The sequence below is a fragment of the Lates calcarifer genome, linkage group LG23, assembly GCF_001640805.2.
Source record: "Lates calcarifer isolate ASB-BC8 linkage group LG23, TLL_Latcal_v3, whole genome shotgun sequence".
Classification (NCBI taxonomy): Eukaryota; Metazoa; Chordata; class Actinopteri; family Centropomidae; genus Lates; species Lates calcarifer.
The window spans coordinates 6,231,959-6,373,114 of NC_066855.1; the positions used below are offsets into that span (position 1 = coordinate 6,231,959).

The following is a 141,156-nucleotide window of genomic DNA, read 5'->3' on the forward strand; positions in this document are numbered from 1 at the left end:
AAGAAAGTATTGAGACTATACAGTATGTGCAGTAGTACATGACTGCAGTTCCTCTATTTTCTGCATTGATTATCAATTGTTCTTTTCTCTAGGGACCATTTGTACTGGTTGTTCTTTTGGAGTATTTTTACACTGTAGTATTACTAGTTTTGGTCAAGCATAGGAATATATGTGACATTTAGATTAAGTAAGTGTCTGTATGTGTATGTTTGCTCAGCTCTGACTAAATTAAACTGGGCTCTGATGTGTGTGTGGGTGTGAAACAGGAGGATACGAGGTTGTGTGCATGTGTGTGTACATTTGTCATCACTTCCAAGAATACTTTAGCACCTGTTTAAAGTGACACAACAGTGAGTGTGTGTCTGTACTCTGTAGAGTGTGTGTGTTCTTTTATTTACATGCCCTTTTACATGGAGAATGTTTTTTTAATCAGTTCTCTAAAAACCCATCAATGTGTATAATAAAATGACAGGGTTTTGTGTGTGCAGTAGTGGAAATGTGGAGTGTGTGAGAGGCTGAATTCTGGAGTGAGGTCAAGTGTGTGAACATGAGGGAGGAGGGAGGAGAGAGAGTGAGAGCAGAGAGTGTTTTTCTGAGAGTCCGTCAGAGTCTGGTGGCAGTCGGAGGAGAAACACTAAAGCCCCAGTTTATTCAATGAGCCTCTCACTGAGACCAGAGTCTGAGCCTGCCGCCGATTTGATCTCCTTTTAGTAAACTATGACGCCAACTTAAGGGGGAGTAGAGAAACTGAGATGCTGAGAGGATAGTGTTAGTCTGTTTTTGTCACAAACTCCTGAATTACACAGTGCTGTGATGGGGACTGTTAGTGAACTGTGCGCCTCCAGTTTCCAGGCGTTTCTCTGTCCTACGGTTCGACCAGGAGCACCTGCTGCAGCCACAGGTGAGTGCTTCACTTCCTTCTCTGTTGTCTCAGGAAATATTTGTGAGCCCATGAATAATTCTGGTATAATTTGATATGTAAACAACATTCATTTTGAGCTGTGGAAACATGCTTTCTCTTACATTCATATTTAACCCTGTGGAGCTGTTCTTTATAATTTTTTTTATTTTCAGTAACTTCATTTACATATCATGTAGAGACAAGCTGAGAAAGTGTTGATGTGTGACACAGTTCCACAAACTGTGAATTAGTAATAGTTTTTAGTTATTTACAGGTGTATATAGACTTTAAATGAAGACAGCAAATAAGTAGAAATAAAATCACTTCACATGTTAATAGCCTCCATTATGGTTTTATTAGTTTTATTCTTTGCATATTTTTGCTGTATTTTTACACATGAATGGTGAATATTTTTTTTTTTCAAACTTGAGCTGTTCTATAATGAGATTTTGAGGTTTTATGATGACAAATTTCTGAATTTTTATAGGCACCAGTGTTAAAATGTATGTGTTTTTGGTTCCTGACAGCTTTGTGTTTATGTTAAATTGACTAAATGAGAAGTCAGACTCATAGCTGAGTTTGTTCTGAAAACAAGGATACCATGCATGTGGGGTAAGGACAGTTTAAAGGTGCTAAACAAATACAAAAATGAATCAAAATCAACCTCCAGAAGGCTGTGTTTTAACAAAATAAATTATGATCATTGTTAATATTACAGGTCTTTGTTGGCTTTATGTTGCTTCTGTGCGACTCTTGATAAGCCTATAAATGACAGACAAACACAGTCGAGACATGGAGAGCAAGACTGGCACAAAGTGCTATCAGTGTTCAGTTGCCGTGGTGATTTGTAGTTAGGTTATCAAGACACAGAGCGCTGTGTAGAGTGTGTCTGTGTGCACACCATGCTGTGTTTTTGACATTTCTGTGGTCATGTACACACACACATGAGTCAGGCAAACTGTGTGTGTGTGTGTGTGTGTTTTGTGTGAGATGGTGGGCTTGATTTGAGAACATGACGCACACCCATCATCCTCTGGTCCAGGATCCTCCTCTCCAGTGGATGCTGTGTAGTGACATAATCTCCATCGCTGCCCACTGTTCTCCCTCTGCGCAGGTGCTTTCATACTGTATTTCACACCACTCATTCAGAAGCCATTTTTACACAATGAAAGCAACACACTGCTCATCCAGGTTATTTCCATTTTGCCTTACAGCTTTTATGACTTTTCTTTCTATAGCTGGACTTCCCCCTCATTTTCCACACCGTTTCCGTTGCTTTCTTCTTTCTTATTTTCAAGCCTCGAGGCCTCTGCAACAGTGATGTTTTTCACAGATAAAAACCTTTAGCCATGAAGCGTATTTACTCTCCACAGTAGCCTCCTTTGATTAACAGCTTTACATTTACCACTTATTCGCCAGACGTATTAAAGAGCTGCTTTGTGTCCTCACTTGTTTTTAATAGTGCATATAGTTCTGCTTTAATTTGTCCTTTAAACAGTGGAGATGAATCCGATTTTATTTGCGGTACAACACTGAAAAACAACCAATTTTTTTTTCCCAAACATCGTCCCTGATAATCCACAGCCCTCACAAGTTTTCATTTGAACTGCTTTCCACCTATAGTCTGCATGAAAATTGTTCACAGCTTGATACTTTTCAAAAAGAGGCAATGAAATATGTCTTTTGTATTTGGGTGAGCTGACCCTTTAAACTGTTAAATTGCAGCCGCTCTTCCTCACCCTCCTAAACATATCCTGTTTTTTGGTGTGTCCAAACTCTGAATAAAGCACTGATTCAAGCACACAGCTGCAATCCTCTGCCCTCCTTTCCTGCATCCTTCCTTACATCCTCTCCTCTCCCTTCCTCTTTCCCTCACACACAAGTCATCCATCTCTGATATCAAACCCTGCTTCCTCAGTCTTCATACCCATTTGGATAAATATTCTGTTTCACCCCTCTTCAGCGGGTGGGGGGGGGGGGTTTATCTTGAAGTTAGTTAAATTTGCTTCTTGTTGTGTTGTGTATCTTCTGCTTGAATGTAGAAAAACTTCTGCCACTGCCAAGTCTTTCATTATTTTACAGGGTAGAGTGCTAAAACCTGAGAAACTAAAGCATTTATACATATTACTCGCAGACAAAAACCCATAAAAACTGATTTTATGAGCAGAGATATACAAAGAAAGGAATACACGCTAGACACACGCATCTATAAAAATACAGACATACTGATTTAAGCATGCAAACTCCTAAACACATTTTTTTTCTTTCCATTTCTCCTTTTCTCTCTGCACACATATGCTTTTGCCAAAGAATTAAAAATAGCTGGAATGACAAACAGCCGAAAGTATGAAATGCTGAGCCAAAAGACATGCTGGCTGCAAACAACATAGCAGAATGATGAGATGGGAAGTCGAAGTTATGACCATCTCATAATTGTGACAGATGAAGACGTAATTTGGACTTGAAAGACAGAAGCTTGACTCCAGAAGTCAAGATTATGACTTTATGTTTAACACTTTTTTTTTACCTAGAAAGTCACAATTGTGCAAACTAATAAACATTTTTAAAAAATCTTTACACACAGTTATTGAAACTGTTACCACCAGAGAACAATAAATGGCTGAGATGTTAAGAATGAAACGGTTAAAATGATTAAATACTATGTGAAAATTACAAGACATACTTGACTGCAAGCAACAAAGCAGCTACGTACCAATGCAATAATGAGATATTCAGTCAGTTATCATAGTATGTGTAATAAAACGCCTACCTGAGTATTTGCATTCTTGCCACCTTAGACTTCCCCTCCCTTTCCGAGGGAAATACTATACTGTTTATTCCATTACATGTATTTGGCAGCTATAGTAACTGTTACATTTGCAAATCAAAACATCACTGGAGATGAAACAGTATCAGTTAAAAATGAGCTCCATCTTGAGCAGCTACAACACACACCACCTTCCTTCCCTTTTTCCTTTGGCAGATATCACAGCTTGCTAACATCCTTTCTGTTCTTGATTTAGGAGTTTTTACCCACTTTTTCTTCCAGTTGGAAATTACTGTTCATGTCAGGGGACTGTCCGAGTAGTTCACACTGGATTTTTAAAGTGTGCTCTGGATCACTGTTCTACCTCTTTTCAGTTTCAATTTCTTTAAGGGAATCCATTCTTCCCTCTATCCTGTGCCACTGCTACACACAACCACAAAGTAGAATATTTCCATATTTCCATCTCCATGCTGAACAGCTGTAAAAGGGAATGGAGGGTGGGAGGTACTTAGTATTCTGTTTGTTGTACTATTCACTTCACAACTCACCAACATAGATAGATAGATAGATTGGATTTGTTAGCCGCTCTCTGATTGGCTGCTGCCACGCAAGCCACGCCTACGTCATCCTGCTCTAGCGCCGGCTGTCTCTACACGGACAGTTGTCATTAACTGCCAGTCTAACGGTGACAGACAGACGAAAATACAGACACGTCTCGACCTCGAAAGTTACTTTAAAGTGATATATTTACCGTTATCTTACTAGCCCCCGTCGCCCCGCAGCACAGACATGGTTTTGAAGTCGGAAGACGGAGTTGGTAAGTTGCCTGAGCCGCTTTTAGTTAACGTTACAGTAAGCAGGGCTAACTTGGAGGCTAACCAGCTAACGTAACTTTATCCAGTGGTAGATAACTAGAGCAAGCACGTAGCTTAATAGCAGGCAGTTTCATGTGTTTTGGCCTTTAAAACCCCATCTAAAGAGCGAAAGCAACAAGTTCTCATCTGACTAATTTGTTGATAGTGTTTAGCAGTCTTTATTAACTGGCACAAGGGATCCATTATTATTAATCTGGATTGAGGCCAGACCTCATGGGGGTTCCTGCTTATTGCGCAGCACTTCATAGTTCATATGTCTATAAATAAAGTCAATGCGCCCATTTACGAGTTGGAAATGAGGGAATTGCCCTCAAAAAAACTTCGGCTCTTTAGTTGACTTGGCTGCGTGCACCTCATTTGCTCGGTTTTCCAAACTTAACGTGACCAAAGAGTTGGGATACAGTCAGCTGTAGGAGGTTGTGGAGAGGCTGCAAAAATAAAAGGTCAGTGCAGAGAGGGAGAATTTGCCACAAAAAACAAAAAAACAAAAAAACTTTCGGGCCGGCTTCCTCACAGCTGCACTGGTGTTTCCTTTAACAGTTTGAGCCTCTCTGACAGGATGTGCTTTTACAGTGAGGTGTCTTGTGCTGTCAGCTGGGGAATATCTGTCAAAACAGATCACAAAATGTGCTTAAAGTAAGTGTCAGGTGAGGAGAAAAGCTGTCATTATGAGCAACAAATATCATACAGTAAATTGTTTTTCAAGCAAAGCAGATACTGTCCAGTAGGAAATATCAGACAGCTTTTTCCCCATTTGACAGAGTGAGTGCTGCTTCATTTTTACTTATAACACTGGTAGTCCATGTTGACCGCTTTCTCCCAGACAGATACTCGTTTTACTTTTCTGTGTCAGGGCACATTTTGTTCCCCCGCTGTTGGATTTGTTTCTGCTTTCTTACTTATTGGACTTTCGAGCCTTAAGGCTGCATGAATGCAATCAGTCACCAAGGGAGTTTACCATAACCACAGGATTATATCACTCTGTTGAGCTTGTTATCCACAGGCCGGAGGGGAACATTGAAACGGACAATTATCGCCTTGTGAACATCGAGGTGGACAATTATTTCCTTGTGAACGGTGCCAGACACTGAAACTCTCAATCTTTAAAAGTACAGATAAATTCCTAGTCATTACCCCAATACTGCTTTGCCTTGGGTCCTGGGTCAGCTGCCATGCCTGTTGTTGCTGTGTTCATGTCTATGAGCAAACACGTGTGATGAGCGAGAAGGTAGACTGACTTAAGTCTGCCTTAACAGAAAGCTGTTGTTTAATAATTGTTGTATTTGTTGCATTGTGAGAGATGTGAGTCAACCTCATGTGTGCACCCCCTCCTCATTACTTTACCACACACTGTTTTGAAGACGCGAAACCGCACCTCCCGCCCTCTTTCTTCCCCTCGGACACCGGTGTCCACGTGGGGGAGCTGCATTCATTGAAGGAGGGAGGAGTTAAGATGGACAGAGGGTGGGAGAAGAGAGATGAGAGTTCAAGGGTTTCCCCCCCTCTCTCACACAGTCACAGAGTCACACATTCACACACTCGTCCTCATCCTCATTTAGCTGCTCCCCTCCTCTCCTCTCCCCTTTGCTGAAACGACTGCCCGAGGATTAAAGAGGCAGGGCGGCCGGACTAGAGGACCACAGGATTGGGATTGGGATTGGAAAGATCAGACAGGACTGGATTATTACTGTGCTGTTGGGAGACGCCGCACTGGACTATTTTGTACCAGACTGGTGACTTAGTGAGAGTTGTGGACTCTCTGTGGAGCTGCAGTGAGAATCAAACCTTGACGACTTAAAAACCACAAAGAACTGAGTGTTTTTGGGCTGCGCAGGGACCCGCTGAGACCGGTGGTGAAGCCACCCGGCACACAGACGCTTTCTCTGGTATGAGCCTCAGGATTGTGACACAAATGTGTAGGTGTTCAGTGCGTCATCATTACTTCTGCCTTAGAGCAGTTTTGCAGAAACTTCTCTGAATGAGTGAGTGTGTTTGCTTGATTGTGTGAGTGTGTGTGTTGTCACGTCTTCCTCTGACATCTTATGAGAGCCGGAAACCAAACCAGGACATATGTTTGGTAACTGCTGGTTGATATAATGTGGTTAGGTTTTTTTTTCTCCATATGTCACTGCACCTTCTCAGGAAGTGATGTGCTGCAGTAACCTACAAACCGCAGAGTGGAAGTAGGATAGAGAGAGAGTACACTTTAAATCTGGATATGTTGGTTGTCCTGAGCAGCTGGTCATCAGCAGCATTGCTATGACAAGGTGTCCCATTACTTGCCAACACAAACACACACGGTGACCTTAAGACTATGCAGAGCAGCTGGTTGAGGAGCTGCATGTTGTTATTTATGTCAGAATGTGTGTGTTTTTTGTGTGTGTTTGTTGCAGAGAAATGATGATGTGATAGTGCATCATAAATCCACTGGCTGTTATTTCCTCTCTTGATGAAAGGCAGAGAGAGGAAGTGAGTGAATGCTAGTTTCACTGTTGCCCTGCTCACAATGGTGCGTTATTCTTGTCCTCAGGTTTATAATAGGAGCTACTCCGGCCTACTTAATTCTTTCTCTCTGAGCAAAGGGGGGCATGTGTGTGTGATGATGCTGAATGAGAGTGCGTCACTGTCTGTGTGTTTGCAGTATGTAAATAATTCCAGTATCCAAGGCAGGCGGCACCTGTCACACCACACTGGACTTTTCTGAATTTGCCTGTAGCCAGAGGTGGAGTTGGTTGGCTGGTTGGAAAAATCCCTTTCGCACAGGCGTATACCTCTTAAAAGCAGAAGTATTTTATTAACAAATTAATTTCAGGCTGAAATATATCATTTAAAATGCTCAAATAAACCTAAACTTTGTCTTTAAGTCTGTAAGAAACCATAATACTTGAACATAGGGCCGGGTGACAAATAAAATCGATCATTTATAGACATTTTTTTGAATCATACTGTGATGAAATGGTCTTATCATCATGATTTATCATCTTACAAATATCTTCTCTCCAAAATAATAATTAAAAATGTAGTTATTCAAGTTAAAGTTTGGTCTCGTTTGATGTAATGTAGAGTTTTTTTTCTCATTTTTAATCAATTATCTGATTATTTATTTATCAGCTGAACAGTTGGTCTGGTCTAAAAAATGTCAGAAAACATGGGAAACCCCTTCATAATTTCCCAGAACCCAAGTTTATCTCTTGGAAGTAGCTTGTTGTGTCTGAAAAACTTTCTAAAAAAAAACCCCCAGATATATTCAGTTGTCTCTTGAAGAAGAGAAACCTACATATTGACATATTTGCTTGAAATATGACTTCAACAATCTTAGCTGTAAATTTAAGGGCGACTAATCGACTCACTTCACCTCTAGTCAGTTTGATTATTTTAGTGTATGTGGGATTCAATCTGCAATATTGTTCTAATAATTTCAACCATATCAGCCAACACCTCCTCTTCTTTTTAATCACTTAGTTTCCCAGAGACTGACACTGAGTAACTTGGTCATGATGGCAAACAGACATGAACAGTTGATTTGAATCCCTCAGCGTGACTCCCCTAATGAGTCTGACGAATTGCAGCAGCAGCACAGCTTGATTTGTCCTCTGTGGCTCCTTGTTACTCAGCATAAATTGTTCCTTTTCTTCACCTCTGTCTCCAGTTAGAGTGTTTCTATATTCTTCAGAAAGTCGCCACAGCAGAAGCTTTTTTTATGAGGCACCCAGTGGGGAGCAGCAGCAATTATAGTCAACAGTGCAGAGGTGTGCACTGTTGACTTTAGACGTGGAACATGAAATATGCAGATCAGCTCACTAACACTTCATGCTTCGTTCCCTTTCTTTATTGTTCTCTTTTCCTTTTTCCCCCCTCTCTCATGTTTTCACAAGAAAAACCACAAGTCAGTCACTGGCAGATCAGCATTTCCCTCCTCACGTTATCGTTCTTCTGCAGATTTGATGTGTGTGTCTCAGGGCTCAAGAGCTTCTGTTCTATCAGGGCACACACACTGTAGGGTGTGTTTTAAATGGAGGGTGGAGGGCAGAAAGATATCAAACCTGATGAGCCATTTTCATACTATTATTCATTTGATGTTTCTTCTGGTTAATGAAGCCAGTGAACCCTAGTTGTAAGTTAGTAAGTGGATTAATTGATCAACATCGAATTAATCATCAATTAACTTGATAATCAATTAATAATTTAGCATTTTTATAGTATAAATGCAGAAGATTTGATTTTTTCATCTCCTGAAATGTGAGAGTTTGTTGCTTTTGCTTATCATAAATTAGAGTAAAGTGACTAACTTTTGGTTTTTGAGTGTTAGTCAGACAAAATAACTGCTATATTAGATTAGTTTGGGCTTTGAGAAACTGTAATGGTCATTTTTCACATTTGGTTTTATAGGCAGAGTATATATAGATAATAAATATTATCATTATTTCTTATTAAATTACATCACTTCACCAGCCATGTGTAGATTTTAATTTCTGTAAAAATGGCTGAATCTTCAAGACACTGACTCAGCCTCTCCTATCTTACTGCTGTACGCTAAACCAGGATATATTCTGTTATTCATCACATATACTAGCATATTATGATGTCAACATAAGTATTGTATTACAAAGCAAACTTTTGTATGGTGGGCGTAATCTGCCTCATTATTTTGCATCTTTACAGCAGGCATGTCTAAATTGTTAAGTCAGGAGTGAAATAGCAACTGGATTGTTTAGTCCTAGTTAATTCTTAGTTAAAAGCACATTTTAGTCTGATACAAAGCACTGATATTAATCTGCCATTACAACACCATGTCCACCAATGTGTCTCCCAAATCAAACACTGTGAAAGGTTATTTGTGTCAAAAGAAGTCTGTTAACAGGTTTTTAGAGAACAGCAAATGACACAATTTTTCAGTGTTTAAATGGCCTCAAAAGCTGCCTCTACTTTTATAAATGCTGCTTAGTTCTGGCAAATATGAATGTTGCTTTTATCAGTTGTAAAATGGAAAAAATATTAATTGTTGTCATTGTTTCCTCCTCGTCACTGAGCAGTGATGTTATGACCAAAACTCATTATGTTTCACCCTATGTGCGTGTGTGTATGTATGTATATGTATACATCAGTATAAGACAAAGAGGGTTGATTTCATCCTCTAGTTTGGGGTTTGGATGTCGGGATGGGGGTGTGTGTTGGTGGATCAAAGATTGTGTTGCCATAGTGACCCAGACCAGTGGGATTCTCAGGTCTCTCATCCTCCTTTGTACATGTGTGTGTTTGTACATACAGTGCCTGATGACCTCAGTCCAGAGGAGAGACAGGAGCTTGAGAGCATCCGCCGCAGAAAACAGGAGCTCCTGCAGGACATACAAGTAAGAGCAACGCTCACGCTGCCTCCACTCCCTCACACTAGGGGCGTCCTGAGCCGATGATAAGGATCTCTATCAGGGCAAGGAATGGGATTCAATACCCCTTTGTTGCATCTTAATCCAGTTCAGAATCCATTTATCAAATTCAGATCCATTTGAATCCCTTATCAAACCTTGTGTTTCCGTGTTTGACGGTAGATAAATAATTAAATACATTGTTCCTCCTCCCACAAATTCTTTTGGAACATTTAAGCCGGTCCGCCATCTCTGTTTTCAACAACGTCACTGCTGCATTTGTATAAGTCATCAGTCTTTTGTTTCTGTGCCGATGCCTGCAGCATCAGAGAGGGTATGTAGCCTAAACAGAGAACATGAATGAAAGCTTCATTATCCAGGTTCAAATAAACTGTGAAAAATAAGGTGGGCCAAATGTAGAAGGTTACCTGTGTTATTTCAATGTCGTCAGATACATGTTTAATCAACATTTAGGTAGATGTAAGTATCCAATTGGACTCTGGAATGACAGATACCCAATATTGTAGAACTCTGATCGGGACTGAGGCTGGAAAAACTTGATCCGCACAGTCCTACCTTTTATTTCTAAAATCACTTTGTTAGTATTGAAGCAAAACTCGAGTTGAATTCATGTGGCGTTCTTGGCCTTCAGTCTATTTCTGTTTTCTATCCTCAGTGATTACTGCTTGGACAAAATACTCTGTCAACAGAGCAGCCATGAAAGGGGGTTTGTTTTTGTCCCTGCTGTGAATCCTGTGGTTATCTGGACTGTTGCGAGTCTCCTTTCTCCTTAACATTACATTTTTTAAACCATAGGTTCACAGCTTTTACAATGTAAGTTATATGGGAGAAGGTCCACCATCCTCTGTGTTAAAATTAATTTAAAATTAATATGAAGCTTCAGTGTTCTGAGTTAGATGGATCAAAAGGGTACCATCCACAGTTACTGACCTTCTAGTATAAAATATCCTCTCTGTGTTTGCCTGGACAATGTTTCTCTGTTGCAATGGAAGAAGAAAAACACAAAAAGAAGGATTCTGGTACTAAAAACACTGTAGTTTTGGAAGATGTCCAGTAGAACTGTCTAACGCTAACTTGCACAGACTATGGATTGTGGATCTGACATTAAAAAGGGATATTTTAATAGTCAGTATGAACAGGAGGAATGATTACAGCAAGCAAGAAGCAGTTTCATGTGGGCACCTGACTATTGTGGTGAGCCTATTCTTTAAACTGTTTTAATTATTTCAAACTGGGGAAATGCAGAAAAAGTGAAATCTCACAGTGCATTGTTTGCTTTTCCATTTTTCGTCTTTGTCTGAACATCACATTGTTCGGGTAGCTCTTTTTTCTCTTTGTCCTTGACTGGATTTGTTCCTCCATGTCTAGACCAGTGCGCCTAGAGAGGTTCGTTTGTGTGTATATGTGTGTGTGTTTGGAGGGTAGAGGGGTTTTTAGGGGTATGACCACTGGAGCGTTACTGTATGCATTCGAGACAGATGATCCTCTTTGTGTGGGGGTGCTTGTGTATGAGGGGGGGGTGCACAGCTCATATATATATAAATATGTGTGTGTCCTCTAGCTCTCTCTGCCTGGAGGGACGGGATAACCCCCTGCATCAGTTCACCCCCCAACCTTAAATAAATTAGCGGGACTGTCTGTGTCAGCTCTTTATTCGGGTACATTTATTTAGCAAGATGGAGGGAAAAGGCTGTCTTCATCCTCATGAACAAACAATCTAAATAAATGTTAAAAGTTAAATAAAAGCCCACGACTCACATTGTCAGTACAGTTCCAGTCTGGAAACGCCAACCCCCGTCAGCTAATGTCTGACCGTCACATTTCTAAACAGCTGGCCAGAAGTGGTGAAATTAGAGGGATTATAAGAGCAGCTGAGGAAGTCACAGGAACAAACATGTGCTCGCTGAGGCAAGTTAATGACAGTGAAATCTGATTCAGACACTTCCCATGTCCTCCTCAGTAACTAACATGAGGGATCCTTATCAGAAATCTTTGTTTATGTTATATTTCTGTTTTAAAATCAATATCAGCCCATATATAGTTACAAGATTTTTAAAATCCTCAAATATCAAAATCCTGTATCGCTCTCAAAAATCTTTTCTTCCATTAGTGATTTGAAAGAATTCGGATTCAATAAAATTCCACCAGACCCCGTCCCTAGTCCCCCAGTCAGCAAGGTGGTCATCCAAAACACACACAGTGAGAGAAAAACACAAACACACACACACAAACAAAAACCCAAACACGCCCTCAGGGCAGCGACGCTCTAAGTAGATTGATTGAGTTTATTACTGAGGTCGACTCTCGTTGTGCGTTTCTCTCCTCTAAGCCCCGCCCCCCCCCCCGTCTTGCCCCTGGGGGCAGATGGGTAATGAGCCATGAAATATTCCAGTAATGGAGACAGAGGATGATGTTCGTTGATACTGGGGTGGGGTGGGGGGGGTGCAACCATGGAAACGCGCATGGCGGAATCCAGACAACTGAAGTTATTTATCTTAGCTTGGGGGTGACATAGCCTGGTTTTCACTCACTGAGGGAGTGTAGCTTATTACAACTCTAATCTGAGACTCATCTTGTCAACTTCTGTTTCTCTTCTATTATTATTTTAGTCCATTCTCTCTTTCTGCTGTGCTCAGTGTTTCTCCATCTGTTTCTCTCCTCTGTTCTTTCCTCCTCTAAACCTCTGCCTCTAAGCAGCTCTGCTAAGCCAGTCAAAGTCTTTGATCCTGCATACTCCCGTCTCCCCACCAGTGTGACACTCAAACAGGCCGAGGTGGGTGTCAGGGCTGGGTGGGGGGTGGGAGCAGGCTGATAAATCTAGGTCAGCACAGGGGAGAGGAGAGGAGGAGCGGGGGAGAGAGAGGGTGGTCGGCTCTGACCCCAGAACAGGTGCTACAGCTCCCAGAGAGGATTTTCTACAGAGGGCGGCTGCTCCACATAACTCCCGCCGAGAGGGAGAATGAGTTGGACTGAGAGAGAGTGAATCATGTCTGCACTTTTTCGGGGGTTTTATCACTGGGTCGACTCTCCAATAAGAAGTGTCTGGATGTGTTGGTCAGTGAGATGCAGCTGGAACAGATGACCATGTGTAATGCATTGCGCTGATGCTGACATCAAAGCCTCTCTGGAGGTTTATGTAAGGGGTCACACATCACACAGATATCACATGTATATGTGCTTGTCTCGTTTCCGTATCTAAATCCAAACAGAACAATCAACCTTTTTTCCCTTCCTCTTTCTCCTTCATCCCTCTTCTCTTCTCCCTCTGTCTGCTCTCAGAGACTGAAGGATGAGATAGCAGAGGTGACCAATGAGATTGAAAACCTGGGCCTGACTGAAGAGAGGTAAAGTATCTCTCAACAGCCATTTCTGTGCATGTGTGTAGGCGGCTATGGTCCACTCAGCCTTTGTTTTAGTGGAAGCGTGTTCAAGGGGGAGCGCCGTGAAAACGACCAGAGAAATCAGCCATACTTAGAAACTGAGTTTACTGCCTTGTGGGATTCAGGGCTTGCAACTAAAGATTGTTTATTTTATCTGTTATTCTGTAGAAAATGTCGTCTAATAATAATTTAGTATCCTTCGACTGTATCTGAAAGCTTAATTATCTTTGCTTTGTGAAATGTGTCCCTGAGGTTGACCATAAATGTCTACACTCCAAATATTAAGCTTACTATGACATAAAATAGAAACAGCAGCAGAATGTCCCATCTAAGAAGCAACAAACAGAGATGGTTTGGAACTTTAAGCTTTCAAAGTTGCTGTCTGTCTATCAACTAATCAATAAACCAGCTAATCTGCTTCATCTCTGTCAGTGAGATTGTTGATGATATAACCACTGGTTGTGTGTTTGCAGTGCAGTTTATCAAAGTTCTCTTTTTTGAAACAGTTTAAATTTTTTTTTTGTTTGTTTGGTTTTTTTTTAGGAAAAGCATGCAGAGGAATAAACAGATGGCCATGGGCCGAAAAAAGTTTAACATGGATCCCAAGAAGGTGAGAATGAATCAATGTCCGACTCTCCCTTCTTTCATGTAACAGATAAGTGTAGGGTTTCAATTAATGATTAATTTCAGTATTGATTAATCTGTTAGTTATTAAAACAAGTCCATCTCAGTTTCCCAAAGTCTTTAAATGTCATTCTGTGTGTAAAACCCAAACATGTTTAGTTTACAATGATAATAAAACACAATTGTCACAGAGGAGAAGTACCAGGATGGGGCTGATCATGGTTGCAGCTCTTGATTAGACTGTGGTGACACTGACATCCCATCCTGCACTTCATTTTCAGTGTGTTTGTATTTTCCAGTTGATGACGTTACGTATTCTGATTTTCCTCCTCAGGGGATCCGTTTTTTGATTGACAGCTCCCTGCTGAAAAACACCAGCGACGACATCGCCCAGTTTCTCTACAAGGGGGAGGGGCTTAATAAGACAGCCATTGGGGACTACCTGGGGGAGAGGTATGTGATACTAACAATGGTCCCTCAAAATAATAGACCCTTTTCACCGCGGACATTTTGACTTATTATAGCTGGGAAAGCAGTCCAGAAAAGTGCTCCAGTAAGCCGTGACAATGAGCCTAAAACTGAGGCAGATAAATGGAGTTCAGCCAGTTTTTGTCCTCTGTGAAAAATGTCTATTTCTCATCAGAAATAATATTAACAGAACCAGAAAACCTGTTCTAAAAATATCATCCTGATAATTTCTATTTATGGACTTTTTCCAAAGCTGTAAACATTTGCACATGTGAAAGGGCAAATCAGGCCTCATCAGTGCTATACAGTATATTATATATATGAGCTTATGGTGCATTATCAGTTCTAAAAGATCATCCATTAATCTGTTTTTATCTGATTCGTCACATCTCATCCATCTCTCTCTCAGTTGCCAAGTTAGCGAGCTAAACAGCGGCATTCAGTTCTTGATCCTGTTTTCGTTCTCTTTGCTCCCCCTCCGTGTGCATGTGTGTGTGTTTGTGTGTGTGCGTGTGGGTGTGTGTGGGATTTTTTTCTTGTATCGTGCAGAGATGAATTCAACATTGAGGTTCTGCACGCCTTCCTCGAGTTACACGAGTTCACGGACCTGAACCTGGTTCAGGCTCTCAGGCAGTTCCTGTGGAGCTTCAGGCTGCCCGGCGAGGCTCAGAAGATCGACCGCATGATGGAGGCTTTCGCTCAGAGATACTGTCACTGTAACCCCGGAGTGTTTCAGAGCACAGGTATAAGAATGTGTTTGTCAGAGAGAGAACAGGCAAAAAAAACATGTTTACAGTTTTTATTTTTGATAAATACAAAAGGAGTCAGCAGTAAAACGATGGTTCTTCCCAAAACATCTGTTCACAGTCTGAATTCTGGCCTCATATGTCAGGCTGTCAGACTGGATCACAAAAACACATCACAGATACTTCTGTTATTCTTGTAATCTCCTGTTGAAATCATCTGTTTAAATTTAGTGTTTTACATGGGTGAACCAGAACATTTCTGGACTACTTTTTTACAATTAAAACTAATACAAAAAGTAAAATACTCAACAATAATTTAAAGACAAAAACAATAGAACAAATGTTGGAAATAAAACAGTGTGCTAAAATTAATAAAAAGCCTTTTTAAAAAGAAGAGTTTTTAAAGATGTCACTGAGCCTCAAATATCCAGAGAGAAACATAAGATGCTTAAGAGAAATAATGAATAGGAGATGAATTAAGTGTTTTTATTTTTTGTACAGATACCTGTTACGTGTTGTCGTTTGCCGTGATCATGTTGAACACCAGTCTACACAACCCCAACGTGAAGGACAAACCTTCGGTTCAGCGATTCACAGCAATGAACAGAGGCATCAATGACGGAGGAGACCTGCCGGAGGAGCTACTCAGGGTGAGAGAAGTTCATGTTCCTAAATCATACCCCCGCCTGTGATGTTGGTGCTCAGTCAAAATCAGGTGAATGAAACATGTAACTTAGATACAAAACTGTGTTTATGACTCAGGATTTAAAGTTTCTGGAGAACATTCCCCAACTCCCACTGTAAATCCACATTCTAACATTTCTACATCCCTCTTCGCCTGTCTCTCTCCCTCTCTGTAGAACCTGTACGACAGCATCAAGAATGAACCCTTTAAGATCCCAGAGGATGATGGGAACGACCTCACGCACACTTTCTTCAACCCCGACAGAGAAGGATGGCTTCTGAAACTCGGTATGTGCATCCAGTTCAGTGAGAAATGATTTAGTTTTGATGTAATTTATTCAGTTGGACAGCCCTCTAGTGGACAGGTTCTGTAACTGCTTCTTTAAATCATGTTGAGATGTCAGATACTTCATTTTTGTAATACTCATATGCTGATGTTGTTTTTGTTTGTTTGTATTTCATGGGTTTTGACTCCAGGAGGTATGTATCCTTCAACTCCCCAGCTTTAACACACTGCTTTGCTTCTGAGCTGCCCCCCTCTCCCTGCCTTTTTTACCCCCCACTGGCTGCGTGCATTCACCTTCATGTCAGTTTTAGTCAGAATAAAGATCGATCGTTCATTTTTATATCTGACTTCACTTCTGTGCTTGATGTGAAAAAGCCACTGAAGCTGTTTCACATCTGCTTCTAACTGCTGGATTCCCTGATCTGGACACTGACCCGAGTTTTAACCTCGGCTTTTGCGAGCCTCTGCTGATTTGTGCCATCAGTGTGCTTCAGAGTGTCACTATAGCTCTGACAAATAAAGTTTCTGTCTGCGCTGAAGCAGAAGCTCACCTGTAATTTCTCCTCAGGTGGACGAGTTAAGACCTGGAAGAGACGCTGGTTCATTCTCACAGATAACTGCCTCTACTACTTTGAATACACAACTGTAAGCAATTTCTGTTTTGACGGCATGGCGGAGTAAGAACAGAAATATCTTCAAAACCGAAGGCTTAAGAAAGTTATACTTAGATCTCTCACGTTGTAATTTATTCTCTCTCTTTGCTGTGTTTACAAGGACAAGGAACCCAGAGGGATTATTCCACTGGAAAATCTGAGCATCAGAGAAGTTGATGACTCCAAGAAACCAGTAAAAACCTTTCTTCTCTCTTGGCCACATTTTGTCACATTATTTACCATTTCTGCTATTTTTCTCTCCACAAGAGGTCACTAGCTTGGTGTCATGTCTGGAAAGAGAAATAGCAAAGGTAGACTGATGAAATATATCCAAAACCTTTCTTAAATAACATAAAACAAGAAGGCGCTGGATGAATCTTGAAATACACCTAATTTGTATTTTTGCACTTTTCATTCTGTTTCCTGTTGACACAACCCTCCTGACTCATCTTATTTGTGCTGCTCTCTCTCCCCAGAACTGCTTCGAGCTCTTCATCCCCAACCACAAGGATCAGGTGATCAAGGCCTGTAAGACAGAGGCAGACGGCCGCGTCGTCGAGGGAAACCACACTTTTTACAGAATCTCCGCCCCGACCACAGAGGAGAAGGACGAGTGGATCAACAGCATCAAGTGAGTCACATTTAATCTCTCTGTCTCTCTCCTGCAGATGATGATGATGATTTCCTGCATCTAACCCTCCTTCATCCTCCACCTGCAGAGCTGCCATCAGCAAAGACCCGTTCTACGAGATGCTGGCCGCTCGCAAGAAGAAGGTGTCATCTCTGAAGGGGCTGTAGAGCTGCTGAGGATTAAACATTGAAAACAACAAGCACAGGTTTGACTTAAAAATGCAGCAGACTGGACGTGGACCTGATATTCCTGCTGCTGCGGTGACATTTGGACCTGGTGCAGAGGATTCAGCTTTTAAAGAGGCTCCTCCTTTGGCACCGACACCCCTCTCTTTACAGGTTTGACCTTCTGTTGAATGTTTCATTTCCCATTTTCAAATGAAATGATTCAGTCATAAAAGTTTTTGTTGAAATCCTCCTTTTGTAAATCATACTTGATGCAGTACTGTAACCGTGCTGTGCCCCCTGGTTAAGACTCCCACTCCTCTTCAGATCTGCTGAAACCACTGTTGAAATGTGTCTGATTCTCCTCAGACCCACTTCATACAGACTGAACATTTTATTGGAGGGAAAACATGAAGGAGAGTGGGAAATGATTTCAGTCATTGAAAATGTAATCAGTGAAACCTAAATAATGGCAGTGAGGAAAAAAAACAAACGATGTTGTAAAACACCAAACATTACAGTGGAAAGAGTTCTGAGAAAATGCTGGACAGTTACAGTATGAATCGTATACTGTACATTAGTGTGATTCAGAGACATTTCCAAAATTTTGTTAGTTTACAACCACTCTCTACTTTGATCAGTTGAGGTCTGTTTTCCAGACATGGATTAAATCTGGTCCTAGACTGAAGATATTAATGTCAGATATTTGGTCCTTGTCTGGGTCTCTGGCCTCTGGACTTCTTTGTTTAGTTTGTCGCCACTTTTTTTCTAAGCCTGTTTTTCTTACTGCTGTTGTTCTTTTGTCAAACCACTGTTAATGGAAATGAAGGCAATGCATAAATTAGCTAAATATTTATTTATCCAGATTCCTTGTAATTTATTGTTTTCAGTTTTTGTCTCATTAAAACTTTGCAAACCAGTATTACAGTCTGACTTGTTTTTACTTTTGACGTTTGTCAGGGAAAAAAGTGTAGCAATGATCAAACCAGGGCAGGAAAATCAGTCTGTTGATTGTTCTTTACTGTTATTGTTATGTCATAAAATTACAGCGATCACTTTGCATTTTACTTGGACAAATCCAGTGCTTTTTCTTTCCACATCACTCAGCCCAGTACCAGACTAAAAACAGAGCCAAAAGAGAGTGAATATTGAACTTACAGTTATCACATGGACGGAAACGGAAACACGACTCCAAATGAATGATAACGGTGTTCTGCAAAAACAACAAAGGCTTGAAGAAATAGTTGTTCATCATCTGGTTAGTTAGCTCACACCATTAGGTGTTAGCTAGGTACGCAATAAAAGCTTATGATTTCTCAGTCTGAACAAAAACGAAAACATCAAGCTGTAAGATGCTAAAAAGCAGAGAGGAACCTGCAGAGTTGTATGATTCTCTCTCACTATGAATGATCCCTTTTCACACTTTTTTTTTTTTTTTTTTTTAGCAAAAACATTGATTATATCCAGCTTTACACTGCATCTGGTGTAACTTTTGCCAACATGAAAATTAAATTAAACCCTCCTGATGTCTTTTAACTCCAAATGAAACATTTCTACGACAACAAGGGTGAAAATCACCCAACGCACTAAACACAAAGTCACACGTTTAGAGTCACTTTAAAAACTCACCACATCATCCTTTAATTTACAAGATAATAACACAGTCACTGTACAGTTAACTTTGATTACTGCTGTGGGCAGAGCTGTAAACACACTCTAAGAGCTCTTAAAAACTATTATTAAGGCTCCATGAGGAATCATAATGCTTCACCACACCCATCTGTTTACCAGTACATCAGGGACACGCATTAATGAAGTCTCTATTGCTGCTCTTATACATGTAACTTGTATAATAGTAGAAGTAGTTTTTTTGAAATGTTTGTACTCAGTAATACAAAACCAGAAATCCACAGTGTAATGACATCAGGTGTTAATATATAAATGATCTAACGGAGTAACATATGCAGGATCTAGAGCTTAAATTAACAGAAAAGAAGCTGATTTACTTCCTGAATTCACCATATAAATCTGCTCCTTTGTGTGTCTGCAAATGTGAGTCGCTTATGAGAGCTGAAGAAGCAGACTCCCAGCATGCCGAGTGTGTCCGACCGTACCGTCTCTGCAGAAACGGGCTGACCTCCACCGTGACCTCCAACCTCAGGGACGAGCAAAATCCGAAGCCTCCTCGCCTCCTGCACAACGTGAAAACACACAAACACAGAGAAGAATGTTCAGTATTGTGTCGAGTCTATGTTATCATCGCACCAGAGCCACAAGCATCTGTCTCTCTGAAAGATGGAGAATGTCAGTAATTTTTTTTCCCTGTGAAATAAAAGGCTAAAATGTCTTTTATTATTCGACCAAAAGCCTAACACCCACAGATATTCAATTTGATGCACAATAAAAAGTGATTTCTAACCGAGTTTCCAAAAGTGTGTCTCTATTTGTAATCCAAAAAACAGATTTCACTTCCATCTATTGTCTATTATTATTCTAGATTCTAGAGATTATTTTCTCTATTAACTGTTTTCTAAATAAAATGTCAGAAAAAAAATGATCTCAAGTTGGGTTTAGTTCAATGTATGAAACCACAGTGGGAGATTGCAGTTTCGCCACTAGAGGGCAGTCAGGTCCATGACAACCACATGAGCCTGTGATTCATGATGCTGCTGTTGGGACTCCAGCTGTATTTTAACCCCGCTGGACTGTTAGACAGGACTGTGAAAAGTGTTTGGAGGGGCTCCAACCTGTTGTCACTAGTTTCTAACAATAGACGGCCTGTGCTGCCGATAAGGGCTTTTTATCCATTCAACCAGCAAAGCTATTGTTGGAGGGCCGAGATTTGTTTTTTCCTCTGTCAGGAAAAAAAAAAAAAACGAGATAAGCGGTAAAGTACACAGATCACAATGCTAGACTGATACACACAAGTGAGAGTGAACAAACTGCTCTACAAACGCTCCCAGTAGACAGCACTGCTTGTTAACCAGCGGTAGACGCTCTGTATACAGCATATGACATATGTTGCATTTCTTTTTCCTATTCAACTATTTTTATCTGTATTTTGCCATTTTAAAAAATCAACAAAAACATCTGTTCTGATGCTCGGGGACATGTTTGTTAATTTGTAAGTCAAAAGTCAAAAGTGTTCAGGCAAAAAACAACTAACAAAAAAAAAAAGATCCTGTTTTGGATCAAAATAAAAACAGACTTCACTTGCACTCAGCATCTAAGCTCATCTGGTGTGTTAAAGATTATAATACAATAGGAAAAACTCTGTTCAGGGGTGAAATAAAAATCAAAAACTCATCTTGGACTTGTTTGTTTCGTACTGAGTGAATTTCTCCCATATTTTCCTCCATTCCTGGCACTGATCCTTTAAGGAAAGGGCACTTTTCTTTTTGTCAGTAAATCCCCCCAAAAAGCAAAACCAACAATGCTTTGTTCCATCTAGCAGTACTTTTAGACTTCCTGTTAGCCCCAACCCTGTTAGCTTGAGACCTATTACGCCTCAAATGCTGAGTTTAATTTTTTTTAAAGGCTCAGTAATTTCCTTAAACAGCTTTCAGCAACTGTCGCTTAACCAGGAGTAAACAGTGCAGTTGTTAGAGACTATTTTCAATCGTGGGTTAATACACACTTGGTGCTCTATAGTGAGTATTTCCTGCTGCAGCCATCCATGGAATAATTTACCTTGATTCATCAGAAAATCCCTGAACTTTTAAAAAACAATTGATATAAGGCTGTTCTGACAGAGTTTAGACATTGAATTAGAACAAGAACAGAGCTTATTGTGTCCTATATAATGATTGTAGACTACTACTGTACCTTGTGTTATTTCATGTATATGTATTTATGTATGTGAATGTGTATTTTTATCTTTTCCTGGGATTTGTTGACAACAAGAAAAAAAATCACCAGTTTATCCTTTAAATGGCTCCAAAAGCATCAAAAATGTGCAGTAAATGGGAATCAAAAGCTTTTTCCGCACAGCTACCGGCCATCATAGAGAGTGGGAAAACACAATGTTGTTTAAAACATAATGGATATTTTCAGTCATTCATGATGTCTCAGAGAAGCTGAGAGAAGACTAAGGGGGGGGGGCAACAGGTGACAAAAACAGATCTTCCCTTTCCACCTTTGCTCCTCTCAGCCAAAACTGACAATTGTGCAACACTCCTCTGCTCTAATATGTGAATCTCAATAAAATCGAACAACAAACAATATTCAAAAATCGAATCAGCGTTAACAGAAAATAAACTCTACTTTTACATCAGCAGTTTGTTTGTTGGGACTGAGTTGGATCACAGCAGTATTTTGTAAACAGGAGGATCAGTTAGTGAAGACTGTGATCACATTTCACAGACGGGTGGTAATTCCAGGTCACAGTCTTTGTATCAATGACACTGAGGAGCCTTTTCAGCTGTTGGCAAAATACTTTTAGAGGTCAATGCAACTTTTTAGCGCGACGTGACTGAAGCGTCTCAGAGGCCAAACCCCTCTCTGCATTTACATCATCTTGCCAGTAACAAGAGGATTTCCACACATCTTCTCAACATTTTTTTTTGTTACAACAAGGGATCTTAAACATGTCTCTGCCTAATCATTATGAGAGAGGTATTTTCACCTGTAAGTGCCTGCATATTTGTGAATAATGCTCAAGCAATGAAAGATGATCTATTTATGGCTGTTTCCTTTTGGCAACAGATCACTCAGGTTTTTTCTTTTCTTTTTTTTTTTTGTTCTTGACTCTGTCCAGGTAGCGATAAGACACCACCCATTTACCGTCATTATCCAGCCTGTGACACTTCCTGTTCTCAGAAACTAACGAAAAAAAAAAAAACTGCTGATTGGCTTTCCCTCCCTCAATCTGCAGCTGAGATCTTGACAGATTTCCCTTTGGCTAGAAACAGAGTTTATAAAATTATCTTCCTCTCTGAATGAGTGGTTTCTGTGTTTTTTTTTATTTTTATTGCATCCCTGCAGTTATCTCCTGCTTAAACAAACACTTTATCTCAAGCTCTTCCAGAGAACAGAAGTAGCCTCTTGACTCCTGTTTTTCATGAGGTTGATGAACCCTCTGACTTCACATCGCCAAGTCCTGACAGGACTCACAGTAATGCAGACCACACTGACAGATCATCATCATAACACCGCGCTGACTCATTTCTTGACAGGAGTGAATCAGCCGACACGCTGTCCCTGCTCTCACTTTGGTGATTTGGGCTGCTGGGAAGGCGAGGACGGGACCTGTGATTTGGGACTCACCACAATGACTGCAGACATTTCTAAGAAGCCACAGCCTGTTTTACTGTGTGTGTGTGTGTGTATTTGTGTGTGTGTGTTTCTGTACAGTATGTTCAAGGCTGTATTTTGTCTACTAGGCAAAACTCACAGACTAAAACTGAATAAAAACAATGGAAACAAAGCAGAGATGCACATTCTTCAGAGGAAAACTCTGGTTCATTACAACTTGGGTTTTGTTTTTATGGTTTGGCTTTTATTTTTTTGGCTATGATATCTGTGAGCTCCAGTTAAGCACATATCCACATACTCTGAATTGTTTCCATTGATGATAAATGTTACGTTCTTATACACCGATCAGCCACAACATTAAAACATTTAATGTACATTTAAAAAAAGTGAGTAATAAAAAGCTAAAAGAAGTCTTGAGTTGCTGGTGGTTTCTGGGAGCTGGGAGAAGGAGGCGTCAGGGTTCCCCCCGAGGCCGGGGCGCAACAGCTGCTAACTGCTCCACTATGTTGACCAGCTCAGTGCTAATTGTGTCTAGTTTGAATCTTTTTGTTGCTACTGGAAACGAGATTGATGAGAGTGAGACTGAATCAAAGTAAAGTAAAGCTGAGGCTGTGAAAACCAAAAGAATGAGCTGAAAGACTCTAAAAGGCTCATTTCACGCTATCACTTAGGCTGCAGCCACTAATATATTTTCATTTTAAAACAAAAACGGACATCACATGACTGTTCATGTACAATGGGCATGTGTGTAATGGTGTAAACAGGAAGCAGACTGTCTCCTCTGCAGTTGGTTGCATAGTAGCAGAATATTCTGCAAACAAGGAACAGCATTGGCAAAAATTAAGTTACTGAGAGTAACACGAGAATAAGGCAGCAGTAGCGGCTGATTTGGAGAAGGATATGTCGTGACTGACAAGACCCAGTCGTGAGTATTTATGTCATTGTTTCGAAAAGATGGCTCAAAAACTCCAGAGTAATGAGAACGCCAGGCGTAAACACAGGAACTAAAACATATTAGTGTGGATGAAGCTGTAGTTATTTGATTAATTGTTAATTTAAAAATAATAATAGGTGCAGTGTTAAGGCCTCACTACTCTTGTTTCTTGCCTGATTGGATATTTCTTCCGCCGCTGGAAAGAAACTAAGACCAAAACTAGAATTGTTCTTTAACAAAATAAACTAATTTGAGTTTATTCCATTTTTAGTGAGTGTGTATGTGTCTGAGTTTTTGCACCTGATTTGCATCTCAGAAGAAATTCTTGATGAGGGGAGTGACTAGTTTCACCCACAGCTTGACGTGGCGGTCCGGCTGCTCAAATGTGGAGCTGGACACCTCAGTGGAGCGCTGGTACAACATCTCCTGCTCCTGAGAGACAGAGTTTAAAACACAGGTGTGTATTCAGTAAAGAGTTACTCAGACATTCATCATCATTTCACGCTGTGGTTAGAGGGAAAAAAAAAAGAAAAAAGAAAGAGGGAAAGAAACGGCCAACCTCCTGCAGCTGGCTCTGCAGCTCCTCATTCTCCGTTACTATGGCGATTTGGGCCTCCAGGTCACGGTGAACCGAGCGGTAACCAAAATTAGGGGAGCCAATTAGAGTGAGGCAAGGCCGGTCCTGCCCCTGGAGGTAATACCACAGACCTGTAGGAGAGGAAAAGCGGCGTGAGCCAGTGAGGAGGTAATGCTTCAGAGAGCCGCTTCCAGCAGGGATTTCTGTCGGCCCAGAAACCACAACTAAAAGGAAGCACATGCAGAAATCCCCAGCGTGGATCCAAAACCCCAAAGTATGAGAGAGAGTGAGTGTACATCCTTGTCCCGAGGCTACGACACAATGACTGTACAAGCCGACGTCTCTCACGCTACATACCACTGTGACCACAAGAAGAACAGCAGAGCAGGGAGAAGAACAGCGAGAGTAATGTGTTTTTATTGTTTTCACTGAGCCAAACACAACTAATCTGGAGGGATGAGTCCTGGCTTAGATCTGAATATTTCCTAAGACATGTTGATGTGTCAAACAGAAAAAGTGGCTTTTTGTGTGTGGATATTTCTACACAGCAGGGGTAACCCCTGACATTTAAGAAAATTAACCTTTTGTTTCATCCCACCTTTGGCGTGGAAGGTCCACTGCGGCCTGTGGTACTCGTGCAGGTGTACCCTCTCCTGTTGGCCCAGCTGGCAAACCTGGTTGTAGAACTGCCTGGCGATGTGGATGTAAGCCGCGGGGATCGCTCCGGCAACGCCCTTGGCTCCAAAGAACCCGTTGACCTCGGGGGAGGCGGTGAGGATGCGGTAGCTGGCTCCGGCCCCGAGCACCAACCCCATGTACGCCCGGGTCAGGTTGAAGTAACCCGATGTTAGGAACACAGTGGAGTCCGGCCCGGCGTCTGTCAGCAAACGCTGGAGGTTCAGTGTGAGACAGAGAGCGAAGAGAGACGAGTTACAGTCATGTTTCTAAATCCTGATGCTGTGAAAAATGGAACTGGTTGTTTTGCTTTGTTTAATTACTGCTTTTATTCACTTTTACCTTGATAATGATACAGTTATATAATATATATAATATATAATAATGAGCCATTTAAAACACCAGGAAATCATATTTCTCAGTTTAATTGAGTTAATTTAAACTGGTCTTTATTCTCATCATTAAGTTGGATCATCACTGTTACAAGAAGTCAGGGAAAAACAAGATTAAAAAAATGTTGCAGTGCAACTACTGTGAAGTTGAAAATGATTTTCAGTTTTTTTACATAATACATAATCAGCAGCTCATTTCATTTTTCTCCCTGTTTACTTCAATACAGAAAAACATTCTGCTGCTGACACAAGGGAATTTCTTCAACGACTTCTGAGCGCATGGGAAAACAAAGTCTGCTTGAAACTGCTTTGGTCTGGACTGCTTTAAAAAAAAAAAAAAAAAAATCTCATATTTCTCAATGAAAATATTCCAAATCCAAAAAGTGATGAGTGTTATATTTGCACTACTTTAAAAGGAACCTAAACAATTTACAAGAAGTAAACTGACACAAGAGCTGCGTTTGAAAACAGCTGCTTCATCATCAGTTAAATCAAATCCACCGATAAACGCAGCTACGACATAATGTAAATAAAGTGTTTTTTAAATATGTAAATGTTTGCCACAGTTTGTGCTGTTGTATTGAATTACAGTACACTGCGCTGGAGATCATGTTACTGTTTTCATTCCCAGAATATGTGACTAATAAACTCTGAATAAAAGTTCAAATATTTGTCCATGGTTTGTTAGCCACGTATGACCTTGTTAGTCACATCTCCAAAAAGTGTTTTTTAATTATTTGTTATTAAGTAAAAGTCAAAGTTTTACCAACATTATGGAGCCACAAGGTGTGTTTTTTATCAATTTCAGCTCCACATATGACTCGGCCAATCAGAAGAGGTCAGGTGTGGAGCCTCACCTGTGTCACCTGCTCGTCCACCTGGATGCCCAGAGGTTTCATCTGGACCAGGGGGAACACCCAGGTGTCCTCCTCGCCCTCGCTCATCGCCTCGTCCTCGGAGTCCTCGGACCGGTTCAGCAGCCGCTGCCTTGTGTGAGCCGTGTTCACGACTTCCATGATTCGCTTCCTCGCTGCTGTTGAGAAGTCCTGTCTGTTGCCTGGTTGCCGTGGAGACGGAAAACACAAGCATGCACACACAGACGAAGATAAGTGGGTGCAGCGGGAGATGGTCAGCCTGATCTCTGGGTCACAGTGTGCTGGGCTTTGAGTAAATGTGCGTGGGAGTGAAAATAAAACCTCAACTAAAGAGCAGTAAAACAGGACACCCCACAACAGTGCAGCATATTAAAGTGTTGTGTTTTAAAGCTAGTCTGAGGTCAGTCTATCAGTGAGGGTTAACATAAAGCAGAGGCTCTGATCTGCTGGATGGTTGTCTGCAGTTTAAAGGGTCAGTTCACCTTTTCTCTCTCATGTATGTAATGGTATCTAACCACGCAGAGGAAACACTTTCTACTGGAGGAACAGAGTTAGAACTGGAGAGAGAAGCTGCTGTTATTTAAAAAAAAAAATCAAAATATTCAATGTTTCAAATGAAACTGAATTCATCTCCACTGCACTAGAGTCGAGGCATGAATCTCAGACCAAAACTATGTTCACGTCTAGACACCACTGGTTTCACACGTCTCAATCAGTGCCCGCATCTTTCATTTGTTCAGAATTCCAATGAAGAATTGCAACAGAAAAACTCTGGATGTGACTTGCACAGATTTTTCAAGGGTTTTTTTTTTTTTTTTTACAATATAGAACCAGACAGAATACATGAGTGGAGTGAGAGAGACGACATGCAACAACAGACCCCAGGGTTTCCATAAGAAACAACACCTCTTAAATCGACAAATTTCTTTTTTAAGCGTGAAAAAATATTCAGTTAACTGTTTCTAACATCTGCAGCATCCATGTCAACTAAAACTGACTTCAGCAGGACGGATCCAGCTTTCACTCCTGATTGCTTGAGGCAAAATTATGAGTAACAAGAGATCGCTGAATGAATGAAGTGAAGCCAAATGAGTCTGATCAGCAGAGTAGATAATACTAAAGACGAGTGGAAAATGCTTGCTTTAATTTAGGTGTACTGACTCTTTTAACCTCAGGTAACTGCACAGCAGCAGAACTTTGTGCTATGTTATCAGTTAACTCTCACTGACTGACGGCAAATTCACGGTTTCTGTGTCTGCGTGGTCACGAGGGGCCACGTGAACCCCTGAGTCTGAGCCGACCGTGTGTGAACCAGAAAAGCAAAGTGGAAGAAGTTGTCTAATGTGGAACATGTCCACATACACATACACTTCCTGACTGTAGTATATGAGCGTAAGTGTTAACTGGCTTTAACTATGTTATCTGTTATTTTTCTATGTCAGGACACGTCATAGTTATTATCAGTTATAAATCTTCTGTGTCATCCTTACAAATTAGATTTGTAAGGAAGATTTCTAACTAGATTTCAGTAGAATTTCACCAGTATGTGTGTGTGTTTCTGAATTAACTGTGTGCGTGTGTGTGTGTGTGTGTGTGCAGTTCCCACTACATATCGTCTTCCAGCAACACCGTGACATCACAACTCTATTCCTGGTCTTCGTTACAACGGCGGTCCGGTCCTGCAGACATTATGTCATTCATCCCTCAAACTAACATCCTGGCAGTCTGCACTCGAATTACGGACACACTGTACGAGTGTGTGTGTGTGTGTGTGTGTGTATAAAGAGAAAATCCTGACAATTTCACATCCGGCTGCATGGCTATCCAACCGCAAGAGCTCTCTACATCTTTCTAACTGCGCACACACACACGCACACACACACAATCCGACCATCATTTATTCGCCTGTCTAAGCTTTCAAGCTCCATTAGCGAAATCCATCGGCTCCTCTTGCTGAAAACGGGGCCCAGTGCCGCCGTAACTGAGCATGAAGTGTCAAAACATGTTTGGGGGTGGGGTGGGGGTAACCATGCGCCCGTGTACAGACACGCACGCGTCTGCGTTTTGTTGTCTTACCTTTGTATGGGTGCACCATCCCCTCCAGCATGGTGACCGAGTCGTCCGGCTGAAGCTGCAGGGAAACGTCCCCCACGGCCTCCACCAGGTCGGAGAAGAAGTCGGCGACCTCCCTGCAGTTCTCCAGCAGCACGTAGCGGTCCTGTCTGTTGGTGAAGTACGAGTCGCTCAGGTTGGCCCTGAAGACAGAGGTTCAAGGTCAGGGTATTTCTCTTCTGTGCTCATGCTCCCTCCAATCTTTCAAACAAGGATCCACTTGTGTGTTTGAGATGAACATGTGACCTTCAATCTCTGTCAGCCAAACAGCAGTGGAGGGTGTAGATGTTATTGTAACACTTGTTGTGTGTACACTGTCTGCTGTTGAACTAAAGGCTAAAACTATCCATGTTAAACCAATCACTGCGGTGACTAATTTAATCTTTTCACTTGGCTCTTAAGTGTTGGCACAGACAGTACAAGTTCAGTACCTTCTCAGTTTGAATTTAGCCATGAAAAATTTTTGACATTTAATGCCATACAGGTCCAAACATCAGACTCTAATTCCTTCTTGAAAGTGTGCACAAGTTGTCTTACAAGGGGCCTGAGGTAGAAGGAGATGCATCTCTGACTGATTATGCTGAAAGACTGAAGTGAATAACTTTGTGGTATATCCATTTCAGGTGATCCAACACCTGATGTGGCCCCTCAGACTCCAAGATGAAGGCGGAGCTCAATGGTTGCCGTTTTGACAGTGTTGATGACGTCGTCGCCGCTGTGGACCCTTTTCTCAGTAAAGTGCTGACTTGTAATTTTCAGTCACCCGAAACAGAAATACTTCTCAATATTACAACTCAGTGTATCATCAAAATGATCAGGGCTGTTATTTTCCAGTAAATCAGCTGCATAATGTTGCTACGCTAGTGAGCATCTTCAGGTCCATTTGTAGTTTGTTTTAGAGTTAGTCCAGGTTAACCCTCAGGAGGTTCTGAACGTTCATGCCACTGAGAAAACTGAAAATAAATGTGGAATTCATGTTACGCTTTAATGTTAGATGATGACTCTCTTCTCCTTTGACTAACAGTACCTCAGCGAAACCTTCCAAACAGGACTAGCCAGAAAAGAGCGCCAAAAGTAGGTGTTGGACAAGGGAGTGGTTGTCTTATACAGACAAAATGGTAATGTTTCCTATAGTTTGATACATTGTTTAGTTTCCCCTTAAGCCGTAGACTCGGGTCAGCGTAAGCAGCATGTGCCATTTTGTGTGCAGAGCTGAAATGGAGTGGAAACCACACTCAGCCGGCACAAACCAACACTGTGCCCACTGGGTCTGGAGCACACCCTCTGTTCTCTCTGTTCTTTCTCTGCATACGTCCAAATGTGCATGAAGAACATTTCCAAGTATTGACAGTAAATACCTGCACTTTGACTATGCAAATGTTTAGTAGACCAGAACAAGATTAAACAAAGGTGAAAGCAGACGGGGGTGAGGAGGAGGGAGGATTCAACTCTCTGTCCAGGAATCAACATACCCGCTGATGATAATGCTGTCATCAAACAGGTAGACTTTAATGTGCTGGACTCCGATGGTCTCGTTGAAGCGCTGAGGGACGAGCAGCCGCAGCAGCCCCCTCAGGTCCGGAGTGTGGTACAGGGAGACCCGCATCTGAGAGGCAAAGCGCTGCAGCAGTGGCAGCAGCATGGTCCTCGAGTTGATCTGACCTGCACGTAAAAAACATAACGGGATGGGGGTGGTGAGCTCTGTGGGGAAACAGCTGCAAAAAAAAAAAAAAAAAGATGTGAGCGGAAAGTGCCAACGACCTCGTGATCCACGGGTGTAGTCCAGCAACACGGAGACCTTTAGGTCAGGAGAATGACTGTTGTCCTGTGAGCGTTGTAGAGCTTCCTCCATACAGTCCACCTGAGTAAAGACAAAGACAGCAGAGGACAAACATCAAAACAAGCTGAGCAAGCAGGCAAAGAAAGGGTCAAAATTCAATCCCAATACTTTTTTATTCCACATATCATCAATACACATCACAGTGGAACTCAAAGACCTGTAAACGCACTATGATGTGTAAAATCGGCGGAGTTCCCCACAAAACAAATTGCCACATTGTGGGGAAGTTTCTCATAGAGACAATTTGATTATAACTTCCATTTGACAGATTAGCCTTGGGTAAGTGTTAAACCATCCACTGCACAAAGTGGTCCCAGGCAGAACTGATTTATACAGCTGAGACAACTAGTCCATCACTCTACTGACAGAAAATTAATCTGCAACCATTTCAGTTAATCGTTTTTTTCCAAGGAAAAAAAAAACAAACCTTCACTGGTGTTAGTGTCTCAAATGTGAAACTTTGCTGCTTTCATTTCATAAACTGAATGGATTTTGGGTTTTATACGGTTGATTAGACAAAGAGGGAAGAGGGGAGCAACTGAAGGCTACAGCAGCTCGGAGTATGGTGGAGCCTATGGTGGAAAAACCTAGGAAGCATCCAAGAAAAGCTTCTGATGCTCCAGATAAAACAGAAACTCTGCTTTCAGAGGAAGGATTACAGTGTAAAATAGAAAATGATCAATGGTAAGGAAAAACACAGGTTGTAATTACTATCACCACCAGAGGGGGAGACAAAATTGCACTCAGGTTTTAATTAATAAATAATATAAATAACATGAATGTATACATTAATTGATTAATTAAGCTTCAAGATGCTCAGTTCGTTTCACTGGAATGAAAAACGTCTGTCATCATCTTACTTGGAACATCCAGCCACATAAAGATTTCCTGTGGTTTGTTGTCATGTTTTCACATCTCACTCTGTGACACTGATCAGCTGTGATAAAAAGTAGCTCTGCTTCCTGACAGCCTTGGAGCTGGGTAGTGAAGGTTATTCATTTTTGTGTAACTCTCCAACTTGTAGTGAACAAGTCTAAGTGCAGGCTGACGAGTTTTGGTTTCAGGTAAACACTGATGTCAGTGTCCTTGTTTTTTTCTCTGTCCAACTACATGCGTTTTAATGAACATCCCAAGACTGAGTTGCACAACACAGGAAAAGATGAATGATTATTGATTACTTGGCAGTAGACACCATTTATCAAACACTGGCTGCCTTTTATTATGTGTTTACTTAGCGTGGGAAAAGCATGATTAACTACTGTTCACAAAGAGGAAACAGTCTCTCCACTGGTAGCAAGAGTAAAGCCTTTATTTGTGGCGAGCTTGGCATTTGTTCCCCTCCTGGTATCAAACTGGTATCACTGATGTTTTTTTTTGTTTTGTTTTTTTACTTCAGCTAAATTGTGCATCTGGTGCCCAAATGCATTCATTATACGTCACCCCAGAGTGCCTGTTTACATGCCAGTAAAACATTTCTTCTTTCCAGTAGAGAGCTCTTTGGGGATGTCTGCACCACCAGCTCTAGAAGTTTCCTTTGGAGCAAATCTGACAATGAGTGGGAGCTCTGAGGAAAAACTGTTTATCTCTTAAAGCAGAGAAACAGCATTTAGTCATCATGCTATGTAAAAGTTGTCTGAACTGTTACCAGTAAGTCAAGATAGAAAATGTTGCTTCTGATTGACTCTTAAGTGGCAATCTGTGGCAGGCAACCTGCAACAAGAGCCAGTGAATAAGTTAGAGAAATCATTTCCAGCAGCCGGCTGTAAAACCTGGCAATTCATTTCACATCTAACATCAAGCAAGAGGCATATAACAGTAAAATGTGTCATCATAAACATCATAAATGCTCTGATTTACTGCTGCACACCAGACACCAGAATGTCTCTTCCTAAACCTAAAAGATATATTGACCTGGAGGACAGAGTTTCAGCAGGAGTGGACAATTGATTATTTTTCGGTGGAGCTGAACGTGACTGCTTCCTGTTTCATCTGCAAGGGTAAAATATTGGTTTATTGCAGATACAATATATCCGTATCCATGTGCGGTACTGTGCAAAAGTTTTAGGTAGTGTAGATGTTTTCATTCTTTTCCATCACACGGTACCATCAGAGAGGCGTCTGATCGATCTCAAACTCATTTTGCAGCAGGACAGCGAGCCCAAACCTACGTACAACCAGAGTCATACGGAGCTATTTTCAGAGACAAGAACAACAAGTCTCTTCGAGTCTCAGGCATTAAACGGATCAGCTCCCTAGTATAACATCCATGTAATGTCTGACTGAGCTGATGTGTGAACAGAGCAGGTGAATGTCCAGAGAAATTCATAGCAAACATGTTGATGACGTTTCTGTTTTTAGCTAAGGGGCTACTAATCTATAATCTAAAGTTTGAGATCTATTTTGTTTACATTATGTTTACTTTCTTGCAGTCTTCCTCGTTCATGCATTTCTATATTTCTTGGCACATTACTGCCACCTAAAGACCTAGTGGTATAGCGTGAAACTATCAACAGGAGTGTGTATCACATGCTCATGTGCGTGCATGTGCAGTCTGCCGTTACTAGTCATAAAAGGCTCACACAGGGTGGTGTCTCTTATGAAGCACTCTGAATTGCCTTTATATATGGCATGCTCAAGATAAACCTACATTAAATTCTCAATGCCTGCACCTGCGCTTAAGTAAATACACTGCACAGGTGTGACTGGCGGTATCAGTCTCTTTTGTGTTGAGCCTGGGATCTGGTCCTTGGGCTGAAATCACACCTGCAGTTTGCATTCTTCAGTCTAAACCACAAACATTTTTCTCCTGAACTGAGTCGAAATCCTTGTGTCCAAATACAAGCAAACCTGGGCTTGAAAATAACAGTCACATGGACTCACTGTACCTTACTGACTCACATTTCTAGTAATCCATCATCCTGTGAGGTTGCAGAGCTTGGCAGCAGTCAGGGCAGATTCAGATGCTTTTAACTGTAATTAAGCATGTATGACTTGTGTCTGCCTTTTTCTGTAATTCGTCTTCTCTACTGCTGCTGCTGCTCGTACCAGTTAGAAGAAAAAAAAAACATGAAAAACAGCTGAATATGAGCATCAGTCCAGACTGTGGTTTACTCTGGGTTAATGTTGTTATGCTAGGCTTTCCAAGCATGAAGAACAGCAGGCTATCACATGCCAACACTGGTCTCCTTATACCCATAAACCCTTGCATTTTGAGGTTATTCCTTGTAGCTGGCCTGGAGTACATTTTCATTCTGAACAAACCACACTGTGGTTCGCTTGGAAGAGGACTCTGACTCACATTTTCTGGCATTTTCTGCCCAGCTATTTGGCACGCGTCTCGTGTTTAGATGGCATTGTTCTCACCTGATCCAAAACTAAGGAAGTAAAAATCTCCAGAGTTGTTTAAAAAAAACACACACACACACAACACACAAAGCACCACTTTTCTCACCAGCTCCTGCTCCAGCTGACCTGTTCCCAGATACAACGAGGCCATCACCACCCGCCTCTTTGCAGTCTTGATTCGTGCCTGAAGAAAAAGAAAAACAAAGAATCATGGCAGAAAATGAGAGCAATGTACAAGTGTATGTGGGTGTCAGGAATCTGGCCACAGAGAATCTGGTCTGATATTTAGAAATGATGAACTCTTCCTGCCAGTAACAGCAAGAGACACACAGTAAGCAAAGTAAACAAACTTTTAGGGCCACCTGGGGGCCCTGAAAATAACAAATGATCACTTTTCCAAAACTGTTAAATAACAGGTATTTGAATATATCTTCTCCTTTCTTCTGTTGGTATGTGTCATGCAGATTCACACATTTCCATTTCCATGCCACCACTCCAGTATTAATGGAGATTAATGAAATTCAGTTTGTGGTTCTCACAGCATTAGGAGTTATTGTTGAAAAAACGTATTATCATTTTTAAAAGTCCTCCAGAGCAGAATCAAAGTCGGAGCACTAGACAGTTTTCATTGGCACCGTTTCTCTCTCAGAAAGTGGCGCCAACGAAAACTGTTCACATCGAAGGTTATTGTTTCTAGAGAGGCATGTTACTGAATTAAATGTCATTTTTCAACAGCTTGAGCTACAACTAACAATTAATAATCTGCTGATTATTTTCTTGACTAATAATTTGGCTATAAAACATCTTCAAAAGTCTTCTTTAGCCCAACCAACAGCCCAAAAGAAATTCAATTTACTGCAGAAACTACAGAACTACTACAGAAACCTAACGGCAACAAAATCTATGGTGCTATAATGTTTTTAAAACACGTTCCATCATATTTTTTTGTCTTTACCTAAGACAGAGACAAACCACATGAATTTCTTTTCTTTCAGCCTCAGGCACTACAAATGGTTTGGTCAATACTACATACCCAAGTGTCATCATGATACAACACTGGTGACAGCTGATAACATTAAATATAGAGCATAGTGTGTGCGTGGGGTGTGTGTGTGTGTGCCAAAAGTGATTTATAAATACAACAATCTGACGCCATTCCGAGGCAACCACCCCAGTTTTTACAGTTATGAGGAAGTGTCAATAAGATGAATGACGTGTTTTTGTGTCATACACCTATTCACATACCCCTGTATCACACTTTTACCCACAATTAAAAACACTGATTGAGACCTTGAGAACTTATTATGCATTTCACATTATGATTCATGCCATTAAAAGGACTTATACTGCACATAGTATATGAAAAGCTTGTAACAAATACTCTTCACATCTAAGCTGAACAATGGTTTTGTATGAAAGACGCTTCTTCCTTGTTGCTGTAACAGCAGCACATTAACTGCTCTACATTCCTGTCAAATTGTTCCTGGGACAGTTGAATGGGCTAAAGTTTGAGGAAGCACAAATGGATTCCATTGTGGTGACGCGCAGCAGGTGTGGGACCACATAAACAAAACAACAGAATCAGTTCCTAATGTAAACTTACTCACCTTGTCCCAGAGTCGCAAGGTACCTGATTTTATAGAAACATAACATGCTGAGATTTTCTTTTAATGATTGTTTCAGGTGATGACACATTTACTAAGAATTAGACCTGTAAGAATTAAACAATAACTCCTATCAGCTGCAGTGTGCTATACTTTCAGATCAGGTGTTAAAGAGTAAACAATCAAAGTCTGCCGGGAAAGGAATACTTCCTCAATTATATCAAGCACTTTCTCCAAGTGTTTGTTGTGTTTGTGCCAAAGTAGATGCTGATATGGAAGTGAGAACAATCAACATTGGCAGATAAGTTTAGCTCTGTTTTTATTTTCTATGCTCCCTTTGGACCAAAGCCAAACAGTTTATTTTGACAGTGACACAGACCTTCATGGCCTGGTAGAACTGGTCAGGTGAGGTGAGGATGTGGATGTGGGTGCCCGGCACCCGGAAAGCGGGTACGTGCTCCGCCATCCATCGGAAGTGCGTGCAGAGGCCGTCTGTGCCCTGAGCTCCAGCTGACCCTGTGGGCCTGTCAACGCGACACGGGGCCGGGTCGGCCTCGGCCAGCAGGGGGGCCAGCAGCAGCACGGAGGAACTGGAGGAGACAGAGAAACTGGTTGGTTGAAATTGGAAAATCTAGCAGCCATTTTCACTCTTAAAACTGTGCTAGCAGTACAGCTCTGAGACTGAAAGACTGAAATATCTCAACAACTACAAAATGAAGCAACATGAAACTTTATACAGACATTCATGGTCCCCAAAGGATGAACCCCACTGACTCTGGTGGTCCCCTGACTTTTCCTCTAGCGCCACAATCAGGCTTAGATTTGGAAATTTAAGTAAAATGTCTGAACATCTGTTGGATGGATCACTATGATCACTATGTTTTCACAGTCCATTTTTTTCCCTTTAAAAGTCTTCAATGGAAACCCAGCTGATAGTGTGGCTTGACTGAGCGTTCTCCAGAATAATGAATTCGTGAGAAATAGCAGGGCTCTACAAAGGAAAACAACACATCATTATAGATGTATCTCATTTCCTATTCGCCTGGGGAGACTGTGTCAGACAAAATGGGTCAGCTGTGCCAGGAAAACAGTAGTTTCACAGGTATTGTATTTTTCTGCTGTCTTTCAGGTGCCAGCAGGCTCAAGCGTCAGAGGTTCCCATCAACATGTGAACACGCACTGAGACTCAGCACTCAGCTAGCAGCTTATTAGGAAGACCCAGCTAAAACTAATACAACAGTCCTGCAGTAAATCCTCCCTCATCAAGGTTATAATGTTCAGTTTTTGTTGAAACTATATTAGGACCAGGTTGGTTCAATATTATGATCATTTTGGAGGATACCATTTGTGCTATTCTGAGAGGTGTTTCTATTATTTAGCCTATCCTCACTGATATAAAAAAAATCTGCAACTGTATGGGTGATCAAATAGTTTTATTTCAGTCATTTTTCAAGAGGAACATGTGGACAAAATGGCACAACTTCTCTGATTTTAAGCCTCTTCAATGTTACGATTTGCTATTTTTCCTCTTTGTTGATCGGGAACACAATTAATAAATTAAGAAAAAAAAAAAGAATTGGTAGATTAATCCATTATCTTTTGATTTGTGAACCTAATAAAGTGGCAGCTGAATGTAAGTTCAACAACACACACAACATTTAAAGCTCCACAGTCTGAGATGACGACCGGCCAAAGGTTGTTTGATATTTTTAAGTGCATTGACACTAGTGATTGTTTTCTAGTCAAGTCATTTTGTCAATAAAATGTCAGAAAATAGTGAAAAATGCTTGTTATTATTTCCAAAACCCAAAGATTTATGATCACAGAAACAGAAAACGTTTGGTGTTTTTTGCTTTAAAAAAAAAAAAAAAAAGACTGAAAGGAATCATTTTCCATCGGTCGACTGAGAGATTAATCGTTGCATTTGATCTGTGAGCAGATTCAACAATATGTGTCTGTTTTTTTTTTTGTCAGTGTCCTAAAATTCAACCCAGCACCACAGCCCTCTCTCTCCTCTTTGTCTCTGACATAAACTCTCACAAATTGGTCTGACAATGCAGCCACATTAAATAAAGACAGGGTGGAGTGTTAACCTCAGACATGACTGTGACCCTCACAAGCTGAATATCAGCAGTCATTCTGCTGCCTTCCTTTGTATTTGTTACAACCAAATCTCATCAAGAACACACACACACACATATATTCCCGTGGTTTTATGTTTGGGTTTGGATTTGACCCACAAAGGCCACTTACAATAAGTCGCAGGAAACAAAAGTCGCGTTAAAACAAAAACACACAGCTCAGGGCTTCTTTCCAAAGCCGCTGTGCTGAGTTAGAACTTCTGCAGCAAACACACTGAGGGGATTTCCCTCTTATTTGTGATTCAAGTCCGATCATAAACACACATTTTATTCATTGAGCCATAAAACTCGCCGTCCCATCAAAGACAACTTCCACGTGTCCGCACTGCTTGTGTTGATATATCTCAATCTTTTACAGCGGTGCAAACTACCAACGTTAGCTACAGAAGTATATCAAGCTTGGTGATAGATAATATGTAATGTGATGGTCCTGAGCCGACCCTGAAGCCTTTACAACTTTCTGTAAGTGGTAAAAGATAAGAGTGTGTGATAGGAGATAAGGAACACACTTCGAAGGAATGACCACTGTTACAGCTTTTCATTTCAGGACTGAGACCAAGCAACATAAAATCAACTGTTACCTCAGGCTATAGTCAAATACAATAAAAGCTCCCATCAAAAAACAAAAAAAGAAAGTAGATTTTTTAAAATTGTGAAATAGGGTGGAGTGGGTGGAGAAATTCTGCTCACTCATTATCAAGATATTGTTAATATGGTCTCTTAAATAAAGTCTTATATTCCAGCAGTGTTGCACATTGCAAGAGCAATGACTTGATGACTGTAACTGAGAGACATAACCTTTAACCTCATTAAATGTAAACGTTCATCTTATAACCCCAAGGTTTTTGCTGGTAATTGTGATGAATGGAGGAGCTGTTTACTCTGGTATGTGACTCCACCACATCCCTCCAGATTTGAAGCATGTGACAGGAGAAAATACACTGTCTTGTCTTCCTCGTAATTCAAAAAAAAATCCCCAGACTGGGAAACCTGTGTGATCACATTGCACACCCTTAAAGGGATTTAGATCCTCATTCCTCTCAGCAGATATAGATGCATTTGGAAAACTGGCAAAGCTGTTTTTTAAAAAAGCTTTTACGATGCAGATCACAGCATTAATTCAAAACAAGTATTGCAATTGCTACAAATACATATTATCTAATGATAAGCATGTACGTGATGTGGACAAAAGTCTGTGGACATCTGAAAATTACACCCATATGTGATTGCTGGACATCTCAATCCAAAACAAAGAGCATCAATGTGCTGCTGTATCAGCCTCCACTCCTCTCTGGAGGCTTACAACCATTTTAGTTTATCCCAAAAAATGGTGGATAGGGTTATAGTCAGGGCTCTGCGCAGGTCATTTGAGCTCTCAAAAAACCTTTCTGTATGGACCTGGTTAAAGGCCTTCCTCAAACTTTTGCCACAGAAGGTCACAGCCCACTCTTGTCTTGAATATAACTATGAAAACAGCCCCAGACACTGTAAAACACAGAGGGTGTCCACATACTTTTGGCCACACACACACTACAGTATTAGCAGTCCAAAGACGTCTAAATACTTACTGTGACGCTAATATCAAGACCTGTTGACTCACATATTATAGCTTTGCTTTGTACTATTTTGGACTCACATAGGAGCCAAATCAGTTTAACAGTGGAGTAAATGATGCAAATCAACAGATTTTCAGAAGGAATATGAGATAAGAAAAATATGTAGATGGCAGAGTTTTACTCCAGGCTCCAAAATGTCTCAATGCCCAAACTTTGCTTCCTTTTCAGAAACAGGGGCATAACCCAGGAACTGCACTTCACACTAATTTCCCACAGCGGGAAGACTCTTATTCTAAACACTGGTGAAAACAATGTCCTTAGACGTTTTCGGGGTGTGACCCACATGACTTACTGGAAGCATAACTTTAAGCCACATTCTACTACAATGGGTCTTTATTCTTCACATAAGGGCTGATTTTAGAGTATGTTTCATTCATAAATATCATTCAACCTGCTCTGTTTATTAGAGCTGTACTTAACCTTTAGATCATCCAAGTGTTTCATTGCATTGCATTCCATTGCATTTTACAGACACAGTGATGAATTAAAAACAAAAAAATGATCAATAATAAAAACACTGGGTTAGTTGCAGCCCTAGTTTTATTAATGTTGTAGTTTATTTTGGCCGAACCTTAGTTGAATTCAACATCTCTTGTACGTAAAGATGTGAAATGTTGGGTGTGACTGACTGCCCTGACTGATGGCATCATTAACTGACTGATACAAAAGCATCAGTGTGTAAGCAGCATGTCACTGATGTGGCTGCTGGAGGTGGAGCTGATTTATAAACAGGGACACCAGATTAATCCGAGGAGTTCTGAGACAATTAATGGAGAGGAAAGAAGAAAAAACAACATTCTGATTCACAAATGTGTTTATACAGTTTTTAGACTTTTTCTCTATTTTTGGTGAGATATTGGATATTGAACAAACAAACCTCTGAAATATGACTCTGACTACATATTGCTTTTTGTAAGGCATCAAAAAGTAAAATATTTCCCTCTGAAATGTGGAGTGGAAATAAAAAGCACCATTAACTGAAAATACCCAAGTAAAGCACAAGTATCTTAAAATGACACCTAAGTACAGTAGCTGAGTAAACGTACTCTGTTACTTTTCACCACTGCCTCCTGCTCCATGAAGGACACAGGTGCATGACAGTTCTTCTAACCTGTGATATCACCTGTCCAGAAACTCTGAGTGTCACATGATGGGACAGCAGTAAAATAAAATGGGTGTCGAACAGGTGTCAGGTTTCAAGTTTGGTAAAATGACAGCCACTGTTACACAAGAAGAAGAACAACATCATGTACAACCTCAGAGTAAGTTTCCCTGAAGGTGAGCTGCTGTTTGCTACACTGGCAGCATCACGAGGTGCAGTACTTTGCTAAATCTGACGATATCTTGCATTTAACTTAGTTTCACATTACTAAACTACATGCCGTTGTCTAAAGGCGCAAAAACATCAGAATTTATGATCTTGTTGATTTAGAGCCGAAACAAGACCATGAAGGGACGCGTGTCCGATAACGGACGTATTAGCTTGTATAACTCTGCGGGCTGCAGACATTACAGTAAAACGCGGGTTTGACCCTCGTATCTGTGTCCCCGCGGATGAACCACGTCTCTTACCCTCCTCTTCTGTCCCGTGCGCGGAAGAGCCGGTCAGATACCCGGGTAAAAACCCCGCTGATGGCCGGTGAGTACACGGAGTGCACCAACCTCCTCCAGGACATGGGAGCCGCCATTGGTGCAGCACTGGGACTTTGAATTAACTTTATCGACACCACACAGCGTTGACAGACAGTAGAAGCAATAGCAGCAGTAGTAGTAGTAGTACTAGTTTAAGTACAAATTTGAGGTACTTGTACTTCGTTATACTTTATACTTCTACCTCATGTTTAACAGGGAAATATTGTAGTTTTTACTCAGAACTTTTACTCTTAGTGGAGTATTTTTTACAATGTGGTATGAAGTCTTTTACATAACTTATTTATTTATTAATATTTATTTTTATTTTTTACCCACAATAAATAGTAAATAAGTCAGATAAATAAGTGGTACTGTTAGGGGTTTTTGGGGGGTAGTGTAAAAACCTTTAAATGACCTCTAGTGGTCAACCTGCTAACTACCTTATATCTTCAGTTTAGTAGTAAAGTCTTCTTACTTCAAATTTACCATGTAAATAATAATAATGTGTTCACACAGAGCGAGCATCAGCCCTGCCTCTTCTCCAGCTTTACATACTCCACAGCCTCTTAACGCCTTGCTGACACTTGCCCTCCTTTGTCACTTGTTACCTGTCAAAGGTGTGACCGCAGCTTTCACAGCAGGTTTTTAAGTCATGTGGCACAAACACATGTGGTGTTTGTGTTCAGGTGTTTGCTCCAGCCAACAGGTGATTCTATGGTTGAATGAGACTATGTTATCCTGAGCACGTGAGGACCTAAAACCTGCCACAACCAGTCGATTCTACTGTAATGACACAACGACCAGGCTACTAATAGCAGTTAGTAGCATGGGACAAGGTTTAATTAATACCAGTAATGTTGTTATTGTATTGTTTTTATAGTTTGATAGTTATTGTATCGCTTCTTGGACAAAGAAGACAACAGCAACAGGACTGTAATCTTTGTTTACTTTTATGGCATCCTCCTCTTTGATAGTGCAAGAATGTGTTTTTCTGTTTTTGTTGATCACCAATGGTGGAAAGTAACTCATGAAATGTACTTTACTCAAGTATATCCATTTTCTGCCACACTATACTTCCACCCCACTACATTTCACAGGGGATTATTGTACTTTTTACTCCACTACATTTCAGTATTTGACAGCTGCAGTTACTTTAAACATTTTTAAAAGCCTGTAATAGGTATATAAAATGCTAAGTGTTGTATACAGTACACTAAAGTACCTAACAGTAAGTAGTTAATGAATGACTTTCTCTTGCTTCACTGCAGTACTTTAAATGTTTTAATCCTGGTCCAGCTGTGTAAAGCACTTTGTAGCTTTGTTTTGAAATGCATTATATAAATAAAGCTTATTATTTTCATGACTTTTAATAGTAACTTAACACAGTAATTATCTAAATACCTAATAATAGCTCAACTTAGCAGATAAATATTTAAATGCTGCTTACACATAAGTGTATCAGTAATAATTATAATCCAATCCTACAGTACAATATATGATAGTAGAGGCAATTCTGCATAATGAGTACTTTTCATTCAGTGCATTTTGCTGACCTCTCTCTCTCTCTCTCTCTCACACACACACACACACACACACACACACACACACACAGTTTTATTTAAGTAAGACCATGAATGCATGACTTTTTCTTGTAACAGAGTATTTCAGGTCAGATTCACTGGAAGAGCAGCCCAGCAGGTTGTTGCTCAAGAGCACTTACAGTAAGTCAGTTGCTTCCTGGCACGACACAAGTGCCTGAGGGACCTTATCATTAAACATTAGCTGGCTTGTAATAAGTCAGGTGTAACTCATCTGTCATGCTGTCAAGACAGGGAGAGAAAAGAAAACGCTTTATTTTAACTTTTAAACAGTTGATGACTATCTGAAGGTAAGACTTTATTGATGCTCAGGGTGACAAATTAATTTATTACCAGACAAGATAATAATTAGATAATAGTAAAAAGCTGTATACAGCACATTATATACTTTACAACAGCCTGCAAGTAAGTAAACATTTACTCAGATACTGTGCTTAAGTACCCAAGTTTTGAGGTACTTTAGTGTTACATTTTTAATGCTATTTTATGCTTTTTCACCACTACATTTGTTTACACAGCCATGCTTACAACTTACTTTGCATATTAAGATTTTATATTTAAAACATATGTTCAGCCCATAACATTTGATGTATTGTCATAGATTAAATGACCTAACAATATAAAAATCTGACTCTTTGATAAATTGATATAACACTCATAAAGCTGATACAAAACTTCATTTTACTTCTGCATTTAAGTATAATTTTGATTGCAGGATTTTTACTTGTGATTGAGAAATTTTACTCTGTGGTATTGTTGCTAGCATGGACTCATTATTTTTGCACATATTCATCCACACATATATTCAAAATGTGATAATCTGAATAATACAGTATTGTTAGTAAATATATTCTGTATCAGTGGTCAGCTCTAAGGTTCAGTCATGAGTTGGGGGGATGGTGGGTGGAAACATATTCCCATACATTTTTGACAAGTTTTATTTATTTATTTATTGTTTTTGTTTTTTCATTATTTTCCTGTGTCATTTAGCTTGTACGCTTATTGGACCCTATTTCAGCACTAGGCAGTACTGAATGTGACACAGGCTCATACTAGGGGATTTGCACGAGATTTGTGTTTATATTGGTGTCTACGGTTGATTTATGAAAACGTTTTATTGTGAACTATGAGAGGCAGGAGTTTAACTTTCATTAGAGGACCATATAGTCTATTCTCAGGCTGCTATTTGTTCATCACTGCTCTGTGGGTCTTTATGCTGCACGGTATACAGACTCCCACTTATATCTGCTCCTCCCCCTCATAATTTTTCGGAATATTATTTTATATTGTGCCATATGCCGAGCGTTTAACTTTTTCACCTTGTCGAGAAGGGAACCCACCAGTACCAGGAAACAGCCCGGCAAAGGTCACGCTGATTATTTATTGGCAATCTGCCAAGAAAAAGCGCGAGCACGTGTTCTTGTTCTTTGCGTGCATGTGTGCGCGCGAGCGTGCATGCGTGCGTGCGTGTGTTTACTGGAAGAACCTCTGAACGGAGGAGGCGGAGCCTTACGGCTTTACTCACTGGAAACAACCTCCAGTAACCTTCTCCACACACGGACAGGGCTCCGCCGGCGAGATATCACTGCTACCACATTCCTCCGCTCAGGAAAGAAACCCACACACTTTTTGGATACTTGTTTTGGATTTTAATGCCTGAATTAATAATTAATCTGGCACTACTCTCGGGTAGTTTGCATATATTTTCCTTTGGCGACGAGCGGCTGCGGTCCGGGGCAGAACATATCCGCAAGGTAAGTTAAAAGACAGTGAAAAGACATCTAAAAACGGATCGGTATATTCACTGAAGTAGGCGAAATGACAGAGAAGAAGGGGGTTACAGTACAGGTTGAAACGCAGCAGTTGTTAAGTAGCCGCCTGGTCGCCTGGTGCAGTGCAGCCGACGGTGTTGGAAGTGTAAAATTTTTTTTTTTTTTTATTTTTTTTTTTGCAATATTGTGAATAGCGGACCCACTTCCACACCAGCGGTTTTGAAGCGGTCGGTTCTGACTCATTATGGCGCCTCCTGCTTCAACTGCCATCCCCCTGTCCCGCACTGTCCGGTAAAGCTGACTTTAATTCCCCCTTACAGCCCAATACGGGACCAGAGCAAAGCCAGACGAGACGGGACACCTCTTTAGTCACTGTGAAACCGGAGAATGGGACCTCTGTGGCGCGGCCGAGCTGCGGGGAATAAGGCGTTATTTAGTGAAAAGAGGGGAGAGAAAAGCGCGCCGGACTCTTTCACAGTGACCCCGTTTCTGAAATCCCTTGTTGCGGTGCGCCCGATCGAAGACAATTGAAAGCAATCAGGATCCAGTTGCTGTCTGGCTGCACGGTGCAGCAGCAGCAGCAGCAGAGCGAGTAAGCGAGGATTCATTTAAACTAAATATAACCTGCCTGCTGCTGCCCAGTCTTGCCTTATGCATTTGTCATAGTCGACATAACTGCATTTTATGGGGGTAAACCGAGAGCTCCAGTGTGGCTAAGTGGTCATTTGTTTATGTCACTGGTTATAAATTGGTGTTAGAATTGATTTATAGTGCAGGCAGGTTTTGCATGTGTGCGTCAGCCTGTACACTGGAGGAAATGCCTCATCTGTTCTCCATCTTCCTTCCAGCTGTGTTTAGGTGCTCTCTCCCAGCCCCTCTCTGGATGCATCAGACTCCTCTGCCCCGGGGCCCTGGACCCGGTGTGTGACCCTGCCACCCTCGCCCCGTTCCCCCTCTCTTCCCTCTCCCTCCACCCCGAACCCCTTCCCACCTGTCCGCCCCGACGCTCCCGCTGTGGGCCCCCTGCCTCTCGACCAGCAGGCAGAGGCAGGGGGCCATGGCGCCATGGTAACCTTCGGCGGACGCAACCCCCTCGCCATGAGCGGTGTGCCCCCTCCAGAGGGCAGCGTTCAGGGGTCCAACTTTACCCCACATCACTACAAGCCCTTCAGTTCGCATGCACACTACCGGCAGGTCAGTCTCACCTGAGTGTTTGGGGGAAACAGCTGTGTTTGTTACTGAAGTCTAAAATTTCATGTAATAATGGAGGTTTCTCTGCCTGTTTCAGGTGATGTGTGCTTTGCGTAAGCTCCAGGAGAGTGGGTTTTACTGGGGGGCTGTAGGAGGCCGAGAGGCCAGCTCCCTGCTGCGCTCGGAACCGCCCGGCACTTTCCTGATCCGAGACTCCTCAGACCACCACCACTTCTTCACCCTGTCTGTGCAGACGGCTCGAGGAACCAAGAACCTGCGAATCCACAGCGAGGGGGGTGGCTTCTTCCTGCAACCAGATCCCCAAAACACCCAAGAGCCCCCGCAGTTTGACTGCGTGCTGAAACTCATAGCGCACTACATGGGGAAAGGGCCGGATGCTGGAAGGAGCAGAGAGGGCGCGTGTGGGGGCAGTTCAGGAGAGGCAGAAATGAAAGGGCGCAACGTTTATCTGATACACACCGGCGGAGAAAAGATCCCCCTGGAGCTGCGACGACCCCTCTCAACTTCTCTCTCGTCCTTGCAGCACATGTGCAGGAGGACCTTGAACAACCAAGGCCTGGGGGGGTCGGAGCAAGCGGAGCAGCTCCCGCACACACTTAGAGACTTCCTGGAGGAGTACGATGCTCCTATATGACTGATAGGAACTGCACAGGTCCCACTACATGGACCAGCTGCCTGGAGGACGGCACAGACCAGTTCTCAGTGCATAAACGTGAATATGTGACTATGTATCTGAGACTGGCCAGAGTTAGCCTTAGATGCCAATGTGAGGTCGGTTTTGTTTTTTTCATATAGTGACCAGAATCAGCTGATCCCAGATCTGTTTCAACACTGACGGACACCACCGACCACATGGAGAGGGGGGGTGGGGGGGTGGGGGGGTATGGGATGAGGAGCGTGATTTGGGTAACCAGTGATTACCTCGTCCGTCCTGCCTTGCAAAAAAACTGACCACTTAATGTGAGTGGCAGATGAAGCCAGAGGTCAAAGGTCAGTGTTTCTTATGACTGCCTCAGACGCAGAGCAGAGCCTCGTAGAAGATTAACCTGATTGGTCGATATTAACAATGACAGTGAAGGCATGGTCAATAAACCACCAGTGATCCCTGTGGGTTTAATTTGCTTAGGAAGAAACCTGTCTTCTCCTCTCTCTCTCTCTCTCTCTCTCTCTCTCTCTCAGCCTGACATTTACAACACTTTGGATCACTGGACAGAGAGAAAGGCGGCGAAGGACAGAGAGGCTTAGAGGGAGTAAAGGAAGGACAAGTTACAGAGAAAAGGCAAAGTCCAAACAAGGGGCCCAAAAGCTCAGAACTTACAGTGTTTGTTTGTCTGTGTGTGTGTGTGTGTATTTGTGTGTTGCGGTGGCGCACACATTTCCATCGCTGCTTCCCGCAAATGTTGCCTCATTGAAGGAGAGTGGGGCGGTCATGCACACTAGCTCCACACGCACACACACACACACAGATAGGTACAGGCCCACATGTAGCTTTTGTTAGCGTGGGAACAAAAGAAGAAAAAAAGCATAGCAAAGCACCCCCACCCCACCTTGTTTGTTTCTTGCTTCTCCTCCATTACCCATTCCCTGCCCCTCCACCCTCCTCCTCTTTTTTTTTTTTTTTGTTTCGGAGTTGCATGTGCGCTTTTGACAGTGACAGAAAACAGACTGCTGTTGCCGAGACAAAAGCTTGTTACTGAGACAAAAGCTTTGGCACGGGACCAAACAAAACATCAGAACTTATTTTTATCCAGACTGGCTGGAAAAATGTCAGCGACACTGTAAAGCTCCTTGGGGAATGATGATGATCCTCGAGATTCATGGGGGAGGAGGCTGGGAGAAGGGTGAGAAGAGGGATTGAGCGAAGGGAGAAAGAAGAGCGGGAAATGGGATTAGGAAGAGGAAATTGAGGAGGACAAGAGAAAGGGGGAGGTGGGTTAGGGAGGGGGGAGAAAGGGGGAGGAGACATACTGGTATACAGCTAAACAAAAACAATGACTGGATTGATGTCCCAGACTTAGAGGAAATGATACAGCTCAACAGGACGCCGCTCCTGTAAATATAAATCCAGGTTTGCCAAGAAAGTTAAAAAAAGGAACATTTTGACTGAGTCTTAATTCTGTTATTTAGACGCTAACAGTAATTTCTTCTTTATTATCATCTCGATTATTTCTTTTTTTCTTTTTTTTGTGAAAACGTGTTGGTGTGTTTGAGTGCCTGTCTGCTCTCTCGCTCTCTCCTGGATTTCTTAAATCGCCATTCATGAAGGAGATAAGAGAGGAACTGTTTTGTGGACGGTTTAATCCCTAGAAAAGTTTCTTGCCCAGTCGTTACCTCTGAAGCAGGAGCGGGCAGTTGCGTTTGTCTGTCTGAATGTCAAGGGAACAAAAGACTCCCCTGAAGTGGTTCTTTAAAACAAAATGCCTTTTGTAAAAAAAAAAAAAAAAAAAAAAAAAAAAGACAACAAAAACAAACAAACAAACAAATCTATGCCGCGGATTTGATCAAAATTGTTCTTTTCTGTGTTCAACCAGCGCTTGTACTTACCTGTGATCCATATTGGAGTGGTAGCCTAACATTTTGTCGCCACTCGAGACAAGAGCGCTGAGGTATAACGTAGCGATAACCACGCATTTTTGGTCAAATCTCTGGTCTTGTTCCCTCTCCTCCATCAACACCAAGTTTGTACATGTGTCGCACCTGGTGGACCACATGTGCATGTGAATCATTTGTCTTTTATAAAGACTCTGTCGCAAAAGGCTGGCCACTAGTCTGGCAAAATACAAGCTGTATTATCTGAAATGACAAAGCATTACAAAAAAAAATAAATGAAAAGGAACGTTGCACATATTTATATTTCTAAAATATTTCAATAATTTATATTAAAGAGCACTATTTTTACAAAAGTCAATGCATTTGCCCTGTGTGTTACTTCACTTTACTTTGTTTCTTTGCCTCTTGCACTGCTTCTCTTTTCTCTCTCTTACTTCACTGAGTCAATATTGACTGGATAAACTCTAACTTACCGTAATGTATTGTAAGGGAGTCTGTATTCCAGCAATGCTTGGCCTCAACAACATTATTTACTGACAAATGGGATTTCCTAGTCAAACAAAGCAGTGTTTATTCAGTCACCGGGCCTTCAAAGAGCGTCACTGGGCTTATGAGCAGAGCGAGGAGGACGGGCAATCATCACAGGGTTAAAAATGACTGCAATCATCACTTCTTGTTTTCTCTGCTAGAGCATTATGGGTAAATTCCATAGGCATCAGAGAACATATAGAAAGGGGCGGGAGCAGGACTTTGTCTAAATTGCACTGGAGTTGTACACAACACACAGTAACAAAGGGATTCCCAGAACCATGCAGCTGAGTTAACACCATCTCACACACACATACACACACACACACACACACTGACACAGCAGTCACTGTGTAGAAAAGCTCACTTTGGGCTGGACCTAACTGGAAAGGAATGCAGCGGGGTTTTATACATCCTGCCTGAGGGTCTGAGTGAGGATGGTGTCCTCTAGAGAATGTGTGGATATACGTGTGTATGTGTGTGTGTGTGTGAAAGAGGTCAAATAGGTGAAAGGGTCCACGTGGAGGAGATTTATGACACTCAGTGGTTTTAGTGTGCAGCCAATGCTGAGTATGTTTGTGTGTGTGTGTGTAAGAGGTCTAGCTAGATTGCTGTTGGTAAAATTAAGCAAGAGGTCAGTTTCTTCATTTTTATACCCCCTGCCCCCCTCCTCTCTCTCTCTTACACACACACACACGTTTCCCATTCCCTGCATACCTAGTGCTCTGTCTGAGGCTGGCTTCCAGGAAAGGGGCACTTTAATTGAGTTGAGTTTTTACGGCCAGCCTGGTGTTAGTGTGCGTATGAGAAAGAGCGAATGAGGTGTCTTTGTGTGTGTGTGTGTGTGTGTGTGTGTGTGTGTGTGAAAGAGAGAGACAAAGAGATGGGGGACTCCATCTGGAGACAAAAAAAGTGAAATAATGCAACAAGAGCATCAAGTTTGGGTTAAAAAACAGAATCAGAAATGTGATGTGAAACTGAGTTGTTCTCGACAGAGCAGATGGTTGCTGACATAATAATACATAGATAGTCCATTACACCATTTACCGCACACACACACACATACACACACACCCCAACCCTGGTTCTAACCTTAACCCTCAAACAGCCATTTGAAAGTGACGACCAACCAAAATGTCATCAGTTTCCAAAAGTGTCCTCACTCCTTAGGTATAAAACTTAAACTGGTCCTCACAAACATAGCCATACAAATACAAACACACACACACACATCTGGATATGAGCCAGCCAAAAACCTCTGTGGAAGTGACAGTGAGACTGAGAGGACAACATTTAATAACTGTTTCTGCAGCTTACCTCTGTGCAGGTAATTACAGTAATTCAAAAACTCAGCCCTACGGTTCTTTATTTTGCTATGACACTTACAGGAAAAAATGTGTGTGTGTGTGTGTGTGTGTGTGTGTATGTCTAAAGTTCCTGTTTGTATGCCTGTGTGTGTCTATGTGTGTGTGTGAATGTGGGTGGGTGACACTATTTGTTTATGAGAGGAAGACTAAGAGGGCACTTATAGACAAAAATGACGTAGTTTAGGAGACAAACAGAAATGAGTGAGTCTTCTTCCCAAAATCCAACCGGAATAATCCAGTTTTTACACACACGTACACACATTGTCTAAATAAGCCAGCTCAGCTCGCTGTGACTCATTTTATGTTCCCCATAGTTGCCTGGTTAGTGGGGCTGGAATATTTTGCCTGTATCCTTCACTCCTCTCGTGAATCTCACACACTCACAGAAAGTCTTTCCACCATGATTCATTTTTCGGGTAATGACTTGCTGTGTCCAGCTCAACAGTTGTCAACAATGTCCCAGGCCAAGCACAACACCCGGCTCTCAAACAACTGAGCTCTCGGTTTGGATTTTTTTTTTTTTTTCAACAATCAAAACATTCACACCAAGGTTTGCGCGCTGCCCCTCATAGCTTTAATGCAGTGTTTTTAAATGCAGCATGAGGAAATGTGAAGCAACTTGAGTGTTTTAAATGTGAGCTGGTTTGACTGAAAGTTCTCACAGACTAATTAAAATCTACTCGTTATTAGCAGATGTTTTTATTTCATATTTGAGCCCATGCCAATGTCAACAGTGTCAAGCGCAGAAGGTGGAAAGACTATTAAAGGGTTAGAATATGCCCTGCAACGAGCAAATCCACAGTGGTCTTCCAGGAAGGGCCTCCGGTTTGCTGATTATTTCTTCCAGGAAGGCTTTTTGTTGGCTGATCGGCAGTTATAGGAAAGACGTTTGGTTGGCCCATCAGCTGGAGTATTGTCACAGCCGCTTCTGATAAAGCCAGACCAGCTTCCAGGAAACCAGAGATTTACCCTCCAGCATTCCATCATTCCTTCACCATCAGCGCACACGGAGAGAGAGAGAGAGAGAGAGAGAGAGAAAGAGAGGGAGCAGAAGGGGTATAACAAGGGACATGGATCAATAAAAACCATATGGGAAGCATACAGATAGTCAAATGCACTCAAAAACATGCATATGTGCGTGTGCTGCGCATGCACGAGCCTGTAAAGACCAATACAGTCTTGACCTGCACTCACTGACCAGCTCACTGTGACACATGCAGACACACACACACACTCACTCAAACCACAATATTTTTCTAAGCTGACTATTCAACCACCCAACACACACACACACACACACACTCACATACACACTCCTAGCATTTGAAACTCATTGTGACTAACTTTATTTTCACTTAAATCATCACAGCAATCGTTTTCCCGTAACACCTGGACAGCCTAACGGATGGGTGTGCCTATACTGTTACTGCCTGGAAGAACAAAGATGATTACCTGGGATGACCTGAAATGCACAAAACAGGTTGTAAAAGGCAATTGGGAGGAGGCATGTCATGCAGTATGAAATAGAAGCAAGTTACATTGTTTAAATTAGAGTTTTTTTTGTTGCTGCTGTTTTTTGCTCTCCATTCACAGCTGTGCGAGCGTAACGGCAGAGAAGCTCAGATGCCAAATGGCTTACTGTAACGGCATGGACTCGGACCAAACCCTCTAACACTCTCAGGTGTCACTGTGTCCCCTCCGCCAGCAAACAGGGCTGCGTAATATACTTGAACTTGAGACTGTGGCAGACACACTCACACACACACACACACACAAGTGCAAGCACCAGCACATGCACATACATATGTGGTGAGTAAGGGGTTTTTCATCCTGAATGAATGGCAACACCCATGATTTACCTACAGTGGTGGAAAAAATACTCTGATCCCTTAAAGAAAGTGCAACAGTGCTAGAATGAAAAGATACTCCACTGTAAAAGTAAATGTCCTGCACTCACAATTAACATTTTATGTAGGTTTATGTAGGTCTATGTTTAGTGTCAGATCCTGACAGACCCTGCATCTCCTCTTTTGGGGATTTTTATTCTTTAAGATCAGCTGATGAAAGAAATAAATAAAGAAAAAGACAGAAGAAGGGAAGACAGGAGGGAAATAAGCAAAACAAATGAAGACAGGGCGAAAGACATGACACAACAAGCAAGGAAGAAATTAAAGAATGAGAGAAGGAAATAAAGATAATTATATTTGTTACTGAGTTTAAAAGTTCATCTAAACTTCATCAAGGTCCATTTACTGGTTTCACGGATGGAGTGGTTAAACTCCAACCATGTCTCATTGTCTTCCTTATGTCTCATTAATAGAGCTCATCTCCAACCACTGAAGAAGACAGTGAGATGCCGTTGAAAGTTCCACAGGAAGCTAGTGGGAAGACCTCAGGTAAGGACAAATTGAAATTAATTATGTATTAGGAAGCTTTTATTTGCTTTCTTGTGAATATACTGGACAAATTAAAATATTAACTTCATGATCGCACTAGGTAAAAGGTCACTGTAGTTCACAAAACCATTAGCTGTTTGCCAGACCACTCCCTTGTTCACTCATTCACTTTACTCCCTGTGTAATAGACAGTTTACTCAACAGTGAGAACAGTAAATCGAGATTGTGGATGTTCATGAATCACCATCATTTTGCATCATCAGTGAAGAAGTTACACAAAGGTAATTTTCACATCTATAAAATGAGATGTGTTGCATAAATGGGATTGTTAGCATGAAAGTAGTGCACAGTACATGCAATGAATACTGTTTGAAATCAAAAATCTGTGGGCGCCATATTGGTATATAAATTTACACTTCAAATTTAGATACCAAAGTAAAATGGCGGACTGCAAATATAGTGCACAACATGGTAAGTAGTGATGGTGGACACAGCATTTTGTTTGCACTATGTTGCAAATAGAGTCAAATAAATAAGTCAATATTGGCGTTGCCTTCCTCCGCTGGATACAACTCTTGGTGCGTAAAGATGAATTTGTAGCATTTCTTATAGACTGCCAAGTAAAGAGCTATCCATGCTAACATTGGCTATGTAGCGACAGCAGAAACTTACACATAGCACCTTTAAAGTTTATTCTCAGGATACCATGAACATTTCATGGCAATCCATCCAGTATCTGCTCTTTAGCAACTGCACTTACAGTTGTTACTCCCACATCTGTTGACTTGCCAGCACACAATCATTCTGTTACATTCACACACACTGTCTATCCACTGTAAGTCAACATTACTGCTGAGTGTATGAATTGACAGCAGCAGGAAAAGTGTGTGGGAGAGTGTCAGTCTCTGGCCGTCAGTCAGTTACATAATAAAGAGGCGACTAACATCAAAGAGACTCCTCATCCCTCTGTGTTTCTTTATCAATACTCTTCCATTGTGGTTACAACGTGGGATAAAAATCATTGACCGTCTCTCTGAAGCTTACACTGACACTACCAGCTGGAAGATCAGTCTCAGGTTAAAAACAGTTTCTCATGAGTTAAGACCAAAACAGCTTTCTGGGTTTTGTTTCAAATTATACACTAGATCTTTTTTTTTTTTTTTTACAGGGTTTTCATTGTAAATTAAACTCGACAGAAGCCTTCAATCCAAACTAGAGATTTTGAATATGAACACTGGTACTTTTCTGCCAATAACTGACAGGCTGCTCTGTTTCATCTCAACACGGATCCAATTGGATTAAACAACCCTCAATGCTGAGCCCTCTGAGCTGAGTCCATTCAGCTATTGACCTGCCACAGCACGCATCCCCCAACATAAAACAAATGCTCAGGCTTCAGTGTGCATGTGCGTGCATATTTGAGTGATTTCACCTTGTGAGAACAGCCCACTCATTATGGACTAATAACCATTGCTTTCTTTTTCCTGCAAAAGGTGGCAGTTATGCACACAGAAACACAAACACACTCTTTCTCATGACATCTCCCTCCCCCCGCCTTCTCTCTGTGTGTGTGTGTTTTTTTTAAATGTGAAGGATCACATTTGTTCCTGAAAGAAGAAAACAGGGGGTCCGCTGTGTGTGTGCACCCAGCAGTGAACAGCATCTGAATGCGAGAGCCAATCAGAGAGCCGTATAGACACTGAGCCCCCCAAGTACTGCTGGTTTATAGGGCTCAGCTTCAGAGAAGTCACATGACTTCCCAGAGAGAAGGAGAGGGAGTGAGAGGGAGAGGGAGAGAGAGAGAGAGAGAGAGAGAGAGAGAGAGAGAGAGAGAGAGAGAGAGAGAGGGGAGTGGGCAATGTGGGAAAGGAGGATGAAGAGGAGGAGGAGTGAAAAGAGGGTCAGGAGGGTGACAGGAGCGCTGTGAGGGGTGAAGTGAAGGTCTGGTAAATGAATGGAGCAGAAGGAGGTAAAAGAAAAAGGGATGCAACTGTTCTCGGAAGTGAATTTATACAGGCTGGTCACGGTCTATAATTACAGCTGAATGAACAAAATGAGAAATGACTGACTGAGAGGAGAAGCTGGTGATTGGATGAATGAAGGATGAGATGAATGAATACACACAGGGCGACGGTGGTTGCAGTTGATTACTACCGCGGGTAATCTTGATGGTCTGGTTAACCCTGCTTCATATTGTCACACAACAACTATCTTCGCCACAATCCTTAAAGAGACAATTCAGCCCCCCAAAAAAACAAACAAGTTAACTACTTTTCAAGACATACAGATCATTCATGTATTCATCAGAATGTAATAGGCTACAGTGGAAGTGAATTAAATTTAGTTTGAGCATTCGTAACATTTTAAAATCCCTTGTGTCTTCCCAGAAGCAGTTTTCACAGACTTCACTGTCAAGAGTTTTCATCAGGACTATATATTTAGTAGAAGGTAGTTCCAATGAAAACTGTTCACAGCAAGTTCTGTGGAAACAGCAAGTTTTTCAAATGTCATTGTTTAATGCTTGGGGGACCACAAACAAAACTCCATTTGCCTCCATAGAGTTGAGGTGGAGAAAGATGAATATGTGAAAACTCATGCAACTGAAACTAACCTGTGTGGCCAAAACTATGTGGTCTGAGTTTGGGTTTGGGTCCAATGAAGGGAACTCTTAATGCTGTAGCATGCCATGATATTTAAGATAATACTGTGTTTTCACTGTGTGGTGTCAGTTCAGAGAAGGTGCTTTCCTGTTTCAACACAACAATGCCCTCATGTACAAGTGTAGAGCTGAGTAAGAATTAGTTGATTAATTGATGGACAGAAAAATGATTTTGATAATCTGTCTTTTGGTTTTCAGGCATATGTAGTGAAACAAAGCCACTTATTCTCTGATTCTTATTCTCCATGTCCATAAAGATGTGGTTTTCCCACTTTAGTGCGTGAGAACTTGATTGGCCTGCACAGAATCCTGACCTCAACCCCCATCCAGGCACCTTTGGGATGTACTGGAAGAGCGCCTGTGAGCCAGGCCTTATCGCACAACATCAGTGCCCGACCTCCCCAATGTGCTCTTGTGGTTCAATGGGAGAAAATCCCTGCAGCCAGGTTCCAAACTCTTGTGGAGAGACTTCCCAGAAGAGGGGAGGCTGTTACAGCAGCAGACTGGTTTAGGAAAGAGATGATTAGTAATCACATATGGGTGTAATGTTTGGTTGTCCACATACTTTAGGCCACATGGTGTGTCTGCAGGGTTAGATACCACTTGAGAGAGGCTACGAGATCTGTGTATTTTAATTCTTTATTTGGGGGAACTGACCCTTTAAAGAGCTGATGGTGGACTACCCCCATCTCCAGAGGGAATTTACACCACCAAGGTTTAAAAGCAATGCATCTGTGTGTGTGTGTGTGTGTGTGTGTGTGTGTGTGTGTGTGTGTGTGTGTGTGTGTGAAGTAAAGCATGTCCACATGGCTCATGACATATTGGGGTGGGGGGGGGGCACATAGTGGTGTGAGATGTGAAACAGATGTTACTCTTTTTTCACAGGCACTGATGTCAACACCTTTACACTGCACAGGGGCGTGTGTGGTGTGTGTGTGTGTGTGTGTGTGTGTGTGTGTGTGTGTGTGTGTGTAAAAAAACGCATTTGAGGGAAAGCTTCCCATAAACACCTGTTTTGTTCCGGTTAATATCTCTCGTCATAGTGAAGAAATGATGGCCTCAGTGAAAGAGGAGAGAGAGAGGAGAGAGGGAAAAAGATAGAGAGAGAGAGAGAGAGAGAGAGAGAGAAGGAAGGGAGGGAGGGGGGTCACCTCCATTCCCCCTCCGTCTGTGAAAGAGAAGAGCTCATGTGGGATGAACACATTCGTTTATTCATTCGGCCCCGTCTATTTTCAGCCCAGTGGGTTTATGGTTATTGGAAAGGCGTTGCCGTCTCGCTCCTTCCCAGAAGGAGTCAATATTTCTCCCTCTCCTTCATTTCTCCCTCTCTGCCTCCTTTTTCTCTAATTCAATATTTTCTCCAAAACACCACTCTCTCCCCTCCACGCGCAGGCAAGGAATGCTGGAAGGCATTTGAGAGAAACAAAACACACAAGCAAAGACACTGAGCACGTAGACACACACACACACACACACAGACAAAAGTGTGAGGTTACAGAACGCAGTGCCAGCAGTGATCCCGGAAAAACTCCTGCTCAGGACGTCCCCCCCCCCCGCCATCTCTATCACAGTTACCCATCGCTGCTTACCAATGCATCTTTATCTCTCTCTCCGTTCACGGCTCTTGTGGGGCTCACGAGACCAACTGTGGCCTTTTTACGACGCTGATGTTTGCTAATGACTTTTAATGATGACTTGTTATGGCTCATAAAGCCCGGCTCTGTTACTGGCAATATCAACTTTAACTACAACACAGTGTGGTCCTGATAACACACACTGGGACTTTTATCAGGTGATTAAAATCAGACAAGACAGCATGAGTATGCATGCGAGTGGGAAATGTGTGTGTAGGGGAGGGGCGGGAGATGGTGCTTGTGATGTGTATGTAGCCATAGTATTTGTAGGTCAGAGAGAAAAAGTGAGAGTCAGAGGGAGGAGGGAGTTGTTTTGTAATGAGTGCACCTCCCTCGTCAGTCCATGGGAGATAAATTCCCAAAAGCCTTCACCTCCAAATATTGACTTAGACCCAGAGACATGAGGGAACTGAGGTTTTATTGCTGATAAAAATAGAGTACAGTGCTGGATATAACCAGTTTAGTTTGGGCCTGAGCCCATACCCCCCTCATGTCATGTGTGTGTTGGGGGTGTGGGTGTGGGTGCAGGGATGGTGTTCACACATGCCCACTCCCTTTCTGTCTCTGTACAATAAGATAAATGGAGGATGGGTAAGTTAGAATTAGCTTTACCGCTCAGGGCAGGGATAAAGGTCAGGGCCAAAAGCAGGTCTGTGACCCCGGAGGAATCTCAGGGTGTCACAGTTATTTCAGAGCATCCGTCACTACAGCGCAGCATAAACACATCATACACACTGGCATGGGAACAGAGGTTTACGCAAGAGGTTTTTCTATTGTTTTCAGTTTTTAAGTTGTTTTCTGTACATGTATCGTAGTACACTAATTCTTCAAATAAGTCATCTGAATATACCCCTATCTTGATAATTCATTAATCTCTATTAGTTTGCTGTCAATTGCTGTCATTTAAAGTTATTTTCGAAATGACAAACATTTTATGGTTCCAGAGTCACCAATATCTCTGTTTCATATCATAGTAAACTGAAGATCTTTGGGTTTGGGACTGAAGATGTCATCTTGTCTATTATGAGCATTTTTTATTGTTTTCTGATGTTTAGTAGACCAGTGCTTAATTGAGAAAATGATAGACATATTAAATAGTAATTAAATAAATTGCCAGCTGCAGCCACAACAGACCAACACAATAAACTCTCTCCAGCTGTTGTTGTTGAGACTGTGTCTATGAGAAGTTGACTTAATTTAGGTACTTTCTGAAAATAATTCAGACCAGTACAACACCACCATCACAATTCACCAACACCTCTTACAAACAATATGAACACATATTTGAGATTCTAGATTCATTGTATGAGATTCAGTTAGACTATAGAGTCACAGTTTTATTTTGTCTATAATCACAAATCACAATACATAAAAATGAAGTAATTCCCTGGATTATTTTACCAATTAGACACAGTTGTTAGGACAGGATAATGTATGTATAACGAGTATTTTTACACTGGAATATTGTGATACTATTATATACAATTAGCCTTGTTGAGATAATAGCGCCACCTTGAGGTCCACACTGCTCTGTGCATGTTGATGAGCTGATAGGTCATCCATTAACTGTCCTTGCAGTCAATGATTGTCGATTACAAGCCGACGATCCAAAGTTCAATAATAAAAACACCACCAATGAATATGAGTGAAAGAGGAGCATCATGTCTTTGAAAATATTTTCCTGCAGGATTTTATCTAAATTATCAAACCAGGGTATCGTCGCTGCCAGTAAACGAGATGCAGCAGCCGCTGTGCTGGGACGGAGCTCTGTGCGGGGCTACTACAACACCGGGAGGCCCAGGTTCGCCGGGCCGGACGGGGCGGCTCAGGTCCGGGTCGTGGATCTCCGCAGCGACACGGTGACCAAACCCGGGCCGGCGATGCGCCAGGCCATGGCGGAGGCCGAGGTCGGAGATGACGTGATGGGAGAGGATCCGACAGTTAATGGTTAGAGCCGGATGGTGCTAAAACTACACCGATATAAGACATTTCATACGTAACTAACTTAACTGACTTATGTATGGTTGAATAGTAGCTCCTACACAGCTCTGAATCAATCAATCAAACTATAAAGTTGGTATAAACATGCTGTAATTGCTCAGTAGATAAATTTACATTACTCTGCTATAGACAGTTTAGTTTTTCTGATTCTGTTTAGATAATAATTTAACCAGTTTGTAATACTTTGTTCATCCTAATGTGTACATGTGCACTTTGTTTAACACTTGATCAACTCTGCATCTGACAAACTGCTTCTCAGTAACATTATATGTAGATACACTTATTAGATACTTTTATTTCTGTTTTATTTTGTGTCACCTCACATAAAGAGCATCATCCTACCAACTGAAGAGTGACCCCTCATGAGTGAAACAAGCCAAAATAATAATAATAATAATAATAATAATAACAAGTTTGCTTCACAGGCCTTACAGTTGAGTTTACAATGTGCACAACATACAACGCAGTAACAGGATGTATTTGGCTCACTACACAATTCAAAAGTCAAAGAGTGATCTGGTCCAATATTAATGCATGCACAGCAGCTTTTTTTTTACTTGTAAAAAAGTGCAGTGTTTGACTACTCTCTGCAGAGCTACAGAAGATTGCAGCTGATATGTTCGGGATGGAGGCCGCGCTGTTTGTCCCCACTGGAACCATGAGTAACCTGATCGCAGGTGGGCTGTGCAGTTTACTGACAGAGTCTGAATTCAAGTTAGAACGGTCATAAATGTGCCTCCTTTTCATTATGCAGTGATGGTGCACTGCAGGGAGCGGGGCGATGAGATGATAGTGGGCGACCTGTCCCATTTACACATCTATGAGCAAGGAGGTAGCGCACAGGTGAGTGTACCACAGCAGCAGACACCTGTAGTCACCTACAAGTCAGTTTTTTCACTTCTTAGGATGTGTGTTTGTGTGTTGACACAGCTGGCTGGTGTCCACTCCACCACGGTGACCACCCTCCCCAGTGGAACATTTGACTTGGAGCAGCTGGAATCGAAGATCCGCCACGGTTACCCTGACCCTCACTACCCACGCTCACGCCTCATATGTGTGGAGAACACACACAACATACAGGGGGGACGAGTGCTGCCTCTGACCTTCCTGCAGGAGGTGTGTGATTTGTTTTTTAAACGTAAGCACCCGCCTTATTAAAACGACACGTCATCATCTGTGGATGGTTTGTTTCCATCTCTAAGGTTCGTGCTTTAGCAGATAGGTATGGTCTGTCGGTCCACATGGATGGAGCCAGGGTGATGAACGCTGCTGTGGCCCAGGGGGTGTCACCATCCACCATACTGCAGCACACACACACTGTCAGCGTGTGCCTCTCCAAGGTTGGACTACAAAACACAAAGACACACCAGAATAGATAAGAAGTCATCTCTCTGTGTATTTACATTATGGTGTGTTGCAGGGTTTGGGTGCCCCTGTGGGTACCATGCTGGCTGGACCCCAGGACTTCATAGCCCATGCAGTGCGGTGCCGTAAAGCCCTGGGTGGAGGGATGCGGCAGGCTGGTATATTAGCAGCAGCTGGAAAAGTGTCTTTACTGGACATGGTAGGAAGATTGAAGGATGATCACTGCAATGCAAAAACCTTTGCTCAGGGTGTGTATCTATATGTCTATGAAAATGTAATCATTGACCTGCTGCCATTATGTTCCTGCTCATAACTTCAGCACTTTCTTCTTTGTTTCTTCTTTCTCAGCTCTGCTCGACTGTGACCCTCCTCTGTTTGCCATGGACATGGCGGCTGTGGAGACAAACATCCTCCGCTTCCGTCTAGCAGAGCCCAGTTTGACTCCCTCCGAGTTCTGCGCCCGCATGGGTCAGGTTTGTGAGGGAGAGGAGGCAGCATTAGGACAAGGGATACAAGTTCTCATGTACCCTCATTTTGGAAACTCAGTAAGGGCAGTGTGGCATCTTGGGATATCCCCAGAAGATACCCAGCTGGCCATCCGGAAAATGCAATTTGTTGCTTCTCAGTACTTGAAAGAAAAACTCAGGGCCCAGTGAAAGCTGCTTGCCAAGATGTGTAGTCTAATAACTAGGACTGATCATAGAAATTTTACACAGACTAATCTGGAAAAAAAAACTGAAGAACCTCAAACATGGGACAAACTGGACCACTGGAGTCACTGGACCTCTTTATATCCCTGTTCACTTCATTTTTTTGTAATTTGTATGCATTAAATTTAATGAACTGCTCTTTCTTGTTAAAGTTTCTTTTTAAAAAAAGTATTTTTGGGGTATATTTTATATTTCTCATTAGAGAGACAGTAGAGAACGACCTAGCTCCTACACTGCCAGTTTAATTGTTATTCTTCCTGAATTTGAATACCTCACCATTATCTTCAGAAATTAAAAGTTACACTTTTAAAGACCCTGAAAACCTGTCTCTTAATCTCAACCCGTTACTGTGTGGCAGGGAAATATTTCTGTGCATTTAAAATGTAGCAATATTAAATATGTAATAACCGTAAAGCCACAAGATGGCGCTGCTGTATAAGCCTTTACTATGTAGCGCTTCAGGCAGAAGCCTTCGAGAGTAAAAGCCCATTTGTTTTTTCTTTATTATTATTATTGGTATGTTTCAGCCTTTGCATTCTTTGTTGTGTGTCATTTATGTTTCATGTGTCTGATGTCTGCTGATGTTTAAGTCGATCAAAATGTTCTGGCAGCGGTGGGATTCGAACCCACGCCATCGAAATGACTGGAGCCTAAATCCAGCGCCTTAGACCACTCGGCCACGCTACCACACTACTCGCTCTCGTCGACAATTTTTTTTAAAACTTCTAATTCCTAATTTCGGATTCCTAAATATACAGACGGATTAACAGTTTTGTTTGTCTGTCGGGCCATGGGGCAATGCAATGTTAATGTATTTTTGACAAATAATATAAATGGCAACGGTTGCATAAAAACCCTGACGTAACGGTTACTATGGTACATTGGAACGCAGGGACGTCGACTGAGTGGAAAGTTATTGTTAATTTAGTTGTTATTAGCTCTGCTATCTAGCACTGATTTCCAAACTCAATTTCGTAAACCTGCTACAAATAATTAGGATAAATTATTCCTAATATATAACGTAATATGACGGAGCTTTCCCAGTCCTCCAGTGTAGCACTCACTGTAACGGCACGTGATACGCGTACACACTGAACAGCCATCTAGATTACCATACTGCTTGGATAGAAGCATTATAATATTTGTACACAGCTAGCTATAATTTAGCCAGTGCTGCTTTCAAATGCTGCTCCATAGTCGTAACTATCAGTTTCACGCGATTCTGCTTTGAAACAACACGGACCCCCTTTACTATTTTAGTCACCATTTTACTCTTATTGTATTTATTTGTTTATTTTCCCCTTCAGTTTTAGACACAACATTGGAGTTGAAGGTTCATTGCATAATGCACATATTGCACAAAGGCAATTAAGTGCTGTACATAATTCATCAAAACAGTATGCATTGAAAAACTTGAGTGGAATTCAGTGGAATCAACTAATCTTTTAACTTATAGATTTGTTAATTTTAAGTTTAATCAACTTAAATGTTTAATTATTGTTAAATTATTTCTCGTGCATTGATGTATTAGCGGTATTTTAATGTTGTTGTCTGAGGTGGAACTAAAAGACTACAATTACTGATCATCAGATCATTAACTGTGAATTAATCTTCTGATTATTTTCTTTTCTTGCACCTCGACAGACTCCTCTCCTGTATAACATTCAAGTGTTATATTTACGATAGCCGTGAAGGCAGCAGGAGGCGGGGACGTGGCCGTCAGAGAACACTGTTGTAGGCTACGTGCTGTGGGCCCACACCGCCGTGGTGGACGGGTACAAGAACGACAGGCCGCTGCCAGGCACGTCCCCGGACCTTCAGGATACGTTGGAGGACCAGGACAGACCCCATCTGGTCGGGTTTGGTCTGGGAGGAGACTTTAACTACAGCTGCTGCAGTCCTGTTTGTTTAGAACTGAAACTGAGAGACGGAAGAAGACCGAGGCGGCTGGATACATTGTCAAAGTCTGTCAAGATAAAGTGAAAAGGTGTCTGTGCCACCGGATATAAGGTTGGTTCTTTATTTAATACGTGCATCTAACATCATTACCCGGACTAAAGCTACTACAGCACACAGGATAATCTACATTAACACCTGCCTCTGTGTGATTTGAATGGGAGCACTCTGTACCAGCGGGAGTTCAGGCACCTCATGTACTGTGCTAGTATTTTAAATCCTCTCCACCAGCCAGCTGTCACTTTCGAAATGTAAATACAATGCCTGTGACTGCAGCTGAACAGACTAGTGCTCCCAGATACATAGTGTAATGAGATAAACTGCTTTTGCGTGCTGATGCTCACCATTTATTGCTGAAATCCACGTTATTTTTATTATCTTATATATTTGGATTGACTTCACTTTTATGTGCAGCATGATGATGTAGATGTCATGCTGCAGCCACTTCTAAGATAACACCGATAACTTTCTCTCATATGGCAGAAGATGCACAGTTGTGCAGCCATGATGCAGGGTTGTTGTGTACACGTAGTAACATGGCTACCACAGATCATGTGGCTCAGCTTTCCACTCACACTCCTGTTTCCTCCCCTGTCAACAAAACAGCATGGAGGACGAACTGATGTTCAGCATGGAGGAGGAGGGCAGTGCCAAGAGACCCCCTGTCCAGAGAAGCGCCCCCCACCAGCGGGCATCCTCCCTGAGTGATGCCAACGCCAGTGATGACGATGACGACGACCACATCATCTGCCCCATCCTGGACGACTCTGCCAAAGAAATCTGCCACTACCTGAAGAATCTGGTTTACACTCGGCAGCTGTCAAACTCTCTTCCCAAGAGCAACTTCATGTACAAGGTGAGCTGTTGCCCCCGGCAACATGATGCAGGATGACAGCCAAATCTGTAGTAAGGCGAAAAGCATTTGCAAATGTTAAAGTCAGGCACTAGAGGATTGTTTAGTGGTGCTCAATATAAAGTGACAACGTACAGTGTGTTGAGGTCAGGCATCAACATAAATACTCTAGTTCTGCAATCTGCTGTGAGAACAGCTCTTTGCCTTATAAGGAGAGGTGATCTGTGAACGCCTGCACACACACAAGCAAGCATGTGTGTTATTTATCTGTATGTGAATGTCTGTTTACTGATGTGGGAAGCTGGTCAGCCACCTCTTAAATCAACTCGCTGACAGGAACAGGAAGTACCAGAGGGTGTTGTACTGTACATTACATTGCACGTAAACATGGGTCTGGCTTTCTCCAGACTAGCAGAGAGTATAAAGTATAAAGGCTCGATTCATGGGGGCACTGCTCTTTAGCGGAGCCACTGTGCACCAGCCAACTGCAGGCATGAATGGCCTTTTTTTTTTTTTTTTTTTTTTTTTTGTTCAGTGTTGTTGTTTAAAGCTTCTAACATCACTTAATGTTATTTGAAATAATTCTGTGTAATAATGAAAAGCCATCCGTTTTCTTCACCTTTCTGTATAGAGCGAAACAGAAACAGTGGCAGAACCTCGGTCGTACAGGGTTTTGTCTGAGAGCGCACGGGTATGTTATAGATTAAATTATATCTTTCTCTTCTCCCTCTTCACCAGCGACCATCTACGCCTCCCCCCTCCCAACTCCACTCTGTAATTTACTGTCCTTTTCTTTCACTGTATTTGAATGTCCTTTTATTTTTGCAGCAACATACTCTTCAGCTACTCTCACTTCCCCCTTTCTCTATGGTGATATTATGTGTATCCCAATCAATGCATCTTCCCTTCCTTCAGAGTATATTCCTTTACTGAAATCACTAACAAACACTGGAAATGTTCTATTGTTATTTTACAAAATGACTCTTGAGGAAGCTCAGGAAGTTTCAGGAAGCTTATTTGATATGATCAAAGGTACTGCTCCTTTAAAATTAATTTTAGAAGATGACAAAAATCTCAGAGAGAAATTGTAGTTAAATTGTATCCTGAGCATGGGGGTGCGTTTCATTACCCTACCATTTGATCCTAAAGTCTTGTTACCAGGCTGTGATGTTTCTTATGACACGTCAGACCTCGTACCTCCAGATGAACGAGGACTGATGTGAGATGTCGTCTGCTCCTCCTTGCAAGCAGATGTATATGTTTCTCTTGATGTAAATCCTTGGCTCTAAATATAAACATGTCTAGAATGCCTGCAGGACAGTGACCAGTATACGAGGAGGACGTGGGGCTGTGCAGTACAGGGCGGGTCAGAGCTTGGGTTACTTTGGCAGGCTTGGATTACTAGTGACACTTGATTCATGGGTCCTACTGGGAAAGTTATTTTTTGAAAATAGCAGAACTGCAAATGGTCATGGAACAACATGGCGATCAAATCCATTTTGAGGTATCAGTGAATTATTAAAGTTATTAATGATTAGGAGACCTTGGTTCAACACCAGCTAAAACATTTATTGCAAGCCTGCTTCATACTAAACTCCAGTGTATTAATTCATCATCAGTTCATTAATCAGGTAGATTTCCATGTTATTTGAATGATTGCGTGTTTCCTTCCTGGTTTTAATTTTTTCCCCTCCTTCCTCCTTTCACCCTGATTTGCATACTGTCACAAACTAAAGAAGTGTCATCCTTTGAGCAGGCTCTAGTTTACATTGGTGTGTCCCTTAGTTTTGTTGATAAATGATCTGCACTGCAGCTGAGTAAAAGGATGAGGGGAAGCTGTACAATGCAAAAAACACAGTATAGGCACTTAGAGACTGAAGGTGACTGTTGTGCAGTAAAAGCACAAAATGGGCACAAATTAAATTTCACAGTTCTTGCATTGAGCAGCTTCTCCTCTTTTTTTCTCTGTATTCTGGCTAATCTGTTTTGGAAAATGACTGTTCCTCTATATAATGCCAGCTAATAAAACGTGTTTCTTTATTGTGACAGGAGACATGGAAACATGCGATTGAAAAGGCCAGGGCCATGCCCGACCCCTGGGCACAGTTTCATCTGGAGGACATCGAGACTGAACCCTGCATCCGTTACAGGTATCAATAAATGTGTGTCGCTGTAAAATCAGCAGCAGTAACTGACCTTTTCACAGCAGACATTTTGATTGTGTGGGACAAATGACGTTAACAGTGGCTCAGTTCAGAGTGTCCCACTAAGTGAACTAGCTTGCCCAAATGGAATGCAGTTGTTTTTAATGTTAATTACTCCTGTGCTTTTCCTACCGTGACAAGTCAAAATGTCTGCTGTGAAAAAGGCTGGTTGTCGTATGGGTGGTGCGGTGTGGTCACAAATGTTTTAAAACCACAAACATTACAGTAAATTCCTGATAACATCTCACAGGGTGATGACATGCTGAGACAAATTTAAATAGATTTAAGTGGTCATTCTCATGTTAGAGGAGAGCTTGAAATTTGAATTAAATCTGCATTTCTTGATGACAGGTTGTGTACAGTAGGTTTATCAGAGCTTTAACACTGAAAACAACAACTGAAAACAACTGCCAACAATGCAACACTGCTAATGAGAGTAAAGACAGTGAAGTTTAACAGCCAGCGTAAAGACACTAAAACGCATCACAGAGCTTAGAGTCTGGTTATAATTGTAAAAGTGATGTTAGCCTGAACCTGAACTTGTGTGGCAGCAGACTTCACAGTTGGCTCCTATCTCGGTCAGTGGTGCTAATCTTAACTGTTGACAAACATTACTGGCCCTTTCACTGGACACATAAAGCATTGATGTCCCTTTGCCCCTCCAGTTCTTTTTATCATCTCATAATGTGGGTGGGATAACGAGTGTCCGCCTAGATATTATTTCCAGCACATTAATGCACACACCTATCACACAGTTCTCAGACATGGTGGAGGCAGTGTTATATTAAGGCAGCGGCACAGAATTAGGTGGGTGTGGGCAGAAAAGCAAGAGGAAAATGGATTTGTTTGCCTGTGTGTGTGTGTGTGTGTGTGTGTGTGTGGAAGTGTCTTAGGCTTGTTACATAACACACAGATCTGGGGCTTGTCTACAGAGAGAGGAGGGATTTTCAGGAGCTGGGATTTGCCCTCCAATTCTTTTTTCATGTGCTAATTTTACCCACTAGTAACCTCACTCCACTTTCCCTCCCCTATGCCCCCGTAGTATGAACTTAATGGAATGAGAGTCACGGTACAGTGCGTTCCCAGGCTTAAAACAGTTTCTTGGAAGAAAAAGAGTGATGGTTAGATTTTGGTCATGGAGCAGAGTGCTGCTTGTATGTGGATACAGTGCTTGTGGGCAAGAGAAGCTCAATACTGAGTTTGTAGTTTAAAAGCACTCAGGTTTCAGCTGTGAAGACTTGCAGCTGCAGCTACAGTTCATAAAGTATTTATTAACTCAGAACACACACCCCGCCAAGTCAAACAGACACACTGACCTAGACATACGGGGTGTTCACCTAATTTGTATCACCATAGTGACTTTATGAGTCGTTACCTAACTATATTCAGTCCTTTAACCTTCAGACCTAAAAGAAATGGGCCTGGTCTTTCTTTGGAAACAGGACACACATCCTCTGAATCATTCTTCTCTCCTTGTTGTTTTTCCATAGAGAGGAAACTAGATGTTTTATGTACCTCCATGATAAGACTTGATAGTGGGCTGTTGACAGGCAAACTCCCTCACAGAGGGCAAAGAGTAAGTTGGCTTACAAGACTGAAAAGTGTTTGTTCTCTTTTAGTAACCAAGCAACTTAAGTAAGTAAGAGTTTGTGTCTTATTGTGCTTGGTAAATGACTGTATGACAATTGAGTCCTCAGAAGTGTAGCCAGCTCAGTGTTGCGGAGAGGTCAGTGTGAGTGATTTGTAATGTAACAGGTGGGAAACAAATGCAGATGACCTTTTCCTCCCCACAGAGTCTGCTCTGTGAGGTAAAACACAGATGGAAAGCCTCACTGCTATGCTGCTTGAATAGAGTCATTGTTTTACAGAGCTGTAGTACATTTACTTATATTAATAGAAATTGGGCTGCAACTAAAGGTTTTTGTTATTATTGAGTGAGCTCATTATTTTCTTTCTCTTCGGCTTATTCTACTCATGAAAAGTTAGAAAACAAAAACCCCAACCAGTCAACAGGCAGACGCTGCTTATCTGCTACTGTGGCTAAAAACCAAACTTTTCCATGTGATTAAGTAGAATTCATTTGATGAAGATTTAAAGGGCATTGATCATTTTTAGAGAGAGACCTTTAAGTGAGCATGATAAATATAACTCATCTTCTCTTGACTTATTCACTGTTCCTCTTCACAGGTACAATGCCATCACAGGAGAATGGGTTCAAGACGAGGTCCACATCAAGATGGCCTCTCAGGTATTTAGAAATATCACTGTCTTGCCAATAATTAAAACACACATGTACACAAGATAGAACTGCTGTCTCTCATTTGTTGTCTGATATATTTCCCCTGGTTTCTCACAGCCGTTTGGGAAAGGGGCGATGAGGGAGTGCTTCAGAACGTAAGTTGAAATATTTGTCTGAATTTCTCAGTTCTCATCCAGCAGTCATTGTCCTCAGGGTCTAGTAACAGAGGCTGATGTAATCTAAGTCTCAGTGTAAACAAAGCAGGAGGAGGATAGTGCCCTGAGATTGTAGCCTTTAAGCGGTGCAGGTCCACATTCCTCACATTTCTTGCTCCTACTCAGGAGAATAGATGGTACTGAGAGCATTGCGCTGCTCTGTAAAGTCTTCCATGATGGCTCTGCGGCTTTATTTTTAACTTTTATCTCAGTGTTGATTCCCTGGATGTTGAGCGTATGTTGTGAGCACCGCTCCGCTCTGTTTTGTCCTCTGCATGACATTGCAGAATGAAAGAGAAAAGGGATAATAGTCTGATTGTCAATGTTTAATCCTTAGTTATGTGGGAAATGTAAAAGGGAGGCATACATCAACAACTCCCCTATTTCAACTGTTTGCCGTTTGCAGTATCCCACGGAAAAATTCCTCTCTGACAAAACCCCAAGCCTGAGAATAACCCCCCCCGCCCCTACAAGCCCAAACAAGTTGGGCCCTAAAAACAGAAAATCTCTACATCTGCAATGTGGTTTGTTTTTCCTTAAGGATTTGTATATGTGCGGCTTTTGAGCAGTTTTTCTTTCTGAGCCAGGGCACATCTGAGATCAGTGCCAGTTGATGTTACAATCAAAAATGGCTTTAGACGTCCTTTTTAATAAAGTGTCCTAGCTCTAGGCGCAGTTTCAGTAATTTACTGTGAATACATGTCATTCGAATGCTGCTCTCTACTGTAATATCTAACTCTTATTTCCTTTCCCTCCAGGAAGAAGCTTTCTAATTTCTCCCACAGCAGCAACTGGAAGTCGGCATCTAACTATGTAGCTAAACGTTACATGGAGACGGTGGACAGAGACGTTTACTTTGAGGACGTCAGGCTGCAGATGGAGGCCAAACTCTGGGGAGAGGAATATAACCGCCACCGACCGCCCAAACAGGTATGGGACAAACATTTACATGTGCTGACTTTCTAATGGGACCAGACATATTTGGATAAAATCTGTTATAATCCATCACATGGCTAATCCTTCTTATTTTTATGATGGAAAATATTTAAATCTTAGATTTAGGGCTGCAACTAATGATTGTTGTCATTATTAAGATTTTGTTTTGATTAATTTGGTCTGTGAAATATTAAAAAATAGTGAAAAAATGCCTCTCTCTCTAAACCTCAGGTGGACATCATGCAGATGTGTGTGGTGGAGATGACAAACAGACCAGGTAAACCTCTCTTCCACCTGGAGCATTACATCGAGGGCAAATACATCAAATATAACTCCAACTCCGGCTTCGTCAGGGACGACAACATCAGACTTACCCCGCAGGTGGGTGACGCCTACCTTGGATCTTGACTCATATTCAGCCAGCGATCTCTTAACCCTCATCATTCGTTCCCTTTTGTGTCCGTCAGGCTTTCAGTCACTTCAGCTTTGAGCGGTCGGGACACCAGCTGATCGTGGTGGACATCCAGGGTGTCGGAGATCTCTACACTGACCCTCAGATTCACACAGAGACGGGGACCGACTTTGGAGACGGAAATCTAGGTTTGGTTTCACATGTCACACTCTAACATATCAGTTTAAGACTAAAAGGATCAAGTGAACGTGAAAACCTGTGATAAGATTTTTGACAGATGCTGAAGAAAATACAGCATCTTGATCATCATACCTGTGTTCCAGGTGTGCGAGGCATGGCGCTGTTCTTCCACTCTCACCTGTGTAACAAGATCTGTAAGAGTATGGGCCTGACGCCTTTTGACCTCTCACCTGCAGAGAAGTCTCAGCTGGACTGCACCAACAAACTGCTTGTAATTTTTCAGCATTTTGATAATAATAAATCTAGTGTCAGCCAGGGCCAGAAGTCAGCGCTGAGTTAGGATAAAAAATATCCTTGAAAGTTCATAAAACGACAATAATAATAACAATAAATAAAATGGGGAAGAATGTTTCTAAGAATTAGTAATAAGAATCACAGTTGTCATATTTAGGCATGATTGTGGCTGTTGTCCCCTGATTTGGAAACATATTTCCTGTGAGAAATTTTTTTTTTGCTAAAACTGTCAGCTCATTTAAATGTGGGCTGGGTTTAAAACATTATTTTTGCTGCGGCTTTCCAATAAATTAAATGCGTATCTTCTTTTTAATCTTTACTTATTCACTTGCTTTTGCTTTTGTTTCTGTTTTTATTGTCTTTTAAATGCAATTCAATGTCTTTAATTTGTCTGAAAGGTGATTTATAAATCAACTTACCTTGCTTTGCCTTTATCTTTATCCTCTTTAAATTCTGGTCATCCTGCCGCCTGCTGCAACAGTTTTCTCAAGAAAAATTCCCTGTTTTATTTTAGAAGTCGGCCCAGACGGTGCTGAGGGGTTGTGAGGAGCCTTGCGGTTCCCCTCGTGTTCGTACCATGTCGGCAAGTCGGGCACCTCCGCTGTTATCCCGCCTGTCTGAGACTTCATCTGTAGATGAGAGCATGAGCGACGTGGACTCGGTCCCCTGCTCCCCACTAGCCACACCTGGATTTGCGGGCAAATCACCTATTGGTGCGTGCATGAACACATTGCTACATTCTGCACATTTATAATAGTAAATTTCATGTAGTTAAGCATGGCATCCATATTGTTAATAGTCCTGTCTTATCTCTATATTTTAACAGGCTTATCTTTTACTGGAATGAATGAACATGAAAGACTCAACAATAACAGCACAAGGTGAACACAAGGTGAGTAACAACTCAGTGAACATGACTCCAAAAAGCACCGAAAAATAATACACATTGTTACATTTACAAATATACTCTAATTACTAAATTGTTCACTACAGTACATCCATGTAAAGTACCAAGAGTTCGATGCTTGAATGTAAATCCCAAATCTTTTTTTGTACCTATAAACTAGAACTTATTATTATTTTCAGGATAAAACATTGGTGTAATCCTGAAGATTTTCTTGAAAGCAAACCCCATCTTTTGTTCATATTCATGGCCCACATATGTTCTGCAGTAGTTATTCATTGTATTTAGAGTCTGCCCTTCCTGCCCTGAATTTAAACTGACTACATATGCATACCTAGAACTTGAGTTTGTTTAACTGCACTGTAAACAGCTGCTGTTGTATTTTATGTCCACAGTTATAATATTCTAGACATGACTGAAAACTCTCAGATGGTTGAGCCCTAAGTCCTAGTCTGGTCTGAGTCATAAGTCGTCAGCTTTGAGTTGTACTCACCTGACTGAGTCACTACACTGACTTAAAAAAAAAATAAAATTCATTCTGTAGGAATCTGACAGCGGCGGTGACAGCGGATACCCCAGCGAGAGGAGGAGCGAAGGCGATCCAAATGACCACGTAGACGGGGTAAAGACTTCCATTTGACCCTGCTTTGATGCTTTGTCAGTCAGACGATTTCCAGGATTATTTTTTAGCAGTCAGTCAGATAATGGACAGAGACAGCACTTAATTATTGACATAAACAGCTCAGACACACCTTCCTCAGCTGACCTTTAAAGAAACAATGACCAAGTAAAGCATTTGTGGATGTCTCATATTTACCAAGTATACATATAAGCTCATACAATGTATTTTAAAAGTTATTTGAATAATGTATTCTTATGTTTAGACATATAAGTATAATTCTATTTTAGACACATTTGTAAACATACCCTGGCATATTATCTGTACAAACTTTAAACATTTGTTTTTAACACACTGACATACAGTACCTGACTTTCCTTGTTGCTGTATGTCGTTCGCTCCTCTTTATCCTTCAGTTTTCTGAGTAACTGTTAGTCTGTTAATATTTCCTCTTCTTTTCCACATTAAGTGTAGATAAGTGTTAGATTCTGACAGTAGTTTATAATGCATGTTGTGTCATCACATAGGCCCATCATCGATACCACAGACATTATTCCGAGTCGGATGAGGACAGTGTCAGACGGGTAAATAAACGTAGAGACATCAGTGTGTAAACGTCATCCTCACCTCAGTCATAATCTAATAACTCATCCTGTCTTCACTTTGTCTTTTCCCCTTTTTCTTCCCTCATCACTTCTTTAACAATGAAATAAGTTCCTCTAATCCAGCTCCTCCTGCTCTTTGTATTCCCTCACCAGAGGAAGATGGTAGCTCCTCCAAGAGTCTCTGCAAACCTAAATACACACACTCCTGACAACGAATGGGTGATTACTTGCATGCGGGCTTATGAGCCAGGCTGTGCAGTCTTATTGTTATAAAGCTTTATCTTTGCCAAAAATGTATCAAGCATGATTTTCAAAATAAGATCAGAGCAGCCACTGCTGTTGTATCCATGTCCACAGCGCTCTTATTTAGTTTGGTGAATATAAAAACAGACTGAAAAAAGCAAAATACAGAGAAACTGAAAATGACATTTGGAACCGAAACACCATCTATCTCTGTTTCACCACTCTGCTGATGATTCTCGCCATAATAACTTTGTGTGTGCGCTCCTGTTCCCATGCTTTACATGATTTTGCATTCACTGAGTGACAGGCCCACAGGGGTGTACTCCTCCAGGCTCTGAGCACAAGGCTGATCTCTGTTATTGAATATTAAAGCAGACTTTTCTGGACGGGTACACCCCTGAGAGCAGAGTGTGATTTTTTGGGGGATTTTTTTTCATCACATAATTTATTTTCTGATCATTGTGTAGACGAACAGACGGTTACATTCTCCCTTTTTTCCCCTTTCTTCTTCATGTCCGCTCCAGCTCACAGAGGAGAAGTGGAGCTTCTACCACTCGTCTCGTGCTCACTTCCACCGGCCGTCATGTGTGGCCACCGAGGTGGAGCGACTCAACACCCTGCTGCAGAAGAAGATTGGTCAGTCAGTCCTCGGAAAGGTGGGAAAAAACGACTCCTAGAAACTGTAGAAACTGGTTGATTTGATTTTAGTGAAGATAATGGATACACAGCAGGATTAGAAATTCAATTTCCACCAGCATACACAGATGGTTTCAGTCTTGACAGTCAAAAAGGAGAATAAACTGTATGCTATATGAATGTCTGTGTAGTAAACTGTTTTAGCAGTTAGCACACAAGAAATGGGATTCATCGGGGAGCACTCTCACGTCCATACATTTTTTTTTTGCAGGTGCTTGGTAACAAAACAGAACTAAACTTGTTATCTGGACTCTTGTTTAATTCTGCCTTGACAACCACATATATACAGTATAATATGGTGGAAAATGCCTGTAAACACTTTATAACACACTTTATAGAGGAGCAAAGAAAAAGAACATAATTGGCTTGCTGCCCAACAAGTATCAGATTTCAATCAGCTGGCAAGAAGCCACGAGCTGTTCACTCACTAACATGCGCTGACCACATGCCAGAGATAATATTAGAAAGGAGCCTCTGCATTGTGATGACACAGAACATCTGGTCTCACTTAAGATTCCTCATCTACTCTCATCAAGGCACAGAAGCAGAGAATGAATAAATGATTAACTAACTATTTATACAGGTTTTACTTTAACAATAGACAACAGTGATGAGACGACACATGACATTTCTGAAGTAGATAATTAATTTGAAAACAAAATGGCCCATAGTGTTGAGTGCTAACACGCAGTCAATATGAATCTCAAATCTATGTCTAAAGTAAAAGAACATAACTAGATGCATACACAGACTGAAAAAGAATAAAGAAAATATAAAAATATTCTCAGGGTACTTGTGAACACATGTAAGTGACAATTATATACAACCAATATATACAGTGAAGACTGATTGATTAGTGAGAACCAGTTTACCAGAGGTCAAATAGTTTTCCATACAAAATGTAATAAAAAAGTAAATGAGCAGCAGTTCCTAATGCAGTGGTGCGCACTCAGTAATTTAAGAGGTTACACCTTTAAAGTTTTCACAGAATGTAATATGAATATATATGAAACATACATACATCAAGCTCCATAAAGAGACCTCAAAATGTTTTTGTGAGCTCAAATGTTTTTTAATAAAGATGCTGACTTTTTGAGCATAACTTATTTTGTCATTTTTAACACTGTGAACTGTGTGGACACATTGCACGTTGCATATTGTTGCATTTTAATACAATAGTTTCGTGTGACAAACATATTCTGGATCTCCTTCTTCGTGCCCAGGTCCACCTGGCGATGGTGCGGTACCACGAAGCCGGTCGTTTCTGTGAGAAGGACGAGCAGTGGGATCAGGACTCGGCCATGTTCCACCTGGAGAGAGCTGCCCTGTGTGGAGAGCTGGAGGCTATTGTTGCCTTGGGGCAGTGCTGTCTGCAGCTGCCTCATCACATACTGCCAGACATGGAGCTGGAGGTACCACACAGTTTATTCTATAGCTGATTTGACTTTGTTTTGTGTGAAGCCTTGTATTCTGACTTTTTTGTGTTGTTGACAGGATAATGCAGGAAACAGGATGAGAGGTTTCAAGTATCTCCTGCAGGCTGCTGAAGCAGGAGACAGATCTTCTATGATTATAGTGGCCAGAGCCTTCGATACAGGAGTCAATCTGTCAGCTGACAGGTCAGTGAAGGTTTAAGTCATGATTATAATGCCCCCTGCTGGAACGTTGAGGACAGGATAAATGTGAAGCTGAAGGTTTTTTTTTTGTGTGTCTGTTTTATTTGACGTAGGTTTGTGAAATCTTGCTTTTTATCCTTAATTTAACCAGAAAGCAGGACTGGACAGAAGCAATTCACTGGTACGACACTGCGTTGAACATGACAGACTATGACGAGGGGGGAGAGTTTGATGGGACTCAGGATGAGCCTCGCTACCTGCTGCTGGCTAGAGAGGCAGAGATGTATCAAGTGGGAGGCTACAACCTCACAGCAGAGCCACAGAGAGCAGGTTCGACTCCACACTGGCTTAATAATCCTCACCGTATTTATATATAGAGTACACCTTTAAATCTTAAAGGCATACCTCACTGTCAGTCAGTCTTTTGACTATTGTTGGGGACTCTATTTTTTATCCTTGCCAACAACAAGAAAAAAATTATTCTCACTGCATTTGTTTGTGTTTACTTCATGAAAGGCCATTAACTGATGCAAATACCATCACTTCATTCATCCTCACCTCTCTTATTATCCCCCCCCACCCCTGCAGGTGATCTGTTTACAGAAGCAGCTGAAGCTGCCATGGCGGCCATGAAAGGCAGGTTGGCTAACCAGTACTACATGAAAGCTGAAGAGGCCTGGGCGCTGATGGAGGAGTGATTCTGGATGCACATTTGTTGCACGAAAAAGGCCACGGGAGTTCATGTGTCTGACTGATAGCCAGGCTAATTTTTTATACATTCAGGATACAACCTGAATGGTTACAGTTTACATTTTTTTTTTTTTTTTACAAAATGTTGAATGCATTTTTTGCTATTGGTGCTTTAGCTGTGGGTGTGTGCGTGTGTGTTCAGCCTGCTAAGATCAGGCTTTTACATCTCCAGGTTTCTGGTCTTCCTGCTGTTTGTGAAGCTAGTCATTCTTTAATTTCCTGTCCCTGATTGCCCTCTGGCTAAGTGACTGTTGCTGTATGAGAGAAGATCTGAACAATCAGAACAAAAAGGAAGAAAATGGTTTACCTATTTTGCCCCAGATGTTAACACACTTATGTTGGAAGAACGTATGTAAACAATGCATGAAGTATGAAACTGCAAAATAAAGTTTGCATTGCTTTTTATGGGTAAACATTGTCAATATTCCTTCCTGTTGAGCTTGATCATATCTAAGGCCAAATGCCTTAAAAAATATTACAGAAATGCTTCAATATGCTTTATTTATTATAGCTCATCAATTTATTTTTATTAAGATGTGGTTAATCCTCTTTTTAATCCAGAATTTATGTTAATGTAAAAAAACAAAAAAACAAATTGACATCTGTTATTTGAAGTTTTGTAGTGGGTTTCAACTGAAATCCATTTGTTTTAATACAGTATTTAAACATAAGAGATTGCAAAGTGGACTTGACACGTTACCCGCCGATCAGTTCATATTGTCTATGGGGTTGATAGCTGTGAAGAGCTTTTCAGATCTCAGTTAAAAGACTCAAAATGACGAGAGGTCTAAGAGAGATTTAAAAACAGCTATAATGAGACACAAAATGACCACAACAATATACATGGTAAATATACAAATGTACCCATATTTAGGATATAACAGGTGTGACAGAACAGTATACTTCAGCAAGGTAGCGTGGCCGAGCGGTCTAAGGCGCTGGATTAAGGCTCCAGTCTCTTCGGGGGCGTGGGTTCGAATCCCACCGCTGCCATTAACTTTTCGTACAGACCGTGGTTGAATTGTATATTACCCATAAACTGACTGGATTTAAGCGCATATACAATATTGCACTGTGATTTTTTAAACACTGTTTTTAAACAGTGGACACAAACAAAGAGAAAATATAACTGTACAGCGGAGTCGCTGTGCATCATGGGCCCGGGCTCCTCCCCACGTGTCTGTGTGGAGCAGAGTCAACATGGTACCGATACCATCAAACCCCACCTGCGTTAGCCAGAGTTAGACTACTGCTCTTCAACACACCGCATTTCTGGACTGCCCTAACACGGATGAGATAGCTAATAGTGTACAGTGAAGTGTGCAGGTGAGAGCTAAATCTGTTGTGTATGCCGTTTAGGTGAAAAGACGGGTTAAATCAGGCCCTGATGACTGACTGTGTTCTATTTTGACTGGCTAGCCTTGCTAATACTAGGCTAGGCTAAAGTTGCCTGGCTAGGCTAGTTTGTGCAGCATGTTAGCAAGTTGTGGTAACTATACATTTGTTTACACGAAAGGAAAATGTTGAGGTTGTTGACATTTGTCCTGTTTTCTTTAATAGATGTATATTTTTAATTCAGGAATTAAAAATTAGCTCGCAGTGCAGCGCAGGCCTGTGACAAGTGGCTGGAGGGTTTGATGCTAGTTTGCTAACGAAGCTAACGTAGTCAGAAACTAGTGCTTCTTTTTAAAGAATAATTATCTGTAATAAGTTTTATTCCACTCTGACATCGCTGTTTGGCGTCTTAGGTGTTGACTCAGTGTGTCACAAAGTGTTTGTGTGAAAAATAGACATTTAATATGGATTACATTGTGTTGCATCATGTGAGTTTTACCTATGTTAGTGATAGCATCACTTGACAGGGTGCATGATAATGGTCATGCACCCTACCTGTCCACTAACTTTGCTGCTTTCACCTTCTGGAAATGGTTCATTAAAAACAACCCGTCTACCACAGATTTCCTGAAGACTGACACCCTGAAACACACTGACTAAATTATGATGAACCCTGATGTAACCTTGGTGTACTGGATCACATTGTTCCTGTTCACTGCTCCACCTGCTTGTCACCTGTTTTCTTTGTTACCTGTCTGAGTGTAGCCACTTGGTAACAGGAATGGGAGTGTGTGTGTAGAATAGAAATGCAGAATAATCCCTTTAATTTAGTGTCTTTGTTTCCAGGTTGGATCTTTTAGATCTGCTGCCGCTCCCCTCCTGTTTTATCTCCTCTCCCTTCCTCGCTTTGCTCACATCAATATGGCCAGCGGGGATGATGATGACCCCATTATAGAGGAGGTATGTCCACAGGCTGAAGTTAAAGAATATAGCTGGCGATAGTCAAAGCCACAGTAACTTTGTCCTGTTATCACAGCAATGAGCCACACTCATTTCACTGGGTGTTCATTATTATCATTGTTTATCTGGAACTGGAATACTCACTATGTATTAATCTGCAAATAACGCACTACTCACTGCATTAGCAAATGTTTGCTAAAAACTACATAGGAAGTTGCCATAAGTTAAATTTTGTATTTATGATAAGAAGTTTTGCATCTAGCTGCTGAGGGCCCAACCAGGATCGGAAAAGTAGACGGTATATAGAGACCAAACAAAGCATTGTTGGGGGATTTGTTGACATTTGTCAATTTGTTTGTTGGTTCCTAGCAGGGATATAAACCATGTTAATCCAGCCTCTTAGCATCTCACTCGGGCTATTGTATTTTGAAAACAGTCCCTCTGTGACAGAAAGGGTTTAATTATGTAATTGTTCAAAATTGTAATTAATCCATCCAGCGTCTGTGTGATAACCACAAGAGTTATTTCTAAATACACAGGACCTTTGACACAGTTTATTATTTTGGGTGTGGAGGGTGATTACAGGTAGATATGCCCTCAGCTTGGGTTATCTGCCAATTCACAATCATCATTATCAATTTGTACACCATACTACACAATTATTCAATTTTAATGTGGGGTTTTACATGTATTTCTAACATTTATTTATTTAAGATAATTTTAATGAGATCAAGAGAGGTTTGACACAGCAAAGGAAATAAGGACACACAACAAAACAAAGGCAGTCACACACAAGCTCATACAGCTTCAGAAACAATCTCAGACACCTCTAAAAAGTTCCCAAAATTAAAAATGTACATTCATGCATTGGCTTTGTAGAAAAGGCTGCTTTAAAGGGAACATCTACCAGTTCCTCACATCAGTTTGAGTATGACTTTGATCAATGTTTCTGTCTCTTTTAGATTGATGTGTACCTTGCCAAAAGCCTTGCAGATAAACTGTATCTTTTCCAGGTAAGGTTTGTCTTTGCTGTATTTAATGCTAATGAGTGTTACTCCCTTTGTTAACAGATCCCTTGAATAATCTTGACTCTTTTAATCTGCACTGTGATTGATTCACTGCTTTTTCTGACACAGTACCCTGTCCGACCATCCACCATGACCTATGATGATGTCGACCACTTAACGGCTAAGATCAAACCCAAGCAGCAAAGGGTACAAAGGGATTTTTTCTTACTTTTCAACCCATCAGTATAGAAAATAATTCAAACTGAAAGTGTTTGTAATGTGTTGTCTGTATACAGGTGGAGCTGGAAATGGCAATCAACACAATGAGTCCAAACTACTGTCGCAGTAAGGGAGAGCAAATAGCTCTGAATGTGGATGGCACAGCTTTTGACGAAACCAACACCTACTCAGCGTATGTCTGCTGTTAAACCTCAGCGAAGCTCTTTTTGTGTTACTGTCTGTCTGTTCTTACATCTGGCACACTTAGATGAAAAGATCAATACTACTGTCTTATTTGTTCATTAAATATGAAGCTACGTCCAGCAGCTGGTTAGCTTAGCTTAGAATTAAGACTGGGAACAGGGAAATTGTGTCTTTGCTATGACCAAGAACCTCCTGGAGTCTCTGACTGATCAATCAACCAGTGGAGACTCTAAGAGAACACAAATTGTCGTTTGAGCTAAGAAACACAACATAATGTATTAATGAATGTGCTTTAGAGATACTGGTCAATTTTAATACCTTTGGACAGAGCCAAGCTAGCTGTGTCTCTCTCTTTCCAGTCTTTATACTAAGCTAAGCTGTCTCTCAGCTGTAGATTTACATCTTCTCATCTAATTCTCAACAAAAAAGAAATGTTAAAATATTTCTTGAATATTACATGAACAGCTACAAACTGGCAGTTTTGTTCTAAAGTGAAGTTTTTTTTAACTTTTCTTTAGAAATGAAGCTGAAAAATTAACCAGCTGACTTTTGTTTTCCAGGAAAATGATGGACAAGCAAACCTTCTCCTCCATCCAAGCCACCACCAACACCTCCAGATACGCCGCTGCTGTGTTTCGTAAAGGTCTGATCTAATAGCCAGTGGTTCTTTAGTCCACTGTAACACCATGCCTATGTTTTGGTTTTTCTAACTGTGTTGCACAACACAAAGGTCACTCGTGTTCGCAGAGTCCATGTGAATCCTGATCAGCGTTACCTTTCTTATCTTGTAGTGTTTTGTTACGCTGTGTGTGTGTTTGCGTTGAAGATAACCAAACATGTCAATATGACCGACTTCATGATACACTAACATGAGTACACACTCAACCACTGCTGCATTAGTACAGATCAGATCAAAACCAGGATTTGGTTTCTGATTGTTTTATTATTTATGTCAATAGGCGAGCTTCACGTCACACCTCTGACGGGAATCCTCCAGATGAGACCCAGCTTCTCTTACCTGGACAAGGCTGACAACAAAACCAGAGAGAGGGAGGCAGCCAATGAAGGTGTTTTTTATTTGTTTGTTTTTTCTCCCAAAATTTAACAAATGAGAGAAATCTGTGTAAACCACTGTTTTGTAAATTTAGGATTTTTTTTGTCTTTATATTTATATTCTCATATAAATATATACAAATATATAATTTTTAATCAAAAATGGCGAAATTGTCTGTCCAGCTTTTTTTTGCTGCTTATATCTTTGTAATCTGAATACCTCTGGGTTTTGAAGTGTTGTTCAGACAAACCAAGAAATTTAAAGACACTGCCTTTCTATCTAGAATAATTTAATTGACATTTTTTGCTATGTTTTGATATTTATAGACAAAATGAATCCAGTAATCAAGACAATATTTGGCATATTAATTGATCATGGGAATAATCGATGCAATCCTGAGCTCCTACAGCTCAGTTTACATTATGTGTTTTGGCACCATATTTATCAATTTAGTTTTACTCAATTTTTTTAATTCAGTTGCGTTCGATGCTTTCATCACCTTTGAAAGTTTACCTGATATATTCTGTCTGCAGGTGGAGACTCCTCTCAGGATGAAGCTGAGGAAGAAGCCAAGGCCATCACGGTGAGAACCTGTGCACATATATGTAAACGCATGATCATTTGGACTTTATGTGATGCTCATGTAAACCCATTATTTATGAATTTCCTGCATGTGTTCCAGGTGAGGTTTGCTCGTCCTGAGTCGGAGCAAGCCCGACAGAGGAGGATCCAATCCTATGAGTTCCTCCAGAGGAAGCAGGCAGAGGAGCCCTGGGTTCACTTGCACTACCACGGTGTCAAGGTAGGGGGTGTATGTTGATAGCACGCCACATTCCTCTGTTCAGTAACAATTTGTGTACTAAACGTTTACTGGAGCTTCTACTTTCCCCTGTTTGATCATGTCATCCTTCTGTTGTTTAGTAATTCTAGGCTAGAGCTCTAATTTTAGTCCTGGATATGTCATCCAATCATTGGCTGACTTGTATTGTAGCTGTCTCTTGCTGCGTTGTTGTCAGGAGATCTTGTCATGAAGCGTTAGTCTCATCAGCTTTGTCTTTGTCATGTGATTTAAATTCAGGATGGTCGCTCAGAGCATGAAAGGCAGTACCTGTTCTGTCAGTCGGTGGATGCCTCAGAGAACTCTGAATTGGTTAAAACTCCTAAGTGAGTATAAAGCATTTCATTACTTTGACTTGGACCAGAGGTATTATTCTGGTTGTTTTCTGTTCATGCTGGCTTATGTTGATACAATTTTAAAATGTAAAAATCTTGTACCATGACCATGGACTGTTGAGTCAATTATTCTGTTTCCCTTGCTCTTATGTATTCCCCAATGCTTTCCTCCTCACCCGCTCACCTCTCTCTCTGTCTCTTATTTTTACAGGGAGTACCTGGCGATGCTAATGCCCCCTCTTGCAGAGGAAAAAGTGTAAGTATACCTCAAATTTCTTAGGAAAGATCCTAGATTTTAAATCTGCCCAATGCTCAGTAAATGAGTCATTACCATCATCTCCTTCCTGTTTTTTCTGTTTGTTAGTGTGAAGCCTGTCGGTCCTAGTAATGTGCTTTCCATGGCTCAACTCCGCACTCTGCCGCTGGGAGAACAAGTCAAGACCCTGATGAAGAATGGTAGGTTAACATGTTTAAACTGGTCATATAATGAAAAGGTCTTGTAAGGCTTATGTCATTTCAGAAACCAGTAATTTGTGAATTCTTATTCATTGTTAAATCCATTTTATTATTTCCCATGCAGTTTTTGTTTGTGCCAAATGGGGGCAGCAAAGCATCAGTAATGTGTGCATCAAGTGTTGTTTTCAAGAGGCTGGTTTTCAGTTTACACTCATACTGTATGTTATATGGTGGCATTTAAATGACAGACCTTTTTCTTGGTTGGACTTAGGGTAACAGTCACCCTCTGTCAGTTTTTAAGGTTTTGCTTTCCTGCCATATCTTTTGACTCAGTACATTGAACTGCATCACATTTACAGCATGTAAAACTGGCTGCCTTTTCCTCTGACAACCTCTCTCATCTTCAGTCAAGGTGATGCCATTTGCTAACCTGATGGGCCTCCTCGCCTCTGGCACAGACTCCACCTCAGTCTTGCGCTGCATCCAGCAGGTGGCGCTGCTGGTTCAGGGGAACTGGGTTGTTAAGAGGTGAGTCCAGGCAGCTTTATCAGCTTTAACAGAATCCATTCTCTTTTACGTGTATATTAAGTATGAAAACTGTATCCATTGGTCCAGAGTAGACTGATTTTATTCTAAGGACAAATGTCACAGATTGAATTTATAGCTTAAAATCAGGAGCACGTGCAGTGACAGAGCCTGTGTGTTCTTATTAATTAAATTTTTCCACATTAGCCACTGGCCTGGCAGCTTACTAATGCTTCTTTTTTTCCTCAGTGACGTTCTGTATCCTAAAAACACCTTCAGTCCTCACAGTGGTGTCCCTGCTGAAGTGCTCTGTCGTGGCAGGGACTTTGTGGTGAGCTACTGTCACTGTTCTTTCTTTTTGTTCATTCTTTTCCCTTTTTATAGAACTACTCAAAATTGAACCAATGACAGTTTCAAGCCTGATCATTTGTTTTGTATTGTCAGTGTGGTTTTGACTCAGTTGTTGGTTCCTTTTCAGATGTGGAGGTTCACTCTGGAGCGCTCTGTGATGAGAAAGGAGATTGCATCCATCATCAAAGTAAGGATCAACATGACCAAAATACCATATTTTACCTGACTAGTAATAACTGAAGATGGCCCAAAAGAGAATTTTCTGAACTGTACATCTTAATCAAAGAGCCCTCTTTGGCCAGAATGCTAAAATTTTTGCTGTGTCTGCAGTTCTTGAAAACTGGAAGTAACAGTAAAACTGGAAATGTTTAATGCACACAGCCTCAGAATATATGCTGCCTTGGAGGCTCATTTCATAGAAAATTGGTCCCATGGGATGTTACATACATATTTGTAAGGATGTTTCCCTTGATAATATCACCTGTATTTAGACTGGTGCAGGTGGTTGGTTATTTAGCATACTACTACAGAAAAAGTGCAGGTACAGAATAAAGCTGAACAGTCTAGGGTGACTCTTGATGAGATTTTGACAAAACAAAACTCCACCTGGGAGATGCTCAGTGCGACCACAGTCTTTCATGGTTGTTTAGATGCTGAGTAGCTTCTTTGGAGCTGGAGCATCTTTGAACACTCTATCTTTGCTCCTGTCACCCTGAGGCCGCAGTTTCAGCTCATTCAGGCAAACAGAACTAACAAGTCCTTTCCGCCTGTCTCCACCAGCTTCCTCCGGAGGATGTGAAGGAGTTCCTGGAGCATGTGGCAACACCTCGGATAAACCGGGGCTGGGAGTTCATGTTGCCTACTGATGTAGACTTCATTAAGAAACACCCAGATGTTGCCCACAGGCAGCATATGCTGTGGCTTGGCATCCAGAGCAAGTAGGTTACACTCAGAGAGGCAGGAGGAAAATGTGTTACTATCTCACTGGGGTATTATTGTCAGTCATGGAGGTGCTAAATGTCTTGTCTTGGAGGATAGTTGATTTTTTTATCAGGACTAATTTGTCCGAATTTCTTGTCTCTGTTTTTTAAAGGTTGGAAAAGGTCTTTAACTTTGTTAAAGAAGACTTCATGCCAAAGAATTCCCCTCAGTCTGGTGTGTGCCAACTTCTATTTGTAACAGACAACTGTGTATTGGTAAAACATTCGATATTCAACAGAGATCTTTACTCAAGCTCATGTCTGTTTTCTAGAACCTGTCCACGTCAGCGGAGAGCAGCGTCTGAAGATGGCTCAGGAGCGGGCGCAAGAAAACCAGTCGTCCCTACAGAAGGACCTGGACGCCAGAAGGGCAGGAAGCAGCATCCACATCAAACAGGAACCCTTAAGCGACAAGGAATACGAGCCCATGGACACTTCCTCTCCCCCTTGCTCCTCTTCCATCCCCAATGGTTCTGTAAACGGTTACCCTAGTGCCACCTCTCCTGGCTTCGATCACACTAACGGTAACACACCTTCCCTGGAGTTGCAGGACTTTGTGATAAAGACTTTCAGGAAGCATTTTGTACTGACGCTGAATGAGTTAAAGAGGCTGTTTAACCTCCATTTGGCTTCCATGCCGGCGGGACGGAAGGTCTTCCATTCCATCTCGGACCACATGCTTCAGGACGCCATGCTGCTCTGCAACTGCAAACAGATAATGGTGCCTGTGAGTATTCAGGCAGGAAATCATCTTTTATGGTCTAAATTAAGGATCCACAAGGTTTTTGGATGTTTAACTATCATTTACACTAGATGCTCCTATTTTCCTTCCTTCCCCCAGTCTTTGTCCCTATCATGTGTTGTCTAAGCACATTCTTATGAAATGAGCCCAGCAGTTGAGTGAAATGCATACTCCTGTCACTGTTAATGCTGTGTTCAGACTGCTAGTCATCTGCAAACACTGCAATTGGCTGTATTGTTTTGGGTGTGTTGCAAAAGATATCAGTGATAAGTAAATATGAACCTGGAAGTTCAGTTTGAAGGATTAACAGGTGTCAAAACAGAATTTTATATTGCTTTCAGGCAGGAAATAACAAATTAGAGTATCGTAACATTTGCACAGTAAGCAGTAGATTTAGTGTGTCACAGGTTGATTGATATGGATAAAATGCTCTATCACCATATATTGTTATATAGCATATATCCTGGCAGTTCAGTGAAGAATTTGGTTTCAGGTTGTACCTGAATTATATGGATGGAAAGTTGACGTTTTGGTCATAGTTTAGTTGTGAAGTCCTATTGCACCATGGAGTGTCTCCTGCGGGACTGCTAACAGCGTTGTCAGCCAATCTTAACTCGCCATAACGGCAGTAGTTTCCGCTTTAGCTGCACACTTTCCCACGATAGGCACGCAGGCTCTTGCCAGGGAGGAAAAAACCGGTATATCACCTGACACTGGAACTGATTATCGATGCTGACAACAGAAACAAGTTGCACTACCCTGCCTCACACTGTTTTGTGTTGCTCTGCCTTCATTTTCGTCACTGTCACCACTTTCGTCACAGTGTAATGAGTTGTTGAATTGGGGTTTTCCTGACAAATGCATCAAATAGTTTATTTTTAGCCCTAAAATTGTTTATACGGATAGGAGATAAAACAACTAGTCAGTCAGTTTTTTTTAAAACTGTAAGGAAAATTAACATTCATTAGTATTTCCTTGAAGGTGTCAGAAGGTGTCAGTTTTCATGATATATCAGATAAACATACACAAATATTGTTGACAGTTAAATACCTAAATGCCAGAAACAAAAGCAACAAAATTGGCATGCACCAGACAGCACACAGATCAAAACAGGAGGAAGTAAGACACTGATGCAACTGTGCAGTGACCACATCCCCTGCTGAGAAATGTGGGGCAACTGAACATAACTGAGCAATAAAGTAGTTTCTGATGCTCTAGAATGAAGTAATCACTCTCATCCTGTCCTGCTGAGCAGCGAGTTTTCAAACATATCTCCTGCTGTCAAACATCAATAGTTGCATTCAATTTTTGCTCAAATGGGCTCAGACCAAAGACCCACATCTCAGGAGGAAGCAGAACTAAGTGGTCGCCTGTTTCACCTGAATGTCAGGTTTTGAAGCACAGAGATTACTGCCCCCTTTGTCCTGGATTAGGAGCTGCTGTTGCTCTGTTCGCTGTTGAGTTCAAACTACTTGTGGGTGTTGAATAACGGGGTTTCCTCGCTGGCAGCTTAAATGCAGCTATCAGTTTTCTCTCACAAAATAACGACATTAACGGTCATTTTGCTCGTGAGCTCTTTGTTGCATGTAAAGGAACAGGTCCACTGAAGCGATGCAGACGTGGTTCTCAGGTTCCACTGAAGTTCCAGCAGCTACCTGATACCTCTGTGTGTTTATAGTCTTGTTTGTGTCTCCTCTGTGTTTGGACTAAGGTTGTAGGCTTAATATAGTCAGATGTGGCTTGTTATCAGTGTGCTTTCCAGACTGTGTTTTTCTTGGTGTGGTGTTTGCTCGTAGGGTGGGGGACTTGCATGGCCTATGCCACATCCTCTTAAGCAGCCAGGTCTCCTGCCAGGACCAGCCCTGTCCAGGCTTAGCTCTTATCCAGTCTGTATCCTTGACGTGAGAGGATTTCACCCGCCATGGTGGAGGGAATGGCTGACTGCCATCTTTGTTATGCAACAGATAATTAGCCTCACAGCAAAGCTCATTACTTCCCAGGGTGGGGTTAATCCAGGAGGTTGTATTCAAACTCATGCCAATCTCGAATCTGGTGACTTTTATGTTACTGTACACAACACTGTCTAGGTGTCTGAGAGTTCATAGATCATTTTTTTTATTCAGTTAGTTGTGCCTGGAGGGTTAATCCTGGCTGCTCAGTGTTGATCCTTCTCATGGTCTAAGAGAAAGGAAGCAATTTTCCGTTGCTATAATTTGTAAACTATTGCATAAAGTGGCACTGACATGCTTGAGTCAAGGTTTTGATGAACATTCCTACTTTATGGTTATTATAAAAACATACATATACCAATCCAAACACAACCTTGCAGTTGCTGACTACTGAGACTCTTTACTTGTGTGTGCATGTTCGAGAGGGGACAGAGCAAGACTTGGGTTTAGCGATTTGAACTGGTAACCATTGTGGTCAGTTGCTTTTCTAACTTTGCTCTTTCCTTCTGACTTAAGTTTCCTGCTCAGAGCACAGCAGCCCCCGATGAACAGAAAGTGTTTGGCTTGTGGGAAACTGGAGAGGACTTTGACAAGGTAAACACATCATTCTTGTCATAATACCCTCGTACATGCAGATATTTGCAGCTGAAACGTACCATAAACCACACATCACGCCTAAGCCTCCAGCCATCACACTGAATTTCACACACATTTTCAGAAACCACATGCAGCATGTTTCAGTGTGGGCCACGATTGGCTGGTTGTATCACTGCAGCTCAACATGGAGAAGAAAAGTAGGACACATTTTGTGATGTATTTTTATTCGCTTTCTGTCTTATCTGTACACTATCTATAAAGACACAGACAGCAGATGGTTAGCTTCAATGCCTCTAAAGCTCACTAATTCATTCAGGTAAATGCAGTGTGGTAGGGCCATGTAATGTCTGGGAGTTACAATAACATTTCAGTTTTTGTAAAGATTAAATAAACAATATGTAACATGTTAATTAGTGAGCTTCAGAGGTATTGCTAGGTAGATTCTGTTACCTTTGGACACAATCAGGGTAGCTATTTCCAGCCTGTTTCCCTGTTTATGCTAAGCTAAGTCTAATTTTCTGCTGGCTCTAGGTTCAAATTCGACTTCAATTATATAACTAATTCAGTCTTTGGTGTGTTTCCACCTGCAGCATCGTCGGCTGCTGTATGACGTGTTCACCAAGAACTACCGGATCCGGAGGAACATCATACAAACCAGACTGGCACAGGAGTTTGGAGACGCCTCTAAAGCTGACATCGACCGGCTGCTCAAGGTGAGATCAGTGACGAAACTTCAATATATCTTTTTGAGGAGCTTCCCACCCCCCCACTGATCTAACATGTTCTTTGTTGTTCTAGGAGTGCTGCATCAGCCATGCAGGGATGTGGTACCTCAAGGGAACGATACAGTCCTGACACTGAGATCCTGCCCCCCCTCTGCGGTCACCGTCAGCCAATCAAATCCTCTCCCGGGTGTCCAGTGGGAGGGCAGTCAGAGAGGGATGAGAGAGCCAATCACAGCTTGCCCAGCTCTGAGGGCGGGCGACTGGAGGACAAAGATGTAAGTCGTCTGCTCTGCTCAGAACACGCAGCTTTTCTCGTTTCAACCGAAGCATTTCTGACGTTAACGTGAGCACTCTGATGCGACGCGAAGGATACAAACTCCTCACATACTCACACTGACAGCTGGAGAATCAGAGGGGAAAATAATGAATATTTAAAAAAAATGAAGAAATAGCAAGATACATATACGGTTTATCAGCAGATTTTTGAATTTATGACCTCATGTTTGATTGAACTTTTACCAGAACAGAGTGGCGTTTACTATGGAAAGCAACTACGTCTCAGAGTGCTTTCATTTTACTTAATTAAATGTTGCCAGAAAAAAATGGTTTTACTTTGTTTAAGGCCTTTTGGGTTGAAAACCTTAAACCATTAACTTCACGGATTGTGTTAGATCTGACTTGGTTAAGAAATATCAACTGAGAAGAGTATTTATTCTATCCTCAATACACAAATGAAAGGGGTGAGCTTTAAGGATGGATAATGTGATTGTTTAATTAAACCGTGTGAAAGCACTTGGGGAGAACGCATGAATCAACAAACCAGAAACAAAAGGGAAAAAGAAGATACAAAAAGTCCTTAAATGTCCTTATTCTCATGTTGCAAACTGAAATCATTCAATGTTTTGGCAATCATGGACCTGGAAACTGCTACATCAAATGTGGCTCTTCCCACGTTTCTGTATTATTCAGTCAAATATAAAATTTGGGTGAGCTAAATGGCTGATGTTGACATTAGTTTTTCTTGGTTGAATGTTCAGAGTTTCAAATGGTTTTCCTTTTGTGAGAGAAACCAGTGACTGATTTTGATGAGAGCCTATAACGACGTCATTGGAAATAAAGTTTTGTCATGAATCTGTTGGGATTTAATTTGTTGTACAAAGTGGAACAGATGTGGATGTGTCTATGGACTGGACCATCGTCTGGATGATGGGGAAAGTTGTTGCTATGGATACGCTGGTGTATCGCCATGTGCTGCTATCTTGAGCCTCCATCTAAAGTGCCTCTGCCTCACAAGGCATTCAGGACAAACTCCCACCCACTCATATGATGAATTACAGGAACAATGATGCTTTTAGTTTCCTCTGAAACACTCAAAGATATTTAGACCTTAAATATGGATAACATGTTATTCATTTCAGGCTAAATTTAGAATTTCCTACATCAGCAAATAATGACAGTTGATTTTTTTTTCATTGGTTTGTTACTTTGCTCAATAAACATCGTAATGTCAACTTGTATGGTGTTTTTTTGTTATTATAGCCATCAGTGGTGACATGAGATGAGAATGATTTTGAGTTACCCAAACATCAGCTCACTACTATATTAAGTAGTCTGATATACTAGTATTGTTGTAGTATGCCAATATAGTAGCATCTCATAGTAGTTTTGCTCTATTATAGCTGTGAAACTTACCAAGCGAACATCTGTGCCAAATTTCAAGATATTACCTCAAGGCATTACCAAGATATTGCCTTCATGAGATTTAGACGGACATTTGTGCGTATAAAAAGCAAAAAAAAAAGGACACAAAGCTGCTGTCTCAACTTGCTTCATGTTTTATGGCTCAGAGTAATAACAGTAACTATGACATCCAATCATGAAACAGGTAAAAACACGTCGTACATACATACTGCAGATTATTCAGGTCTAGAATATGATTGAAACCGTAGCACATCACGCTTGCATTAATTACACGGCAGAAATATAAAGTGTCAGAAGAGCATCAGTAATTTCTGTGCAATTCTAAAGTGCATCTTAATGTGATTTAACAGGACATCTACAACTATATGTGCAGAGTCTTTAAGCTTAAACAAAGACACAGGGACGTCGTCAGGCAGCAAAAGCAACAGAAGTGCTGCTGAGAAAAAGCTTCTACTCATACATCGCTTCCTGAGGCTAATATATCAGGAGGCTGTTACATTATCAAGTACATAGAGAGTTACTATTTTGGTAAACGTCAGAACTTCCCTTTAATATAACATTCACTCACAGTCGTCTAATCTAACATACAATTATCAAGTATAAGATAAGAGAAATACGTGTTACAATTACAAAAAAAATCTAATTATTTGAGCACCTTGGAATCGCCAGCTTTTACTTCTGATAATATCAACTCCCATAACATCAGATACCTTATTATATTGGACATCCTTGCATTGGCGCAGGCAAAACTATCACCAAGAAAGCTACAGTTATTCATTTTTTCTATAGTTGCAAAGTAGAATAAATTAAAAAGTTCACATTTGACCATAGGAGATCAGTAAAGAAAATAAACAGCAGATATGACAGTGGTGCTTCATTTTACAGATCTAATTTTCCTAATAATATTCTAGGGACGTTTCCTGGAAAAACATAAGGGACAACAGAGACAAAGATCTTAAAGTTGAGTTGGTCTATAAGCAGTTTAGAGCTAAAACGATTGGTTGATTGATGGCAGCAAATTTTTTCACAATTGATTAACTGTGATTAAATGTAATTTTTAAAGGGGAAATGCCAAAAAGGATCAAGCTCCTGCTTCTTAAATGTGAAGACCTGCTGTTATGTCACATCTCTGCATGTTCAGCTGACTGGCTGCACAAAAGACTTTCTAAGTCACACCAGCAGTTAATTGAAACAGTTTAACTGGAAGTGTACCAACTGATCACAGTCTCCACTTTCTGTAATTAGTACCAAATAACAATGTTAGGTTTATATCTTTACCAGGAACCTTTTTGTGAATTCACATTAACGTCTCTGGGAAACTACAGGACCTGTGAAACAGTGAAACAGAGTGTCACCGATACAGTTTATCATAATAAAACACATTTTATTCCCCAGAGATGATTTCCTCAGGAGCTTGTTTAAAACCGGGGCTGTGCAAAGTGAGGTAGAGTGATTGTACAGTAGAGACGGCGGCGTTAGGCACTGGTGTTTCTGTGCAAAGTGAGCCACATCTGAGACGTGAGCTGGTGGTGTTCGGTCTTCTTGTTTCTGCATCACTCTTATATTAAACCCCTTTGCTGGGTATTTCTGGGCAAATAACAAACTGTAAAGTATAGAGCTTGATGTGCTGCTGTGAGAGTCTTTCCAAAGAGTCGTTCTGTAACTGGAAGACGATAATTAATCTTGCAGCAGTTCTTTTTCTTTCTTTTCTTTTTTTTTTGGAAGCAACTAATGCAAAATAGGCAGCGTGTCACCTGCTGAGGGTCTCCCCCTGTTTTCAATCAGGTCCTCTTTGGTTTTCTGAATACGGGAGAAAATTTCCCTAAAAAGTTCCTTGTACTCTGGCTGATGAAAGTCATCCTCGAAGTCCTCCATGTCTGTCAGAGCGGGACAAGCTCCAATGGGGGACGGAGTCTGGACCGATTTATGGCTCTGACCGTCCTGTTCCTCCTCAGGCTCCTGTGGCCCCAGGTGGCAGCGCCGCAGCAGCTCGTCGTACTTCACCTGCAAGGCACTGTACTGGGCGTCCACCTCGTTGAGCAGTGAGATCCCGCGATACTTCACCACCTCGGCTCGGCGCACGCAGGAGCATTCATGGTCGTAGATCTTGTCGGGAAAGTCGGGCATCTGCGTCACCTTCATCAGCCGCTCGCTGCCCCATTGCTTCAGCACCCGGGGGCTTTTAGCTGCAGCCGTGTCCCCTTCACCCCCCTCCTCCTCCGGGTTGAGGAACATCGGGTCCGCCAGCAGGTTATGGATTATGCCCGGTCTGCAGGATCTTGTAGAGGACTCTGATTTCCAGAGCTGACGAAGCTCTTCAGCCTCAAGCTCCAGCTCCAACACTCTGGCCTGAAGAAGAGCAAAAGAAAAAAATGACTTGGATGTCAGAGAGGACCAACATAAACTCAACTGCAGTCAGAGAAGTTTGCGTATGTGTATGACAATATTTGTCACACATACCTGACATCCCTCCATCCTTGCCAGCTGTTGCTCCAGCGCTGTGTTCTCGCCGGCGAGCAGCTCAGCCTCTCGCTCTGCCTGCTCCCTCCGAGCACGCTCACTGGCAAACTGAGTCTGGAGGGTGCGGAGGGACTGACGCAGCGATGCCTGCTCCTCCTCATGCCACGACATGTCGGAGGACTCACGGTCGTCTGAAGATTCATCAGGATCGTAGTCGTACCTGTACAGAAACACACACAGTTAAACTTTACTTTCATGAATTCCTTTAGAAGTTTTCAAAAGTTTTTCTAGTTCTCCAATTCTGATAAAATCTATTCTCTTGTAGTCTATATCATTCTATTAAAAAAAAAAAAAAAAAGTTAAGGCATTTTGGAAATACCCTTATTGTCTTTCTTGTTCAGAGTCAGAGGAGAGGATTGATACCATTCTTGTGTCTGTGTGGTCAACATGAAGGTAGACCTAGCTGCTGATTAGCTTAGCTCAGTGTGAAGACTGGAAACAGGCAGAAACAAGTACAAGTGAGGCTGAATAATACCATTAGTTTTGCAGTTAAACCAAGTGATGGATATATTAAAAATTTTCACCCAATGATGGTGCAAGACAAAAAGTCAGGGATCATCAAGGTGAATTCATCCTCAGGCGGTCTGAATGTATGAACCATATTTCTTGGCAATCCATCAGACAGTTTGATGAGATATTTCAGTCTGGACCAACAGACTGACACTGCCATCCATGGATTTTACTCAAAACTTGACAAAAAAAAAAAAAAAAAAAAACTCAGAAAAATACCAGAATAATGAAAAGTTGAAACAGCTACGGGTCCAGGGCAACTGAGGAAAACTCATCTGCTGATCGAGACCATGTGATACAGTCAAAAGCTCCAGAGCAGGCCAGGAAGAGGACCCTGAATGAGGATTGTTTCAACACCTATTTTTATTTAATCGTTATCTATTTAACTGTCCATAGCATTTTATCTATCACTTGTCAGTTTTATTATGGAGGTAAAACAAATCAAAAGGTGAAAGGAAATACACGGTGGAGAGAGATGATGACAACTTGTACCACAAGTCACGAGCCAGATTCAGTCTGATCACATTTAGGATACATACGAGGCCTAAAGTGACAGAAAATGTATATTTTTTGTAAAAATCTAGCAAACAGTGTTTGGAATTTAAGTAGCTTATTTACTTTTTTGCCTTTGTCTATATCCTATAATGTACTTAATCTGTTTTGGATATCTGTGTTTCTATTCTGTATACCGGAATAAACCAAACCAATACTCAGCTGAACAGAAAAAAGTAAAACATAAAAGGAACACTTAGTGAGGAATCAAGAACTTATCAGTAGAACCAGGGTGATTAGAAATCAGCTGAAGAATCAATTGCAGCTTTAAAGAGATAAGGAGACATGTTCGTGCCCTCCATGTTAGACTTTGACCACTTTCCTTCCAACTTCATCCCCCGCGCTGCACTCTGAGTTCAGCTCGGACCTGTCTCACGTCCCACTATTGAGTTTATCAGCGTGTTTTCCATCCACCTGACCTGGATGTTTTGAAGGAGTGGTTCTAACAGGATTACAAACACCGCCAGAAACTAAACTCAGGCCAGTGAATGAACTTGTCTCAGCCCAGGCCAAGAGGAAGTGACCACAGCATGAAACATTCAGACTCGCTGTGAGGTAGACATGGCTGACTGCCAGCGAGTAGGATTAGCTCACATAGGAGGAGGAGAGCTAAAGCCGGGTGGGGGTGGGGGGACTCAGTGCAGGATTTGCTGCTTCCTTTTTTGAAGATTACAACGAGCTTCTGGACCAGTGACAATGCAATTACAAGTTTTCTTTTACCAGGTTGAGGAAGAAGTTAAAAACAAAAGTTCTTGAAGGGTTTGATGATTTTTTTTTAATCTTTGAGGTGAATCTTCTCAGCTTTCCTCCCATCCAAAAACAGAGACAGGAGCCACAATCACCAGGATGCGTTAAATGTTACTAGTTATGTTGATGACTAGTCCACTGCATCCATTGCAATTTCCTAAAATCCAGAGTGTCTTTATATTGCCTGTTTTGCTCAACCAACAGTCTAAAATATCAGTGAATCTTTGGCATTAATGCTTTGTAAATGACTTAAACGATAAGCTGATTATCAAAATTGTTCTCTAATTTTACGTCTGTCTGCTAATTGATTGATTGACTACTCACTTAAGCACTGCTGATATAAACCCAGTGTTTGAGCTTCCTCACCTGAGTGTGTTTTGCAGCTCTTTGAGGCAGGACACACTGTGGCTGCTGCGAGTCGGCCACCTCTCTCTGTGTGGAGGCCTGTGAGGCTGAGGACTCAACTTCATCTCCTCTACCTGATGCTGCAGCTCCTCCACCTGCGTCTGCAGCAGCTCCACTGTTTCTGTCAGCCTGCACACAGAGGAAACAAGCTCTTAGGTTACTAATAAAGGATGTTTTTTACACTCTACATGCAAACCAGGGAAATCTGTCCATAATCACAGAGAATCTCCACATCTCCCGTCTTACCCCTGGATCTTCTGCTGGGCCGTCCTATTGTCCAGGACCAGTTTGTGGTTGCTCTGCTCCAGCTCTCTGGCCGACACGTCCAGCTGCTCGTACACTTTAGCATGCTGATCGTTGACCTGCCTGAGGAGGTCCACCTGCTTCGTCAGGTACTGGATGAGAGAGATGAGGAGAAGAGAGCGAGAGGGACGGGGATGACGGCATGAGAGAAAGGTCAGTTTGTTGTACATCATCTGCTGAGACGTCTATTAACAGTAGTGGTGGTAATTTGATTGACTTTACACGTCACACTACAATAAAATATAATGAAACTCTATTCATATACGAGGAGTTATTAATGAGTTTGTGGCCTAAGTTAGAACAAGATGAGTTAAACAGCTCTTGTATCTTGTACTGTTCAGTTCTTTGAATGACGATGCAGAACATTTGTAGTTAATAACTTTTGTGTTTATTTGTGTTCCAGGTCTCTGAAAATTGCCAATCAACATTGTCTGAGAAACTGAACAACATCTACCTTTGTGAGGTAAAACATATTAAAAGTTTAAAGCAAAAAGAGATTTTGAAAGATGAGTTTTCAGATGTTTTTAGATGTTGTATGATGGACTCAGACTTTAAAGATGTCCAGCATCACCACAACAAAGGGAATTCATGTCTTAAACCTCCTTCATCTGATCCATCTGAAAGGCTAAATGTAATATTTTTACCACAAAACAGGAAACATGTGGACTGTTCAAACAAATCAATAATATGTAGGTTAAACTACCAGCAGAGTCTTTAATAATTAAAATGGTGCTCAGAAGGGAGCCAAACCCCTTTAATTATTATGATTAATATCATTATTGAGTGGCGTTTAGTGCTAATTATACATTTTTCCTTCAGCATAACAGCCAAGAAATGAAAGTGCAACTTTGAAGAAATGTAGAGAAACAATCAGCACAGTTTCTTTAAGAACAGGTTATCTTATCAGCTGTTGCAGCCAGGACACTTTGAACCTTTGGTCATGCAGTAATGTGTCTGCTGAGAACCATCAGCTTCACACTGACAACAGACCTGCTGTCAGCACAACAGTTCAATGTCAAACTAGATGTTAAACAGTGAAAAGTCAATGAACGACATGTGTGTGTACAGTATGTAGGTTAGTTGAATTCTTAAAGGTTATTTTCATGGTGTTTCTGCTCCATCAGATACCATTAATTCTATTATAAAGTGATAGTAAATGGCAATGGGAAGCAGGTAATTAAATTGCAACACAGGTCATGAGCTGGAATTGGACAGTGACGTCACAAGTATCCAGCGCAGGTCTTAAGAGATTAATTCAGCAGCGACATGTAGAGAGGGATTTACTGCCAGACACTTCAGACTGACCTCACTCAAGAAAATTAAAACAAGGCCTCAAAATCCCAAAAATCTGTTAAAGCATAATATTGAGTTAATATTGAGTTTCTGTCATCTCTGTTTGAAATAAGACCATGGATTAATGATTTCCTGCTGAATTCCTGCACGCACAAGTGTTTCTAAATTTGAACACAAGAATAAACAGACACGACAGGTACACAGCAGGAAGGCTGTAGGTCTGGGTTCAGACACAATGAAGTTCTTCAACAGCAAAACAAGTACATACAAGTAATATAAACATTTGTTTTTTCTAAATGTATGTAAATCTGTATCATCTAGCAAACAATAAATTAGAATTAAATGCCATGATCTTAAATCTTCATAACAACAATCACCTATAATTTCCATCATAAAGAACTGACTTTTTTTTTTAAAGAAATGTTGTTATAATTTTTGATCTTTCAAAACACATGACAAAAAAATATTTCTTTATTTTCTTTTCAAGAAAATACCTTTAAACTCTGTGAATAATGTTTTATTTCTCTCTTCGCTGTAAAGAGAGCTGTCATTTAATGTGTTGTACAGTGTTTGATTGATGATGAGTTTTAGCACTACTTTAATTATCGGTAAATAAAAACATTCTTTTTTTTTAACCCTAATCTTTCAGTTCACTCAAAAGCTGCATACAGTCCCAAACAACCTCCACCAACGGGGCTGGACAGCTTGCATGTTGCCTGAGAAGCAAAACCTGGGGCAAAAAAAGTCTACAAATCCCTCTCTACTGCTGGTAAAGCATAAATGCTGCTAGCACATGATGAGCATTTTAACAGTGTTGCCGGCGGGGGTAGTTATACACACATCACGTATACAAGGTGCAAAGTTGTTAAAAAGCAGCATCAATGAAAAAAGTAACACCTGCACACTGAATCCAGTCCACAGAATTTATTCAAAGAGACAATGTTTTACCCTCACTGAAACCTGGTATTGTCTTCTTGAATTCACCGATGCTGCATCTTTATATTTTGATCAACTCAGAGCAACTTCTTCCATCTAGGATTTGTGGGTTGGACAGTAAGAGGCTGTGGTTCAGTGATGACAGATTAATCAAACTGCAACTGTAGAAGTGGTGAGGAGAAATATAGGATGTTGTACAACACCATGCTGTTTTTCCTTTAGGCTAAATGAGGCATTTCTAAATCAGTATAAACCTCTGATAGCACAATTTAATCCTGCATTAAAGAGGAAATCAGTGCCTCATAAATGAAACAGTTTAAGCACCTTCCAGTCCAATCTTATTCGCTGTATATCCTGGTCTAACAGAAGGGGCAGTAGTGGATTTTGGATGAAGACACAAATAGTCCGACAGGAGGGAGAGCGAGAGAGATATCAGCTCTTTTACCTCGATCTCCTGCAGCTGCTCCTGGTTGGTGGAGTACATCTGCTGCAGCCCCTGCTCCAGCTCCCTGTTCCTCTCCAGAAGAGTCTTCCCGAGCTCGGCGGCCAGCTGCAGGTCTGAGGGAGAGACGGAGCGAGGAACCACAGGTGCTTTAGCAGAGCTCATAGTTAAGTCTCACTGGTGGAGACTTGGGGACCTTTACAGTACAAGTAGCTTTGTGAGGTTTTGTTGATGCCTGGCAGAAGTCCAGTAACCCACTTTTTAAAATTTGTGCCACAGGGTTTATCCACCTTTACAAACAAGCATGGACTGCTCATTATTTCTGCACCTATGAATTTCCTCAGACAGTTAATCTAGCTCCTTATCACTTGGCTCCTATTTTATCCACCACCTAATATTTTACAAGAATAAAGAGCAAATATGACACAGCTGTGATGTAAATATGAAACATTAGAAGGGAATATTACACAGACAAACCTTTAAGCTAAAAACATGCAATAAAGACAATGAAGTCAAATCTTCACTTCAGAGAGACCTTTTCTATTTTTTCTATTTTGCCGCATATGTGAGTGTCCTGCTGACTCCTGCCTTTTTCCTGCAGCCCGTCAAGGTGCTTCAGTTCCACTACCTGCTCGCAGATTGAATTAAATATCCTGATTTATAATATTAATATTATAGTTTCAGAAAATCGCATGGAAATTCCAACAAATTGAAACCTACTGTGCACCTGCATGGTTTAACAGTGACTTTGTAATGTGATATATATGTGTTATTATGTGTGTCTGTATTACAGCTGTAATGTACCTATTTTTATTTTATTTAGAAAATAAATAAATTTAGTATCAATGGTTCTTTAAAGACAAAGACTGAAGGGAAACTGTACCATGTTCAAGGTCTTGCTTGTCGTACCACGGTTCCTCCTCCTTGATCTCAAATTCCTCCTCCACAATCATGTCTGTCAGCATCTTCACGTTGAAAATCACTCTCACGCTTTTCAAGAATTATTCCGGTTCTTAAACATGACAAAGTCGCGGTTCAATGCGATAGTGATAAAGCGCGTCTTCCCCGCCGTCGTCTGCCCGCCTGCTGCCGGCACCGGTGTGCGCTCATCACCGGACAGACAGACGGATCACCACTGATGAACCGGTGCTGCCATGAAGACATTTCCGGCTGTGAAATTCAAAATAAAAGCAGCAATATTTGAGTATTTCACAGCGGTTCGACTTTTTGTCTCTGTGAGGGTGTTATGATTTTGCCTGAATAAAACAGGATGCTCTTTACCGCTGCAGATGTTGTATCTGTTGGTTTCGAAAGTAACTGTCAACAGCTTGCAAATTTACTGTGGATGCCTCTTTTTTTGTTGCACTGCTGTTTATAGTAACGCTGTCTTGGTGTGTGTGTTATGTTTGCCTACCACCGTACGCCACAGGGGTCCAAGGAGTTGTTCATGTACCTGAAACGTAGCTCATGAAATGAGAAGATGCAAAACAACCACAAACAGACGCAAACCGATCATAATGACCACGAAGCGGCATTTTTTTCTTCAAATTTTAGCTTTTATTTTGACGAGTACATCGCATAGTTTCCGGTATTGACTTGTCTCTCTCTGTGAGTTTCACCATCAGTTCACCACACCTGCTTCTCTGCGTTTGATTCCTCCCTTGGAAACCGCAGCTCACAGACATGGTGACCACACGGGGGCACTGCAGCAACAAAAACACAACTTGATCTGTTCATATTATTTCCCACTTTTTACTTTCCCAAAACATTTTTTAATAAATATTGTACTTTATACTCCGTTAAACTCGCCTGACAGCTGGGGATACCTGTGAAAATACTCTTTGTCTTTAACTTGTGACAGAAAGTTACGGTGGCCCTGAAGGTCCAAACTGGCACAACACTTCCTGTTTGTTTGCGTATGACGTCAAGAAGACAAACGAGACGCCAGAGAAATGCTGCAGGAAGTAATTTCACAGCGTCTCAAAAGACATCACCTGAACAAAGGTAGCATAACTTATGTAGCCTAGTTATATATCTGTAGATGTTTCTGTAGACTACGTTGCAGCGTTAAAGTTATCGTTTTTCCTCGCAGTGTTGGAGTTTGTATCGCTTAACTGAGCAACAATACAACTAACGCTGGGTAACCACGAGGTGTTTTGCAGGATGCAACTTTGTTTGCTCACTTGCAACAGTGTTTGACGCATGGGCAAAGTTTCCTGAGTTTTTGAGCAAATGTAGGCCCTCAAAGAGGCGATTAATTTCGGAGGCGATTAATAAGAATAAGAAACAGCGCAATTCAAATAAGGCCTTTGCACGCTTTCGTGCTCGGACCTTAATAAGAAAATTAGTAATGGGAAACATAATCTAATATTAGAGGTAACAGTAAAAGTAAGCTGTAATATAAAAGCAATGCAGAAGTAATAGTAATCCAAAATAGAAGGGAAAATGTCACGTTATAGTAAGACATCAAAAATATCACAGTGTACTATGTGATCTAAAATGTCAAAAATGTCCGTATAGTTAAGTATAAAAATGTTTTGTTAAATGTTCTGGTTCAGCTGTAATATTGAATATCCATCTGTGTTTTCATGGTTAAACTGTTAAATATAATATATAGAGTAAGGCATCAAAAAACATCAAAATATGTCATAGTATAGTTAGGTTTGAAAAAATGGCATAGTATAGTAAGGAGTCAAAAATGGTCAGAAAATGTTAAATGTTCGGGGTCAGGTGTAATGTTGAATATTTATCTGTGTTTTCATGGTTAAACTGTTGATGAGGAATAGGTAGTAGTGTATTGATCATTTTCCTTTGAATGTTTCTTTTTGATTTCCTCCAGGTGTCACCACTTTATCCACGACATCGTCCACGATCGCAGAGACATGGTCCATGATCGGAGAGACATTGTTGAGGATGAGGGAGACATCGTCCACGATCAGAGACATTGTCCATGATCGCAGAGACCTTGTCAAAGATGAGAGAGACGTTGTCCTTGATCAGAGACATTGTCCCATGCTTCGTAGAGACCTTGCGATAGAATCGGCGGAGACGGGGGTCACCGATTTGACGGCACTGCCCGCGATCATGGAGACATTGTTGATGTTCACAGAGACACCGTCTATGATCTCAGAGACATCGTCCACAATCACAAAGACATTGTCTGTGATCACAGAGACTTTGTCCATAATCTCAGAGACATTGTCCGCGATCACAGAGACGCAGTCCACGATCACAGAGAGCTATCGTACAATGAAGAAGTTCTTTGAGACCAGGACAGAGGCCTCCACGTAATTCACAAACAGTAAGTAATCTGCTATATGAAAATAATCTATTAAAGTAAAGTAAAAAGTAAAAGTAATGGCAAGAAAATCAAAAAATATCATAGTATAGTATGTAGTCAAAAACAGTAAAAAAAAAAAAAAAAAATCATAGTATAGTATGTAGTCAAAAACAGTAAAAAAAAAAAAAAAAATCATAGTATAGTATGTAGTCAAAAACAGTAAAAAAAAAAAATCATAGTATAGTAAGGCATCACAAATGGTCAAAAAATGTTAAATGTTCGGGGTCAGCTGTAATGTTGAATATTTATCTGTGTTTTCATGGTTAAACTGTTGATGAGGAATAGCTAGTAGTGTATTGAGCATTTTCCTTTGTATGTTTCTCTTTGATTCCCTCCAGGTGTCACCACTTTGTCCACGACATCGTCCACGATCGCAGAGACATGGTCCATGATCGGAGAGACATTGTTGAGGATGAGGGAGATATCGTCCATGATCAGAGACATTGTCCATGATTGCAGAGACCTTGTCAAAGATGAGAGAGACGTTGTCCTTGATCAGAGACATTGTCCCATGCTTCGTAGAGACCTTGCGATAGAATCGGCGGAGACGGGGGTCACCGATTTGACGGCACTGCCCGCGATCATGGAGACATTGTTGATGTTCACAGAGACACCGTCTATGATCTCAGAGACATCGTCCACAATCACAAAGACATTGTCTGTGATCACAGAGACTTTGTCCATAATCTCAGAGACATTGTCCGCGATCACAGAGACGCAGTCCACGATCACAGAGAGCTATCGTACAATGAAGAAGTTCTTTGAGACCAGGACAGAGGCCTCCACGTAATTCACAAACAGTAAGTAATCTGCTATATGAAAATAATCTATTAAAGTAAAGTAAAAAGTAAAAGTAATGGCAAGAAAATCAAAAAATATCATAGTATAGTATGTAGTCAAAAACAGTAAAAAAAAAAAATCATAGTATAGTAAGGCATCACAAATGGTCAAAAAATGTTAAATGTTCGGGGTCAGCTGTAATGTTAAATATTTATCTGTGTTTTCATGGTTAAACTGTTGATGAGGAATAGGTAGTAGTGTATTGATCATTTTCCTTTGTATGTTTATCTTTGATTCCCTCCAGGTGTCACCACTTTGTCCACGACATCGTCCACGATCGCAGAGACATGGTCCATGATCGGAGAGACATTGTTGAGGATGAGGGAGATATCGTCCATGATCAGAGACATTGTCCATGATTGCAGAGACCTTGTCAAAGATGAGAGAGACGTTGTCCTTGATCAGAGACATTGTCCCATGCTTCGTAGAGACCTTGCGATAGAATCGGCGGAGACGGGGGTCACCGATTTGACGGCACTGCCCGCGATCATGGAGACATTGTTGATGTTCACAGAGACACCGTCTATGATCTCAGAGACATCGTCCACAATCACAAAGACATTGTCCGTGATCACAGAGACTTTGTCCATAATCTCAGAGACATTGTCCGCGATCACAGAGATGCAGTCCACGATCAGAGAGCTGTCGTGCAATGAGGAAGTTCTTTGAGACCAGGACAGAGGCCTTCAGGTAATTCACAAGCAACTTTACATCAACTGTCCAACACAGAGCACTGACGTTAAGCTGTTTATATTCAGTAGTCAGTAAGTGTTATAATAGAAGTAATCTGCTATATAAAAGTAATGTATAATTAGTCTGTATTAATAGAAATAATATAAAAGTAATTAGCAATATCAGAAATAGTATGAAATAAATCACAGCAGCAAGACATCAAAAAATTGTCAAAAAAAGGTGTCTAGGCCGTATACTTATATTATTTAACAACAAGAGAGCCAACATTTACCAGCATGAGTAGCATTAGGCAACAGTGGCAAGAAAATCAAATGATATATAGCATGGTGTCATAAATCATAATGAAAAAAGGTCATACTATAGTAAGGCATCAAAAAATATCATAGTATAGTGTGGCCTCAAAAATGGTCAAAAAATGTCATAGTAGAGTAAGGCTTCAAAAACCATCAAAAAATGTCATAGTCTCATAAGGCATCAAAAACTGTCATAGTATAGTAAGGAGTCAAAAATGGTCAGAAAATGTTAAATGTTCGGGGTCAGGTGTAATGTTGAATATTTATCTGTGTTTTCATGGTTAAACTGTTGATGAGGAATAGGTAGTAGTGTATTGATCATTTTCCTTTGAATGTTTCTTTTTGATTTCCTCCAGGTGTCACCACTTTATCCACGACATCGTCCACGATCGCAGAGACATGGTCCATGATCGGAGAGACATTGTTGAGGATGAGGGAGACATCGTCCACGATCAGAGACATTGTCCATGATCGCAGAGACCTTGTCAAAGATGAGAGAGACGTTGTCCTTGATCAGAGACATTGTCCCATGCTTCGTAGAGACCTTGCGATAGAATCGGCGGAGACGGGGGTCACCGATTTGACGGCACTGCCCGCGATCATGGAGACATTGTTGATGTTCACAGAGACACCGTCTATGATCTCAGAGACATCGTCCACAATCACAAAGACATTGTCTGTGATCACAGAGACTTTGTCCATAATCTCAGAGACATTGTCCGCGATCACAGAGACGCAGTCCACGATCACAGAGAGCTATCGTACAATGAAGAAGTTCTTTGAGACCAGGACAGAGGCCTCCACGTAATTCACAAACAGTAAGTAATCTGCTATATGAAAATAATCTATTAAAGTAAAGTAAAAAGTAAAAGTAATGGCAAGAAAATCAAAAAATATCATAGTATAGTATGTAGTCAAAAACAGTAAAAAAAAAAAAAAAAATCATAGTATAGTATGTAGTCAAAAACAGTAAAAAAAAAAAAAAAAATCATAGTATAGTATGTAGTCAAAAACAGTAAAAAAAAAAAATCATAGTATAGTAAGGCATCACAAATGGTCAAAAAATGTTAAATGTTCGGGGTCAGCTGTAATGTTGAATATTTATCTGTGTTTTCATGGTTAAACTGTTGATGAGGAATAGCTAGTAGTGTATTGAGCATTTTCCTTTGTATGTTTCTCTTTGATTCCCTCCAGGTGTCACCACTTTGTCCACGACATCGTCCACGATCGCAGAGACATGGTCCATGATCGGAGAGACATTGTTGAGGATGAGGGAGATATCGTCCATGATCAGAGACATTGTCCATGATTGCAGAGACCTTGTCAAAGATGAGAGAGACGTTGTCCTTGATCAGAGACATTGTCCCATGCTTCGTAGAGACCTTGCGATAGAATCGGCGGAGACGGGGGTCACCGATTTGACGGCACTGCCCGCGATCATGGAGACATTGTTGATGTTCACAGAGACACCGTCTATGATCTCAGAGACATCGTCCACAATCACAAAGACATTGTCTGTGATCACAGAGACTTTGTCCATAATCTCAGAGACATTGTCCGCGATCACAGAGACGCAGTCCACGATCACAGAGAGCTATCGTACAATGAAGAAGTTCTTTGAGACCAGGACAGAGGCCTCCACGTAATTCACAAACAGTAAGTAATCTGCTATATGAAAATAATCTATTAAAGTAAAGTAAAAAGTAAAAGTAATGGCAAGAAAATCAAAAAATATCATAGTATAGTATGTAGTCAAAAACAGTAAAAAAAAAAAATCATAGTATAGTAAGGCATCACAAATGGTCAAAAAATGTTAAATGTTCGGGGTCAGCTGTAATGTTAAATATTTATCTGTGTTTTCATGGTTAAACTGTTGATGAGGAATAGGTAGTAGTGTATTGATCATTTTCCTTTGTATGTTTATCTTTGATTCCCTCCAGGTGTCACCACTTTGTCCACGACATCGTCCACGATCGCAGAGACATGGTCCATGATCGGAGAGACATTGTTGAGGATGAGGGAGATATCGTCCATGATCAGAGACATTGTCCATGATTGCAGAGACCTTGTCAAAGATGAGAGAGACGTTGTCCTTGATCAGAGACATTGTCCCATGCTTCGTAGAGACCTTGCGATAGAATCGGCGGAGACGGGGGTCACCGATTTGACGGCACTGCCCGCGATCATGGAGACATTGTTGATGTTCACAGAGACACCGTCTATGATCTCAGAGACATCGTCCACAATCACAAAGACATTGTCCGTGATCACAGAGACTTTGTCCATAATCTCAGAGACATTGTCCGCGATCACAGAGATGCAGTCCACGATCAGAGAGCTGTCGTGCAATGAGGAAGTTCTTTGAGACCAGGACAGAGGCCTTCAGGTAATTCACAAGCAACTTTACATCAACTGTCCAACACAGAGCACTGACGTTAAGCTGTTTATATTCAGTAGTCAGTAAGTGTTATAATAGAAGTAATCTGCTATATAAAAGTAATGTATAATTAGTCTGTATTAATAGAAATAATATAAAAGTAATTAGCAATATCAGAAATAGTATGAAATAAATCACAGCAGCAAGACATCAAAAAATTGTCAAAAAAAGGTGTCTAGGCCGTATACTTATATTATTTAACAACAAGAGAGCCAACATTTACCAGCATGAGTAGCATTAGGCAACAGTGGCAAGAAAATCAAATGATATATAGCATGGTGTCATAAATCATAATGAAAAAAGGTCATACTATAGTAAGGCATCAAAAAATATCATAGTATAGTGTGGCCTCAAAAATGGTCAAAAAATGTCATAGTAGAGTAAGGCTTCAAAAACCATCAAAAAATGTCATAGTCTCATAAGGCATCAAAAACTGTCATAGTATAGTAAGGAGTCAAAAATGGTCAGAAAATGTTAAATGTTCGGGGTCAGGTGTAATGTTGAATATTTATCTGTGTTTTCATGGTTAAACTGTTGCTGAGGAATAGGTAGTAGTGTATTGAGCATTTTCCTTTGTATGTTTCTCTTTGATTCCCTCCAGGTGTCACCACTTTATCCACGACATCGTCCACGATCGCAGAGACATGGTCCATGATCGGAGAGACATTGTTGAGGATGAGGGAGACATCGTCCACGATCAGAGACATTGTCCATGATCGCAGAGACCTTGTCAAAGATGAGAGAGACGTTGTCCTTGATCAGAGACATTGTCCCATGCTTCGTAGAGACCTTGCGATAGAATCGGCGGAGACGGGGGTCACCGATTTGACGGCACTGCCCGCGATCATGGAGACATTGTTGATGTTCACAGAGACACCGTCTATGATCTCAGAGACATCGTCCACAATCACAAAGACATTGTCCGTGATCACAGAGACTTTGTCCATAATCTCAGAGACATTGTCCGCGATCACAGAGATGCAGTCCACGATCAGAGAGCTGTCGTGCAATGAGGAAGTTCTTTGAGACCAGGACAGAGGCCTTCAGGTAATTCACAAGCAACTTTACATCAACTGTCCAACACAGAGCACTGACGTTAAGCTGTTTATATTCAGTAGTCAGTAAGTGTTATAATAGAAGTAATCTGCTATATAAAAGTAATGTATAATTAGTCTGTATTAATAGAAATAATATAAAAGTAATTAGCAATATCAGAAATAGTATGAAATAAATCACAGCAGCAAGACATCAAAAAACTGTCAAAAAAAGGTGTCTAGGCCGTATACTTATATTATTTAACAACAAGAGAGCCAACATTTACCAGCATGAGTAGCATTAGGCAACAGTGGCAAGAAAATCAAATGATATATAGTATGGTGTCATAAATCATAATGAAAAAAGGTCATACCATAGTAAGGCATCAAAAAATATCATAGTATAGTGTGGCCTCAAAAATGGTCAAAATGTCATAGTAGAGTAAGGCTTCAAAAACCATCAAAAAATGTCATAGTCTCATAAGGCATCAAAAACTGTCATAGTATAGTAAGGAGTCAAAAATGGTCAGAAAATGTTAAATGTTCGGGGTCAGGTGTAATGTTGAATATTTATCTGTGTTTTCATGGTTAAACTGTTGATGAGGAATAGGTAGTAGTGTATTGATCATTTTCCTTTGTATGTTTATCTTTGATTCCCTCCAGGTGTCACCACTTTGTCCACGACATCGTCCACGATCGCAGAGACATGGTCCATGATCGGAGAGACATTGTTGAGGATGAGGGAGACATCGTCCACTATCAGAGACATTGTCCATGATCACAGAGACCTTGTCAAAGATGAGAGAGACGTTGTCCTTGATCAGAGACATTGTCCCATGCTTCGTAGAGACCTTGCGATAGAATCGGCGGAGACGGGGGTCACCGATTTGATCAGAGAGCTGTCGTGCAATGAGGAAATTCTTTGAGACCAGGACAGAGGCCTTCAGGTAATTCACAAGCAACTTTACATCAACTGTCCAACACAGAGCACTGACGTTAAACTGTTTATATTCAGTAGTCAGTAAGTGTTATAATAGAAGTAATCTGCTATATAAAAGTAATGTATAATTAGTCTGTATTAATAGACATAATATAAAAGTAATAAGCAATATCAGAAATAGTATGAAATAAATCAAAGTAACAAGACATCAAAAACTGTCAAGAAAAGGTGTCTAGGCCGTACACTTATATTATTTAACAACAGGAGAGCCAACATTTACCAGCATGAGCAGCATTAGGCAACAGTGGCAAGAAAATCAAAAAATGTATAATATATATAAAATAATATATAGTATGGTGTCATAAATAGTAATTAAAAAAGGTCATAGTATAGTAAGGCTCCAAAATCCATCAAAAAATGTTATAGTATAGTAAGGCGTCAAAAATGGTCAAAAAATGTTATAGTATAGTAAGGCGTCAAAATCCATCAAAAAATGTCATAGAATGTTGTCAAAAATGGTCAAAAAATGTCAGTACAGTAAGGATTCAAAATCCATCAAAAAATGTTATAGTATAGTAAGGCTTCAAAATCCATCAAAAAATGTCATAGTATAGAATGTTGTCAAAAATGGTCAAAAAAATGTCATAGTATAGTAAGGCGTCAAAAAATGTCATAGTATAGAATGTTGTCAAAATTTGTCAAAAAATCATAGTATAGTAAGGCGTCAAAATCCATCAAAAAATGTCATAGTATAGTAAGGCGTCAAAAATGGTCAAAAAATGTCATAGTATAGTAAGGCGTCAAAATCCATCAAAAAATGTCATAGTATAGAATATTGTCAAAAATGGTCAAAAAATGTCATAGTATAGTAAGGCGTCAAAATCCATCAAAAAATGTCATAGTATAGTAAGGCGTCAAAAATGGTCAAAAAATGTCATAGTATAGAATGTTGTCAAAAATGTAGTCAAAAAAAAAATGTCATAGTATAGAAGGCATGTCAAAAATGTCAAATCAAAAAAATGTCATAGTATAGAAGGTAAAAATGTCAAAAAATGTCAAAAAATTGTCAAAAAAAAAATGTCATAGTATAGAAGGGTCAAAAATGGTCAAAAAATGTCATAGTATAGTAAGGCATCAAAATCCATCAAAAAATGTCATAGTATAGAATGGTCTGTCAAAAATGGTCAAAAAATGTCATAGTATAGTAAGGCGTCAAAAAATGGTCAAAAAATGTCATAGTATAGTAAGGCTGTCAAAATCCATCAAAAAATGTCATAGTATAGAATGTTGTCAAAATTTGGTCAAAAAATGTCATAGTATAGAATGGTCAAAAAATGTCATAGTATAGTGGCGTCAAAATCATCAAAAATGTCATAGTATAGTAAGGTGTCAAAATCCATCAAAAAACTGTCATAGTATAGAATGTTGTCAAAATTTGTCCAAAAATGTCATAGTATAGAATGTTGTTATAAAAATGGTCAAAAAATGTCATAGTATAGAATGTTGTCAAAAATGGTTAAAAAAAATGTCATAGTATGGTAAGGCGTCAAAAATGGTCAAAAAATGTCATAGTATAGAATGGCATCAAAATTCATCAGAAAGTGTCATAGTATAGGAAGGTGTCAAAAACCATTAAAAAATGTCATAGTATAGAATGGTGTTAAAAATTGTCAAAAAATGTCATAGTATAGTATGGTGTCAGAAACCATCAAAAAATGCAGTAGTATAGGATGTTGTCAAAATCCATCAGAAAATGTCATAGTATGGTGTCAGAAACCATCAAAAAATGCCGTAGTACAGTAAGGCATCAAAAACCATCAAAATAAGTCATAGCATAGAAAGGCAAAAAAGCTGTACCCCTAACCCTTGGCTACAAATATTCAACATTCATCCAATACAATTCATTCAATATTAAACAGATTGGCAAAATATTCAGTGTTCAGAAGTATTTATTTGTAAGGGTAAAATAAGTCAGTGTTGCAGCAGCAAAAATAGATAAATTAATAATGTAAACAAGACAAGATATAAAACAATGTATAACAATATGTAAAAATTATATACTGATTGCACTGTTTGAAATAGCAGAATACCAAAATGAAATAATGAACACAAGATAAGAGAACTGTATTAATCCTGAAAGAAATTCTTTTACCAGACATTACTACAAAACAGTAAAAAAACCATACAGAATAAAGTATATGTAGAAATATTTATACAGTGTAAACAGTATAAACAACAGATTTAACATACAAAACATTAAACAGTAAAAATGAGATGTAAATTTCACATGATAATGAATGAAATATATATTAACAATATTAGTAATATTGCACACAAGAATGGTAGTGTTGATATGAGATGTCCTTCCTGCAGAAGGGGGAGTAGTTATAAAGTTTCAAAATCTAACCACAAACACCATGTAGAGGTGCGTGTGCAACTGTAAGATCTTTGTCATAAGCCACATGTCATAGTACAATAAGGCATAAAAAAATGATTAACATGTGTTCTTGTCTCTGCAGGAGGAAAAGACGACAGCAGCTGAAGACCTGAAGTGGATGAAAGAAAACAAAAGTGTGATGACGCTGTTATTTGGATAAAAAAAGACCTCCACCATCTACCTGCTGTAAACAGTGCTGGTTTCCTGTTGTTCAAATGAAAACACTTGGTTTTTCTCTACCATCTGTAATGTAGTCATGTGCGCATTTTCCAAAGACTAATATGTCTTTATTAAGCACCTGTGAGGACATTCAACTGCTTATAATGCAACTTTTTAATTAATATTTGTATCACAAGCAGTTAAATGATCACAAAGATGCGTAATAGACATGTTCTTCTTTGGAAAATGTGCTCATAACTACTTAAACCAGCTCTAACAAGTGTTTCCTTGTGGTCAAATGTCTGGAATAAAAATAATTTCTGTTTTGAAACTGATGTACAAATCATTTTATTACATTTTATCTCAAGAATAATGTCATAATTCTCATGTTTTAATTTCTTAGGCCTATTTTTAAACATTTTGAATATGTATTTTTAAGGTTATATACTTGTTTTTCAGTTATTGTTTAAGGTTTTGTTCTTTTTTTGAGTTTGACAGTTGACAGACCTTTTTTAAAAGTTCAAAAAATACAGTCATTGACAGAAGTCTTGTCGCATAAGGACATAGTAACTTAAAATGGCATATAACTTTATTTCTAATCATTCAATTGTTAAAATAAATGGTTAATTTTAATGCCAGGGGCTTTAACATTAATAACTGGGTGCAAAATCAAACTGTCAAAAAGTGTTCTGATGTTCACAGCTTGGTAAAGCCCATAACAGTTGTTTTTGCAAGGACGAAAGTCTTGTCGTGTCTTAAATGATTCAACCAATCACAGATTAGAGCTTCACCTGTGACAAATACTGTAATTAACACATTTCCAGGTGTGTATAAAAAGAACCCCAGCACACCAGACCTTCATGTGAAGTGCAACCTGACCTCTGACAACATGTCAAAGATTCAACCACAGACCAAAGTGCTGATCATCAAGAGCCTGAAGACCAAGTCTGCTGCTGAGGTGGCAGACATCTTCAATGTATCCAAACGTCAAGTGAAGAGGATAAGAAAAAGATTTGAAGAAACTGGTGACATTCATGACAAGTCCAGGTCAGGCAGACCCCGTAAGATAACTGTTCAAGAGGACAGTTTGTTGCTTTGACAGTCCAGGGCCAGCCCTTTTTCAACTGGTCACCAGAAACCCCTGTATCTACAAAAACAGTTTGTTGAATTCTCACGCAGTGGTCTCCATGGCCGAATTAGTGCTCACAAACCAGCATTAAACAGAAGACAACAAAAAAATTGTGTTGCATTTGCCAAGACCCACAGCTTGCAGAAAGAATGGACATTGGAAAAGTGGGAGAAGGTTCGATTTTTCTGATGAATCATCCATTGAACTGCATCCCAATCTCTGCAAATACTGCAGAAGACCTCTTGGAACCCGCATGGACCCAAGATTCACAGAGAAAACAGTCACGTTTGGAGGAGGAAAAATCATGGTTTAGGTTTACATCCAGTATGGGGATGTGCGTGAGATCTGCAGAGTGGATAGCAACATCAACAGCCTGAAGCATCAAGAAATTCTTGCTGCCCATTACATTCCAAACCACAAGAGTGGGCAAATTCTTCAGCAGGATGGTGCTCCTTCTCATACTTCAGCCTCCACATCAAAGTTCCTGAAAGTGAAGAAGGTCAAGGTGATCCAGTCACCAGACATGAACATTATTGAGCATGTCTGGGGTAAGATGAAGGAGGAGGCTTGGAAGATGAAACCAAAGAATCTTGATGAACTCTGGGAGTCCAGCAAGACTGCTTTCTTTGCCCTTCCAGATGACTTCATCAATAAGTTATTTGAGTCATTGCAGAGACGTATGGATGCAGTCCTCCAAGCTCATGGGAGTCATACACGATATTAATTCTTTTTCCCAAGGCACCATGACTTTATGTTCTGATGTTATTGTAGCATGTTTGTGTATTCAAAATAAAGTATAATTTCTACCGTACATTATTTTTGTATGCGACAAGACTTTTGTCCAAGCAAAATCTGACCTTTCTGTCCTAATTAAATGATAAAACTCAAAGAATGATACAAGACTTTATTTTGGTATAATAAGTATAATCTAGAGGCCTTTGCCTTTCATATAAGCCATTTCTGATTCCAACTGATCAACGACAAGTCAAGTTATTATTTGTTGTTCTTACAACTTGGATAAGCGACAAGACTTTTGTCAGGGACTGTATTTATTTTTTTTTATAGGTTTCTTGTTTATTCCTGGGCCTATTTTTTAAGGTTTTAAACATATTATTTAAAGAGATAATGAGATAATGACAGAGTCAGACTGAAGAGAATAAACGAACACTGACCTTCTGGAAGTGTCTTCACGTCGGTCTCTTCTCTCTGTGATTTAATGGCTGAAGTTTGAATCCTGTGGAGAAAAACACAACAAACATTAATATAAACATGCGACTTTTGACACATCAAAATAAAAACACAGAGTTTCTGGGTATTGAACTTCAACCCATCAAGTAAAAGACACTAAATCCACAAAGAAACCAGAGTGTGGACTAATCAGAACTAGTCCAAGAGTTAAATTTGCTGTCTACACAAAGACAGAAGCAGCTGCTCTGACTGGAGAACTGACTCCACCAACTCCTGATAACAGCAGTGGATGGAAATGTTTGTTTTTGAGAGTGAGTGTGAGAGTGAAAGGAAGAGATAAAGAGACAAAGCGAGAGAAGGAGGCAGAGTAAAGTGGGGTACACACCAAAACATAATCTGGCTGATTATCAACCCAAATCCCCACTCCCAATTAAAGTCTGATGAGACTGTCCTGTGGTATGAGATGTGTTCAGTGATTTTACCCTTCCTGGTCTGCTCTAAAGACAATCTTCACCCCGATAAATATTAAACACGTTTGATATTTCTGATCAGAAATCCTGTTGAGTTGGGGGAACACAGAGGAAAGCTGAGCACACACACTGTGGATTGTTACGTCGTCATGTGTGTGGTCTCTCAAATTTTCTACATTAAGATTTTAAAAATCTGTTAGTGTATATGACAAAAATTTTTTTTGACCTTTTTTTATTACATACTATATATTCCTTATTATACTATGGCATTTTTTGATGGTTTTTGACGCCATGATATACTATAACATTTTATGACTATTTTACATGCCTTACTATACTATGACGTTTTTTGTAATTACTGTTTTTGATGCCATACTATATGAAATGACATTTTTTGATTTTCTTGCCACTGTCGCCTAATGCTGCTCATGGTGGTAATTGCTGGGTCTCTTTTGGTTAAATAATATAAAAGAGTACTGTCTAGACACCATACTATACTATGCCATTTTTTTATGTCTTTCTACATTATGACTTTTTTTGACAGTTTTTGATGTCTTACTACTGTGATTTATTACGACTTCTATTAATACTGACTACTGAATATAAACAGTTTAATGTCAGTGCTCTGTGTTGGACAGTTGATGTAAAGTTGTTTGTGAATTACCTGAAGGCCTCTGTCCTGGTCTCAAAGAATTTCCTCATTGCACGACAGCTCTCTGTGATCGTGGACTGCGTCTCTGTGATCGCGGACAATGTCTCTGAGATTATGGACAAAGTCTCTGTGATCATGGACAATGTCTTTGTGATTGTGGACGATGTCTCTGAGATCATAGACGGTGTCTCTGTGAACATCAACAATGTCTCCATGATCGCGGGCAGTGCCGTCAAATCGGTGACCCCCGTCTCCGCCGATTCTATCGCAAGGTCTCTACGAAGCATGGGACAATGTCTCTGATCAAGGACAACGTCTCTCTCATCTTTGACAAGGTCTCTGCAATCGTGGACAACGTCTCTGATCGTGGACGATGTCTCCCTCATCCTCAACAATGTCTCTCCGATCATGGACCATGTCTCTGCGATCGTGGACGATGTCGTGGACAAAGTGGTGACACCTGGAGGGAATCAAAGAGAAACATACAAAGGAAAATGATCAATACACTCCTACCTATTCCTCAGCAACAGTTTAACCATGAAAACACATAAATATTCAACATTACAGCTGAACCCGAATATTTAACATTTTTTGACCATTTGTGATGCCTTACTATACTATGATTTATTTTTTTTTACTGTTTTTGACTACATATTATACTATGATATTTTTTGATTTTCTTGCCATTACTTTTACTTTTTACTTTACTTTAATAGATTATTTTCATATAGCAGATTACTTACTGTTTGTGAATTACGTGGAGGCCTCTGTCCTGGTCTCAAAGAACTTCTTCATTGTACGATAGCTCTCTGTGATCGTGGACTGCGTCTCTGTGATCGCGGACAATGTCTCTGAGATTATGGACAAAGTCTCTGTGATCATGGACAATGTCTTTGTGATTGTGGACGATGTCTCTGAGATCATAGACGGTGTCTCTGTGAACATCAACAATGTCTCCATGATCGCGGGCAGTGCCGTCAAATCGGTGACCCCCGTCTCCGCCGATTCTATCGCAAGGTCTCTACGAAGCATGGGACAATGTCTCTGATCAAGGACAACGTCTCTCTCATCTTTGACAAGGTCTCTGCAATCGTGGACAACGTCTCTGATCGTGGACGATGTCTCCCTCATCCTCAACAATGTCTCTCCGATCATGGACCATGTCTCTGCGATCGTGGACGATGTCGTGGACAAAGTGGTGACACCTGGAGGGAATCAAAGAGAAACATACAAAGGAAAATGATCAATACACTCCTACCTATTCCTCAGCAACAGTTTAACCATGAAAACACATAAATATTCAGCATTACAGCTGAACCAGAACATTTAACATTTTTTGACCATTTGTGATGCCTTACTATACTATGATTTATTTTTTTTTACTGTTTTTGACTACATATTATACTATGATATTTTTTGATTTTCTTGCCATTACTTTTACTTTTTACTTTACTTTAATAGATTATTTTCATATAGCAGATTACTTACTGTTTGTGAATTACCTGGAGGCCTCTGTCCTGGTCTCAAAGAACTTCTTCATTGTACAAAGACTCTCTGTGATCGTGGACTGCGTCTCTGTGATCGCGGACAATGTCTCTGAGATTATGGACAAAGTCTCTGTGATCACAGACAATGTCTTTGTGATTGTGGACGATGTCTCTGAGATCATAGACGGTGTCTCTGTGAACATCAACAATATCTCCATGATCGCGGGCAGTGCCGTCAAATCGGTGACCCCCGTCTCCGCTGATTCTATCGCAAGGTCTCTACGAAGCATGGGACAATGTCTCTGATCAAGGACAACGTCTCTCTCATCTTTGACAAGGTCTCTGCGATCATGGACAATGTCTCTGATCGTGGACGATGTCTCCCTCATCCTCAACAATGTCTCTCCGATCATGGACCATGTCCCTGCGATCGTGGACGATGTCTCTGCGATTGTGGACGATGTTGTGGATGAAATAGTGACACCTGGAGGAAATCAAAAAGAAACATACAGAGGAAAATTATCAATACACTACTACCTATTCCTCATCAACAATTTAACCATGAAAAATATCCAACATCACAGCTGAACCACAACATTTGATGGTTTTACATGCCTTACTATAACATGACATTTTTTGGACATTTTTGATTCTTTACTATACTGTAGCAATTTTTGACATTTTGACATATGTTATAGTATGACAGTTTTTTGACATTTTAATGCCTTATTATATGATTTTAAAAAATTGAGTTTTTTTAAATTACATACTATATACTCCTTATTATACTATGGAATTTTTTGATGGTTTTTGATGCCATGATATACTATGACATTTTATGACCATTTTACATGCCTTACTATACTATGACGTTTTTTGTAATTACTGTTTTTGATGCCATACTATATGAAATGACATTTTTTGATTTTCTTGCCACTGTCACCTAATGCTGCTCATGGTGGTAATTGCTGGGTCTCTTTTGGTTAAATAATATAAAAGAGTACTGTCTAGACACCATACTATACTATGCCATTTTTTTACGTCTTTCTACATTATGACTTTTTTTGACAGTTTTTGATGTCTTACTACTGTGATTTATTACGACTTCTATTAATACTGACCACTGAATATAAACAGTTTAATGTCAGTGCTCTGTGTTGGACAGTTGATGTAAAGTTGTTTGTGAATTACCTGAAGGCCTCTGTCCTGGTCTCAAAGAATTTCCTCATTGCACGACAGCTCTCTGATCGTGGACTGCGTCTCTGTGATCGCGGACAATGTCTCTGAGATTATGGACAAAGTCTCTGTGATCATGGACAATGTCTTTGTAATTGTGGACGATGTCTCTGAGATCATAGACGGTGTCTCTGTGAACATCAACAATGTCTCCATGATCGCGGGCAGTGCCGTCAAATCGGTGACCCCCGTCTCCGCCGATTCTATCGCAAGGTCTCTACGAAGCATGGGACAATGTCTCTGATCATGGACAACGTCTCTCTCATCTTTGACAAGGTCTCTGCAATCGTGGACAACGTCTCTGATCGTGGACGATGTCTCCCTCATCCTCAACAATGTCTCTCCGATCATGGACCATGTCTCTGCGATCGTGGACGATGTCGTGGACAAAGTGGTGACACCTGGAGGGAATCAAAGAGAAACATACAAAGGAAAATGATCAATACACTCCTACCTATTCCTCAGCAACAGTTTAACCATGAAAACACATAAATATTCAGCATTACAGCTGAACCAGAACATTTAACATTTTTTGACCATTTGTGATGCCTTACTATACTATGATTTTTTTTTTTACTGTTTTTGACTACATACTATACTATGATATTTTTTGATTTTCTTGCCATTACTTTTACTTTTTACTTTACTTTAATAGATTATTTTCATATAGCAGATTACTTACTGTTTGTGAATTACGTGGAGGCCTCTGTCCTGGTCTCAAAGAACTTCTTCATTGTACGATAGCTCTCTGTGATCGTGGACTGCGTCTCTGTGATCGCGGACAATGTCTCTGAGATTATGGACAAAGTCTCTGTGATCATGGACAATGTCTTTGTGATTGTGGACGATGTCTCTGAGATCATAGACGGTGTCTCTGTGAACATCAACAATGTCTCCATGATCGCGGGCAGTGCCGTCAAATCGGTGACCCCCGTCTCCGCCGATTCTATCGCAAGGTCTCTACGAAGCATGGGACAATGTCTCTGATCATGGACAACGTCTCTCTCATCTTTGACAAGGTCTCTGCAATCGTGGACAACGTCTCTGATCGTGGACGATGTCTCCCTCATCCTCAACAATGTCTCTCCGATCATGGACCATGTCTCTGCGATCGTGGACGATGTCTCTGCAACAATGTTGTGGATGAAATAGTGACACCTGGAGGAAATCAAAGAGAAACATACAAAGGAAAATGATCAATACACTACTACCTATTCCTCACCAACTAACTATGAAAAGATAAACAGATGGATATTCAACATTACAGCTGAAGCAGAATATTTAACAAACACTAGAGCCTGTTTCAGAAAATGAACAGTTGACTGTCATCACCTCCTGAAGAACCAACAACAACAAATATTTGGCAAAAAGTAAAATGATCATTAATTGTGTGTCTATCAGCTAATCACTGAAGCAACTATGTATGTTATTGTGAACTGCTCAACAATAATAAATACTATCAGTTAAATCAATTTTTGAATGCAGGATTTTATCTTGTGTTGTTTATCATACTTGCCTGAGTATCACACAGACGGTCACATACAGAATCATTATTTTAAATTTCAACCTTCTTCTTATTAACATATATTTTAAAAGCCATTGTTTTGTGTTGTTTTTGTTTAATGAAAAACAACCAAATTTACAAAGGTCTTAACAGAAGCTTTTGTGAAAAAAATGTAGAACTGGTCATTATATATTGTAAAGATACTTTTAAAATCACCCTCTGACTAACAGTTAAAATTAACACACTAATTAACAACTCACTCCAATATCCTATTTGTAGAATTGCTATAGTTTTGTATGGTATAGTTTGCCTAGCACATACATATAATTAAGAATTTCTGATCATGTACAATCAAACTGAAGTTAACATATTTTTCATTACCTGATACTGATCCTTAACAATAACAATCCATCTGGGATTTACCCAGTAACACTAAATGAAAAAAACAAGTGATTGCTGACAATAATTCAGCTCATCATCACATATTTTTCAGACTGGGTAAATAAATATTTTGGATACATACCTGTTGGTCTGGAAGGTGATGTTTGTGTCTCTGTCCAAGCTGCAGAGGCTGAACAAGTAGACCTGGAAAACACAAGAACAACACTTTAAACACTGACTAACTGTTAAAAAATAATGATGGAAACTTTTTACCACTAAAACCCACACTGGCCTAAAAGAGAAAAGCAATGTAAAAAAAATATGAAAGCATAAATATTGACTTTAAGATCTTAGATAGGAAATTTTGAAATGTTTTCAAGTCTTTAAACCCAAACTCTGCTAAATCAAGCCTCAAGTCTAAACCATAGAGTATATTTTAAAATGTCCGTACAAACAAGTGACTAATTACTAGAGGTGGGACGAGATCTTGTGCCACGAGATCTCGCGATATTAAAACGTGACGGTATTTCTTATTGGGTGAAATGCTGCAGCTGCAACTAGCATACCCGGTGAAATTATGGTGTGTTCCAGGTGTACTCAGAACTCGGAGTTCCTGAGTTCCTAGTCAACTGCAAACACCTCATGAAGTTGAATTTCCAACCGGGAAAGTCGGACAAAACCTACCAACCCCGACAAAACAAACAAAGATGGCTGCTACTCTCACCAATAGCAACAATTGTTTATAGCAGTTCTGTCTCATTAGCTTCACATTAATTCAGTCATACACACAGTACAGTTTTTATCCGTTGACATGTTGCTACGCTGTTTGTATGAGCAAAATACCGCGTAGAACGTTGTTATCAACCGGTGATGCTAACAACGGCTAATCTGAGATATGTTTGAATGAGTCCACGTTCGTGGTACATATAACTGAGCTCAATCAAGTATTACAAAACCACAAACAAATTGCTCATTACTAATATATACAACTGTGGCTCAACAGATAGCTATAGACTGCCACAAATCTACAAAGACACACAAAAACGACAAAAAAAACTGAGGCGCAAAACAATCACATTGAGATGCTTAACTGCGCAATGAAACAAAAATGACTTCAATCAAATGTAAAATAATAAGAAAAGGACACAGAACTACAGAGATACAGTAAGAACGACCACAAAGAGACAAAAAAGCGGACCATAAATAGATGTGAAATAGCCAAATAAAGACGCAAAATGATGCAATAAGGCCACAAATAGACTCAAAAAGATCATGATGACATGATAGACAGACTGTTAAAACAGTTACTCTGCCTCCACAAGGTGCCCACAACTCATGTCAGGGACGCCTCAGTCACGGAAACACTAGCACACTTTAACCCACGCAAATAAAGACGGCGACAATAAGGGGAAGGCCCCAAAAGCATCATTACAGGATAATGCTAACGCTAACGCTCCCCGCTAATACTAAGGCCGACATCCAGGCGTAAAGCAGACCTAGGCGGATATAAACTGAATTAAAATGACCAGGATGAAAGACAAGATTATAAGAGATGCAAAATGTCGGTAAAGTGATTGCAAACAAATACAACAGGGATTTAAAAAGACTCCATCCAGACATTCATCCATCCACGTTGGGGGCCAGGGACGCCTCAGTCACGGAAACACTAACACACTCTTATCCACACGATAAAAACGACTGAAAATGGAAATACGTTCAACAGACGCCACTAAAAGAGAAGACTAATGCTAACGCTCGCTGCTAACGTAAATGCTAACGATAGCCGTTAGCTAGTTCGCTGCTAATGATAGCCGTTAGCTAGTTCGCTCCTTAGCCTTACCTTCGCGCTGCGGGTGTGTTTAGCGTTCAGCGTCACTCATGTTCGACAAAAAACAGCTCCAATGCTTCTTTTAGTATCCGGGCTTCTTCGTTAAGTAACTTTTAATCGGTGATTAATTTTTTCTCGTAGCACCGACAAACAGAGACAGCGTCTCAAACGTGGGTTTAAATCTGTTTGCAAACTTCCTCTCTACGCTCCTCCCACACGGTCATGACCGATGACGACACAAGACGTGACCAATGACAACACACGCAAACCAACATCGGCAGAAAGAACGCCAATTGGCCAACCTTCTCTGATTGGTCTTATAGGGGAAGGTAGGGTACCAATAAGGTCTGGATCATAGAGCCATATATCCAAAAACAAAGCTATTACGAATTACATGTGGCTCATACCCACTTCAGAAAATAGTCACAAATAAAGCAGCTTCAGCTCCACATTTGTGCATTCATTTTTATTTTTGCAATATTAAATACAATTTGCTGTTTAATAGTGATTTAAAATAAATACATGGATGTATAATAATATATCCAGAGTCTAGCTGTGGAGAACAGACAACAAATAGACTGAAGTGTAAGTAATAACAGGAGAAATTAGTGCTAAAGTTTAGCACTGCACATATAAAGATGCCATATGAATATGCCTGTCAATGTAAAAAGTTAAGAAATTATTTGTAAACTCTTACTAATAACCTGCCAAGTCGTTATATATCACATACAGTATCACTTTCTCATTAAAAAATGCCCAAAACACAGTTTAAACTGCAGTGATTTTAGTCTAAAGCGTCCTACTGAATGATGACTCATTTTCCACATAACATCACAAATATATTAATGCTCAACACGAATTAACCATGGTATTAACAATTTTAGCATTTAATACTGTCTTACTTTTTGGAACATATCTTCACTGTTGGTTGCTGTTGGTTTAAGGTACTGTACTGAAAATGTACTGTCTTTAGAGAAATGCTTGTTTACAGAGATATTTAGCAATTGGCTCAGTGTTCTTATTATCACTGTAAAAAGTTATGGTGAGGTTGTGGTGCAGTGTTAATTTAATATGTGTAAGTCTGAGAAAATCTGATGAAATGTAAGGAAATGCAACCTGACTGTCTGCTCGCTAACATCACGAATGTTGCATCAATTCACATTTAAAGTGGTGATAGGAGCACGTGAGGAGATAAATCCTTCAACACTGTCACACTGTTCGGGTTTCACGTTAATTTACTGTACATGTTACATCCAGACGGGTGTATGGTTACAGGTATTTTGATGACCCCCGCAGTGTAGCTGACAACACATCAGGAAGAAAGAACATACAGGGCTGTTCGAGGAATGTGTGTGTGTGTGCATAGGCAGGTTTGCACCGGTTGTTTTATATAAATATACTGTACATATCTTTTCTCCTGCTGTCACTGGAGTAGAATTGGCAAGCTTGGCAATCAAGTGTCTCTCTCTCACACACACACAAACACATATAAATTCCACCCTGCATCCAGATCATATCATAAATATCACACACACATTCCCACACAGCAGCTATCAGGTGTCTGTGGCTCGGGTTGCTGTGTCCACTAAGACTTTACAGGATGTTTGACCTACTCTGACTGTCGGGGCAGGCAGCCTCGAGTCGGCCAAGACTCCTCTACTATTCCAAATATCAAATACCAGCATCAGCGATAACCACCAGAACTGCTCTGTGCAATGCACAGCCTGGTGTGTGTGTGTGTCTTGTCTGCATTAAGGAGAGGAAGTCATATCATCGTGGTGTTTTTTCTGCAGTTTTGTGTTAAAATCTTGTGGATTAGAAGGTTATTGGAGAGAGTTTGACCCTAGATGGCCCCGGGCCAGAACACCAGCTATAAAACACTCCTCATCTCCTGCTCTTCCTCTGCCCCCTCGGCTCCTCTGCATCCCTTTTTCCTCCACAGCGTTTAGCCTTTCTTCCCTTTCTTCTCTCAGCTCTCTTTACTGTATTTCCCCTCATAGAACACCAGGGGTAAATGGAAAAATATACAGCATATACAACACGTTTGGGACTACACTTTTATTTTGACATATCATTTTTTAAAATTAATATTCTAAAATGAGATAATATTTATGTTAATTTGTTGTTTTACTTTCTCTGTGGATTCAGTCATTTTCCTGTTTTATTTATATGAAAAATAAAATTATTTGGTAATTATATTTTAGGGGATTTAACATAGATTTTCCTTTGGAGTAATTAGTAAATTATAGAAAACATCATCATTATTTTTTAAACTCAATTAATGGAATTAAAGATGAAAAGACATACCTTAAAATAGGAAAACATATCACACTGTCAAAATAAATCTGTGAAATATGGTCAAAATAAAATATAAATAACTGACTAAATATTAATTTAAAATAATAAATTAATTAATTGACCCAAAACAACTTACACAGCAAGTGTAAAAACAAACCTCAGCCATTTCAGGAAACCAGATCCTGATATTTACTGTTGATCTCTGATGTATGTTCCACTGTTGAACTGAAAATATCCTCCTCTAAATCTACATATGGCCTGTTGTCTGTGGCATTATAGAGGACTGAATCATCTATTTTTGTCTTTATATGTTCAGTGAAATGGGCCAGAAAGTGAAACAAGTCATAAAATTGGAGGAAAGAGAAAGAACAGTGAAGGTTTGTTGGTGTTGTAATGTAGCAGAGCATGGACATGACTTCTGCACTGCCAAGAATCCATGATTTATGTAAGCCTACCATCTGTTGCCACAGAATACGTTGCACAACTACCAATGAGTCAGATTGGCTATACGGACATCTACAATGTCACACACGTGCACACACACACACACAGGCTAAGATGGATACCGGTGGCGAGCTCACAGAGGCTCATATGAACGATGGATGAGGTGATGCGGAGAAGACCGCTGATCTCCTTACTCCCACTCTGAGTGACCTGAATATACCCCAGCCCATGCACACACACATGCATGCACACACAAACCTGTACACACATACACACACACACACACACACACGCACGCACACACAAACCTGTACACACACACACACACACACTTGCACACAAGCATCCCAATGCAGCTGACAGCCATTCATTCACTTCAGTGACATGTTCGGGCTATATCTAAATGAGGGGCTTTCTCTGGATTGGAGCCCCTCCAACACACAAACACACATACACACACACACACAAACAAACACACACACTCAGGTACACAACCTCTCCTTTTTCATTCTACCAATTTTTAATTTCATTGCTCGGCCCGTCTCTTTTTCTCCATTTCTCTTCCAATCCGCCTAATAAAGGAGAACACGGCTACACACACTCACGCAAATAGAAGCACATAACAACACACACAAACACATGCATTTGCACTGATAGAGCCGGTTACGATGGCTAGCCTTTGGACTCCTCGAGATGTGTTGTCTCTGCTTCTGTCCACCAGCCCCAAGAGGGATTTTTTTTTTAAGAGAAAAAAACCTGCCACACCTTTCTGTGACACCTTGACCCTTTACATACACAGTCTCAGGCACACAAATCAGTTCGCGTCATGTTTGCTCTTACGACGTGAAAGCCTTCTCTCATTAACCCAGAGGGCACCCCCAGCCTCCCATTGTGCCCCTATCTCCTGCAGCATTCTGGGTAAAGTAGTTTAACAATGTCAACCAGATAAGCCCAATGCAAACCCACTGATAAGGAGTCAAAGACTGCACTTAATGTCTGTGTGTTTTGAAGGCGTTGGTTGATTGAGGAGCTGATGAGGAGGATGTAAAAGCCCAACAGTGAGCATATATGAGTGTGTGTGTGTGTGTGGTCAGACTGGCAGGCGTAATGTTTCATATCTTTGTAATAACAAGTTAAACTGCCGAAACAGCTAAACACAGAAGACAAAAAGAAAGCAAACACACACACATACCGCTGGACAAAGGGCCTGTACTTGTGTGTGTGTGATTTCAAACTATGGCCAAGGACCATTAGCAGAGTTATTTTAAAAAAAAAAAAAAAAGGTGAGTCAACTTTTCCTGTATTGACAAGTAAAGCAGAGAGCTGGCAGAGAAGAAAAACAGTGAAGGAGGGGCTGACATTAAAAACACAGCTCAGAGTAAAATAAAGTTTACGGCCCGGCGTTCAAGCTCTCTACGCGCTGTGACACAAAGCAGCCAGACTGTAATTTGAGGTCAAAGGTAAATCCTCCATCCAGACTTCAGTGTTGCAATAAGCTGCGTCACGAAGGCTCCAGTTACGGTGCGATAAAAGGTGTGAATATGTCGCAGGAAGTTTCAAATAAAATGCAGTAAATTTGCGCACTTTGTCCCAGAAACTCCACACCCTGCAGGGGATAATCTCAAATGTTCTTCCCAGCTCTCGCATTACACACACACACACAGACAGAGGCAAGCAATAAACTCATGGAAGTACAGGAATGTATTCACACATTGTGGATTTATATTGGTGTACGCACAGGCCTAGCGTGTAATGTCTGATTAGCTGCATTTACATATACACACATGTATCCACATATGCACAGAGTGAGGATTTGAAATATTTTGCAGGCTGAAAGCTGATACCCTCGCTTTGTTCTCTTAATGGTCCTCTTCCGTTTTTATTATTCTGAATACCTGACCCACCTGTACAAGGAGACTTTATCCTGCCCGCCGTCTCTCATGAAACAGCCCTAGATACAGTTTCCCTTTCTCTCCCCCATTCTTCCCCCTTCTATCGGCCACAGCTACAGTTTCAAATTGCTTCCTCCTCTCGTGCTTTTTCTCTTTTTTTCCCTTCCTCCTCCCTTCTCATTCTTTCCACGCTTTCTTCTGTGGTCCATTTTCTTACAGCAGACAAATGATCGGCATTGATGAGCACAAGGCAGTATTCAGAGGACTCACACCCAACAGGAAAAGAGGGGGGAAAAGAAAACAATCATGATGTTTTATTTTGTGAGAATCTTTTTTTTTAATGAAACACAAAAAGGCAATAAAATTAAGATAAATAATTTTTTTCTTTTTGTACATGAGGAAATATTTAAGTCATATTTCCAAAGAATGACTGAAATTACATAATATATTTTAGTAGGCTATCTCGACCGTACAAAGCAGGTTCCAGTGGGTCTAAAAAAAAAGAAAAAGTCGTTTCTGTCAAAAGGTGATGGTTAGAACTGAATCCAGTGTTTCTTAAAGAAAATACAGCTTTTAAAAAATAATTCAATTAAAGACCCATAAAAGTAATATTTCAAAATTGAGTTTCACATTAGATTCCTTTTAAAGCTTTTGCTTTGCAGTGTAACAGCAACATTGTTGTTAAAAGTCAGTCAATGTCCAAAATAAGAAAAAAGGCAATCATGTTCCTCCCCCCTATACATCCTATACACTGACAACAAACAGTCATCACAGGCTTGCATAAACAGTAAGACAATGGTAAACAAGGAAAACAAGCAAACATAAAAACACACACACACACGCGCGCGCACACAGACATTTTTGGCAAAGCAGGAATAAAAAGTGACAAGAAGCATAATTTGTGATTTGATCCTTATCTTGTTTTTTTTTTTTTTTTTTGTCTCTCACCATTGTCCCATTGATTGGCTCTGATTGTCCTTCACAGTCACATGATGCCATTCTGGTTGCCATAGAGACCTCAAGTGCATCAGCTGGGCAGCATGTAGACAATGTTGCTGCAACGTTTCTCGGAGGCTGTCATAGCAACGCTGTGGGTGAACACGAGCAGACAACGAGAGGAACTCTACTTCAAATACCTCTGTGATTGCAGGGGTCCCGGATTCAGATTTGATTGAATGTCTTTTTTTGTCTTTTCCATAAAATTGTTTTCCTCTAATGCAGTGAAGCGTAAACTCACAGGTGCTTTGGTATGTTTTGTTTTTGATGCCAGATAAATATCTACATTTTATATAGGAATACAGGCTAAAATAGATAAAGAAGAACTAGACTCTTTTAGGATCAGAGAACAGCAGAAACTCAGTTTCTTTTCCAGTATTTGTGAAAATAAAAGAAGCTCCCAACAGGAAATGCACATTCTTAACCCAACAGAGCAAAATAAAAAATAAAAAAAGAGATTTGGACACATGTTTAAAAAAGCCTTTTTCTGATTTCCTTATAAAAACATTTCCCAAACACCCTTTCTACTTAATCATCTGTAAAGAAGGGCTTACAACCACAAAGTCTTCACATCAGTTGTACAAGTCCAAGCCTCCAATTCTGTTCAGTGCATTGAGAGAGAAGGAAACTTAACCCAACCTCCTCCCTCTGCCAGACCCCCACCCCCACCCTCAAACCCACCCACCCACACACACCCTAAAAAAATCTAAATAAAATAATCCTCTCTGCAAAAGAAAACAACAAAAAGAACAAATATATATGTATACTATTTACAACACGTTGTTTTATACATAATGCTGTACAAAGCTCACACGCTCACCCATGCACACATAAGCACGCACACTGACATGCACGCACAGTTCAAATAAACAATCCAACTACCTGTACATGTGTCTTCGCACCTGAATAGGAGGATACGAGAGAGAGGTATTGACGTGTATGGCTTGACAGGAGGGAAAAAAAAAAAGAAATCCTTGTACGTTTTCCGTCACAAGGACTGAAAACTGCACGTTAAGTACTGGATAGATTAGTATTCAGAGTGTTAGAGACATACCAACGTTGTGTCATGACGTCATCTTTGCTTGATGAGCGCAGGCGTACACGTGCATGACCACACACACACACACAAGCACACATACAATACAAACACACGCACGCTAAAGCACTATTTACTTAGAGCTCATTAAATGCCAAACAGGGTCATCGCAGCCACTCTGCAAAAACACACACACACACACACACACACACACACACACACACACACCACGCATTTACACACAAGTCCGAACTACAGTGTTTTTTGGTCCTGTTGGGGATCTCCCAATTGTGTTGTCGTCGCCAAACTATCAGTATAAGACCATTAAAACCATCCAAACCAGTGTGGTTTACAGTAAGTCTCTCCTTACCATACAGTCTCCCTCGCTCTCTGTCTTTGTTTCAGAAAGCCAAGTCTGCCACCTTCCCTACATAACATATCCAAGCTTACTGTACTGTACTCCAAAGTGCTCATGTCCATGGTTCCTGTTCTTTAGTTGCAGTGATCTTGTCGCAGTGACGAGATACTCTGTTATTTCAGCCACAGGGAAGGGCTGCAGACTCTCGCTGCGACAAGGTGCCTCAGTCCACGTCTGATAAAGAGGTTCAATCTGACACGGATCAGACTTTTCCCCAGAACGAACTAGGCTCCTCTTAAGTGCCAGTACTGCCGGGCTTCATCCAGTGGGCTAGCTCCTTCTCTTACAAGGGACAGATCAATACGCAGAGCCCAAACTCTTTGTCTTGGTTTTCCTCTGTCCCCTGCTTTGCTCTGAAGGACTATACCGGAGGCAGTCAACTCCAGAGTTCGGCTGTCAATATTTAGATTTTCTCTCTAGCTGGTGGTGGTGCTAGGACACGATGGCCATGCCGTCCGCGCTGATCAGCTGGCCTGTGGTCGGCTCGTAGGTCCCGGCCAGGTAGAACAGGTCGTCCGCCGTGCTGCCCGACTTGCGTTCACGCATCAGGTGATCGTACTCAGCCTTGCTGACCACCTGGCAGCGGTGGGAGATGGTCTGCACGTCATTCTCGTCCTCGTGGCTCGACTGATACAAGGCGTTCTAGGGTAGAGACAGGAAGGACGGTTGATAAATCAGCAAGATAATATGTTTGACAATCAAAACGTTGTATTCACAATTGCTTTCATAAGACAAGTGTTTTTGTTTGGCATGTTTTTTCCAAACAAACCTCTTGTACTGTGGGTTTTCTCATGATGAAGTTTCTGCAAATGGTGATATTTTATGTTCGCTCAGCCACGGTGGATGTTACTAGTCATGCAAACTATGCAGCTTGTTTTCCATGTATTCCAAACAAACCAGTATTTCCATTCCCAGAAATGTAAAATGCATGATGTCCTGTGCAGCAGAGATATTTCCTGGGACTGACCCGCCCTATACTGAGTATTTACAACTACAGTTTCATGGAATAGGCGGAAGTAGTAGACGGGAAAAGTGTTAATATATTTATATGAAAATGTCGCAGACTGTCATTTTGACCATTCCCGTTTTATAAATTCTACTTGCACTCCTTGGTCTTTACCTTGCCGTCGCGGTGTCGCTTCCCTAAGCGAGTCTCCTCCGGGTGGTAGAACCATTTGACCCTGACCACCATGCTGGAGCTCCACGACTCCCAGAGGCTCTCCACTCTGCCCACATAGGGCAGCTGTGGCCGGCCAGGTGACAGGAACACAGCGCAGTCCCCGACACGCACCATCTCTTTGCCCCGCACAATGGCCTTGTAGAAAAGCTTGCGGGCTTTACCCTTCAGACCTCTCCTCTGTCAGGGAGAGAGAATAAAAACAGCACTCTCAGTCAATTTATTCAGTGTGGAAGGTTTATTTCACCACTAGTCTCACTTCAGAAATTAATTTGGGGTTTTGTTTGTTTTGCTAAACCCAGTCTACCAAAATATAGTAAGATTTAATATGTTTTTCCAATCCTCAAAAAAAAGCTTTGAGCCAATAAAAGAGGAAGGTTAACTTTATGCTTTCAGTTCGAGTCACACAGAGTATGTTTACGCCAACCTGATAAAGCAATGCCACTGAAACTCACCTACAACTTATTATCATAGTAATCATAACCTGTGTAACACACCTACATTTCTGCTCCATCTTTTGATTTGTTTGGGCATGTACACATCAAAAGGTCAACTTTTCTTTTTTTTTTTCTCAGTCGACAGATGCAGTTCAAGTTTACACAGCAAACAACATGGCGGAGTGGAAGCTGAGGCTTGCTCAAACCATTTTGTTCCGTTATCTCGGGATCGTGACTTAATAATCAGGATAACAAATTCAGAGATTAACCGCACCGAGTGGGGCTGATAGTGTTGCCAGTGTGTGCAGAGTATGAGGAAGAATAAGCATCATATTCGATCACTGTATTTGCTGTATGTAATCAAGGCGTGACACAGCAGAAACTGCAACAACAATCAGCAGCCTACTTAGGTCATGAGCTGAAGTAGGTTACAGACACCCAAGAAAACCACGGTGAAACCAAGATAAGAACGTGTAATCATGAGAAAACTAAGTCAGTCTAATTAAGTCAGGATTTCAGCAGTAATGAGAAATCACAGCTGATCTCAAGTACAGTGAGCAAAATATCAACAAATGATGGGATTTTCCAACAAAATCTTCGAAATGCAAAAAAAAAAACAAATCAAAGTGTTTTACCTGTGTGGGGTTGCCGGACCATTTCCACAGCTGGCGTCCAGGCAGCAGGGGAGCCATGTTGGGCAGAGGCTCAGGTGACGACATCCTCTGCCTCTTAGCTGTTGCTGGGTCCTTGGAGGCAGGTTTCGGCTGCTGGCTCATGGGACTGCTTTGGCTCTGATGGTGGCTGTTAGGAACTCCTTCTTTCCTCTTCAGCTGGGTCTTAGCTGTGCTACTGTTAGCCACCATGTTTGCTTTTGACATGAACTCCTTCCTGTCTTCTGCTCTGTCAGCCCTCACCTTTGACCCCGAGACGGCCATGCTGGCTTTGGCCACGTAGCCGTGAGATGGAGCTGAGGCAGAGGGAGACGGAGAGGAGTTGGAGGTGGTGGGGTCGGGGTTTAAGAGGTCGGAGGTCATGTTCTGCCTGTTCTTGTGTTTGTCCTGCTGGAGCAGCGCGCGGCGCAGCAGCACAGAGGACGACTCTTCGTCAGAGGAATAGGAGGAATCGTTGTCTGAGGAGCAGAGGGACGAGGAGGAGATGGAGCCGGAGGAGGAAGAGGAGGAGGAAGATGAGGAGAAGCAGACGGAGAGACGAGAGTGAAAACGGCCACCGCGGTGGGATGAGACTCTGCGTTCTTCAGCATCTTGACCATCATCCTCGTCATCCTCATCCAGCTCAGAGTAGGAGCTGGGGCAGTCGCTCGGGTAGTCCAAACTGTAATCCCCACCTTGGACTCCAAGACCAGCTGACAGGAGATCCTTTCGTAGAGGTGGAGTGCCTTTTAGAAGAGCCTCAGACCGGGCTCCGGCTCCGTTTCGTTCCCCTCCTCCTTTCTTGCCATCCTTCACCAGCAGGGACGGGTGGATGTATCGCAGTGGTGCTCCTGTGGAGGCGAGGCTCTTTCCTCCTCTCCCTCCGCTCCCTCCAAGTCGAAGCAGGGCTTTGCTGTTTTTTGTCTTAGGAGAGGTCACTCCTTCGTGGTCAAGCTTCACCAGGAACTGTTTCCTGTCCCGTTCGCTCACTGGCTTCCTGCTCCCAGCTGCCATCGCCATGGTGATAGCTGAGGAGGAAGAGGAGTCACGGAGCCCCATGGAAGCAACTGTGGTGACCGGTCGCCCGGCTCCGCCGCTTCCGAAGGTAGAGTAGCCATTGGCGATGCTGCTGAATGAGTCGACCACGAAAGGAGAGCCAAAGATACCTTTGATAGGGGTCGGGGGCGCGAGAGGGTGGGAGGCGGGCCGATGAAACAAACCCAAGTCTCGCTCTCGTATCCTCCTCTGGGTCTTGCGGGACGTCCCATTGAAGAGGAAGAAGTCAACCGGCGGTCTCTTCCTGGGCACAGACCAGTTCAACAAGGAGGTGGTGCCTTTGGTTACAGTGTCTGTTACTGATGTCGGCGTGTTGGCAGTCTTTGGCACAGGAGTGGATTTTCTTCGGCCTGCCAACTGAAAAAGGAGCCAGCAACAGAGAGGAGCTATAATCAATATGAACTGACAGGTGTTAAGACCATACTGAGATTAACTGAGGAAGTAAGAGCTTTAAGGAAACTTAATATCTTTATCTCTTTGATCCTCACTTGGCCAGGTACATTTCAACATAAGCATTTCTCAAACCTGATAAACCTGTCTCTCCCCCACCACGTTTATTGTCTCCCTGGGTTTGTGATGAGTTACATGTATGTTGCTTCACCACACAAAGCACACCGTTGACACTTCATAAAATAGTGATTAATGTGGTCATACGGGGTAAATGAAAGGCGGCAAACAAGGGATTTTAATTTACGAGAGTTTCTGTTTATGTACCTCCGCTCAGCTCTGACTCAGAGGCATCTGACGATTGGTTGACAGGTGGAACTGTAAATGAGGCCTTGTTTAGGGGAATTTAATATGGCCTGAAGAGCTGTGAGTCTGTGTGCATGTATTTACTAGTCAGACCAGTACATCTCAGACAACCTATATAAAAGCTTTGGTGTCTGAGTGGATTTCTCAGCAAAATGTGAGCCACTCTGTCTTACAGATCATTAATTAATGATTGTGTAATAGTTAATTAAAACAAAACGTTATGTCTTCTCCCTCACCTGGTCTTTTCTCCTGGGGCCTCCCTGCTGTCTCCTCACTGATTGGCTTCTCTGTAGGCGTGTCTTTCTTCTCCTGGGTGGAGCCTCGGCGACCACGGCGACCAGGTGAGATCAGAAGTGCCGGTGAGGGTTCCGCACCTGACAGAGAAGAGATGGCGACATTCGTTCGTTCATTCATTCCTTGCTTGCGTGCTACTACCTCCCGCCATCACCCTCCACAAAACCATACTCACAGCGGTATTTGGTATCCTGGGGGCAGAAGCCGGATGTTTGCGAGGGAGATCCTTCCCCTGTCACCGTCATCAAACTCCACCATCACGCTGCCCTCCTTCTCAGCCTCACCTGGACCTCCTAAAGCACAGCACAGGATGGGTGGGGGACGTGAGTTGCTGCGAATGTGTAAGAGCATGCACAGTGAGGTGGCTGGTGCGTGTCGCTCACCTCGGTGGACATATCCAGGGTACAGACAGCGAGAGCGCTCGCTCCAGTAGGCACAGACCCGCGTCCCTGCAGTCAGGATGGCCTCAGTCTGGGGCCGCACGTCCAACACCTGAGGGGGGAAAAAAACAGTGTAATGCAAGCTACCAGACCTGCACAACTACCCACAAAACTGCTGAATGTAACAGATGCTACTGGAGCCTTAAGACTGAAACTCACTGCTTCCTGTAGTAGCTGCTCCAATGAGTAGATCCTGGGGCGATTCCCTCGTTCCCCTTCAATGACAACACTGAATCTGGAAAAAAAGAACACAAAGAAAGTGAAATGAATGTAAAATAAAATTTCTCCAAACCCAAACTGTGATTTTAATTTGTAAATTATGATTTATATTTGATCTAACAATCTTGCTGTTGGATTTCAAGGTTGTATTCTGTAAAGTTTTTTTTTTTGTGTGCTGTGAGTGCTCAGTTATTTTACAGGCAGCTGCGTTGGCTGCCACTGCTGTGTGTCTTGGCTTTGTAGTTGTCTAGACTTCTTGTTTGTCAAGATTCTCACAGCTGCCAGGCATTTAACTAGCACTAAGCTAAGTTTTCAATGCTTTTGTAAATCAGTCTAGAGTCTTGTTGCAATATGTCTTTTTAGCTCATAACTCCCAGCCCTGGTAAGACACCAAGACTCTGATACGTTGAGTCTTGTGATTAGGTTTTGTACGGGACAGCAGGGAAGCAGGGTCTTACATGTCAGGCAAGTCCAGAGTTTGGACGCAGGCGGCGTACAGCAACTCGTCCTCTTTGGAGATCAGGATCTTCAGCCCGTCCACCAACATCTCTTTACTCAGCACACAGTTTGGCAGGGCTGCAAGGGGAGGGCGTGGTACAAAGATGGATGGATGGAGAAGATAAAAGGTAAGCCATACATAATTTGTGAGTGTGTTGAATAATTGCTATGGGAGGTGAGGAGGAGGGACAAAGAAAGAGGTGTGTGTGTGAATGTGTGAAACGGATCCAACAGGCTTTTAAAACCTGCATGCGTGTGCATAATTATAAATGATGTGTCACTGTTTACGCCTACCGGGTATTCTGCAAGGCATGTTGGGAGGAAGGTGGATCGACTTCTTCTCCTTCGCAGCCTCCTCCTCTTCCTCTTCCTCCTCCTCCTCCTCCTCCTCCTCGCCTTCGGAGAAGCTGCTCTCCTCATCCAAGCGAAAGCCGTCATCGGCCGCGAAGCTCTGCAGGAGCCGGCTCACCGCGTGGCCCTTGGCCTGGGCAGGAAACGGGACGTGACATCAGTGGGCATAAAGCAGGATATGGCATCGCTTCATTATTTGCCTAATTTAATCAGCAGTAAACAGGATCTGCAGGTGAATGAATTGAGTCTGATATGACTGATGTGGTAAATCCATCAGTGAAAAGCAACCGCAGGCACCTACGCCTTTTGTAATGTGATACAGCAATTAAGCCTGCAGGTTGTTTCTTTTTTTTTTCCCCCTCAGCTGCCGTTGTTCACTCCAAGATCAGAGGTCTCAGGCAGTAATAACTACACCTTTTGACCTGGTAGGACTTTGAGGTATTGCTCAAGGACACGTCGGCAGGGTGGCTGCCTGCTAATATAGAAGCCTGACCCCTAATTTACACATTTACACCTTCAGACACACACACACAACAGATACTACCCATCTCCAGACCGGTTTAAGCTAGTCTATCCAAAGATGACTGATGACTGATGACTGACGATGGAAAGTCAGCTCGCCCAACAGGTTTCTGCTTGTATTTAAGCTTTCCAAAGAAAAGACCACAATATTCAAGGCAAGTGAGATGGTGTGTGTGTGTGTGTGTTGTCTCTTGGAGTTTTCCACATCAGGAGACCATATATTTTAGTGACAGAAGTTTCGTCACCAGAGGGCATGGGTGATTATTTGCCTTTAGTGCTGGTGGTGTGTGTGTAGGAATGCATGGGTGTGTGTAGGGTTATGGCCAATGATTATCTTTATACTTCTCTGTTTGGTTTGGAGTTATGTGTTTTTGGACATTCCCTCACGATGACTCAAAGACTAAAGCAACCTCGGGGCATTTCTCATTAAAATGAATGTGGGTGTCTGGCCAATAGCTGCCTGCACGAATACAACGGGCCAGGTGGTGTGTTAGCACAGCAGGCACGCATGCAAACACACACACACACACACACACACACCTATAGCAAGAGCAAACTGTATATTTGACAAAGTGACTGATTATTTGTAGGTAATGTCAGTTTTAATCTAGAGGTTTTTCAAACTTCCTGGAAGGGTGTGGCTCTCTTCAACGAAGAAGAAGCAAACTTAACAAATTCCTCCCTGCTTCTCTCGTTCGCAGCCTTTAGTTGCAAGCAGCAGAAGGCCAAAGGGAGTGACCTTCTCTGAGTCACCTTTCCTCATTTACTCACATTTCCAGTCAGCCACTGCCTGAACCTAACCCCTCTGCTGACCACTGTCGGGTTCGTTACACAAAAACCAGCATGCCCCTCTTTACTCGTTAGCTCATTTCAAAAGTAATGAACGCAGCGCAGATTTTCCTTCTCAACTCCTTTTCCCATCGATCAGGGGAGAGCACATAAATCCTATCCCCTGTGAGCGGATGGCAGAATATTTTTTGTGCATGTTTTTACAACCTCAGAGCACAGAAGCAGCTGATGCATGTGATCAACAAGCGTCATGCTCAGGGAGTTATACAAGGCTTTAAAACATTCTATACTTTACTATATACGACTGTACTTTATACTACTGTCTTTCAGTGCTGTCTAGTTTCCCTGATAACTCACACTGAAGTGCACAGGTGAAGCTGTTGAGGAGGAAATGCAACATGCAAATGCCAGTTTTGAGCGTGTAACAAAAAGTGATAGAGTGGTGCCATAAATCACTGCTGTCAGGGGAGTAATTTAGTCGGTTGAATAGCTGTCACTGGCAGAAGTAGAATATTTCTGTCTCGCTGTAACGTTACACGTCACCACCCAGCGCTGGTAATGTCCGACCTCTGAAATGCCTCACCTTCCCCAGATTGCCGTGTCCTGCTGAGGTCTTCTTCGCGGCTTCCTTGCCGGTTCTGTTTGCTTCCATCAGACCTCTGTGGTTCCCCCGGCCGTCCCCAAAGCTGCAGCCCATTGATGACGCACCCCAGCTGGGCAGAGATGCTCTTTTAGTCCCCTGGTGGTCTGAACGTCTCCTGTCTGTGTTGGCGAGGCTGGGTCTCCTGGGGACTCTCCTCTGATCTGTACTGGGCATGCCCCCCATGCCTAAGGTTGAAGGGGAAAGTAGTCAGTATCTGATATTAGACCGGATACAATCAGGTCCTAGAGGCTTTTCTAGATTGTTCTAGGTGAGTTAAATAAACAAAGACAACCTGTAGTTGATTATAACAAAGCACTATCCCTAAAATAGTTAATAGTCATATTTGGGTGAAACCTGGCATCTTATCTTTCGTAAAACAGTAAAACAAATGTAGATTTCTTTAAATCCTAATTAAATCATGTTATCCTTCACTTCAATTCAGAAAACTATAACTCACATAGTTATAGGGTTTTTCTATGACAGCTGCATACATAAAATCATATGCATAGAGGTCTCACCGGGAGGCCCTGGTCTCTTACTCCTGGCTTTCTGGGTTGTATGGAGTGTGGAGGACTGTGAAGAAAAAGGGTTTGCAGGAGTTTCTTTAGAGGATGAGCTAATCTTGACGTCACTGGCACCGTCCTCGCTGTCGTAGCTGCCGTCCTCCTCCTCCTCTGTGGAATCACAACATCAGCGTGATCAGTCAGGAAGCTTCAAGTGATCTAAATGTTAAGTACTGTTAGCTAAAGCCAGGGACTCATTTGACAGGATGTATTGACAGTAAGCTTTCAATAGTCCTCCTCCTAAAGCCTGTGGCTACACTTACATAATCGGACGATGAACAGACAAATGTTGTCATTGATTGACTGGTGAGTGTTTGATCAAACTTTTCTCTGAGGGTCATTAATACACAATACACAATAATGCAGTGCTCGTTCTGAAGTGATGGGAAGCAAATGTTGGCACACGTAGACACACACACAAACACACACACAGATTGTTCCTGGCAGCTGTGTGTCGCTGACTGTGGGGGTCGTGTCGGGTGTCGACACATCTCTGACACACTTGTCACTTACATGGCGTTCTCGTCAACACTTTGCCCCAGTCACACACAACCACACACACACAAATACTGATACACACACACACATTAAATCACTAAATGCCATCGAGGCCACAGGGTCAGTCAGATTCTGGTGTTATCCTGAAGTTTTGTTAATTTTGTATTCGACCTTCCTCTCCTGTGAGACATTCATTTAAAAGTCGGAAGGGGGGGGGGTCATTGTGTCTCCTCAACTCAAGGCCTCCAAGGAGGGCATTTTCACGAGGCTGTGGAGGTGTGGTGGTAGTGAAGCAACCCGTGGAGGGGTGAGACATTCTGACCGGGGCCAGAGCAGGCTCACGTTACCGTACGGCGTTGAGGGCAGGGGGGCGGCTGTGTTGCATGCCTGTGGCAAGTCGTTAACGGTTTTAACGGCGTGACAGACGAGCTGGGAAGTGAGAGGAGGCCCCTGATGACGGCAGACATCTCACTCTCAGATGCTGACATGTGCACGCACACACACACACAAACACACACACAGACGCACTCTCATAGTGAAATCTCACAATGTCTGGTCGATGTTCTTTGAGCCAAATCAACACTGCTTGACTCATATGTGTAACTGTCTATGAACTGTATTGCAAATCTCTCATTAGCCACAATGGTCCATTGAAAACTTTCTTTTCACACAAAAAAATAATTAAATAAAAGGCCATAGAATTAGTTTGAATTCTCAGTAGGTCCTACAGATGAGCACCTGAAACCAAAATGAGACAAACTTTGTGTGAGCTGTGCAGATAACTCACGGTGCTCTGAGCTGTCGCTGTCACTCTTCTCTTCCCTAACTTCCTGTTTCTCAGAGGTCCGGCCATCCCTGTGATGAGCTCTGCTTGGGTCGACACCCATCAACACTTTGGGCTTTCGACCTCTCTTCCTCTTCACGGTCTGATCGGCGGCCCAGTCCTGCTGAGGGTCTGACGGGTCGACAGTAGAAGCAGAGTTTAGCTCAGGTTGCTATCTGATGAACAACAAGTGAATGTATATTTTGAATGCTCCCGCTGTCCCCCACCTTTTCCTCCTTGTCTGCAGTGACTCTTGGGCGTCTCCTCTGCCCCAGGGTCCCCTCTGCAGTGCAGTATGCCTGCTGATGGTGTGGCGCGCTGGGCCACAGCCTTCTGCTTCAGCTGGGTCACTCGCCTGGCCAGCCTGGAGCTCAGGGCGCTGGGCCGACCTCTGTGCTTACAGCAAGCTTTCATCTGTAGACAGGGAGCGGAACAGCTAATTATTGACTAATTTCTTTCCACTAATTGAAACATCCAGGAGAGGGAAAAAAAACATTAGCAGCAGGAAGTGGTTGTCAGTGTGTGTGTGGATGAACCAGGAGAGACCGGGAAGGGACCGACCTGTGCAGCACTGAGGCTGCTGAAGCCGTGATTGGACATTTTCTTCCTGGCTTTTTCCTCCAGCAAATTAAGCCCAGCCCTGGAAAACATAAAAGCACAGCAGAGGCGCACTTAAATAAGATGCTATCGCACATAAAACGGATTACAGAATTAATCTGATCACACATTTCTTTTCTCTCAAGGATGATATTCTCTGTAACTCTGCCGCTCTGCTCTCCTCTCTCTGGTTTCACTTCCCCCTCTGCTAGGTTCACTCATTGTCTCACTCTCTTCCCACTCTTCTTCTCTTTCTCATAACTTTGATGAGGTAAGAGACGGGCTCTGTCGACCGTCTGCGCAGTTTGACGGCAAACACAGAAATATTCAGCGACCGTGCGAATATGAAACTCTGCTGAATCACCACATGAAAGGATAAGAATTATCTGGTGTGAAGGAGAGTGGAGGGGAGACAGAGAGAGAGAGAGAGAGACAGAGGGAGGAGGAGAGTGGATGAGGAGGGGGAAGGGAAAGAGACGGAGCGAGAGATGAAGCAGTCTCGGGGGAGTCTGTCCGTTGACCGGAGCTTCAGGGCTCAATCGATAAACACTAACCTCTATTGAACACTGCTCCTCCCTTCCTCTCTCTTGCTCTCTCTCTCCCTCTTTCCCTCTCTCTCTCTCTCTGTCCTTCCTCCATTGTATGCATGCTCTCTCACACCACAGGCAGCCAGCGCACACACACACACACACACAGTTAGCAGCTGTGTCTGAGGCAGGTGAATCCTATATTCCCACAGAGGGAAGGTTTGGCTCTCAGCATCTCCGCTCCCAGGAGAAGGGAGGAGAGGAGGAGAGGAGGAGAGGAGGGGGGAGGAAGGGAAAGGAAGGAAACATTTGTGTATCTAAAAAATCTGAGACATTTTGACTGTTCCATCCATTCAGACCACATCTGTTTGTTGCAATCCCCCTGCCTGACCCCTCTTGAGCTTTTAAGGCCATAAGTTTACACCATGTCACATCTTCACCAACAGTACAGTCATGCATGTACATTCTGTACACTACAGTATACTGCCAGCATACTTTTGGTCTGAGACTGGTTTTCATGGTTTGGATCCGGGCCCTTGGTTGCAGTTATGGGAAAAGTTAATGTTTCATCACACTACAATATTTTTAATAACTGTGTTTCCAAGTTTGTGGCAACAGACTGGGGGAGGCACTCTCTTGTTTCAATATGACAATGCCTCCAGGTACATTAAGCGGAATTTTCCATAACGTGCTGCTGAGAAACTTGACGGGCTTGCACGGAGCCTTAAGGACTCAGTAAGTTTCACACAAAGTGATTTTCAGATAGTCGAACAGCAGCTGAAGCCACCCCCACCCCCACCTCTGACTACACCTTACAGATGGTAGAACTGTCGAGGGTACATCCAACAGCCGAAACCGACGATTCGACGATCACGCCCACTTCATGCAACGACTGGCCCAGTGAGTGAGTGGAGGTGGGAGAGTAAGCAGGGTTTAAATTTCACACAGCTGCATCCAACATGTTACGTATGTACAGCCGAGTGCAACATCATAAATGCCCTCAAGGAAACACTGTCCAAACGTGTGCCTTGCTACACCCATTTGAATTATTTTTTTTCTATGATTACAGATGGATATTTTTGTTCTAAGATGTGGTTGGACGACACACGGCCAAGCCACAGGCGTCTCTACTGCCCAGCTTCAGGGGCCTACCTCATTAATGCTCCTTTGCCTGAATGGGAGCAAATCCTTTCATCCAGGTTCTTGGGGAAAGCCTTGCCAGAGGAGTGGAGGCTGTCATAGCAACATATCAATACCCACTGCTTTTGAATGACATCCAATCACAAATGGATGCAATGCTCAGGTGTCCGTATACTTCCGGCCACATAGCTTATACAGCATGTGTGTCAGTTGCTACCCCCTCTCTCTCTCTCACACTCTCTGTTTCATTTCACCCCACAACTCTTACGAGAAGATGAAAGTATAAACAGATGATGAACGCTTGTTAATAACAACAGAAATGCTGCTCACGCACGTAGCAACCAGCTCTACTAATTAAACAAGTTCTGTGTGTAGGCTACGGGTGGTGTGTGTACGACTAAAGCCTTTCGTTGTCATTTTCATTAGCGCTTTCTAATCATGGTAACCGTGACAAACCTTGAGTTTCTCTAATCATTTTATCAAGGCGAGGGGGGCACATGCTAACAGAGGTGGGGCAGCATGAGAAAACACATTTATTATTATAAGCGTTGAATACAGACTGCGTGCGTGCGTGCGTTTCCAGCTTGTGCGTATGCACAGGAATGTGTGTCAGCATGAAAGTGTGCATGTCGGAGGTGTTAAATAATGTGTGGTTGTGTGTTGCAGTGGGTGGGGGTGGTGTTGAGTCGTTTATCACTGTAATAACTGTGCATCAGGACTTTGTCCAGCTGTATTAATATATGCTGGAGGTTCACAGGGAATCAGGACATAATCAATGCAAGTGATAAATATGATTAAAAGTGATTAATGATGATTAATGAAGGCCTCATCTCCATTACCTCATTTAAAATCACACCCAGCTTACAGCTTCCATCACATAACCCACTGTGAGTATGTGTGTGTGTGTGTGTGTGTGTGTGTGTGTGTGTGTGTGTGTGAGCAGCTCCTTCCAGTGCCCAATCAAGCAAATCATCAGCTATAGAGCATTCGAATCAATTCAGCTGAAGAAGAACTTCTTGAAAATCAACCGTGCCTTTCACTAAAAACACAAACAGAAATCAGGATGAATGAGCTGGGCTTGCCAATCACGCTGATTATACTGACGCAATATCAGGGGACTGACCTGAGTCTTTTGGAGCCCTCCGCAGCAGCTGGGCCGGGGGTGGACTTGCGCTTGCGGGGTCGGCCGGGCCCCCGGCGGGCAGGGCTGCGAGACGTCTCCTCTTTCCTGCGGAGAGGAGAAGAGGAGGATGGAGAGAGGGAGAGATCAAAGATGCAGTCAGGATAGCAGGAAAAATCAGGAGGAAACTTGTATCGGCTACAGGTCAAACTGCATTAGGTATGAGCAGGTAGCAAGTCCTGATAAATCAGGAGGATGCGGCATGACAGCAGAGCTGAGGACGCTGGAATGCACGGTTCAATCTAGACAAAAAGAAGGGTGTGTGTGTGTGGTGTGGTGTGTGTGTGTGTGTGTGTGTTCTCTCCGCTCACTGGTGGTCGTGTTTCCTCTGTAGCTTGGCCAGTTCTCTCTGTTTCTCTTTGTAGCGGCGCTGTAGCTCAGCCAGCTGGACACGCATGGCCAGCTCCTCCCCTCCCATCGTCTCCATGGAGCCCTTCACTGGGCACACCTGACACACACAAATACACACACATGCACACGCACACACAAAACAGAGGAATTGAAATGCTGGAAACAAACTAATTTCAGCAGTTAATATATATATGAGTTAAGCAGCGTGTGTTTGTGCAGCTTGTTGATTAGATGGAGTTTTCTTTAACCAAAAACTCACAAATTTGAAGCGGTTTTTATTATTCAACAGCATCTGCCCTTAAAGGCAATGATTTCTGGGAGATCAAACTGGTGCTCTGTGTTAAAATATTTGCAAACTTCTGATATGTACATGACTGGTATTTAGAAAAGTAAAAAAAAAAATAAGTAAGAATAGGCCAGACTAAGAAGAAAAAATATCCTTTGATAATAAAAATGTTGCCTTTAAATTACATAAATATAACACTACTTCTTATTTAACATATTTATTTTCATTTTATCACCTGACATCACATCACAAATTCTGCTTTTTCAGTGCTAATCTATCTACGGTCACATATGCTCCAGTGTTTGCATGAGAACCCCAGATTGTCTGGACATACACTGATGTGTCTGACGTCCATATTTGCATCACTGAGGATAACATGTGGGTGCTTTGTGCTGTTTTTTTTTTTTAAATCTCATCAGATAAAATCCTAAAATGTAAAAATTGTAAATGATACTCTTTGTATCATGTTTGTTTTCTTAAGCCTAGTAAAATAAATTTAAAAAAAAAACGGTCAAGCACTTCCCTACATTTTCAGCCTGAATGATTTATGTTTGTGTGCGTAAACACAAAATACATATTCAGTAAAAACCTCACCGGCTCGTGGCGAGGCGTCCAGCTGCACTTCCTGCGCAGGTTGAGCCTTTTCCTGATTGGACACTGCTGGTCCACCCCCACATCCGCGGCCCCTCCCCCCATCTCCAGGGCACGGGCGGCCGCCAGCGTTGCCAGACTGTGGAGGTCAAAGGTCAGCATGTCCTCACCTGCACGGTTAGACGGATTGTTGTGGGTTTTAAGATCGGATTGCATCACACAGAGGCTGTGACACTGTGTTATAAAACATGCGGCGTGCTGAACGGGTTTATTTCCGGGGCGATGAAACCATGCCTTGAAAAGTGGTGATATTTATGATATTAGCTGGGTAGTTTATTTGATGTATACTGGTGTTCGTGCTTAATCGTACACAAACAACACAGACACGCACACACGAGGGGGAGTGCTGGAGAATGATCTCTACATCTGTCACTGTCATTAACTCTGTCATTGTCACCGCACCAGCAGATGAAACAGAATATTCATGAGACCGTCCACACACACATACAGAGGCATGTAAACACACACACAAACCCAATGCAAATAAAACACACTCGTTCTGAACACACACATTCACCTACAATATTCACTGAGCTGCACAGACATGGGCATGAGAGTGTGAGGGAGAATTGGAGAGAGGGAGAACAACAGACAGGAGAGAGGGAGGGAGGGAGGAGGAGGGGGGTGGGGGGGGGAGGAGGAGTGCAACGCAGTGAGAAGAAGGGGGGGGGGGGAGTAAAGGGGAGGAGAAGCAATAAGAGGCAAAGTGTTTATTGAGCTATCTATTTATTCTCCTACATCTCCTCATTATGGACATGGACAGAATCCAATTTCCCCTTCGAGGAGAGAGGAGAGGAGAGGAGAGGAGAGGAGAGGAGAG

The 141,156-nt window shown here is 41.4% G+C and overlaps 8 protein-coding genes, 4 long non-coding RNA genes and 2 other non-coding genes across 32 annotated transcripts in view; 9 read left to right on the forward strand and 5 right to left on the reverse strand.

Moving 5' to 3' along the window:
* Positions 1-617: 617 nt before the first annotated feature.
* cyth1b (cytohesin 1b) lies at positions 618-18,485 on the forward strand. Of its 9 annotated transcripts, none has more exons than XM_018665491.2 (13): positions 618-901; positions 9,812-9,894; positions 13,207-13,271; positions 13,851-13,917; positions 14,266-14,384; positions 14,949-15,142; positions 15,647-15,795; positions 16,006-16,117; positions 16,307-16,309; positions 16,684-16,760; positions 16,890-16,961; positions 17,245-17,399; positions 17,488-18,485. In XM_018665491.2, the coding sequence occupies exons 1-13, from the start codon at positions 814-816 to the stop codon at positions 17,564-17,566; spliced, it is 1,263 nt and encodes a 420-aa protein (XP_018521007.1). In that variant the 5' UTR covers positions 618-813; the 3' UTR covers positions 17,567-18,485. The 9 variants fall into 9 exon arrangements, with proteins under 9 accessions (XP_018521007.1, XP_018520999.1, XP_018521031.1 ...); XM_018665515.2 differs by lacking the exon at positions 618-901 and adding an exon at positions 4,307-4,485; XM_051066202.1 differs by lacking the exons at positions 618-901; positions 16,307-16,309 and adding exons at positions 4,465-4,485; positions 12,625-13,063 and having other exon boundaries at positions 16,006-16,118; positions 16,682-16,760.
* Positions 18,486-19,175: 690 nt separating this feature from the next.
* On the reverse strand, positions 19,176-40,651 carry LOC108876135 (CDP-diacylglycerol--glycerol-3-phosphate 3-phosphatidyltransferase, mitochondrial). The gene is made up of 11 exons (XM_018665471.2): positions 40,500-40,651; positions 35,550-35,760; positions 33,673-33,750; positions 30,143-30,242; positions 29,854-30,043; positions 28,346-28,524; positions 26,252-26,451; positions 24,926-25,217; positions 24,310-24,458; positions 24,051-24,182; positions 19,176-19,755 (listed from the first exon to the last, which is right to left on the reverse strand). The coding sequence occupies exons 1-10, from the start codon at positions 40,613-40,615 to the stop codon at positions 24,063-24,065; spliced, it is 1,635 nt and encodes a 544-aa protein (XP_018520987.1). The 5' UTR covers positions 40,616-40,651; the 3' UTR covers positions 19,176-19,755; positions 24,051-24,062.
* On the forward strand, positions 19,765-26,243 carry LOC127139177 (uncharacterized). The gene is made up of 3 exons (XR_007809175.1): positions 19,765-23,741; positions 24,022-24,207; positions 25,622-26,243. It is a non-coding gene; the product is annotated as an uncharacterized LOC127139177 (long non-coding RNA).
* LOC127139176 (uncharacterized) lies at positions 28,396-29,374 on the forward strand. Its single transcript, XR_007809174.1, has 2 exons — positions 28,396-28,543; positions 29,005-29,374. It is a non-coding gene; the product is annotated as an uncharacterized LOC127139176 (long non-coding RNA).
* A 1,531-nt stretch (positions 40,652-42,182) lies between the features above and the next one.
* Positions 42,183-48,049, forward strand: socs3b (suppressor of cytokine signaling 3b). Of its 4 annotated transcripts, none has more exons than XM_018665450.2 (3): positions 42,183-42,280; positions 44,778-45,123; positions 45,218-48,049. In XM_018665450.2, exons 2-3 carry the CDS (start codon positions 44,995-44,997, stop codon positions 45,773-45,775), a joined length of 687 nt encoding a protein of 228 aa, XP_018520966.1. In that variant the 5' UTR covers positions 42,183-42,280; positions 44,778-44,994; the 3' UTR covers positions 45,776-48,049. The 4 variants fall into 4 exon arrangements, with proteins under 4 accessions (XP_018520966.1, XP_018520949.1, XP_018520944.1 ...); XM_018665433.2 differs by lacking the exon at positions 42,183-42,280 and adding an exon at positions 42,287-42,447; XM_018665428.2 differs by lacking the exon at positions 42,183-42,280 and adding an exon at positions 43,107-43,911.
* A 9,796-nt stretch (positions 48,050-57,845) lies between these two features.
* Positions 57,846-60,489, forward strand: tha1 (threonine aldolase 1). The gene is made up of 7 exons (XM_018665415.2): positions 57,846-58,222; positions 58,870-58,953; positions 59,031-59,119; positions 59,207-59,392; positions 59,479-59,616; positions 59,697-59,889; positions 59,990-60,489. The coding sequence occupies exons 1-7, from the start codon at positions 57,937-57,939 to the stop codon at positions 60,295-60,297; spliced, it is 1,284 nt and encodes a 427-aa protein (XP_018520931.1). The 5' UTR covers positions 57,846-57,936; the 3' UTR covers positions 60,298-60,489.
* Positions 60,490-60,956: 467 nt separating this feature from the next.
* On the reverse strand, positions 60,957-61,038 carry trnal-uag (transfer RNA leucine (anticodon UAG)). The gene has a single exon. It is a non-coding gene; the product is annotated as a tRNA-Leu (tRNA).
* Positions 61,039-62,089: 1,051 nt separating this feature from the next.
* eef2k (eukaryotic elongation factor 2 kinase) lies at positions 62,090-75,486 on the forward strand. Its single transcript, XM_051066573.1, is given in 21 exon segments — positions 62,090-62,361; positions 62,914-63,163; positions 63,792-63,851; positions 65,210-65,310; positions 67,552-67,612; positions 67,721-67,758; positions 68,577-68,748; positions 68,986-69,135; positions 69,222-69,354; positions 69,490-69,617; positions 70,155-70,353; positions 70,467-70,516; positions 70,518-70,532; positions 71,089-71,166; positions 71,691-71,747; positions 71,922-71,987; positions 72,536-72,667; positions 73,931-74,119; positions 74,202-74,326; positions 74,475-74,653; positions 74,912-75,486. Coding segments are annotated over 20 exon segments (2,292 nt in total). The 5' UTR covers positions 62,090-62,361; position 62,914; the 3' UTR covers positions 75,022-75,486.
* Positions 75,487-75,984: 498 nt separating this feature from the next.
* Positions 75,985-76,066, forward strand: trnal-aag (transfer RNA leucine (anticodon AAG)). The gene has a single exon. It is a non-coding gene; the product is annotated as a tRNA-Leu (tRNA).
* Positions 76,067-76,233: 167 nt separating this feature from the next.
* polr3e (polymerase (RNA) III (DNA directed) polypeptide E) lies at positions 76,234-88,861 on the forward strand. 2 transcript variants are annotated; one of them, XR_007809247.1, is made up of 22 exons: positions 76,234-76,399; positions 77,255-77,368; positions 78,331-78,381; positions 78,505-78,582; positions 78,672-78,787; positions 79,359-79,441; positions 79,758-79,865; positions 80,386-80,435; positions 80,535-80,654; positions 80,931-81,016; positions 81,237-81,281; positions 81,390-81,481; positions 81,889-82,009; positions 82,256-82,337; positions 82,485-82,544; positions 83,138-83,295; positions 83,451-83,512; positions 83,610-84,064; positions 86,545-86,622; positions 86,747-86,822; positions 87,216-87,338; positions 87,424-88,861. XR_007809247.1 is itself a non-coding variant. In XM_018665372.2 (21 exons), the coding sequence occupies exons 2-21, from the start codon at positions 77,330-77,332 to the stop codon at positions 87,478-87,480; spliced, it is 2,064 nt and encodes a 687-aa protein (XP_018520888.1). In that variant the 5' UTR covers positions 76,234-76,399; positions 77,255-77,329; the 3' UTR covers positions 87,481-88,861. The 2 variants fall into 2 exon arrangements, 1 of the variants encoding a protein (XP_018520888.1); XM_018665372.2 differs by lacking the exon at positions 86,747-86,822.
* Positions 88,862-89,169: 308 nt separating this feature from the next.
* On the reverse strand, positions 89,170-97,889 carry LOC108876089 (cerebellar degeneration-related protein 2). The gene is made up of 6 exons (XM_018665404.2): positions 97,643-97,889; positions 96,763-96,875; positions 94,032-94,180; positions 93,747-93,914; positions 91,512-91,731; positions 89,170-91,400 (listed from the first exon to the last, which is right to left on the reverse strand). The coding sequence occupies exons 1-6, from the start codon at positions 97,722-97,724 to the stop codon at positions 90,780-90,782; spliced, it is 1,353 nt and encodes a 450-aa protein (XP_018520920.1). The 5' UTR covers positions 97,725-97,889; the 3' UTR covers positions 89,170-90,779.
* A 775-nt stretch (positions 97,890-98,664) lies between these two features.
* LOC127139213 (uncharacterized) lies at positions 98,665-106,338 on the forward strand. Of its 5 annotated transcripts, XR_007809230.1 has the most exons (9): positions 98,665-98,763; positions 99,599-100,060; positions 100,438-100,899; positions 101,184-101,629; positions 102,282-102,743; positions 103,120-103,581; positions 103,866-104,311; positions 104,964-105,409; positions 106,060-106,338. It is a non-coding gene; the product is annotated as an uncharacterized LOC127139213 (long non-coding RNA). The 5 variants fall into 5 exon arrangements; XR_007809231.1 differs by lacking the exon at positions 104,964-105,409; XR_007809232.1 differs by lacking the exon at positions 103,120-103,581.
* Positions 106,339-112,636: 6,298 nt separating this feature from the next.
* LOC108875508 (uncharacterized) lies at positions 112,637-118,965 on the reverse strand. Of its 3 annotated transcripts, none has more exons than XR_007809198.1 (7): positions 118,820-118,965; positions 117,122-117,183; positions 115,777-116,252; positions 115,050-115,495; positions 113,874-114,342; positions 113,115-113,576; positions 112,637-112,831 (listed from the first exon to the last, which is right to left on the reverse strand). It is a non-coding gene; the product is annotated as an uncharacterized LOC108875508 (long non-coding RNA). The 3 variants fall into 3 exon arrangements; XR_007809197.1 differs by having other exon boundaries at positions 113,860-114,342; XR_001959885.2 differs by lacking the exon at positions 113,874-114,342 and having other exon boundaries at positions 118,820-118,964.
* Positions 118,966-124,354: 5,389 nt separating this feature from the next.
* The window catches only part of bahcc1b (BAH domain and coiled-coil containing 1b), a 54,162-nt gene continuing 37,360 nt past the window's right edge, over positions 124,355-141,156 (reverse strand). The window contains 18 exon segments of the mRNA XM_018665348.2: positions 124,355-126,533; positions 127,012-127,248; positions 128,141-129,541; positions 129,543-129,568; positions 130,201-130,338; positions 130,420-130,551; positions 130,642-130,750; positions 130,858-130,933; positions 131,376-131,493; positions 131,710-131,899; positions 133,661-133,905; positions 134,239-134,394; positions 135,569-135,736; positions 135,832-136,018; positions 136,166-136,244; positions 138,992-139,096; positions 139,360-139,496; positions 140,280-140,446. Coding sequence (XP_018520864.1) covers positions 126,324-126,533; positions 127,012-127,248; positions 128,141-129,541; positions 129,543-129,568; positions 130,201-130,338; positions 130,420-130,551; positions 130,642-130,750; positions 130,858-130,933; positions 131,376-131,493; positions 131,710-131,899; positions 133,661-133,905; positions 134,239-134,394; positions 135,569-135,736; positions 135,832-136,018; positions 136,166-136,244; positions 138,992-139,096; positions 139,360-139,496; positions 140,280-140,446 — 3,881 coding nt within the window. The 3' untranslated portion in view covers positions 124,355-126,323.

What these genes read in the sequence shown, in the direction of transcription:
- polr3e (XM_018665372.2), top strand. Translation starts at nt 77,330, where the DNA reads ATGGCCAGCGGGGATGATGATGACCCCATTATAGAGGAG. An exon ending in GAAACCAACACCTACTCAGC is followed by an intron (nt 78,788 to 79,358) that starts GTATGTCTGCTG and finishes TTTGTTTTCCAG; the next exon opens with GAAAATGATGGACAAGCAAA. An exon ending in CTGGAGAGGACTTTGACAAG is followed by an intron (nt 86,623 to 87,215) that starts GTAAACACATCA and finishes TTCCACCTGCAG; the next exon opens with CATCGTCGGCTGCTGTATGA.
- cyth1b (XM_018665491.2), top strand. Translation starts at nt 814, where the DNA reads ATGGGGACTGTTAGTGAACTGTGCGCCTCCAGTTTCCAGGCGTTTCTC. An exon ending in GGGGACTACCTGGGGGAGAG is followed by an intron (nt 14,385 to 14,948) that starts GTATGTGATACT and finishes TGTATCGTGCAG; the next exon opens with AGATGAATTCAACATTGAGG. An exon ending in ACTACTTTGAATACACAACT is followed by an intron (nt 16,761 to 16,889) that starts GTAAGCAATTTC and finishes TGTGTTTACAAG; the next exon opens with GACAAGGAACCCAGAGGGAT.
- socs3b (XM_018665450.2), top strand. Translation starts at nt 44,995, where the DNA reads ATGGTAACCTTCGGCGGACGCAACCCCCTCGCCATGAGCGGTGTGCCC. An exon ending in CGCATGCACACTACCGGCAG is followed by an intron (nt 45,124 to 45,217) that starts GTCAGTCTCACC and finishes TGCCTGTTTCAG; the next exon opens with GTGATGTGTGCTTTGCGTAA.
- LOC108876089 (XM_018665404.2), bottom strand. Translation starts at nt 97,724, where the DNA reads ATGCTGACAGACATGATTGTGGAGGAGGAATTTGAGATCAAGGAGGAG. An exon ending in CAAGCAAGACCTTGAACATG is followed by an intron (nt 96,876 to 97,642) that starts GTACAGTTTCCC and finishes TCTCTCCCTCAG; the next exon opens with ACCTGCAGCTGGCCGCCGAG. An exon ending in AGCAGCTGCAGGAGATCGAG is followed by an intron (nt 94,181 to 96,762) that starts GTAAAAGAGCTG and finishes TCTCTCATCCAG; the next exon opens with TACCTGACGAAGCAGGTGGA.
- tha1 (XM_018665415.2), top strand. Translation starts at nt 57,937, where the DNA reads ATGTCTTTGAAAATATTTTCCTGCAGGATTTTATCTAAATTATCAAAC. An exon ending in CTCTGACCTTCCTGCAGGAG is followed by an intron (nt 59,393 to 59,478) that starts GTGTGTGATTTG and finishes TCCATCTCTAAG; the next exon opens with GTTCGTGCTTTAGCAGATAG. An exon ending in TGCAAAAACCTTTGCTCAGG is followed by an intron (nt 59,890 to 59,989) that starts GTGTGTATCTAT and finishes CTTCTTTCTCAG; the next exon opens with CTCTGCTCGACTGTGACCCT.
- LOC108876135 (XM_018665471.2), bottom strand. Translation starts at nt 40,615, where the DNA reads ATGGCGGCTCCCATGTCCTGGAGGAGGTTGGTGCACTCCGTGTACTCA. An exon ending in AGTTCTACCAGGCCATGAAG is followed by an intron (nt 33,751 to 35,549) that starts GTCTGTGTCACT and finishes CTTTTTCTTCAG; the next exon opens with GCACGAATCAAGACTGCAAA. An exon ending in CTACACCCGTGGATCACGAG is followed by an intron (nt 30,044 to 30,142) that starts GTCGTTGGCACT and finishes TTTTACGTGCAG; the next exon opens with GTCAGATCAACTCGAGGACC.